The sequence below is a fragment of the Mytilus galloprovincialis genome, chromosome 9, assembly GCF_965363235.1.
Source record: "Mytilus galloprovincialis chromosome 9, xbMytGall1.hap1.1, whole genome shotgun sequence".
Lineage (NCBI taxonomy): Eukaryota > Metazoa > Mollusca > Bivalvia > Mytilida > Mytilidae > Mytilus > Mytilus galloprovincialis.
Genome location: NC_134846.1, coordinates 31,823,372 through 31,967,550, shown reverse-complemented (window position 1 = coordinate 31,967,550; position 144,179 = coordinate 31,823,372). Strand labels below are relative to the sequence as shown.

Here is a 144,179-nt window from a genome sequence, read left to right as displayed (position 1 = left end):
TATTTTTTTTTATTTACAACGACAGTTTATAAATATCCAGTAAGTGGTTTTTGGAGCATGTTTAAGTCCGACACATCATTTTGACGAATCCACTCCAAGCAGCCATCACACACCAGTAATAAGGGGGCAGGACCTTTTTCGGGATGCGGGATCGGGTGTTTTTTTAAGCTCGGGAAATCGGGATGTCGGGATTTTTTTTTTTAATTCGGGACCTCGGGACTTCAGGTTTTTAAGCCGGGATTTCGGGATCAGGACCTCTCCTACCCTCCGCTGTGAACGTCTGTATCGCATACCGTGCAATTCAATTCTGCGATATTCCTTTTAGAAGATAAGGAAATCTTTAATGTTACAAATGGAAGTTTTTAACGACCTTGACTGGCTATACAGCCCTTGCACGGTCGGTCTTTAATGTTTGCCATGCTTTCGGTGAGAAATACTATTTTACTCTCGCAATGTTGATATTCTCATCCGATCTTTTGGTTGAAAGCATGTGGTGTAGTTTCATGTTGTCTTTCAATATGATTGCATTGCCGTCCATTACGGATGTTAGGTTTACCTCAGATTTCAGTATCCAACTTAGCAGTTAACAAACTTTGCTTCAGTTGATGTATCATTTTTTTAGAGTTGCTTTTGTATAGAGCTATAGCTATAGAGCTGTATGAAATTTGTGTCTTGATATTGTTTCATTTTCGTTTCAAACGCATCCCAAGTTTTTCATCCAAAACTAAATTGGTAAAATAAATCTCTTCATCCATTGTTCAAAGTATATAATGACAGTAATAAGAGAAGGTGTGCAGTTAAATACTTCAAAAAGCGAACACTTTATCAGCCCCAGTTCTCAACAACAAACTATATTTTTCGCATTAATTTTGACACTGCTAATCTGAGGTATTTTTATTACCTTTAAGATTAATATGTAAAACTACTTAAACATCATTTGTATAATAATAATACTTATTAATTATCATTATTACAAGTATTAATTAGTACATATGAAAGAATTAAGCAACACAGCTAAAGAAGATTTAAATTTAATAAATTTAGCGTACATTGCTGTTTTTCATGTAACAATAACACAATGTAACCGTAGCCTCAATAATTATTGTTACATTCGTAATTAATCGGTTCCTTGCCCAACTTTGCCACCGGCAATTAGTCTCCGATGTACCAATAATATTTTTATTATTGTTACATTTCCATGTAACCGTAGCCAGTGCCATTATAATATGCAGCTTTTAACAAGGGAAATGATGAGCCAATATTTTCTAAAGAGGGGGGAAAGGACCTTTATCGGGACTTCGGGATCGGGTGTTTTTAGGTAGCACTCCACAGTTAGAAAATAAAATAAAAAATGAGCCACAAAATGTTTTATCATCTCCTATTCCTGGATTTCTAATACATTAACCTAACTGTTTGTGTTGTACATGTGCATATGTATGTAATCAGTATATTCCATAGATTTGATTTTCAAAAGTTAAAAGAGTGAAAATTAATTCCTTTTATGTGTATCCATGGCAACATTCTGCATTTATTTACCATAAAATATTGCAAAAAGGGGGGGTGGACATGTCACATATCCCCCCAAAATTTTGATCAAACTAGAATTTCAATGCCTTTGAGTGATACCTTTTTAGAAACTGTTTTCATAAATCTTCCTAATGATCAAATAAAAAATGGGTGTCTTTCGCCTCATTTTTTCGTAAAATCCAATCACAAAGTTCGTGCGATAAAAAGTTGGAAAAAAACATTGCAATAATTGCCGGACCAATATATGGTAAGGACATGCAAATACGGACTGTCATACAGAAAACAGCCTATATTACATACATTACATAATCTTGATGTTCATATAAACCCAATACAAAGGCTATTTTAATACTCAGCTATCCAAAAATGAATTTTATTGCACACTAGCTCTCATATTTGAAAAATCCACAGGGGCCAAAATGCGAAACTACACACCTAACTGTGGAGTGCTACCTTAAGGTGAAATTTTTCCCCTCCTGCCTCAATTTTTATTATATTTTCTGTGTTCTTCTAGCTGTTACGATGAAAATGGTACCTTAGTTTTTAAAATTGGTTCAGTAATAAAGATTTTATGAAGGTTAGCAGTTGATGTTGAAACGCGACAAAAAGTGATTTAAAAATAAATGCTGGATCATAGTGAAAAACTTCAAGTCTGTCTCATTTTTGGGGTAAATTTCTAAAACTTTTCCCATTATCTTATTTAAAATCATAAAATTACCTTCAAAGAGGACAAATTGTACAATTTTTAGGTATTTGAAAGCACTTATAGGTCAATTTTGCTGTAAATAGCATACCTAACCTTGTTTTAGAAGCTCTCAAGCAGGGTATAAATTTCTAGCAGTACTGGCATCATTAAATTTAATTAATGCCAAATTATAATATAAAATCCTGCTAAAAATGTTTATTTGACTTATTCGCATTCAAAAATATAAAGTGATACATTCTGAGGATATCATATAAAGCGCAATCTTTGGTTACAATGGTGAAGCTAATTGAGTACAAATTTAAGACCGCAACATGTCTAAGTGTCAAAATGTGTATATTTGGTTGCTAAGGACAGTAAACAATAAAATAAACATAAATTGCATTCCTAGCAGATTTTTTACCTTCAGAACTAAAACAAGAACATAAAAGACTAAAGATATGTGGTAAATTTTATCTTAAAAAGTGCATTTCTGTGCTTTCTGATGTGCCATAAGGTAGCACTCCACAGTTAGAAAATAAAATAAAAAATGAGCCACAAAATGTTTTATCATCTCCTATTCCTGGATTTCTAATACATTAACCTAACTGTTTGTGTTGTACATGTGCATATGTATGTAATCAGTATATTCCATAGATTTGATTTTCAAAAGTTAAAAGAGTGAAAATTAATTCCTTTTATGTGTATCCATGGCAACATTCTGCATTTATTTACCATAAAATATTGCAAAAAGGGGGGGTGGACATGTCACATATCCCCCCAAAATTTTGATCAAACTAGAATTTCAATGCCTTTGAGTGATACCTTTTTAGAAACTGTTTTCATAAATCTTCCTAATGATCAAATAAAAAATGGGTGTCTTTCGCCTCATTTTTTCGTAAAATCCAATCACAAAGTTCGTGCGATAAAAAGTTGGAAAAAAACATTGCAATAATTGCCGGACCAATATATGGTAAGGACATGCAAATACGGACTGTCATACAGAAAACAGCCTATATTACATACATTACATAATCTTGATGTTCATATAAACCCAATACAAAGGCTATTTTAATACTCAGCTATCCAAAAATGAATTTTATTGCACACTAGCTCTCATATTTGAAAAATCCACAGGGGCCAAAATGCGAAACTACACACCTAACTGTGGAGTGCTACCTTAAGGTGAAATTTTTCCCCTCCTGCCTCAATTTTTATTATATTTTCTGTGTTCTTCTAGCTGTTACGATGAAAATGGTACCTTAGTTTTTAAAATTGGTTCAGTAATAAAGATTTTATGAAGGTTAGCAGTTGATGTTGAAACGCGACAAAAAGTGATTTAAAAATAAATGCTGGATCATAGTGAAAAACTTCAAGTCTGTCTCATTTTTGGGGTAAATTTCTAAAACTTTTCCCATTATCTTATTTAAAATCATAAAATTACCTTCAAAGAGGACAAATTGTACAATTTTTAGGTATTTGAAAGCACTTATAGGTCAATTTTGCTGTAAATAGCATACCTAACCTTGTTTTAGAAGCTCTCAAGCAGGGTATAAATTTCTAGCAGTACTGGCATCATTAAATTTAATTAATGCCAAATTATAATATAAAATCCTGCTAAAAATGTTTATTTGACTTATTCGCATTCAAAAATATAAAGTGATACATTCTGAGGATATCATATAAAGCGCAATCTTTGGTTACAATGGTGAAGCTAATTGAGTACAAATTTAAGACCGCAACATGTCTAAGTGTCAAAATGTGTATATTTGGTTGCTAAGGACAGTAAACAATAAAATAAACATAAATTGCATTCCTAGCAGATTTTTTACCTTCAGAACTAAAACAAGAACATAAAAGACTAAAGATATGTGGTAAATTTTATCTTAAAAAGTGCATTTCTGTGCTTTCTGATGTGCCATAAGGTAGCACTCCACAGTTAGAAAATAAAATAAAAAATGAGCCACAAAATGTTTTATCATCTCCTATTCCTGGATTTCTAATACATTAACCTAACTGTTTGTGTTGTACATGTGCATATGTATGTAATCAGTATATTCCATAGATTTGATTTTCAAAAGTTAAAAGAGTGAAAATTAATTCCTTTTATGTGTATCCATGGCAACATTCTGCATTTATTTACCATAAAATATTGCAAAAAGGGGGGGTGGACATGTCACATATCCCCCCAAAATTTTGATCAAACTAGAATTTCAATGCCTTTGAGTGATACCTTTTTAGAAACTGTTTTCATAAATCTTCCTAATGATCAAATAAAAAATGGGTGTCTTTCGCCTCATTTTTTCGTAAAATCCAATCACAAAGTTCGTGCGATAAAAAGTTGGAAAAAAACATTGCAATAATTGCCGGACCAATATATGGTAAGGACATGCAAATACGGACTGTCATACAGAAAACAGCCTATATTACATACATTACATAATCTTGATGTTCATATAAACCCAATACAAAGGCTATTTTAATACTCAGCTATCCAAAAATGAATTTTATTGCACACTAGCTCTCATATTTGAAAAATCCACAGGGGCCAAAATGCGAAACTACACACCTAACTGTGGAGTGCTACCTTAAGGTGAAATTTTTCCCCTCCTGCCTCAATTTTTATTATATTTTCTGTGTTCTTCTAGCTGTTACGATGAAAATGGTACCTTAGTTTTTAAAATTGGTTCAGTAATAAAGATTTTATGAAGGTTAGCAGTTGATGTTGAAACGCGACAAAAAGTGATTTAAAAATAAATGCTGGATCATAGTGAAAAACTTCAAGTCTGTCTCATTTTTGGGGTAAATTTCTAAAACTTTTCCCATTATCTTATTTAAAATCATAAAATTACCTTCAAAGAGGACAAATTGTACAATTTTTAGGTATTTGAAAGCACTTATAGGTCAATTTTGCTGTAAATAGCATACCTAACCTTGTTTTAGAAGCTCTCAAGCAGGGTATAAATTTCTAGCAGTACTGGCATCATTAAATTTAATTAATGCCAAATTATAATATAAAATCCTGCTAAAAATGTTTATTTGACTTATTCGCATTCAAAAATATAAAGTGATACATTCTGAGGATATCATATAAAGCGCAATCTTTGGTTACAATGGTGAAGCTAATTGAGTACAAATTTAAGACCGCAACATGTCTAAGTGTCAAAATGTGTATATTTGGTTGCTAAGGACAGTAAACAATAAAATAAACATAAATTGCATTCCTAGCAGATTTTTTACCTTCAGAACTAAAACAAGAACATAAAAGACTAAAGATATGTGGTAAATTTTATCTTAAAAAGTGCATTTCTGTGCTTTCTGATGTGCCATAAGGTAGCACTCCACAGTTAGAAAATAAAATAAAAAATGAGCCACAAAATGTTTTATCATCTCCTATTCCTGGATTTCTAATACATTAACCTAACTGTTTGTGTTGTACATGTGCATATGTATGTAATCAGTATATTCCATAGATTTGATTTTCAAAAGTTAAAAGAGTGAAAATTAATTCCTTTTATGTGTATCCATGGCAACATTCTGCATTTATTTACCATAAAATATTGCAAAAAGGGGGGGTGGACATGTCACATATCCCCCCAAAATTTTGATCAAACTAGAATTTCAATGCCTTTGAGTGATACCTTTTTAGAAACTGTTTTCATAAATCTTCCTAATGATCAAATAAAAAATGGGTGTCTTTCGCCTCATTTTTTCGTAAAATCCAATCACAAAGTTCGTGCGATAAAAAGTTGGAAAAAAACATTGCAATAATTGCCGGACCAATATATGGTAAGGACATGCAAATACGGACTGTCATACAGAAAACAGCCTATATTACATACATTACATAATCTTGATGTTCATATAAACCCAATACAAAGGCTATTTTAATACTCAGCTATCCAAAAATGAATTTTATTGCACACTAGCTCTCATATTTGAAAAATCCACAGGGGCCAAAATGCGAAACTACACACCTAACTGTGGAGTGCTACCTTAAGGTGAAATTTTTCCCCTCCTGCCTCAATTTTTATTATATTTTCTGTGTTCTTCTAGCTGTTACGATGAAAATGGTACCTTAGTTTTTAAAATTGGTTCAGTAATAAAGATTTTATGAAGGTTAGCAGTTGATGTTGAAACGCGACAAAAAGTGATTTAAAAATAAATGCTGGATCATAGTGAAAAACTTCAAGTCTGTCTCATTTTTGGGGTAAATTTCTAAAACTTTTCCCATTATCTTATTTAAAATCATAAAATTACCTTCAAAGAGGACAAATTGTACAATTTTTAGGTATTTGAAAGCACTTATAGGTCAATTTTGCTGTAAATAGCATACCTAACCTTGTTTTAGAAGCTCTCAAGCAGGGTATAAATTTCTAGCAGTACTGGCATCATTAAATTTAATTAATGCCAAATTATAATATAAAATCCTGCTAAAAATGTTTATTTGACTTATTCGCATTCAAAAATATAAAGTGATACATTCTGAGGATATCATATAAAGCGCAATCTTTGGTTACAATGGTGAAGCTAATTGAGTACAAATTTAAGACCGCAACATGTCTAAGTGTCAAAATGTGTATATTTGGTTGCTAAGGACAGTAAACAATAAAATAAACATAAATTGCATTCCTAGCAGATTTTTTACCTTCAGAACTAAAACAAGAACATAAAAGACTAAAGATATGTGGTAAATTTTATCTTAAAAAGTGCATTTCTGTGCTTTCTGATGTGCCATAAGGTAGCACTCCACAGTTAGAAAATAAAATAAAAAATGAGCCACAAAATGTTTTATCATCTCCTATTCCTGGATTTCTAATACATTAACCTAACTGTTTGTGTTGTACATGTGCATATGTATGTAATCAGTATATTCCATAGATTTGATTTTCAAAAGTTAAAAGAGTGAAAATTAATTCCTTTTATGTGTATCCATGGCAACATTCTGCATTTATTTACCATAAAATATTGCAAAAAGGGGGGGTGGACATGTCACATATCCCCCCAAAATTTTGATCAAACTAGAATTTCAATGCCTTTGAGTGATACCTTTTTAGAAACTGTTTTCATAAATCTTCCTAATGATCAAATAAAAAATGGGTGTCTTTCGCCTCATTTTTTCGTAAAATCCAATCACAAAGTTCGTGCGATAAAAAGTTGGAAAAAAACATTGCAATAATTGCCGGACCAATATATGGTAAGGACATGCAAATACGGACTGTCATACAGAAAACAGCCTATATTACATACATTACATAATCTTGATGTTCATATAAACCCAATACAAAGGCTATTTTAATACTCAGCTATCCAAAAATGAATTTTATTGCACACTAGCTCTCATATTTGAAAAATCCACAGGGGCCAAAATGCGAAACTACACACCTAACTGTGGAGTGCTACCTTAAGGTGAAATTTTTCCCCTCCTGCCTCAATTTTTATTATATTTTCTGTGTTCTTCTAGCTGTTACGATGAAAATGGTACCTTAGTTTTTAAAATTGGTTCAGTAATAAAGATTTTATGAAGGTTAGCAGTTGATGTTGAAACGCGACAAAAAGTGATTTAAAAATAAATGCTGGATCATAGTGAAAAACTTCAAGTCTGTCTCATTTTTGGGGTAAATTTCTAAAACTTTTCCCATTATCTTATTTAAAATCATAAAATTACCTTCAAAGAGGACAAATTGTACAATTTTTAGGTATTTGAAAGCACTTATAGGTCAATTTTGCTGTAAATAGCATACCTAACCTTGTTTTAGAAGCTCTCAAGCAGGGTATAAATTTCTAGCAGTACTGGCATCATTAAATTTAATTAATGCCAAATTATAATATAAAATCCTGCTAAAAATGTTTATTTGACTTATTCGCATTCAAAAATATAAAGTGATACATTCTGAGGATATCATATAAAGCGCAATCTTTGGTTACAATGGTGAAGCTAATTGAGTACAAATTTAAGACCGCAACATGTCTAAGTGTCAAAATGTGTATATTTGGTTGCTAAGGACAGTAAACAATAAAATAAACATAAATTGCATTCCTAGCAGATTTTTTACCTTCAGAACTAAAACAAGAACATAAAAGACTAAAGATATGTGGTAAATTTTATCTTAAAAAGTGCATTTCTGTGCTTTCTGATGTGCCATAAGGTAGCACTCCACAGTTAGAAAATAAAATAAAAAATGAGCCACAAAATGTTTTATCATCTCCTATTCCTGGATTTCTAATACATTAACCTAACTGTTTGTGTTGTACATGTGCATATGTATGTAATCAGTATATTCCATAGATTTGATTTTCAAAAGTTAAAAGAGTGAAAATTAATTCCTTTTATGTGTATCCATGGCAACATTCTGCATTTATTTACCATAAAATATTGCAAAAAGGGGGGGTGGACATGTCACATATCCCCCCAAAATTTTGATCAAACTAGAATTTCAATGCCTTTGAGTGATACCTTTTTAGAAACTGTTTTCATAAATCTTCCTAATGATCAAATAAAAAATGGGTGTCTTTCGCCTCATTTTTTCGTAAAATCCAATCACAAAGTTCGTGCGATAAAAAGTTGGAAAAAAACATTGCAATAATTGCCGGACCAATATATGGTAAGGACATGCAAATACGGACTGTCATACAGAAAACAGCCTATATTACATACATTACATAATCTTGATGTTCATATAAACCCAATACAAAGGCTATTTTAATACTCAGCTATCCAAAAATGAATTTTATTGCACACTAGCTCTCATATTTGAAAAATCCACAGGGGCCAAAATGCGAAACTACACACCTAACTGTGGAGTGCTACCTTAAGGTGAAATTTTTCCCCTCCTGCCTCAATTTTTATTATATTTTCTGTGTTCTTCTAGCTGTTACGATGAAAATGGTACCTTAGTTTTTAAAATTGGTTCAGTAATAAAGATTTTATGAAGGTTAGCAGTTGATGTTGAAACGCGACAAAAAGTGATTTAAAAATAAATGCTGGATCATAGTGAAAAACTTCAAGTCTGTCTCATTTTTGGGGTAAATTTCTAAAACTTTTCCCATTATCTTATTTAAAATCATAAAATTACCTTCAAAGAGGACAAATTGTACAATTTTTAGGTATTTGAAAGCACTTATAGGTCAATTTTGCTGTAAATAGCATACCTAACCTTGTTTTAGAAGCTCTCAAGCAGGGTATAAATTTCTAGCAGTACTGGCATCATTAAATTTAATTAATGCCAAATTATAATATAAAATCCTGCTAAAAATGTTTATTTGACTTATTCGCATTCAAAAATATAAAGTGATACATTCTGAGGATATCATATAAAGCGCAATCTTTGGTTACAATGGTGAAGCTAATTGAGTACAAATTTAAGACCGCAACATGTCTAAGTGTCAAAATGTGTATATTTGGTTGCTAAGGACAGTAAACAATAAAATAAACATAAATTGCATTCCTAGCAGATTTTTTACCTTCAGAACTAAAACAAGAACATAAAAGACTAAAGATATGTGGTAAATTTTATCTTAAAAAGTGCATTTCTGTGCTTTCTGATGTGCCATAAGGTAGCACTCCACAGTTAGAAAATAAAATAAAAAATGAGCCACAAAATGTTTTATCATCTCCTATTCCTGGATTTCTAATACATTAACCTAACTGTTTGTGTTGTACATGTGCATATGTATGTAATCAGTATATTCCATAGATTTGATTTTCAAAAGTTAAAAGAGTGAAAATTAATTCCTTTTATGTGTATCCATGGCAACATTCTGCATTTATTTACCATAAAATATTGCAAAAAGGGGGGGTGGACATGTCACATATCCCCCCAAAATTTTGATCAAACTAGAATTTCAATGCCTTTGAGTGATACCTTTTTAGAAACTGTTTTCATAAATCTTCCTAATGATCAAATAAAAAATGGGTGTCTTTCGCCTCATTTTTTCGTAAAATCCAATCACAAAGTTCGTGCGATAAAAAGTTGGAAAAAAACATTGCAATAATTGCCGGACCAATATATGGTAAGGACATGCAAATACGGACTGTCATACAGAAAACAGCCTATATTACATACATTACATAATCTTGATGTTCATATAAACCCAATACAAAGGCTATTTTAATACTCAGCTATCCAAAAATGAATTTTATTGCACACTAGCTCTCATATTTGAAAAATCCACAGGGGCCAAAATGCGAAACTACACACCTAACTGTGGAGTGCTACCTTAAGGTGAAATTTTTCCCCTCCTGCCTCAATTTTTATTATATTTTCTGTGTTCTTCTAGCTGTTACGATGAAAATGGTACCTTAGTTTTTAAAATTGGTTCAGTAATAAAGATTTTATGAAGGTTAGCAGTTGATGTTGAAACGCGACAAAAAGTGATTTAAAAATAAATGCTGGATCATAGTGAAAAACTTCAAGTCTGTCTCATTTTTGGGGTAAATTTCTAAAACTTTTCCCATTATCTTATTTAAAATCATAAAATTACCTTCAAAGAGGACAAATTGTACAATTTTTAGGTATTTGAAAGCACTTATAGGTCAATTTTGCTGTAAATAGCATACCTAACCTTGTTTTAGAAGCTCTCAAGCAGGGTATAAATTTCTAGCAGTACTGGCATCATTAAATTTAATTAATGCCAAATTATAATATAAAATCCTGCTAAAAATGTTTATTTGACTTATTCGCATTCAAAAATATAAAGTGATACATTCTGAGGATATCATATAAAGCGCAATCTTTGGTTACAATGGTGAAGCTAATTGAGTACAAATTTAAGACCGCAACATGTCTAAGTGTCAAAATGTGTATATTTGGTTGCTAAGGACAGTAAACAATAAAATAAACATAAATTGCATTCCTAGCAGATTTTTTACCTTCAGAACTAAAACAAGAACATAAAAGACTAAAGATATGTGGTAAATTTTATCTTAAAAAGTGCATTTCTGTGCTTTCTGATGTGCCATAAGGTAGCACTCCACAGTTAGAAAATAAAATAAAAAATGAGCCACAAAATGTTTTATCATCTCCTATTCCTGGATTTCTAATACATTAACCTAACTGTTTGTGTTGTACATGTGCATATGTATGTAATCAGTATATTCCATAGATTTGATTTTCAAAAGTTAAAAGAGTGAAAATTAATTCCTTTTATGTGTATCCATGGCAACATTCTGCATTTATTTACCATAAAATATTGCAAAAAGGGGGGGTGGACATGTCACATATCCCCCCAAAATTTTGATCAAACTAGAATTTCAATGCCTTTGAGTGATACCTTTTTAGAAACTGTTTTCATAAATCTTCCTAATGATCAAATAAAAAATGGGTGTCTTTCGCCTCATTTTTTCGTAAAATCCAATCACAAAGTTCGTGCGATAAAAAGTTGGAAAAAAACATTGCAATAATTGCCGGACCAATATATGGTAAGGACATGCAAATACGGACTGTCATACAGAAAACAGCCTATATTACATACATTACATAATCTTGATGTTCATATAAACCCAATACAAAGGCTATTTTAATACTCAGCTATCCAAAAATGAATTTTATTGCACACTAGCTCTCATATTTGAAAAATCCACAGGGGCCAAAATGCGAAACTACACACCTAACTGTGGAGTGCTACCTTAAGGTGAAATTTTTCCCCTCCTGCCTCAATTTTTATTATATTTTCTGTGTTCTTCTAGCTGTTACGATGAAAATGGTACCTTAGTTTTTAAAATTGGTTCAGTAATAAAGATTTTATGAAGGTTAGCAGTTGATGTTGAAACGCGACAAAAAGTGATTTAAAAATAAATGCTGGATCATAGTGAAAAACTTCAAGTCTGTCTCATTTTTGGGGTAAATTTCTAAAACTTTTCCCATTATCTTATTTAAAATCATAAAATTACCTTCAAAGAGGACAAATTGTACAATTTTTAGGTATTTGAAAGCACTTATAGGTCAATTTTGCTGTAAATAGCATACCTAACCTTGTTTTAGAAGCTCTCAAGCAGGGTATAAATTTCTAGCAGTACTGGCATCATTAAATTTAATTAATGCCAAATTATAATATAAAATCCTGCTAAAAATGTTTATTTGACTTATTCGCATTCAAAAATATAAAGTGATACATTCTGAGGATATCATATAAAGCGCAATCTTTGGTTACAATGGTGAAGCTAATTGAGTACAAATTTAAGACCGCAACATGTCTAAGTGTCAAAATGTGTATATTTGGTTGCTAAGGACAGTAAACAATAAAATAAACATAAATTGCATTCCTAGCAGATTTTTTACCTTCAGAACTAAAACAAGAACATAAAAGACTAAAGATATGTGGTAAATTTTATCTTAAAAAGTGCATTTCTGTGCTTTCTGATGTGCCATAAGGTAGCACTCCACAGTTAGAAAATAAAATAAAAAATGAGCCACAAAATGTTTTATCATCTCCTATTCCTGGATTTCTAATACATTAACCTAACTGTTTGTGTTGTACATGTGCATATGTATGTAATCAGTATATTCCATAGATTTGATTTTCAAAAGTTAAAAGAGTGAAAATTAATTCCTTTTATGTGTATCCATGGCAACATTCTGCATTTATTTACCATAAAATATTGCAAAAAGGGGGGGTGGACATGTCACATATCCCCCCAAAATTTTGATCAAACTAGAATTTCAATGCCTTTGAGTGATACCTTTTTAGAAACTGTTTTCATAAATCTTCCTAATGATCAAATAAAAAATGGGTGTCTTTCGCCTCATTTTTTCGTAAAATCCAATCACAAAGTTCGTGCGATAAAAAGTTGGAAAAAAACATTGCAATAATTGCCGGACCAATATATGGTAAGGACATGCAAATACGGACTGTCATACAGAAAACAGCCTATATTACATACATTACATAATCTTGATGTTCATATAAACCCAATACAAAGGCTATTTTAATACTCAGCTATCCAAAAATGAATTTTATTGCACACTAGCTCTCATATTTGAAAAATCCACAGGGGCCAAAATGCGAAACTACACACCTAACTGTGGAGTGCTACCTTAAGGTGAAATTTTTCCCCTCCTGCCTCAATTTTTATTATATTTTCTGTGTTCTTCTAGCTGTTACGATGAAAATGGTACCTTAGTTTTTAAAATTGGTTCAGTAATAAAGATTTTATGAAGGTTAGCAGTTGATGTTGAAACGCGACAAAAAGTGATTTAAAAATAAATGCTGGATCATAGTGAAAAACTTCAAGTCTGTCTCATTTTTGGGGTAAATTTCTAAAACTTTTCCCATTATCTTATTTAAAATCATAAAATTACCTTCAAAGAGGACAAATTGTACAATTTTTAGGTATTTGAAAGCACTTATAGGTCAATTTTGCTGTAAATAGCATACCTAACCTTGTTTTAGAAGCTCTCAAGCAGGGTATAAATTTCTAGCAGTACTGGCATCATTAAATTTAATTAATGCCAAATTATAATATAAAATCCTGCTAAAAATGTTTATTTGACTTATTCGCATTCAAAAATATAAAGTGATACATTCTGAGGATATCATATAAAGCGCAATCTTTGGTTACAATGGTGAAGCTAATTGAGTACAAATTTAAGACCGCAACATGTCTAAGTGTCAAAATGTGTATATTTGGTTGCTAAGGACAGTAAACAATAAAATAAACATAAATTGCATTCCTAGCAGATTTTTTACCTTCAGAACTAAAACAAGAACATAAAAGACTAAAGATATGTGGTAAATTTTATCTTAAAAAGTGCATTTCTGTGCTTTCTGATGTGCCATAAGGTAGCACTCCACAGTTAGAAAATAAAATAAAAAATGAGCCACAAAATGTTTTATCATCTCCTATTCCTGGATTTCTAATACATTAACCTAACTGTTTGTGTTGTACATGTGCATATGTATGTAATCAGTATATTCCATAGATTTGATTTTCAAAAGTTAAAAGAGTGAAAATTAATTCCTTTTATGTGTATCCATGGCAACATTCTGCATTTATTTACCATAAAATATTGCAAAAAGGGGGGGTGGACATGTCACATATCCCCCCAAAATTTTGATCAAACTAGAATTTCAATGCCTTTGAGTGATACCTTTTTAGAAACTGTTTTCATAAATCTTCCTAATGATCAAATAAAAAATGGGTGTCTTTCGCCTCATTTTTTCGTAAAATCCAATCACAAAGTTCGTGCGATAAAAAGTTGGAAAAAAACATTGCAATAATTGCCGGACCAATATATGGTAAGGACATGCAAATACGGACTGTCATACAGAAAACAGCCTATATTACATACATTACATAATCTTGATGTTCATATAAACCCAATACAAAGGCTATTTTAATACTCAGCTATCCAAAAATGAATTTTATTGCACACTAGCTCTCATATTTGAAAAATCCACAGGGGCCAAAATGCGAAACTACACACCTAACTGTGGAGTGCTACCTTAAGGTGAAATTTTTCCCCTCCTGCCTCAATTTTTATTATATTTTCTGTGTTCTTCTAGCTGTTACGATGAAAATGGTACCTTAGTTTTTAAAATTGGTTCAGTAATAAAGATTTTATGAAGGTTAGCAGTTGATGTTGAAACGCGACAAAAAGTGATTTAAAAATAAATGCTGGATCATAGTGAAAAACTTCAAGTCTGTCTCATTTTTGGGGTAAATTTCTAAAACTTTTCCCATTATCTTATTTAAAATCATAAAATTACCTTCAAAGAGGACAAATTGTACAATTTTTAGGTATTTGAAAGCACTTATAGGTCAATTTTGCTGTAAATAGCATACCTAACCTTGTTTTAGAAGCTCTCAAGCAGGGTATAAATTTCTAGCAGTACTGGCATCATTAAATTTAATTAATGCCAAATTATAATATAAAATCCTGCTAAAAATGTTTATTTGACTTATTCGCATTCAAAAATATAAAGTGATACATTCTGAGGATATCATATAAAGCGCAATCTTTGGTTACAATGGTGAAGCTAATTGAGTACAAATTTAAGACCGCAACATGTCTAAGTGTCAAAATGTGTATATTTGGTTGCTAAGGACAGTAAACAATAAAATAAACATAAATTGCATTCCTAGCAGATTTTTTACCTTCAGAACTAAAACAAGAACATAAAAGACTAAAGATATGTGGTAAATTTTATCTTAAAAAGTGCATTTCTGTGCTTTCTGATGTGCCATAAGGTAGCACTCCACAGTTAGAAAATAAAATAAAAAATGAGCCACAAAATGTTTTATCATCTCCTATTCCTGGATTTCTAATACATTAACCTAACTGTTTGTGTTGTACATGTGCATATGTATGTAATCAGTATATTCCATAGATTTGATTTTCAAAAGTTAAAAGAGTGAAAATTAATTCCTTTTATGTGTATCCATGGCAACATTCTGCATTTATTTACCATAAAATATTGCAAAAAGGGGGGGTGGACATGTCACATATCCCCCCAAAATTTTGATCAAACTAGAATTTCAATGCCTTTGAGTGATACCTTTTTAGAAACTGTTTTCATAAATCTTCCTAATGATCAAATAAAAAATGGGTGTCTTTCGCCTCATTTTTTCGTAAAATCCAATCACAAAGTTCGTGCGATAAAAAGTTGGAAAAAAACATTGCAATAATTGCCGGACCAATATATGGTAAGGACATGCAAATACGGACTGTCATACAGAAAACAGCCTATATTACATACATTACATAATCTTGATGTTCATATAAACCCAATACAAAGGCTATTTTAATACTCAGCTATCCAAAAATGAATTTTATTGCACACTAGCTCTCATATTTGAAAAATCCACAGGGGCCAAAATGCGAAACTACACACCTAACTGTGGAGTGCTACCTTAAGGTGAAATTTTTCCCCTCCTGCCTCAATTTTTATTATATTTTCTGTGTTCTTCTAGCTGTTACGATGAAAATGGTACCTTAGTTTTTAAAATTGGTTCAGTAATAAAGATTTTATGAAGGTTAGCAGTTGATGTTGAAACGCGACAAAAAGTGATTTAAAAATAAATGCTGGATCATAGTGAAAAACTTCAAGTCTGTCTCATTTTTGGGGTAAATTTCTAAAACTTTTCCCATTATCTTATTTAAAATCATAAAATTACCTTCAAAGAGGACAAATTGTACAATTTTTAGGTATTTGAAAGCACTTATAGGTCAATTTTGCTGTAAATAGCATACCTAACCTTGTTTTAGAAGCTCTCAAGCAGGGTATAAATTTCTAGCAGTACTGGCATCATTAAATTTAATTAATGCCAAATTATAATATAAAATCCTGCTAAAAATGTTTATTTGACTTATTCGCATTCAAAAATATAAAGTGATACATTCTGAGGATATCATATAAAGCGCAATCTTTGGTTACAATGGTGAAGCTAATTGAGTACAAATTTAAGACCGCAACATGTCTAAGTGTCAAAATGTGTATATTTGGTTGCTAAGGACAGTAAACAATAAAATAAACATAAATTGCATTCCTAGCAGATTTTTTACCTTCAGAACTAAAACAAGAACATAAAAGACTAAAGATATGTGGTAAATTTTATCTTAAAAAGTGCATTTCTGTGCTTTCTGATGTGCCATAAGGTAGCACTCCACAGTTAGAAAATAAAATAAAAAATGAGCCACAAAATGTTTTATCATCTCCTATTCCTGGATTTCTAATACATTAACCTAACTGTTTGTGTTGTACATGTGCATATGTATGTAATCAGTATATTCCATAGATTTGATTTTCAAAAGTTAAAAGAGTGAAAATTAATTCCTTTTATGTGTATCCATGGCAACATTCTGCATTTATTTACCATAAAATATTGCAAAAAGGGGGGGTGGACATGTCACATATCCCCCCAAAATTTTGATCAAACTAGAATTTCAATGCCTTTGAGTGATACCTTTTTAGAAACTGTTTTCATAAATCTTCCTAATGATCAAATAAAAAATGGGTGTCTTTCGCCTCATTTTTTCGTAAAATCCAATCACAAAGTTCGTGCGATAAAAAGTTGGAAAAAAACATTGCAATAATTGCCGGACCAATATATGGTAAGGACATGCAAATACGGACTGTCATACAGAAAACAGCCTATATTACATACATTACATAATCTTGATGTTCATATAAACCCAATACAAAGGCTATTTTAATACTCAGCTATCCAAAAATGAATTTTATTGCACACTAGCTCTCATATTTGAAAAATCCACAGGGGCCAAAATGCGAAACTACACACCTAACTGTGGAGTGCTACCTTAAGGTGAAATTTTTCCCCTCCTGCCTCAATTTTTATTATATTTTCTGTGTTCTTCTAGCTGTTACGATGAAAATGGTACCTTAGTTTTTAAAATTGGTTCAGTAATAAAGATTTTATGAAGGTTAGCAGTTGATGTTGAAACGCGACAAAAAGTGATTTAAAAATAAATGCTGGATCATAGTGAAAAACTTCAAGTCTGTCTCATTTTTGGGGTAAATTTCTAAAACTTTTCCCATTATCTTATTTAAAATCATAAAATTACCTTCAAAGAGGACAAATTGTACAATTTTTAGGTATTTGAAAGCACTTATAGGTCAATTTTGCTGTAAATAGCATACCTAACCTTGTTTTAGAAGCTCTCAAGCAGGGTATAAATTTCTAGCAGTACTGGCATCATTAAATTTAATTAATGCCAAATTATAATATAAAATCCTGCTAAAAATGTTTATTTGACTTATTCGCATTCAAAAATATAAAGTGATACATTCTGAGGATATCATATAAAGCGCAATCTTTGGTTACAATGGTGAAGCTAATTGAGTACAAATTTAAGACCGCAACATGTCTAAGTGTCAAAATGTGTATATTTGGTTGCTAAGGACAGTAAACAATAAAATAAACATAAATTGCATTCCTAGCAGATTTTTTACCTTCAGAACTAAAACAAGAACATAAAAGACTAAAGATATGTGGTAAATTTTATCTTAAAAAGTGCATTTCTGTGCTTTCTGATGTGCCATAAGGTAGCACTCCACAGTTAGAAAATAAAATAAAAAATGAGCCACAAAATGTTTTATCATCTCCTATTCCTGGATTTCTAATACATTAACCTAACTGTTTGTGTTGTACATGTGCATATGTATGTAATCAGTATATTCCATAGATTTGATTTTCAAAAGTTAAAAGAGTGAAAATTAATTCCTTTTATGTGTATCCATGGCAACATTCTGCATTTATTTACCATAAAATATTGCAAAAAGGGGGGGTGGACATGTCACATATCCCCCCAAAATTTTGATCAAACTAGAATTTCAATGCCTTTGAGTGATACCTTTTTAGAAACTGTTTTCATAAATCTTCCTAATGATCAAATAAAAAATGGGTGTCTTTCGCCTCATTTTTTCGTAAAATCCAATCACAAAGTTCGTGCGATAAAAAGTTGGAAAAAAACATTGCAATAATTGCCGGACCAATATATGGTAAGGACATGCAAATACGGACTGTCATACAGAAAACAGCCTATATTACATACATTACATAATCTTGATGTTCATATAAACCCAATACAAAGGCTATTTTAATACTCAGCTATCCAAAAATGAATTTTATTGCACACTAGCTCTCATATTTGAAAAATCCACAGGGGCCAAAATGCGAAACTACACACCTAACTGTGGAGTGCTACCTTAAGGTGAAATTTTTCCCCTCCTGCCTCAATTTTTATTATATTTTCTGTGTTCTTCTAGCTGTTACGATGAAAATGGTACCTTAGTTTTTAAAATTGGTTCAGTAATAAAGATTTTATGAAGGTTAGCAGTTGATGTTGAAACGCGACAAAAAGTGATTTAAAAATAAATGCTGGATCATAGTGAAAAACTTCAAGTCTGTCTCATTTTTGGGGTAAATTTCTAAAACTTTTCCCATTATCTTATTTAAAATCATAAAATTACCTTCAAAGAGGACAAATTGTACAATTTTTAGGTATTTGAAAGCACTTATAGGTCAATTTTGCTGTAAATAGCATACCTAACCTTGTTTTAGAAGCTCTCAAGCAGGGTATAAATTTCTAGCAGTACTGGCATCATTAAATTTAATTAATGCCAAATTATAATATAAAATCCTGCTAAAAATGTTTATTTGACTTATTCGCATTCAAAAATATAAAGTGATACATTCTGAGGATATCATATAAAGCGCAATCTTTGGTTACAATGGTGAAGCTAATTGAGTACAAATTTAAGACCGCAACATGTCTAAGTGTCAAAATGTGTATATTTGGTTGCTAAGGACAGTAAACAATAAAATAAACATAAATTGCATTCCTAGCAGATTTTTTACCTTCAGAACTAAAACAAGAACATAAAAGACTAAAGATATGTGGTAAATTTTATCTTAAAAAGTGCATTTCTGTGCTTTCTGATGTGCCATAAGGTAGCACTCCACAGTTAGAAAATAAAATAAAAAATGAGCCACAAAATGTTTTATCATCTCCTATTCCTGGATTTCTAATACATTAACCTAACTGTTTGTGTTGTACATGTGCATATGTATGTAATCAGTATATTCCATAGATTTGATTTTCAAAAGTTAAAAGAGTGAAAATTAATTCCTTTTATGTGTATCCATGGCAACATTCTGCATTTATTTACCATAAAATATTGCAAAAAGGGGGGGTGGACATGTCACATATCCCCCCAAAATTTTGATCAAACTAGAATTTCAATGCCTTTGAGTGATACCTTTTTAGAAACTGTTTTCATAAATCTTCCTAATGATCAAATAAAAAATGGGTGTCTTTCGCCTCATTTTTTCGTAAAATCCAATCACAAAGTTCGTGCGATAAAAAGTTGGAAAAAAACATTGCAATAATTGCCGGACCAATATATGGTAAGGACATGCAAATACGGACTGTCATACAGAAAACAGCCTATATTACATACATTACATAATCTTGATGTTCATATAAACCCAATACAAAGGCTATTTTAATACTCAGCTATCCAAAAATGAATTTTATTGCACACTAGCTCTCATATTTGAAAAATCCACAGGGGCCAAAATGCGAAACTACACACCTAACTGTGGAGTGCTACCTTAAGGTGAAATTTTTCCCCTCCTGCCTCAATTTTTATTATATTTTCTGTGTTCTTCTAGCTGTTACGATGAAAATGGTACCTTAGTTTTTAAAATTGGTTCAGTAATAAAGATTTTATGAAGGTTAGCAGTTGATGTTGAAACGCGACAAAAAGTGATTTAAAAATAAATGCTGGATCATAGTGAAAAACTTCAAGTCTGTCTCATTTTTGGGGTAAATTTCTAAAACTTTTCCCATTATCTTATTTAAAATCATAAAATTACCTTCAAAGAGGACAAATTGTACAATTTTTAGGTATTTGAAAGCACTTATAGGTCAATTTTGCTGTAAATAGCATACCTAACCTTGTTTTAGAAGCTCTCAAGCAGGGTATAAATTTCTAGCAGTACTGGCATCATTAAATTTAATTAATGCCAAATTATAATATAAAATCCTGCTAAAAATGTTTATTTGACTTATTCGCATTCAAAAATATAAAGTGATACATTCTGAGGATATCATATAAAGCGCAATCTTTGGTTACAATGGTGAAGCTAATTGAGTACAAATTTAAGACCGCAACATGTCTAAGTGTCAAAATGTGTATATTTGGTTGCTAAGGACAGTAAACAATAAAATAAACATAAATTGCATTCCTAGCAGATTTTTTACCTTCAGAACTAAAACAAGAACATAAAAGACTAAAGATATGTGGTAAATTTTATCTTAAAAAGTGCATTTCTGTGCTTTCTGATGTGCCATAAGGTAGCACTCCACAGTTAGAAAATAAAATAAAAAATGAGCCACAAAATGTTTTATCATCTCCTATTCCTGGATTTCTAATACATTAACCTAACTGTTTGTGTTGTACATGTGCATATGTATGTAATCAGTATATTCCATAGATTTGATTTTCAAAAGTTAAAAGAGTGAAAATTAATTCCTTTTATGTGTATCCATGGCAACATTCTGCATTTATTTACCATAAAATATTGCAAAAAGGGGGGGTGGACATGTCACATATCCCCCCAAAATTTTGATCAAACTAGAATTTCAATGCCTTTGAGTGATACCTTTTTAGAAACTGTTTTCATAAATCTTCCTAATGATCAAATAAAAAATGGGTGTCTTTCGCCTCATTTTTTCGTAAAATCCAATCACAAAGTTCGTGCGATAAAAAGTTGGAAAAAAACATTGCAATAATTGCCGGACCAATATATGGTAAGGACATGCAAATACGGACTGTCATACAGAAAACAGCCTATATTACATACATTACATAATCTTGATGTTCATATAAACCCAATACAAAGGCTATTTTAATACTCAGCTATCCAAAAATGAATTTTATTGCACACTAGCTCTCATATTTGAAAAATCCACAGGGGCCAAAATGCGAAACTACACACCTAACTGTGGAGTGCTACCTTAAGGTGAAATTTTTCCCCTCCTGCCTCAATTTTTATTATATTTTCTGTGTTCTTCTAGCTGTTACGATGAAAATGGTACCTTAGTTTTTAAAATTGGTTCAGTAATAAAGATTTTATGAAGGTTAGCAGTTGATGTTGAAACGCGACAAAAAGTGATTTAAAAATAAATGCTGGATCATAGTGAAAAACTTCAAGTCTGTCTCATTTTTGGGGTAAATTTCTAAAACTTTTCCCATTATCTTATTTAAAATCATAAAATTACCTTCAAAGAGGACAAATTGTACAATTTTTAGGTATTTGAAAGCACTTATAGGTCAATTTTGCTGTAAATAGCATACCTAACCTTGTTTTAGAAGCTCTCAAGCAGGGTATAAATTTCTAGCAGTACTGGCATCATTAAATTTAATTAATGCCAAATTATAATATAAAATCCTGCTAAAAATGTTTATTTGACTTATTCGCATTCAAAAATATAAAGTGATACATTCTGAGGATATCATATAAAGCGCAATCTTTGGTTACAATGGTGAAGCTAATTGAGTACAAATTTAAGACCGCAACATGTCTAAGTGTCAAAATGTGTATATTTGGTTGCTAAGGACAGTAAACAATAAAATAAACATAAATTGCATTCCTAGCAGATTTTTTACCTTCAGAACTAAAACAAGAACATAAAAGACTAAAGATATGTGGTAAATTTTATCTTAAAAAGTGCATTTCTGTGCTTTCTGATGTGCCATAAGGTAGCACTCCACAGTTAGAAAATAAAATAAAAAATGAGCCACAAAATGTTTTATCATCTCCTATTCCTGGATTTCTAATACATTAACCTAACTGTTTGTGTTGTACATGTGCATATGTATGTAATCAGTATATTCCATAGATTTGATTTTCAAAAGTTAAAAGAGTGAAAATTAATTCCTTTTATGTGTATCCATGGCAACATTCTGCATTTATTTACCATAAAATATTGCAAAAAGGGGGGGTGGACATGTCACATATCCCCCCAAAATTTTGATCAAACTAGAATTTCAATGCCTTTGAGTGATACCTTTTTAGAAACTGTTTTCATAAATCTTCCTAATGATCAAATAAAAAATGGGTGTCTTTCGCCTCATTTTTTCGTAAAATCCAATCACAAAGTTCGTGCGATAAAAAGTTGGAAAAAAACATTGCAATAATTGCCGGACCAATATATGGTAAGGACATGCAAATACGGACTGTCATACAGAAAACAGCCTATATTACATACATTACATAATCTTGATGTTCATATAAACCCAATACAAAGGCTATTTTAATACTCAGCTATCCAAAAATGAATTTTATTGCACACTAGCTCTCATATTTGAAAAATCCACAGGGGCCAAAATGCGAAACTACACACCTAACTGTGGAGTGCTACCTTAAGGTGAAATTTTTCCCCTCCTGCCTCAATTTTTATTATATTTTCTGTGTTCTTCTAGCTGTTACGATGAAAATGGTACCTTAGTTTTTAAAATTGGTTCAGTAATAAAGATTTTATGAAGGTTAGCAGTTGATGTTGAAACGCGACAAAAAGTGATTTAAAAATAAATGCTGGATCATAGTGAAAAACTTCAAGTCTGTCTCATTTTTGGGGTAAATTTCTAAAACTTTTCCCATTATCTTATTTAAAATCATAAAATTACCTTCAAAGAGGACAAATTGTACAATTTTTAGGTATTTGAAAGCACTTATAGGTCAATTTTGCTGTAAATAGCATACCTAACCTTGTTTTAGAAGCTCTCAAGCAGGGTATAAATTTCTAGCAGTACTGGCATCATTAAATTTAATTAATGCCAAATTATAATATAAAATCCTGCTAAAAATGTTTATTTGACTTATTCGCATTCAAAAATATAAAGTGATACATTCTGAGGATATCATATAAAGCGCAATCTTTGGTTACAATGGTGAAGCTAATTGAGTACAAATTTAAGACCGCAACATGTCTAAGTGTCAAAATGTGTATATTTGGTTGCTAAGGACAGTAAACAATAAAATAAACATAAATTGCATTCCTAGCAGATTTTTTACCTTCAGAACTAAAACAAGAACATAAAAGACTAAAGATATGTGGTAAATTTTATCTTAAAAAGTGCATTTCTGTGCTTTCTGATGTGCCATAAGGTAGCACTCCACAGTTAGAAAATAAAATAAAAAATGAGCCACAAAATGTTTTATCATCTCCTATTCCTGGATTTCTAATACATTAACCTAACTGTTTGTGTTGTACATGTGCATATGTATGTAATCAGTATATTCCATAGATTTGATTTTCAAAAGTTAAAAGAGTGAAAATTAATTCCTTTTATGTGTATCCATGGCAACATTCTGCATTTATTTACCATAAAATATTGCAAAAAGGGGGGGTGGACATGTCACATATCCCCCCAAAATTTTGATCAAACTAGAATTTCAATGCCTTTGAGTGATACCTTTTTAGAAACTGTTTTCATAAATCTTCCTAATGATCAAATAAAAAATGGGTGTCTTTCGCCTCATTTTTTCGTAAAATCCAATCACAAAGTTCGTGCGATAAAAAGTTGGAAAAAAACATTGCAATAATTGCCGGACCAATATATGGTAAGGACATGCAAATACGGACTGTCATACAGAAAACAGCCTATATTACATACATTACATAATCTTGATGTTCATATAAACCCAATACAAAGGCTATTTTAATACTCAGCTATCCAAAAATGAATTTTATTGCACACTAGCTCTCATATTTGAAAAATCCACAGGGGCCAAAATGCGAAACTACACACCTAACTGTGGAGTGCTACCTTAAGGTGAAATTTTTCCCCTCCTGCCTCAATTTTTATTATATTTTCTGTGTTCTTCTAGCTGTTACGATGAAAATGGTACCTTAGTTTTTAAAATTGGTTCAGTAATAAAGATTTTATGAAGGTTAGCAGTTGATGTTGAAACGCGACAAAAAGTGATTTAAAAATAAATGCTGGATCATAGTGAAAAACTTCAAGTCTGTCTCATTTTTGGGGTAAATTTCTAAAACTTTTCCCATTATCTTATTTAAAATCATAAAATTACCTTCAAAGAGGACAAATTGTACAATTTTTAGGTATTTGAAAGCACTTATAGGTCAATTTTGCTGTAAATAGCATACCTAACCTTGTTTTAGAAGCTCTCAAGCAGGGTATAAATTTCTAGCAGTACTGGCATCATTAAATTTAATTAATGCCAAATTATAATATAAAATCCTGCTAAAAATGTTTATTTGACTTATTCGCATTCAAAAATATAAAGTGATACATTCTGAGGATATCATATAAAGCGCAATCTTTGGTTACAATGGTGAAGCTAATTGAGTACAAATTTAAGACCGCAACATGTCTAAGTGTCAAAATGTGTATATTTGGTTGCTAAGGACAGTAAACAATAAAATAAACATAAATTGCATTCCTAGCAGATTTTTTACCTTCAGAACTAAAACAAGAACATAAAAGACTAAAGATATGTGGTAAATTTTATCTTAAAAAGTGCATTTCTGTGCTTTCTGATGTGCCATAAGGTAGCACTCCACAGTTAGAAAATAAAATAAAAAATGAGCCACAAAATGTTTTATCATCTCCTATTCCTGGATTTCTAATACATTAACCTAACTGTTTGTGTTGTACATGTGCATATGTATGTAATCAGTATATTCCATAGATTTGATTTTCAAAAGTTAAAAGAGTGAAAATTAATTCCTTTTATGTGTATCCATGGCAACATTCTGCATTTATTTACCATAAAATATTGCAAAAAGGGGGGGTGGACATGTCACATATCCCCCCAAAATTTTGATCAAACTAGAATTTCAATGCCTTTGAGTGATACCTTTTTAGAAACTGTTTTCATAAATCTTCCTAATGATCAAATAAAAAATGGGTGTCTTTCGCCTCATTTTTTCGTAAAATCCAATCACAAAGTTCGTGCGATAAAAAGTTGGAAAAAAACATTGCAATAATTGCCGGACCAATATATGGTAAGGACATGCAAATACGGACTGTCATACAGAAAACAGCCTATATTACATACATTACATAATCTTGATGTTCATATAAACCCAATACAAAGGCTATTTTAATACTCAGCTATCCAAAAATGAATTTTATTGCACACTAGCTCTCATATTTGAAAAATCCACAGGGGCCAAAATGCGAAACTACACACCTAACTGTGGAGTGCTACCTTAAGGTGAAATTTTTCCCCTCCTGCCTCAATTTTTATTATATTTTCTGTGTTCTTCTAGCTGTTACGATGAAAATGGTACCTTAGTTTTTAAAATTGGTTCAGTAATAAAGATTTTATGAAGGTTAGCAGTTGATGTTGAAACGCGACAAAAAGTGATTTAAAAATAAATGCTGGATCATAGTGAAAAACTTCAAGTCTGTCTCATTTTTGGGGTAAATTTCTAAAACTTTTCCCATTATCTTATTTAAAATCATAAAATTACCTTCAAAGAGGACAAATTGTACAATTTTTAGGTATTTGAAAGCACTTATAGGTCAATTTTGCTGTAAATAGCATACCTAACCTTGTTTTAGAAGCTCTCAAGCAGGGTATAAATTTCTAGCAGTACTGGCATCATTAAATTTAATTAATGCCAAATTATAATATAAAATCCTGCTAAAAATGTTTATTTGACTTATTCGCATTCAAAAATATAAAGTGATACATTCTGAGGATATCATATAAAGCGCAATCTTTGGTTACAATGGTGAAGCTAATTGAGTACAAATTTAAGACCGCAACATGTCTAAGTGTCAAAATGTGTATATTTGGTTGCTAAGGACAGTAAACAATAAAATAAACATAAATTGCATTCCTAGCAGATTTTTTACCTTCAGAACTAAAACAAGAACATAAAAGACTAAAGATATGTGGTAAATTTTATCTTAAAAAGTGCATTTCTGTGCTTTCTGATGTGCCATAAGGTAGCACTCCACAGTTAGAAAATAAAATAAAAAATGAGCCACAAAATGTTTTATCATCTCCTATTCCTGGATTTCTAATACATTAACCTAACTGTTTGTGTTGTACATGTGCATATGTATGTAATCAGTATATTCCATAGATTTGATTTTCAAAAGTTAAAAGAGTGAAAATTAATTCCTTTTATGTGTATCCATGGCAACATTCTGCATTTATTTACCATAAAATATTGCAAAAAGGGGGGGTGGACATGTCACATATCCCCCCAAAATTTTGATCAAACTAGAATTTCAATGCCTTTGAGTGATACCTTTTTAGAAACTGTTTTCATAAATCTTCCTAATGATCAAATAAAAAATGGGTGTCTTTCGCCTCATTTTTTCGTAAAATCCAATCACAAAGTTCGTGCGATAAAAAGTTGGAAAAAAACATTGCAATAATTGCCGGACCAATATATGGTAAGGACATGCAAATACGGACTGTCATACAGAAAACAGCCTATATTACATACATTACATAATCTTGATGTTCATATAAACCCAATACAAAGGCTATTTTAATACTCAGCTATCCAAAAATGAATTTTATTGCACACTAGCTCTCATATTTGAAAAATCCACAGGGGCCAAAATGCGAAACTACACACCTAACTGTGGAGTGCTACCTTAAGGTGAAATTTTTCCCCTCCTGCCTCAATTTTTATTATATTTTCTGTGTTCTTCTAGCTGTTACGATGAAAATGGTACCTTAGTTTTTAAAATTGGTTCAGTAATAAAGATTTTATGAAGGTTAGCAGTTGATGTTGAAACGCGACAAAAAGTGATTTAAAAATAAATGCTGGATCATAGTGAAAAACTTCAAGTCTGTCTCATTTTTGGGGTAAATTTCTAAAACTTTTCCCATTATCTTATTTAAAATCATAAAATTACCTTCAAAGAGGACAAATTGTACAATTTTTAGGTATTTGAAAGCACTTATAGGTCAATTTTGCTGTAAATAGCATACCTAACCTTGTTTTAGAAGCTCTCAAGCAGGGTATAAATTTCTAGCAGTACTGGCATCATTAAATTTAATTAATGCCAAATTATAATATAAAATCCTGCTAAAAATGTTTATTTGACTTATTCGCATTCAAAAATATAAAGTGATACATTCTGAGGATATCATATAAAGCGCAATCTTTGGTTACAATGGTGAAGCTAATTGAGTACAAATTTAAGACCGCAACATGTCTAAGTGTCAAAATGTGTATATTTGGTTGCTAAGGACAGTAAACAATAAAATAAACATAAATTGCATTCCTAGCAGATTTTTTACCTTCAGAACTAAAACAAGAACATAAAAGACTAAAGATATGTGGTAAATTTTATCTTAAAAAGTGCATTTCTGTGCTTTCTGATGTGCCATAAGGTAGCACTCCACAGTTAGAAAATAAAATAAAAAATGAGCCACAAAATGTTTTATCATCTCCTATTCCTGGATTTCTAATACATTAACCTAACTGTTTGTGTTGTACATGTGCATATGTATGTAATCAGTATATTCCATAGATTTGATTTTCAAAAGTTAAAAGAGTGAAAATTAATTCCTTTTATGTGTATCCATGGCAACATTCTGCATTTATTTACCATAAAATATTGCAAAAAGGGGGGGTGGACATGTCACATATCCCCCCAAAATTTTGATCAAACTAGAATTTCAATGCCTTTGAGTGATACCTTTTTAGAAACTGTTTTCATAAATCTTCCTAATGATCAAATAAAAAATGGGTGTCTTTCGCCTCATTTTTTCGTAAAATCCAATCACAAAGTTCGTGCGATAAAAAGTTGGAAAAAAACATTGCAATAATTGCCGGACCAATATATGGTAAGGACATGCAAATACGGACTGTCATACAGAAAACAGCCTATATTACATACATTACATAATCTTGATGTTCATATAAACCCAATACAAAGGCTATTTTAATACTCAGCTATCCAAAAATGAATTTTATTGCACACTAGCTCTCATATTTGAAAAATCCACAGGGGCCAAAATGCGAAACTACACACCTAACTGTGGAGTGCTACCTTAAGGTGAAATTTTTCCCCTCCTGCCTCAATTTTTATTATATTTTCTGTGTTCTTCTAGCTGTTACGATGAAAATGGTACCTTAGTTTTTAAAATTGGTTCAGTAATAAAGATTTTATGAAGGTTAGCAGTTGATGTTGAAACGCGACAAAAAGTGATTTAAAAATAAATGCTGGATCATAGTGAAAAACTTCAAGTCTGTCTCATTTTTGGGGTAAATTTCTAAAACTTTTCCCATTATCTTATTTAAAATCATAAAATTACCTTCAAAGAGGACAAATTGTACAATTTTTAGGTATTTGAAAGCACTTATAGGTCAATTTTGCTGTAAATAGCATACCTAACCTTGTTTTAGAAGCTCTCAAGCAGGGTATAAATTTCTAGCAGTACTGGCATCATTAAATTTAATTAATGCCAAATTATAATATAAAATCCTGCTAAAAATGTTTATTTGACTTATTCGCATTCAAAAATATAAAGTGATACATTCTGAGGATATCATATAAAGCGCAATCTTTGGTTACAATGGTGAAGCTAATTGAGTACAAATTTAAGACCGCAACATGTCTAAGTGTCAAAATGTGTATATTTGGTTGCTAAGGACAGTAAACAATAAAATAAACATAAATTGCATTCCTAGCAGATTTTTTACCTTCAGAACTAAAACAAGAACATAAAAGACTAAAGATATGTGGTAAATTTTATCTTAAAAAGTGCATTTCTGTGCTTTCTGATGTGCCTTAAGGTGAAATTTTTCCCCTCCTGCCTCAATTTTTATTATATTTTCTGTGTTCTTCTAGCTGTTACGATGAAAATGGTACCTTAGTTTTTAAAATTGGTTCAGTAATAAAGATTTTATGAAGGTTAGCAGTTGATGTTGAAACGCGACAAAAAGTGATTTAAAAATAAATGCTGGATCATAGTGAAAAACTTCAAGTCTGTCTCATTTTTGGGGTAAATTTCTAAAACTTTTCCCATTATCTTATTTAAAATCATAAAATTACCTTCAAAGAGGACAAATTGTACAATTTTTAGGTATTTGAAAGCACTTATAGGTCAATTTTGCTGTAAATAGCATACCTAACCTTGTTTTAGAAGCTCTCAAGCAGGGTATAAATTTCTAGCAGTACTGGCATCATTAAATTTAATTAATGCCAAATTATAATATAAAATCCTGCTAAAAATGTTTATTTGACTTATTCGCATTCAAAAATATAAAGTGATACATTCTGAGGATATCATATAAAGCGCAATCTTTGGTTACAATGGTGAAGCTAATTGAGTACAAATTTAAGACCGCAACATGTCTAAGTGTCAAAATGTGTATATTTGGTTGCTAAGGACAGTAAACAATAAAATAAACATAAATTGCATTCCTAGCAGATTTTTTACCTTCAGAACTAAAACAAGAACATAAAAGACTAAAGATATGTGGTAAATTTTATCTTAAAAAGTGCATTTCTGTGCTTTCTGATGTGCCATAAGGTAGCACTCCACAGTTAGAAAATAAAATAAAAAATGAGCCACAAAATGTTTTATCATCTCCTATTCCTGGATTTCTAATACATTAACCTAACTGTTTGTGTTGTACATGTGCATATGTATGTAATCAGTATATTCCATAGATTTGATTTTCAAAAGTTAAAAGAGTGAAAATTAATTCCTTTTATGTGTATCCATGGCAACATTCTGCATTTATTTACCATAAAATATTGCAAAAAGGGGGGGTGGACATGTCACATATCCCCCCAAAATTTTGATCAAACTAGAATTTCAATGCCTTTGAGTGATACCTTTTTAGAAACTGTTTTCATAAATCTTCCTAATGATCAAATAAAAAATGGGTGTCTTTCGCCTCATTTTTTCGTAAAATCCAATCACAAAGTTCGTGCGATAAAAAGTTGGAAAAAAACATTGCAATAATTGCCGGACCAATATATGGTAAGGACATGCAAATACGGACTGTCATACAGAAAACAGCCTATATTACATACATTACATAATCTTGATGTTCATATAAACCCAATACAAAGGCTATTTTAATACTCAGCTATCCAAAAATGAATTTTATTGCACACTAGCTCTCATATTTGAAAAATCCACAGGGGCCAAAATGCGAAACTACACACCTAACTGTGGAGTGCTACCTTAAGGTGAAATTTTTCCCCTCCTGCCTCAATTTTTATTATATTTTCTGTGTTCTTCTAGCTGTTACGATGAAAATGGTACCTTAGTTTTTAAAATTGGTTCAGTAATAAAGATTTTATGAAGGTTAGCAGTTGATGTTGAAACGCGACAAAAAGTGATTTAAAAATAAATGCTGGATCATAGTGAAAAACTTCAAGTCTGTCTCATTTTTGGGGTAAATTTCTAAAACTTTTCCCATTATCTTATTTAAAATCATAAAATTACCTTCAAAGAGGACAAATTGTACAATTTTTAGGTATTTGAAAGCACTTATAGGTCAATTTTGCTGTAAATAGCATACCTAACCTTGTTTTAGAAGCTCTCAAGCAGGGTATAAATTTCTAGCAGTACTGGCATCATTAAATTTAATTAATGCCAAATTATAATATAAAATCCTGCTAAAAATGTTTATTTGACTTATTCGCATTCAAAAATATAAAGTGATACATTCTGAGGATATCATATAAAGCGCAATCTTTGGTTACAATGGTGAAGCTAATTGAGTACAAATTTAAGACCGCAACATGTCTAAGTGTCAAAATGTGTATATTTGGTTGCTAAGGACAGTAAACAATAAAATAAACATAAATTGCATTCCTAGCAGATTTTTTACCTTCAGAACTAAAACAAGAACATAAAAGACTAAAGATATGTGGTAAATTTTATCTTAAAAAGTGCATTTCTGTGCTTTCTGATGTGCCATAAGGTAGCACTCCACAGTTAGAAAATAAAATAAAAAATGAGCCACAAAATGTTTTATCATCTCCTATTCCTGGATTTCTAATACATTAACCTAACTGTTTGTGTTGTACATGTGCATATGTATGTAATCAGTATATTCCATAGATTTGATTTTCAAAAGTTAAAAGAGTGAAAATTAATTCCTTTTATGTGTATCCATGGCAACATTCTGCATTTATTTACCATAAAATATTGCAAAAAGGGGGGGTGGACATGTCACATATCCCCCCAAAATTTTGATCAAACTAGAATTTCAATGCCTTTGAGTGATACCTTTTTAGAAACTGTTTTCATAAATCTTCCTAATGATCAAATAAAAAATGGGTGTCTTTCGCCTCATTTTTTCGTAAAATCCAATCACAAAGTTCGTGCGATAAAAAGTTGGAAAAAAACATTGCAATAATTGCCGGACCAATATATGGTAAGGACATGCAAATACGGACTGTCATACAGAAAACAGCCTATATTACATACATTACATAATCTTGATGTTCATATAAACCCAATACAAAGGCTATTTTAATACTCAGCTATCCAAAAATGAATTTTATTGCACACTAGCTCTCATATTTGAAAAATCCACAGGGGCCAAAATGCGAAACTACACACCTAACTGTGGAGTGCTACCTTAAGGTGAAATTTTTCCCCTCCTGCCTCAATTTTTATTATATTTTCTGTGTTCTTCTAGCTGTTACGATGAAAATGGTACCTTAGTTTTTAAAATTGGTTCAGTAATAAAGATTTTATGAAGGTTAGCAGTTGATGTTGAAACGCGACAAAAAGTGATTTAAAAATAAATGCTGGATCATAGTGAAAAACTTCAAGTCTGTCTCATTTTTGGGGTAAATTTCTAAAACTTTTCCCATTATCTTATTTAAAATCATAAAATTACCTTCAAAGAGGACAAATTGTACAATTTTTAGGTATTTGAAAGCACTTATAGGTCAATTTTGCTGTAAATAGCATACCTAACCTTGTTTTAGAAGCTCTCAAGCAGGGTATAAATTTCTAGCAGTACTGGCATCATTAAATTTAATTAATGCCAAATTATAATATAAAATCCTGCTAAAAATGTTTATTTGACTTATTCGCATTCAAAAATATAAAGTGATACATTCTGAGGATATCATATAAAGCGCAATCTTTGGTTACAATGGTGAAGCTAATTGAGTACAAATTTAAGACCGCAACATGTCTAAGTGTCAAAATGTGTATATTTGGTTGCTAAGGACAGTAAACAATAAAATAAACATAAATTGCATTCCTAGCAGATTTTTTACCTTCAGAACTAAAACAAGAACATAAAAGACTAAAGATATGTGGTAAATTTTATCTTAAAAAGTGCATTTCTGTGCTTTCTGATGTGCCATAAGGTAGCACTCCACAGTTAGAAAATAAAATAAAAAATGAGCCACAAAATGTTTTATCATCTCCTATTCCTGGATTTCTAATACATTAACCTAACTGTTTGTGTTGTACATGTGCATATGTATGTAATCAGTATATTCCATAGATTTGATTTTCAAAAGTTAAAAGAGTGAAAATTAATTCCTTTTATGTGTATCCATGGCAACATTCTGCATTTATTTACCATAAAATATTGCAAAAAGGGGGGGTGGACATGTCACATATCCCCCCAAAATTTTGATCAAACTAGAATTTCAATGCCTTTGAGTGATACCTTTTTAGAAACTGTTTTCATAAATCTTCCTAATGATCAAATAAAAAATGGGTGTCTTTCGCCTCATTTTTTCGTAAAATCCAATCACAAAGTTCGTGCGATAAAAAGTTGGAAAAAAACATTGCAATAATTGCCGGACCAATATATGGTAAGGACATGCAAATACGGACTGTCATACAGAAAACAGCCTATATTACATACATTACATAATCTTGATGTTCATATAAACCCAATACAAAGGCTATTTTAATACTCAGCTATCCAAAAATGAATTTTATTGCACACTAGCTCTCATATTTGAAAAATCCACAGGGGCCAAAATGCGAAACTACACACCTAACTGTGGAGTGCTACCTTAAGGTGAAATTTTTCCCCTCCTGCCTCAATTTTTATTATATTTTCTGTGTTCTTCTAGCTGTTACGATGAAAATGGTACCTTAGTTTTTAAAATTGGTTCAGTAATAAAGATTTTATGAAGGTTAGCAGTTGATGTTGAAACGCGACAAAAAGTGATTTAAAAATAAATGCTGGATCATAGTGAAAAACTTCAAGTCTGTCTCATTTTTGGGGTAAATTTCTAAAACTTTTCCCATTATCTTATTTAAAATCATAAAATTACCTTCAAAGAGGACAAATTGTACAATTTTTAGGTATTTGAAAGCACTTATAGGTCAATTTTGCTGTAAATAGCATACCTAACCTTGTTTTAGAAGCTCTCAAGCAGGGTATAAATTTCTAGCAGTACTGGCATCATTAAATTTAATTAATGCCAAATTATAATATAAAATCCTGCTAAAAATGTTTATTTGACTTATTCGCATTCAAAAATATAAAGTGATACATTCTGAGGATATCATATAAAGCGCAATCTTTGGTTACAATGGTGAAGCTAATTGAGTACAAATTTAAGACCGCAACATGTCTAAGTGTCAAAATGTGTATATTTGGTTGCTAAGGACAGTAAACAATAAAATAAACATAAATTGCATTCCTAGCAGATTTTTTACCTTCAGAACTAAAACAAGAACATAAAAGACTAAAGATATGTGGTAAATTTTATCTTAAAAAGTGCATTTCTGTGCTTTCTGATGTGCCATAAGGTAGCACTCCACAGTTAGAAAATAAAATAAAAAATGAGCCACAAAATGTTTTATCATCTCCTATTCCTGGATTTCTAATACATTAACCTAACTGTTTGTGTTGTACATGTGCATATGTATGTAATCAGTATATTCCATAGATTTGATTTTCAAAAGTTAAAAGAGTGAAAATTAATTCCTTTTATGTGTATCCATGGCAACATTCTGCATTTATTTACCATAAAATATTGCAAAAAGGGGGGGTGGACATGTCACATATCCCCCCAAAATTTTGATCAAACTAGAATTTCAATGCCTTTGAGTGATACCTTTTTAGAAACTGTTTTCATAAATCTTCCTAATGATCAAATAAAAAATGGGTGTCTTTCGCCTCATTTTTTCGTAAAATCCAATCACAAAGTTCGTGCGATAAAAAGTTGGAAAAAAACATTGCAATAATTGCCGGACCAATATATGGTAAGGACATGCAAATACGGACTGTCATACAGAAAACAGCCTATATTACATACATTACATAATCTTGATGTTCATATAAACCCAATACAAAGGCTATTTTAATACTCAGCTATCCAAAAATGAATTTTATTGCACACTAGCTCTCATATTTGAAAAATCCACAGGGGCCAAAATGCGAAACTACACACCTAACTGTGGAGTGCTACCTTAAGGTGAAATTTTTCCCCTCCTGCCTCAATTTTTATTATATTTTCTGTGTTCTTCTAGCTGTTACGATGAAAATGGTACCTTAGTTTTTAAAATTGGTTCAGTAATAAAGATTTTATGAAGGTTAGCAGTTGATGTTGAAACGCGACAAAAAGTGATTTAAAAATAAATGCTGGATCATAGTGAAAAACTTCAAGTCTGTCTCATTTTTGGGGTAAATTTCTAAAACTTTTCCCATTATCTTATTTAAAATCATAAAATTACCTTCAAAGAGGACAAATTGTACAATTTTTAGGTATTTGAAAGCACTTATAGGTCAATTTTGCTGTAAATAGCATACCTAACCTTGTTTTAGAAGCTCTCAAGCAGGGTATAAATTTCTAGCAGTACTGGCATCATTAAATTTAATTAATGCCAAATTATAATATAAAATCCTGCTAAAAATGTTTATTTGACTTATTCGCATTCAAAAATATAAAGTGATACATTCTGAGGATATCATATAAAGCGCAATCTTTGGTTACAATGGTGAAGCTAATTGAGTACAAATTTAAGACCGCAACATGTCTAAGTGTCAAAATGTGTATATTTGGTTGCTAAGGACAGTAAACAATAAAATAAACATAAATTGCATTCCTAGCAGATTTTTTACCTTCAGAACTAAAACAAGAACATAAAAGACTAAAGATATGTGGTAAATTTTATCTTAAAAAGTGCATTTCTGTGCTTTCTGATGTGCCATAAGGTAGCACTCCACAGTTAGAAAATAAAATAAAAAATGAGCCACAAAATGTTTTATCATCTCCTATTCCTGGATTTCTAATACATTAACCTAACTGTTTGTGTTGTACATGTGCATATGTATGTAATCAGTATATTCCATAGATTTGATTTTCAAAAGTTAAAAGAGTGAAAATTAATTCCTTTTATGTGTATCCATGGCAACATTCTGCATTTATTTACCATAAAATATTGCAAAAAGGGGGGGTGGACATGTCACATATCCCCCCAAAATTTTGATCAAACTAGAATTTCAATGCCTTTGAGTGATACCTTTTTAGAAACTGTTTTCATAAATCTTCCTAATGATCAAATAAAAAATGGGTGTCTTTCGCCTCATTTTTTCGTAAAATCCAATCACAAAGTTCGTGCGATAAAAAGTTGGAAAAAAACATTGCAATAATTGCCGGACCAATATATGGTAAGGACATGCAAATACGGACTGTCATACAGAAAACAGCCTATATTACATACATTACATAATCTTGATGTTCATATAAACCCAATACAAAGGCTATTTTAATACTCAGCTATCCAAAAATGAATTTTATTGCACACTAGCTCTCATATTTGAAAAATCCACAGGGGCCAAAATGCGAAACTACACACCTAACTGTGGAGTGCTACCTTAAGGTGAAATTTTTCCCCTCCTGCCTCAATTTTTATTATATTTTCTGTGTTCTTCTAGCTGTTACGATGAAAATGGTACCTTAGTTTTTAAAATTGGTTCAGTAATAAAGATTTTATGAAGGTTAGCAGTTGATGTTGAAACGCGACAAAAAGTGATTTAAAAATAAATGCTGGATCATAGTGAAAAACTTCAAGTCTGTCTCATTTTTGGGGTAAATTTCTAAAACTTTTCCCATTATCTTATTTAAAATCATAAAATTACCTTCAAAGAGGACAAATTGTACAATTTTTAGGTATTTGAAAGCACTTATAGGTCAATTTTGCTGTAAATAGCATACCTAACCTTGTTTTAGAAGCTCTCAAGCAGGGTATAAATTTCTAGCAGTACTGGCATCATTAAATTTAATTAATGCCAAATTATAATATAAAATCCTGCTAAAAATGTTTATTTGACTTATTCGCATTCAAAAATATAAAGTGATACATTCTGAGGATATCATATAAAGCGCAATCTTTGGTTACAATGGTGAAGCTAATTGAGTACAAATTTAAGACCGCAACATGTCTAAGTGTCAAAATGTGTATATTTGGTTGCTAAGGACAGTAAACAATAAAATAAACATAAATTGCATTCCTAGCAGATTTTTTACCTTCAGAACTAAAACAAGAACATAAAAGACTAAAGATATGTGGTAAATTTTATCTTAAAAAGTGCATTTCTGTGCTTTCTGATGTGCCATAAGGTAGCACTCCACAGTTAGAAAATAAAATAAAAAATGAGCCACAAAATGTTTTATCATCTCCTATTCCTGGATTTCTAATACATTAACCTAACTGTTTGTGTTGTACATGTGCATATGTATGTAATCAGTATATTCCATAGATTTGATTTTCAAAAGTTAAAAGAGTGAAAATTAATTCCTTTTATGTGTATCCATGGCAACATTCTGCATTTATTTACCATAAAATATTGCAAAAAGGGGGGGTGGACATGTCACATATCCCCCCAAAATTTTGATCAAACTAGAATTTCAATGCCTTTGAGTGATACCTTTTTAGAAACTGTTTTCATAAATCTTCCTAATGATCAAATAAAAAATGGGTGTCTTTCGCCTCATTTTTTCGTAAAATCCAATCACAAAGTTCGTGCGATAAAAAGTTGGAAAAAAACATTGCAATAATTGCCGGACCAATATATGGTAAGGACATGCAAATACGGACTGTCATACAGAAAACAGCCTATATTACATACATTACATAATCTTGATGTTCATATAAACCCAATACAAAGGCTATTTTAATACTCAGCTATCCAAAAATGAATTTTATTGCACACTAGCTCTCATATTTGAAAAATCCACAGGGGCCAAAATGCGAAACTACACACCTAACTGTGGAGTGCTACCTTAAGGTGAAATTTTTCCCCTCCTGCCTCAATTTTTATTATATTTTCTGTGTTCTTCTAGCTGTTACGATGAAAATGGTACCTTAGTTTTTAAAATTGGTTCAGTAATAAAGATTTTATGAAGGTTAGCAGTTGATGTTGAAACGCGACAAAAAGTGATTTAAAAATAAATGCTGGATCATAGTGAAAAACTTCAAGTCTGTCTCATTTTTGGGGTAAATTTCTAAAACTTTTCCCATTATCTTATTTAAAATCATAAAATTACCTTCAAAGAGGACAAATTGTACAATTTTTAGGTATTTGAAAGCACTTATAGGTCAATTTTGCTGTAAATAGCATACCTAACCTTGTTTTAGAAGCTCTCAAGCAGGGTATAAATTTCTAGCAGTACTGGCATCATTAAATTTAATTAATGCCAAATTATAATATAAAATCCTGCTAAAAATGTTTATTTGACTTATTCGCATTCAAAAATATAAAGTGATACATTCTGAGGATATCATATAAAGCGCAATCTTTGGTTACAATGGTGAAGCTAATTGAGTACAAATTTAAGACCGCAACATGTCTAAGTGTCAAAATGTGTATATTTGGTTGCTAAGGACAGTAAACAATAAAATAAACATAAATTGCATTCCTAGCAGATTTTTTACCTTCAGAACTAAAACAAGAACATAAAAGACTAAAGATATGTGGTAAATTTTATCTTAAAAAGTGCATTTCTGTGCTTTCTGATGTGCCATAAGGTAGCACTCCACAGTTAGAAAATAAAATAAAAAATGAGCCACAAAATGTTTTATCATCTCCTATTCCTGGATTTCTAATACATTAACCTAACTGTTTGTGTTGTACATGTGCATATGTATGTAATCAGTATATTCCATAGATTTGATTTTCAAAAGTTAAAAGAGTGAAAATTAATTCCTTTTATGTGTATCCATGGCAACATTCTGCATTTATTTACCATAAAATATTGCAAAAAGGGGGGGTGGACATGTCACATATCCCCCCAAAATTTTGATCAAACTAGAATTTCAATGCCTTTGAGTGATACCTTTTTAGAAACTGTTTTCATAAATCTTCCTAATGATCAAATAAAAAATGGGTGTCTTTCGCCTCATTTTTTCGTAAAATCCAATCACAAAGTTCGTGCGATAAAAAGTTGGAAAAAAACATTGCAATAATTGCCGGACCAATATATGGTAAGGACATGCAAATACGGACTGTCATACAGAAAACAGCCTATATTACATACATTACATAATCTTGATGTTCATATAAACCCAATACAAAGGCTATTTTAATACTCAGCTATCCAAAAATGAATTTTATTGCACACTAGCTCTCATATTTGAAAAATCCACAGGGGCCAAAATGCGAAACTACACACCTAACTGTGGAGTGCTACCTTAAGGTGAAATTTTTCCCCTCCTGCCTCAATTTTTATTATATTTTCTGTGTTCTTCTAGCTGTTACGATGAAAATGGTACCTTAGTTTTTAAAATTGGTTCAGTAATAAAGATTTTATGAAGGTTAGCAGTTGATGTTGAAACGCGACAAAAAGTGATTTAAAAATAAATGCTGGATCATAGTGAAAAACTTCAAGTCTGTCTCATTTTTGGGGTAAATTTCTAAAACTTTTCCCATTATCTTATTTAAAATCATAAAATTACCTTCAAAGAGGACAAATTGTACAATTTTTAGGTATTTGAAAGCACTTATAGGTCAATTTTGCTGTAAATAGCATACCTAACCTTGTTTTAGAAGCTCTCAAGCAGGGTATAAATTTCTAGCAGTACTGGCATCATTAAATTTAATTAATGCCAAATTATAATATAAAATCCTGCTAAAAATGTTTATTTGACTTATTCGCATTCAAAAATATAAAGTGATACATTCTGAGGATATCATATAAAGCGCAATCTTTGGTTACAATGGTGAAGCTAATTGAGTACAAATTTAAGACCGCAACATGTCTAAGTGTCAAAATGTGTATATTTGGTTGCTAAGGACAGTAAACAATAAAATAAACATAAATTGCATTCCTAGCAGATTTTTTACCTTCAGAACTAAAACAAGAACATAAAAGACTAAAGATATGTGGTAAATTTTATCTTAAAAAGTGCATTTCTGTGCTTTCTGATGTGCCATAAGGTAGCACTCCACAGTTAGAAAATAAAATAAAAAATGAGCCACAAAATGTTTTATCATCTCCTATTCCTGGATTTCTAATACATTAACCTAACTGTTTGTGTTGTACATGTGCATATGTATGTAATCAGTATATTCCATAGATTTGATTTTCAAAAGTTAAAAGAGTGAAAATTAATTCCTTTTATGTGTATCCATGGCAACATTCTGCATTTATTTACCATAAAATATTGCAAAAAGGGGGGGTGGACATGTCACATATCCCCCCAAAATTTTGATCAAACTAGAATTTCAATGCCTTTGAGTGATACCTTTTTAGAAACTGTTTTCATAAATCTTCCTAATGATCAAATAAAAAATGGGTGTCTTTCGCCTCATTTTTTCGTAAAATCCAATCACAAAGTTCGTGCGATAAAAAGTTGGAAAAAAACATTGCAATAATTGCCGGACCAATATATGGTAAGGACATGCAAATACGGACTGTCATACAGAAAACAGCCTATATTACATACATTACATAATCTTGATGTTCATATAAACCCAATACAAAGGCTATTTTAATACTCAGCTATCCAAAAATGAATTTTATTGCACACTAGCTCTCATATTTGAAAAATCCACAGGGGCCAAAATGCGAAACTACACACCTAACTGTGGAGTGCTACCTTAAGGTGAAATTTTTCCCCTCCTGCCTCAATTTTTATTATATTTTCTGTGTTCTTCTAGCTGTTACGATGAAAATGGTACCTTAGTTTTTAAAATTGGTTCAGTAATAAAGATTTTATGAAGGTTAGCAGTTGATGTTGAAACGCGACAAAAAGTGATTTAAAAATAAATGCTGGATCATAGTGAAAAACTTCAAGTCTGTCTCATTTTTGGGGTAAATTTCTAAAACTTTTCCCATTATCTTATTTAAAATCATAAAATTACCTTCAAAGAGGACAAATTGTACAATTTTTAGGTATTTGAAAGCACTTATAGGTCAATTTTGCTGTAAATAGCATACCTAACCTTGTTTTAGAAGCTCTCAAGCAGGGTATAAATTTCTAGCAGTACTGGCATCATTAAATTTAATTAATGCCAAATTATAATATAAAATCCTGCTAAAAATGTTTATTTGACTTATTCGCATTCAAAAATATAAAGTGATACATTCTGAGGATATCATATAAAGCGCAATCTTTGGTTACAATGGTGAAGCTAATTGAGTACAAATTTAAGACCGCAACATGTCTAAGTGTCAAAATGTGTATATTTGGTTGCTAAGGACAGTAAACAATAAAATAAACATAAATTGCATTCCTAGCAGATTTTTTACCTTCAGAACTAAAACAAGAACATAAAAGACTAAAGATATGTGGTAAATTTTATCTTAAAAAGTGCATTTCTGTGCTTTCTGATGTGCCATAAGGTAGCACTCCACAGTTAGAAAATAAAATAAAAAATGAGCCACAAAATGTTTTATCATCTCCTATTCCTGGATTTCTAATACATTAACCTAACTGTTTGTGTTGTACATGTGCATATGTATGTAATCAGTATATTCCATAGATTTGATTTTCAAAAGTTAAAAGAGTGAAAATTAATTCCTTTTATGTGTATCCATGGCAACATTCTGCATTTATTTACCATAAAATATTGCAAAAAGGGGGGGTGGACATGTCACATATCCCCCCAAAATTTTGATCAAACTAGAATTTCAATGCCTTTGAGTGATACCTTTTTAGAAACTGTTTTCATAAATCTTCCTAATGATCAAATAAAAAATGGGTGTCTTTCGCCTCATTTTTTCGTAAAATCCAATCACAAAGTTCGTGCGATAAAAAGTTGGAAAAAAACATTGCAATAATTGCCGGACCAATATATGGTAAGGACATGCAAATACGGACTGTCATACAGAAAACAGCCTATATTACATACATTACATAATCTTGATGTTCATATAAACCCAATACAAAGGCTATTTTAATACTCAGCTATCCAAAAATGAATTTTATTGCACACTAGCTCTCATATTTGAAAAATCCACAGGGGCCAAAATGCGAAACTACACACCTAACTGTGGAGTGCTACCTTAAGGTGAAATTTTTCCCCTCCTGCCTCAATTTTTATTATATTTTCTGTGTTCTTCTAGCTGTTACGATGAAAATGGTACCTTAGTTTTTAAAATTGGTTCAGTAATAAAGATTTTATGAAGGTTAGCAGTTGATGTTGAAACGCGACAAAAAGTGATTTAAAAATAAATGCTGGATCATAGTGAAAAACTTCAAGTCTGTCTCATTTTTGGGGTAAATTTCTAAAACTTTTCCCATTATCTTATTTAAAATCATAAAATTACCTTCAAAGAGGACAAATTGTACAATTTTTAGGTATTTGAAAGCACTTATAGGTCAATTTTGCTGTAAATAGCATACCTAACCTTGTTTTAGAAGCTCTCAAGCAGGGTATAAATTTCTAGCAGTACTGGCATCATTAAATTTAATTAATGCCAAATTATAATATAAAATCCTGCTAAAAATGTTTATTTGACTTATTCGCATTCAAAAATATAAAGTGATACATTCTGAGGATATCATATAAAGCGCAATCTTTGGTTACAATGGTGAAGCTAATTGAGTACAAATTTAAGACCGCAACATGTCTAAGTGTCAAAATGTGTATATTTGGTTGCTAAGGACAGTAAACAATAAAATAAACATAAATTGCATTCCTAGCAGATTTTTTACCTTCAGAACTAAAACAAGAACATAAAAGACTAAAGATATGTGGTAAATTTTATCTTAAAAAGTGCATTTCTGTGCTTTCTGATGTGCCATAAGGTAGCACTCCACAGTTAGAAAATAAAATAAAAAATGAGCCACAAAATGTTTTATCATCTCCTATTCCTGGATTTCTAATACATTAACCTAACTGTTTGTGTTGTACATGTGCATATGTATGTAATCAGTATATTCCATAGATTTGATTTTCAAAAGTTAAAAGAGTGAAAATTAATTCCTTTTATGTGTATCCATGGCAACATTCTGCATTTATTTACCATAAAATATTGCAAAAAGGGGGGGTGGACATGTCACATATCCCCCCAAAATTTTGATCAAACTAGAATTTCAATGCCTTTGAGTGATACCTTTTTAGAAACTGTTTTCATAAATCTTCCTAATGATCAAATAAAAAATGGGTGTCTTTCGCCTCATTTTTTCGTAAAATCCAATCACAAAGTTCGTGCGATAAAAAGTTGGAAAAAAACATTGCAATAATTGCCGGACCAATATATGGTAAGGACATGCAAATACGGACTGTCATACAGAAAACAGCCTATATTACATACATTACATAATCTTGATGTTCATATAAACCCAATACAAAGGCTATTTTAATACTCAGCTATCCAAAAATGAATTTTATTGCACACTAGCTCTCATATTTGAAAAATCCACAGGGGCCAAAATGCGAAACTACACACCTAACTGTGGAGTGCTACCTTAAGGTGAAATTTTTCCCCTCCTGCCTCAATTTTTATTATATTTTCTGTGTTCTTCTAGCTGTTACGATGAAAATGGTACCTTAGTTTTTAAAATTGGTTCAGTAATAAAGATTTTATGAAGGTTAGCAGTTGATGTTGAAACGCGACAAAAAGTGATTTAAAAATAAATGCTGGATCATAGTGAAAAACTTCAAGTCTGTCTCATTTTTGGGGTAAATTTCTAAAACTTTTCCCATTATCTTATTTAAAATCATAAAATTACCTTCAAAGAGGACAAATTGTACAATTTTTAGGTATTTGAAAGCACTTATAGGTCAATTTTGCTGTAAATAGCATACCTAACCTTGTTTTAGAAGCTCTCAAGCAGGGTATAAATTTCTAGCAGTACTGGCATCATTAAATTTAATTAATGCCAAATTATAATATAAAATCCTGCTAAAAATGTTTATTTGACTTATTCGCATTCAAAAATATAAAGTGATACATTCTGAGGATATCATATAAAGCGCAATCTTTGGTTACAATGGTGAAGCTAATTGAGTACAAATTTAAGACCGCAACATGTCTAAGTGTCAAAATGTGTATATTTGGTTGCTAAGGACAGTAAACAATAAAATAAACATAAATTGCATTCCTAGCAGATTTTTTACCTTCAGAACTAAAACAAGAACATAAAAGACTAAAGATATGTGGTAAATTTTATCTTAAAAAGTGCATTTCTGTGCTTTCTGATGTGCCATAAGGTAGCACTCCACAGTTAGAAAATAAAATAAAAAATGAGCCACAAAATGTTTTATCATCTCCTATTCCTGGATTTCTAATACATTAACCTAACTGTTTGTGTTGTACATGTGCATATGTATGTAATCAGTATATTCCATAGATTTGATTTTCAAAAGTTAAAAGAGTGAAAATTAATTCCTTTTATGTGTATCCATGGCAACATTCTGCATTTATTTACCATAAAATATTGCAAAAAGGGGGGGTGGACATGTCACATATCCCCCCAAAATTTTGATCAAACTAGAATTTCAATGCCTTTGAGTGATACCTTTTTAGAAACTGTTTTCATAAATCTTCCTAATGATCAAATAAAAAATGGGTGTCTTTCGCCTCATTTTTTCGTAAAATCCAATCACAAAGTTCGTGCGATAAAAAGTTGGAAAAAAACATTGCAATAATTGCCGGACCAATATATGGTAAGGACATGCAAATACGGACTGTCATACAGAAAACAGCCTATATTACATACATTACATAATCTTGATGTTCATATAAACCCAATACAAAGGCTATTTTAATACTCAGCTATCCAAAAATGAATTTTATTGCACACTAGCTCTCATATTTGAAAAATCCACAGGGGCCAAAATGCGAAACTACACACCTAACTGTGGAGTGCTACCTTAAGGTGAAATTTTTCCCCTCCTGCCTCAATTTTTATTATATTTTCTGTGTTCTTCTAGCTGTTACGATGAAAATGGTACCTTAGTTTTTAAAATTGGTTCAGTAATAAAGATTTTATGAAGGTTAGCAGTTGATGTTGAAACGCGACAAAAAGTGATTTAAAAATAAATGCTGGATCATAGTGAAAAACTTCAAGTCTGTCTCATTTTTGGGGTAAATTTCTAAAACTTTTCCCATTATCTTATTTAAAATCATAAAATTACCTTCAAAGAGGACAAATTGTACAATTTTTAGGTATTTGAAAGCACTTATAGGTCAATTTTGCTGTAAATAGCATACCTAACCTTGTTTTAGAAGCTCTCAAGCAGGGTATAAATTTCTAGCAGTACTGGCATCATTAAATTTAATTAATGCCAAATTATAATATAAAATCCTGCTAAAAATGTTTATTTGACTTATTCGCATTCAAAAATATAAAGTGATACATTCTGAGGATATCATATAAAGCGCAATCTTTGGTTACAATGGTGAAGCTAATTGAGTACAAATTTAAGACCGCAACATGTCTAAGTGTCAAAATGTGTATATTTGGTTGCTAAGGACAGTAAACAATAAAATAAACATAAATTGCATTCCTAGCAGATTTTTTACCTTCAGAACTAAAACAAGAACATAAAAGACTAAAGATATGTGGTAAATTTTATCTTAAAAAGTGCATTTCTGTGCTTTCTGATGTGCCATAAGGTAGCACTCCACAGTTAGAAAATAAAATAAAAAATGAGCCACAAAATGTTTTATCATCTCCTATTCCTGGATTTCTAATACATTAACCTAACTGTTTGTGTTGTACATGTGCATATGTATGTAATCAGTATATTCCATAGATTTGATTTTCAAAAGTTAAAAGAGTGAAAATTAATTCCTTTTATGTGTATCCATGGCAACATTCTGCATTTATTTACCATAAAATATTGCAAAAAGGGGGGGTGGACATGTCACATATCCCCCCAAAATTTTGATCAAACTAGAATTTCAATGCCTTTGAGTGATACCTTTTTAGAAACTGTTTTCATAAATCTTCCTAATGATCAAATAAAAAATGGGTGTCTTTCGCCTCATTTTTTCGTAAAATCCAATCACAAAGTTCGTGCGATAAAAAGTTGGAAAAAAACATTGCAATAATTGCCGGACCAATATATGGTAAGGACATGCAAATACGGACTGTCATACAGAAAACAGCCTATATTACATACATTACATAATCTTGATGTTCATATAAACCCAATACAAAGGCTATTTTAATACTCAGCTATCCAAAAATGAATTTTATTGCACACTAGCTCTCATATTTGAAAAATCCACAGGGGCCAAAATGCGAAACTACACACCTAACTGTGGAGTGCTACCTTAAGGTGAAATTTTTCCCCTCCTGCCTCAATTTTTATTATATTTTCTGTGTTCTTCTAGCTGTTACGATGAAAATGGTACCTTAGTTTTTAAAATTGGTTCAGTAATAAAGATTTTATGAAGGTTAGCAGTTGATGTTGAAACGCGACAAAAAGTGATTTAAAAATAAATGCTGGATCATAGTGAAAAACTTCAAGTCTGTCTCATTTTTGGGGTAAATTTCTAAAACTTTTCCCATTATCTTATTTAAAATCATAAAATTACCTTCAAAGAGGACAAATTGTACAATTTTTAGGTATTTGAAAGCACTTATAGGTCAATTTTGCTGTAAATAGCATACCTAACCTTGTTTTAGAAGCTCTCAAGCAGGGTATAAATTTCTAGCAGTACTGGCATCATTAAATTTAATTAATGCCAAATTATAATATAAAATCCTGCTAAAAATGTTTATTTGACTTATTCGCATTCAAAAATATAAAGTGATACATTCTGAGGATATCATATAAAGCGCAATCTTTGGTTACAATGGTGAAGCTAATTGAGTACAAATTTAAGACCGCAACATGTCTAAGTGTCAAAATGTGTATATTTGGTTGCTAAGGACAGTAAACAATAAAATAAACATAAATTGCATTCCTAGCAGATTTTTTACCTTCAGAACTAAAACAAGAACATAAAAGACTAAAGATATGTGGTAAATTTTATCTTAAAAAGTGCATTTCTGTGCTTTCTGATGTGCCATAAGGTAGCACTCCACAGTTAGAAAATAAAATAAAAAATGAGCCACAAAATGTTTTATCATCTCCTATTCCTGGATTTCTAATACATTAACCTAACTGTTTGTGTTGTACATGTGCATATGTATGTAATCAGTATATTCCATAGATTTGATTTTCAAAAGTTAAAAGAGTGAAAATTAATTCCTTTTATGTGTATCCATGGCAACATTCTGCATTTATTTACCATAAAATATTGCAAAAAGGGGGGGTGGACATGTCACATATCCCCCCAAAATTTTGATCAAACTAGAATTTCAATGCCTTTGAGTGATACCTTTTTAGAAACTGTTTTCATAAATCTTCCTAATGATCAAATAAAAAATGGGTGTCTTTCGCCTCATTTTTTCGTAAAATCCAATCACAAAGTTCGTGCGATAAAAAGTTGGAAAAAAACATTGCAATAATTGCCGGACCAATATATGGTAAGGACATGCAAATACGGACTGTCATACAGAAAACAGCCTATATTACATACATTACATAATCTTGATGTTCATATAAACCCAATACAAAGGCTATTTTAATACTCAGCTATCCAAAAATGAATTTTATTGCACACTAGCTCTCATATTTGAAAAATCCACAGGGGCCAAAATGCGAAACTACACACCTAACTGTGGAGTGCTACCTTAAGGTGAAATTTTTCCCCTCCTGCCTCAATTTTTATTATATTTTCTGTGTTCTTCTAGCTGTTACGATGAAAATGGTACCTTAGTTTTTAAAATTGGTTCAGTAATAAAGATTTTATGAAGGTTAGCAGTTGATGTTGAAACGCGACAAAAAGTGATTTAAAAATAAATGCTGGATCATAGTGAAAAACTTCAAGTCTGTCTCATTTTTGGGGTAAATTTCTAAAACTTTTCCCATTATCTTATTTAAAATCATAAAATTACCTTCAAAGAGGACAAATTGTACAATTTTTAGGTATTTGAAAGCACTTATAGGTCAATTTTGCTGTAAATAGCATACCTAACCTTGTTTTAGAAGCTCTCAAGCAGGGTATAAATTTCTAGCAGTACTGGCATCATTAAATTTAATTAATGCCAAATTATAATATAAAATCCTGCTAAAAATGTTTATTTGACTTATTCGCATTCAAAAATATAAAGTGATACATTCTGAGGATATCATATAAAGCGCAATCTTTGGTTACAATGGTGAAGCTAATTGAGTACAAATTTAAGACCGCAACATGTCTAAGTGTCAAAATGTGTATATTTGGTTGCTAAGGACAGTAAACAATAAAATAAACATAAATTGCATTCCTAGCAGATTTTTTACCTTCAGAACTAAAACAAGAACATAAAAGACTAAAGATATGTGGTAAATTTTATCTTAAAAAGTGCATTTCTGTGCTTTCTGATGTGCCATAAGGTAGCACTCCACAGTTAGAAAATAAAATAAAAAATGAGCCACAAAATGTTTTATCATCTCCTATTCCTGGATTTCTAATACATTAACCTAACTGTTTGTGTTGTACATGTGCATATGTATGTAATCAGTATATTCCATAGATTTGATTTTCAAAAGTTAAAAGAGTGAAAATTAATTCCTTTTATGTGTATCCATGGCAACATTCTGCATTTATTTACCATAAAATATTGCAAAAAGGGGGGGTGGACATGTCACATATCCCCCCAAAATTTTGATCAAACTAGAATTTCAATGCCTTTGAGTGATACCTTTTTAGAAACTGTTTTCATAAATCTTCCTAATGATCAAATAAAAAATGGGTGTCTTTCGCCTCATTTTTTCGTAAAATCCAATCACAAAGTTCGTGCGATAAAAAGTTGGAAAAAAACATTGCAATAATTGCCGGACCAATATATGGTAAGGACATGCAAATACGGACTGTCATACAGAAAACAGCCTATATTACATACATTACATAATCTTGATGTTCATATAAACCCAATACAAAGGCTATTTTAATACTCAGCTATCCAAAAATGAATTTTATTGCACACTAGCTCTCATATTTGAAAAATCCACAGGGGCCAAAATGCGAAACTACACACCTAACTGTGGAGTGCTACCTTAAGGTGAAATTTTTCCCCTCCTGCCTCAATTTTTATTATATTTTCTGTGTTCTTCTAGCTGTTACGATGAAAATGGTACCTTAGTTTTTAAAATTGGTTCAGTAATAAAGATTTTATGAAGGTTAGCAGTTGATGTTGAAACGCGACAAAAAGTGATTTAAAAATAAATGCTGGATCATAGTGAAAAACTTCAAGTCTGTCTCATTTTTGGGGTAAATTTCTAAAACTTTTCCCATTATCTTATTTAAAATCATAAAATTACCTTCAAAGAGGACAAATTGTACAATTTTTAGGTATTTGAAAGCACTTATAGGTCAATTTTGCTGTAAATAGCATACCTAACCTTGTTTTAGAAGCTCTCAAGCAGGGTATAAATTTCTAGCAGTACTGGCATCATTAAATTTAATTAATGCCAAATTATAATATAAAATCCTGCTAAAAATGTTTATTTGACTTATTCGCATTCAAAAATATAAAGTGATACATTCTGAGGATATCATATAAAGCGCAATCTTTGGTTACAATGGTGAAGCTAATTGAGTACAAATTTAAGACCGCAACATGTCTAAGTGTCAAAATGTGTATATTTGGTTGCTAAGGACAGTAAACAATAAAATAAACATAAATTGCATTCCTAGCAGATTTTTTACCTTCAGAACTAAAACAAGAACATAAAAGACTAAAGATATGTGGTAAATTTTATCTTAAAAAGTGCATTTCTGTGCTTTCTGATGTGCCATAAGGTAGCACTCCACAGTTAGAAAATAAAATAAAAAATGAGCCACAAAATGTTTTATCATCTCCTATTCCTGGATTTCTAATACATTAACCTAACTGTTTGTGTTGTACATGTGCATATGTATGTAATCAGTATATTCCATAGATTTGATTTTCAAAAGTTAAAAGAGTGAAAATTAATTCCTTTTATGTGTATCCATGGCAACATTCTGCATTTATTTACCATAAAATATTGCAAAAAGGGGGGGTGGACATGTCACATATCCCCCCAAAATTTTGATCAAACTAGAATTTCAATGCCTTTGAGTGATACCTTTTTAGAAACTGTTTTCATAAATCTTCCTAATGATCAAATAAAAAATGGGTGTCTTTCGCCTCATTTTTTCGTAAAATCCAATCACAAAGTTCGTGCGATAAAAAGTTGGAAAAAAACATTGCAATAATTGCCGGACCAATATATGGTAAGGACATGCAAATACGGACTGTCATACAGAAAACAGCCTATATTACATACATTACATAATCTTGATGTTCATATAAACCCAATACAAAGGCTATTTTAATACTCAGCTATCCAAAAATGAATTTTATTGCACACTAGCTCTCATATTTGAAAAATCCACAGGGGCCAAAATGCGAAACTACACACCTAACTGTGGAGTGCTACCTTAAGCTCGGGATTTCGGGATTGACCCTTTCGGGATCCGGGAATTCTTTTTTTCGGATTTTGGGACGCCGTGATTTAATTTATTTAAATTCGGGACCTCGGGAAATCGTGTTTTTAAGCCCGGGATTTCGGGATCAGGACCCCTCCTATCCCCCCTCTCTAAAGAATAGAAGGAAACGAAAAGAAAATTGCCAAAACAACAGTGAAATGATCAAAACTGTGCGTTCAGTTTAGTATTTTTAAATTTTGCTTAATATATCTAAACTAATAGATTTTAAAAGGAAGTTTATAATTTATTTATTTTTTAATTATTTTTTGAAATTTTCAAAATTTTCATAATTAAAAAAAAAATGAATAAACAATTGACACATTCGCCATTTCCTTTCTCAATTTTATTGATATCTTAAAATAAAAAAATAAAAAAAATAGTGTTACACGGATCCTCACACCTTTTCTAACGGGTTTTAAAAACAAATACAAATTTAGAGACGAGTAATCAAATCACTAGTTTAGGGACGAATATTTACAAATTAAGGGACGAACATAGACATATTAAAGCATGTATTTAACATTGAAACAAGGTTCATCTAAATACCCCCAAAAATTGCAGCATGGAAACTTGCAAGATTTCTAAGATGTCTAAGAAAGATAAAAGAGTTGAGTCAAAGAAAAGAAAAGCAAAGGCTTTCCTACAGCTTGCTAATGAAGTAGACGAGGTAAAATCTTACAATTTTGTTGTCAAAACAAAAAAATACTCAGGCCTGAGGTTGAGGCCATGAGGGGCAAAACAACAAAAAATTATAGAAAAACGTCATAATGATAAAACCATCAAAAGCTCTCTGTGTTTAGTTGAGTAAGTTGGTACGATCTTACATTACACGAGTTAAGGAATAAGAGTACTGACTACTGTCTGGACTGTAGTTAAAAGAGTTGTTGGGTCTTCCTAGTATGGGAAAGACACCGGTGCCGGAGTGTGGAATATCCTGGAACTGTGGGGCCACAGGCACTTGTTTCTATCCATGGGGAGACCCACTATCAAGGTATATTTACGTTGATTATAGTGAGACTGTCCATTTGCATTTACATTGCACCACACACACAGGCACTTGTTTCTACCCATGGGAAGACCCACTATCAACGTAAATAAAGGGGCCTCTACAATAAAAAAAAATCCCAACTTTTCCAGTAGGACAAGTACGTACATACAAAAAAAAAACCAAAAGAACTGGCTTACAAAACATACGTAAGACCAAAAATAGAATACTGTAGTGTCGTCTGGGACCCGTGGCAGAAACAACAAATACATAAAATTGAAATGGTACAGAGAAGAGCTGCCAGGTATACACTCATCCAATACAGCTATCAAAGCAGTGTTACAGCCATACTTGAACATCTAAGATGGCCAACATTACAACAAAGAAGAAATCTTGCATCTGTCACCATGCTATATAAAATCCAACACCAATTAGTCTCCATCCCAGTAAACATAATGGTAAATACATACCTAATACCATCTAAGGAACATAAATTTATACAGCCATTCTCTCCCACAAACTATCATTTATATTCATTTTTTCCTAGAACAATAAGGTTGTGGAATTCCCTACCATACCAAGTAGCCAGTAGCCCAGACTTAGAAGCTTTTAAGTCTGGTGCAAAACCACATGTACTGCTAAACCAAACCATGCTTTTATCTATATATACAAAAAAAAATTAAAAAAAAAAAAAAAAATGTTTTTTGCAATTATTGTAAATATGTTAGTTAATTTGTTTCCCTAGTATGTGCCTTCTTGTAATCTTCAACATATTGAAGTTAAGAAGTATTATGTAGATGTAGATGTAGATACCAAAACTTACTTGTCTGAATAAAATTGTAACTTATTAATAATTTGTCCAAAAATATTTTTAATACTAAATCTTTTTTGCATTTTAAGTCAATTCAAGAAACAAAATGAATTAAAACAATAGAACAGAATTTGATTCCATAGTGTTTGATTCATACACAAAGTATCTTTTGAAATACTTTACAAAAATGTGAGTCGATACAACTGAATCTAGACATGTCACATATTCTAGTTTTCATAAATGCCAAAGACTCATCAGACTATGCACATGAGGCATGAGGCACCGTCTGACTGGCCTGTCAATACTTTTTTTTAAATAAGTAAGTAAATAAGTAATTTTTATTGGTTTGAAATCCAAAATTACAGGATTGATACCAAGACAATACACATTGGTCATACACAAACATACAAACATATATATCATACCAAATTCATAAACATTAAAATTGAGAATGGAAATGGGGAATGTATCAAAGAGACAACAAACCGACCATAGAAAAAACAACAGCAGAAGGTCACCAACTGGTCTTCAATGTAGCGACAAATTCCTGCACCTGGAGGCGTCCTTCAGCTGGCCCCTAAACAAATATATACTAGTTTAGTGATAATGAACGCCATTCTAAACTCTAAATTGTACAAAAGAAACTAAAATGAAAATAATAAAAGACTAACAACATGAACAAAGGCCAGAGGCTCCTGACTTAGGACAGGCGCAAAAATGTGGCGGGGTTAAATATGTTTATGAGATCTAAACCCTCCCCCTATACCTCTAGCCAAAGTAAAAAAGTAAACACATAACAATACGCACATTAAAATTCAGTTCAAGAGAAGTCCGAGTCTGATGTCAGAAGATGTAACCAAAGAAAATAAACAAAATGACAATAATACATAATTAACAACAGACTACTAGCAGTTAACTGACATGCCAGCTCCAGACTTCAATTAAACTGATTGAAAGATTATGATTTCATCATATGAATATCAGGCACAATCCTTTATTGTATATATATATATATTCATTAAATAAAATAGTAAAATAAGTAAGTTAACAGTTCCATTCTATTTCATCCTTCCATTGGTACTTTTCAGGATAACTGATGTAGTGTCGCTATAGGCAAAGTCGTTAAGGAGGTTTGTGACGTTCCGGCATTGTTCGTTATTAAAAATTCTCTGGATTTAATTTCGATGGGAACGTTGTTATGAAAAATTTACTGGAAAACAATGTTTGTGTAGTATTGTCAATTTTGATGATCCAATACCTATTAAGTTTACTGGTTGGTAAATTCTTATAGACTATATATATATGTTGACACCTTGTGTTTGTGGCATAACATCTTCAAATTAAAACTTTATTTTTATATTCTCTTCTTGATTTTTGTTTATCATGTTTATAATTACTTTGTTCATCAAAATTATTTTCTGCAGAATAATTTTACTTGTCCGTCAGACAAGCTTGATATAGCTTTTACTTGTCCGACCTTATTTTGTTCTGTACCGGACAATTAGACAAGTGTTATTGTCGAGGCCTGATATAGTAAAGTAAGATTTATTGAATGAACTGGAAATCATTGAAATCAAACGAAGAGTAAAACGTAATTAATAACGTGATTTTCATTAACAAGATCATGATAATAAATATGGTTTAAAAATGCAAATATTTTACATCATTTATTTTGTGTATTGTCTCATTAAACCATATTTATCATCATGATCATGTTAATGAAAATCACGTTATTATTTTATGTTTAAAAAAAATGTCAATGCATATTTTTTTAATATATTTATTTGGAATAAGTTACATAAGTTAATAAGAATTATTTTTTATTTTAAGTTTTTTTGTTGCTAAATAGCTCCTTGTCGCTTCTTGAGGCTCCCTGCACTAATTAGTGAGACCCCAAATGGAGGTTGAAAAGTTGTGATATAATAAAATAAAATATTGGCCACAGTTCAATTACATTTTAAAATAACATAATTCAATATATGCAATAGGAAGGCATCCCAGAAAAAAGTAAGATAGCCTTGCAAACGGCATAACTATTTGTACTACATTAGAGCTTGCAAAAATGCATCATCATCAACATCATAATCTTCCGATAAATATCAGGAGTCACAAGGTCATAGACGACTGTAAATATTGACAAGGCATGATAGAAGTTTAAGATAAATCAAAAGTCCATGAAACTTGATTAATGATTTTGGCACATCTTATGATCAAAAATAACATGAATAAGCTTCTGTCCAGTTTAGTAGAAATCAAGAATAGTTGCAGAAAGTTATTTAAATTTCAAAAACTTTAACCACATCTAGTGAATATTTGTGGACACCACTGATGATGATGACAACAACGGTTCGTAACAAAGCCAACGATGGAATGAAGGATCTCTATAATTTGCTTTTGTGACAAAAGTCCAGACTCCATAAAAATCAATCACCTTGATTTCAGTTTTCAGGACATTTGGCTGAATCCGTCATGAATCTTCAAACAGAAATATTTTTATTCACAGGTAACAAAACAAAATGAAGATTCTGAAGATGAAGATAGTAAAGCAAAGAAATCCAAACTTACAGAACAGAATCAGACTGAAACAAAGACAATGGATGATCTAGTTCGCTTCAGAAAACTTCTGAGAGACAGACAGAAAGCTAGTATGGTATGTAGCTTTTACTTGGAAATCATAAATATACCACATCTCCTGACTCATAATATTTGAATTACAAAATGTACAAATAGATATAGGAAGATGTGGTATGAGTGCTAATTAAACAATTCTCCTTCCAAGTCACAATTTATAAAAGTAAATCATTATAGGTCAAGGTACGGTCTTCAACACGGAGCCTAGGCTCACACCGAACAGCAAGCTATAAGGGACCCCAAAAAATTACTAGCGTAAAACCATTCAAACAGGAAAATGTATAGTAAGGAAGATATTTCTTGTTTGATTACATGTACTAAATAAACTTTCATTTCTTAGTCTGATGTTTGTTTAGAGAGACCAAATATTTGTTCAATTGTGGTATGAAATCTTGGGAATAATAAAAAAAAACAAATACCACATGCACATCTTCTTATTTGTATATTTCCTTCTACAAATCTAATAGAATTTGTGATACATTTTAATAGCTATATATATAAAGATAAGGAGATGTGGTATGATTGCCAATGAGACAACTTTCCAACAACATTTGAACAAAAATCAAGTGGATGAAGGCAATTAAAGGCAACTGTACAGCCTTCAACAATGAAACAAAACCATACCATATGGTGGGCTATTAAAGGCCCTGAACATGTTGGTCAGTCAAAACAAATGAATTCATCATAGAAACCATGCTTAGAATTTGTATGCCAGGTATATGATTTGTCAACAAGAGACTTGTCGGTGATGCTAAAACCCAAAAAGTAAAAAAAAAAAAAAAAAGGACAAATAAAGTATGAAGTTGAGCATTGAGGACAAAAAAAAAACCATTCAAATTTAACCAGATTCTTTATTGTTAAAGGAGAAGCCTAAAGTATTTTTACTGCTAGATGAACTACAAATGCAACACAGTCGACAGGTGTCACAAGATTTAACTTTCAAGGAGATGCCACCATTGTTCCTCTTGGATTTACAACATTTACTACTGTATGCTGCACAGGGAAATGTTTCCACCTACAAACCTAGGTAACTGTAAGATAGTTGTATCTAGTTTACAGCAAAATGCATGGAGTATGTAGGTAGAGGTAGAATCTTTGGTTAACTTGCTTGTTAGCTGAACCATAAAATAATTATAAGGTTAGGTATACTACCTCCATTTAGTGTAGTTTAGTCCTATAAACAGATAGATTGGTTACTGACCATGTGAGGGCTGTATGGCAAGTCAAGGTCAGTAAAAATTTCCATCATCATAGATTGGTTTTCTGTCGGACTAGTCTACTCTTAAAGAACGGGAGTTCACCTAACCAAACAATTACTTCACTGTTCGGCTAGCAAGCAAGTTTACCAAGGATATTACCTTTACTTACACACTCAATGCATTCTGCTGTAATGTATATACATACTGAACTTTACTTTAGGTTTTATTGTGTACCCAGAGTTGTGTCCCTTAATTGGACATCTCTGTATTTAAATTTGCATAAATATGTTAAATATGTTACATATGTCATTATTTTTTCCATTTACTTACTTATTTATTAGTTTAATTTGAGCAGAGTATTAAAAGTATTAAACTTGAATATTATTGTAGGTTAAATAGAGTAGGAAAGGCAACTAGTCATGCTAGTGTTATAATAATATTACTGTAATTATGGTTTAACAGATTATGGGATATAAAAAACTGATTTCTTACCTTTTTAGATTGTGAAGAATAGTTAGATTAGGGAAAGAAACTAGTGTTGTTATGATATATATTGTTGAGTTTTTTGCAGATTAAATGAAAAATAATTTACTGGTGTGTTTCTGTTTCAGATGGTGTAGGTTGCTCAGAGTAGGGAAGGTTACCAGCGTTGTTGTCATTGTATTAGATTCTGTAAGCAGTCATGAATACCAGACATATCCAGACTGCTTCACAAGACTTAATACACTGTTTGATATGGTAATATATATTTGGAGCGAGCTAAAGCACACCTCCGGGTGAGGGTTTTTCTCTCTGTATTGAAGACCCATTAGTGGCCTTTGTCTGTTTTCTGCTCTTTGGTCCTGTTGTTGTCTCTTTGACACATTCCCCTTTTCCATTCTCCATTTTATCAAGCAATATGTTTGTGTTAAGGATTCCTTTACCTTTCATATTGACCTATAAATGTTTTTTTTCGTGTATTTTTATACGCCCGTCTATTAGACGGGACGTATTATGGTATACCATTGTCCGTCCGTCCGTCGTCCACACTTCGGACAATAACTCAAAAACAGTTTCACCAATTTCCATGAAACTTAAGTGAATTGTTTATATCTATTGACATAAGCTCCCTTTCGTTTTTTTTTTAACTTCAGATTTTAAGTTTTGGATTTATGGGGCTTTATTCATAAAAAAGGGGGGATTTTCAACACTTCGGACAATAACTCAAAAAGGCTTTCACCAATGTCCATGAAACTTTGGTGAATTGTTTATATCTATTTATGTAAGCTCCCTTTCAATTTTTATAAATTTCAGATTTTAAGTTTTGGATTTATGGGGCTTTATTCATAAAAAAAAAGGGGGATTTTCAACACTTCGGACAATAACTCAAAAAGGCTTTCACCAATGTTCATGAAACTTTGGTGAATTGTTTATATCTATTGATGTGAGCTCCCTTTCAATTTTTATAAATTTCAGATTTTACATTTCCGTGTTATGAATTTTTATGCTTAAAAAAGGGGGGATAATTTATTTATTTTTTTCCAATTTTGGGACATAAGCTCCCTTTCCATTTTTATAAATTTTAGATTTTACGTTTTCTTAAGTAATGAATTTTTATACTTGAAAAAGGGGGATTTTATGAAACTTTGGTGAATATATCAATGTAACATCCGTTTTGATTTGTATATATATTTCTATTTGATCATATAAATTCATTTAAAGCATAAAAGACAAGTTAAAAGAGCAACGGGCGTATCATGCGCTAAAGCGCAGCCCTTTATTTGTTTTTGGTGTCTCCTTGACATTTACCCAAATCTCCTCAATTGGTACCTAACGAAACATAGAGTACTTAAGTATGTTTTATAGAGAAAATTAAGCTGAAAAGGAGGAGAGAGTCATTTTTTTGTCATCAGTAAATCAAAAATTCTTAAAGCATTTTTGTAAAGTAATCTATCCTTTTAAAATGATTTTTTAAGTTCTACTGATAAATGGATGATATACCTAGGCCTGGACTTTTTATCAGTTGTCAGTCACAAAAAACATAGAAATGTAGAAATACACATGTTTCACCTAAAATTGCAATTTTATTAAAAAAGATTTTAACTCACATCAGCAACTTTATTTGATATATATTTACTTAAATATCTATTTAGATAAAGCCTGGGCTCATGTTTTGATATATACGACATGATCTCAAAATAAAACTTATTTTTGGCTTTTGAATTCAAGGAGCATCCTCATGTCTTGTTCTTTGTGTTTTAGTCAGCGGATATGATTTCACCAGAACAGTATGGAAGTACAGTCAGTGAGGATTTGTTTAATGTTCCTATAAGTAACAGAGAAATAAGGAAAATAAATGGTATGTATACTAACTATACTTCTATTAAATCCCAAAGGAAGAAAAACTCTCAACTACTTTTTAACCTGCAGTTGGTGGACATAAAAAACAAACTTTTTTGTCTTGATCCCTGCATCATTTAAGGAGGTAGCCCTTTGTCAAGGGAAATAACTCTTATAATCATCAGTACGTTTGTGTCAACCATTTTCATACATATATTTTAAGCTTCTAGGTTACATAGATTATTTCCAATCTGTTTTAGGTAAGTGCTTAAAATACAATGATGAAACTTGGCTTTAAGAAACACATAACAGATTTAAAGAGTTATCTCCCCAAACCAATGTCTATTCCTTAAAATTAAATAATTTCATAGTGTTTGTGATGGTACAGAATGCTAGGTTAAATGTATTAAAATTTAGTTCTGTCAAAAGGTATTTATACCCATCACCAAAACAACCGAAAACTAATTAATTTTATTCAAATTTTATGAATCATTATTATTTTATTGGTACATGTACTCATTTCAAGCATGTTGTACATAAAAAGTGAAAGCAAAGTTGAATATTCATCAAAATAAAACCTTCTTAAAGGCTTGTAACAATTTAATTAAAATTAGTTCTCCGCACTTGCTCCTCATTGTTTATATGTTGCGACATTTACAAAACAAAAAAATGAAATATTCCAGCAATTTCCCCCGGTCCATGAACAATAATTATATCATCAGTTTTGTGCACTACCGCCTTCTCCATAGAAGAAATAAACTCCAATAGCATTGTTAACTAATCAACTACCATATATCATGTTTTTTTCACGATTTGATGAAAAAAATGGACAGGTTTAATTTTCACTATGTATAATCTTTGCAGATTGGGAAAATATATGAAAGCTATGATAATGTAAGGAAAAACCATGGAAAAGAAATTATATACAATATTCCTTATTTTCGAAGATTGGTACCAACGATAAAAATAAATCCACAGTATACAAGTATATAATGAAAGAATGTAATCTATTTTCAAATTTTTCTAGGTGTAATACCAAAACAGACAAAAAACTTGATAAACAAATTCACCAGACCACCTGGCTACAGTACAGACTTGCAGAACAAATCCAGTAACAATTTACCTGAAATGGAAAAACACAATAAAAATCAAGAATTAACTAGAATAACTAAATGTACATCGTCAGATGCCAGTAAAACAGACTCACCAGAAACTGATATGGACGATAAGTTGTCTAATGCTGCTGAAATGAACATGTCACATGACCAAAAACAATTGGCTAGCAGTTTTCTCAATACTGGTATTGGCATAGATCCAGGAGATCTTCATGAGAATGATTCGTTCTCCAGAACAAGTCTGCTGCTCAGTCTACCACAGATGATATTGGAAGACTTCCCACTTCCTATTTACCATGGTAACTATAACGTATTTAAGTATGTCAATAAAACAGCAAACTGACAACATATGTTAACATAATAGACATATAAAAGTCAAATTAAATACCTTTATCATAGATACTGTAAATGCAGAAATTGTTTTGGAAGATTTTTTTATTTTTATTTTGTGGAAAGAATATTAAAGGAATTAAAACTCCCATGAATATTAATTCATCATATAATAACACTTCTATTTATTGGAAACCACAAAATTAAATCCCCATAAAATCTTATATAGTGACTAAACATAGAAATTTTAACCTCGTGAAAATAAGTGTTTCTACAGCACTCATGATAAGTCATGTGAATTGTGAATCACTTGCACATCTAGTTGACCAAATATCTTTAAATATATTTTGATTTTCTAGACATATAGCATGATTAGGAAGAAATGACCACTGATTGGTACATCATTAAATGACTTTGTACTATACTAGCACATTAAAACTTGTGGCAATATTTTAAAGGTGCTAAATGAACTTCAAATATTGTCACACTTTTTTCAAGTTACAAGTACCACAGAATAATTTTGATATTAGTCAGCAGCCTAACAATAATGAGATGTAATATTTGTGCACCTTTTGATTAGTTAGACACCTACTTCTTGTTTTTGATTTGGGGATATGCTAAGTATGACAACCCATGCATTTATGTTTTTCTATGGGAATATATGTTAGGCAGGTGAATGATTATTTTTTTCATGCATATATAACAAGTAGTAGTGGAAAATTCATATGCTTAGCAAGACAACACATGCATTTATGTTTTTTTTCTCTTGGAATATATAAGCCAGGCATGTGAATGATTATTTTTTTTCTGGCACAAATAACATGTATAATGGGTAGAAGTGGAAAATTCACAAATTCTCAGATGCACTTGTTAAGATCAGAAGTAACAAGTAATTTCGTGAATTTAAACTACAAAGAATTTTTGTTTGTTTGTTCGATTGATAAATGGAATTTTTTTTTTTTTAGGTGGCTATAAAAAGTATGCGTTTTCCAAAGAAGGTTATTCCACAGTATCCAACCAGAGTCCTATGTTTGCTATAGATTGTGAAATGGTAAGTACATAGGTCCTGAAGTAGAAGTTCCTGGAAGTTCATAATATAATTTATAAAGTGAACAAATATTACAGAATTTGTTCCATAGTGGTGAAGGAGTAAATTATATTTGAATTTTATTTTGAATAAGAATAAATGAAGCTGGTGTTTATTCCATTTTATAATTTTGTTGACATTGTTAGTACCTGTGTATTCATGGTATTTATTCAGTGAATGTCTATGTTTCGGTATCAGTGTATAAGAAAAGTGACTGATAGTTTCAGTGTATAATTTCAGTGACTTTGTTAGTTTCAGTATTTCATATCAGTGACTCTTAATTTCAGTGTTTACTGTTTTAATGACTGTTATTTCAGTGACTGTTTATTACATTGTGTGACTACAGCAAAGAAGTATCAGTGTTCTCCCCAGGATTTTTTGATAGCGCTGTGGTAAGCGCGCGATGATCGATTCATTCACCATTTTTACATAATGTTACATTTATATATAACTACCATGTTGTTGATATTATATTTCATATTCAAAAACCTGCATTTTGTATACATATGCTTTCACTAAAATGGAAAAAAGTTACATTTTAAATATTATGTTTTAAAAAAAATGACTAGATAATTTATATGATTTGATTTCATTACCATCCTTCCAATTGTTTTGCGTGAGAGTATGTATGCACTTTTAGTTGTTTGACTTATAAACTAGTTATACATCCTTTACAACTTCATAAATTTACTGAAGTTTTCAATGACCATGATGACAAGATTAGTATTTTTTCATTAACTTTTATCAACATTTCTAGCAAATTATAACTTTTCAATAAAAATGAGTTTAGTATTTTTAAAAAAGAAGAAATGAAATTGCCCTTTCAATAATATTCAAATGTTATCAAAGACTTGCTTAAAAAAGGCTAACATGTTCCAAAATGAATATGAAAGAAATCCTATGTAATTTTTTTTAAAGATTTTTATCTTATTTTTAACGTTGAATTACCAATCAAATAAATTATGTTTGCCAATTGAAACAATTACCACATTTAGAGGTTGTGTTTGAGATCATTTTATAAACATTTGATGACTTGCCACCAGATATTAAGTTTGTCAAGATTTGACAATACTTCTTTTAGGACTTTCCCTCCCAAATTATCTCCCTTAATGGCTAACATAACTTCCTGTTTACATTTGTGGCTTATGTACCATGAAATGCCATTCCTTATCCAAGCCATCCTATGTTTATATTAAATTTAAAGCATTATCTAATTGATATATTTTGATGATTGGTTGACAATTATCGATATTTTCTACATATTTACACAAATTTTTCGTTTCGTTTTTTTCTCTGATCCATTTGGAAAAGAGTGATGGATGGACAAATTATCGTAAAATACGGACTTGTAATGAATCCCTTGATAACATGAATGCTTCCTTGAAGCAATACAGGTTCAACAGCGGTTGTAAACGTAAAAATAATGAAATAATCGTAGATGGTTAACAAAAAATGGTCGAGACCACGTTGTCAGAGAAGGGGTAAGACTTCCTTCATATAATTTAGAAATGAACTTTTCAGCACCAGAGACATGTTTTATATGTCTCTGTTAGCACTGTTCATTACTTTTATGAAGTTTTTGCATCTTTTTAAAGCGAAAACTCGAGGAAGGAAATGTTTATTTGGCAGTAAAAGTTTTGCAAATGGCGCCATTTTGTTCATTTTTTTAACTGGCCCCTCCGATATTTGACTACGTTGGGTGAATTAACGATCTCTCGGTTATTTCAACCAGTCGATCACGTGATCGGATTGTGTACAAAATAAAACTGGAAGTTTGAAAATTCAAAAACAATAGCGCTGATTTTGATTGGATAGCGGTCTGACCAAATACCACAGCGGTAAATTAGGATAGCGCTGAACATCGCGGTGCTAAAACGGCCTGGGGAGAACACTGAGTATGAACTGACGAGAGTATCTGTTGTTATTTTAGTGACTGTTTAAGTTTCAGTGTTTAATTTTAGTGTCTTTGTTTATTACAGTGTGTGACTATAGCAAAGAAGTATGAACTGACGAGAGTATCTGTTGTTATTTCAGTGACTGTTTAAGTTTCAGTCAGTGTTTAATTTTAGTGACTTTGTTTATTACAGTGTGTGACTACAGCAAAGAAGTATGAACTGACGAGAGTATCTGTTGTTATTTCAGTGACTGTTTAAGTTTCAGTGTTTAATTTTAGTGACTTTGTTTATTACAGTGTGTGACTACAGCAAAGAAGTATGAACTGACGAGAGTATCTGTTGTTAATGAGAAGTTGGAAGTTGTTTATGACAGCTTTGTTAAACCTTATAATCCAATTACAGATTATGTGACCAGGTAAAATATTTTACTTTAAAAACAGAGGGGGTCTATAAGGTTTAGGGAAAAGAGATGATGATGATGATGGATGGCTGTTTAATGTCTTGTGGCAAATTAATGGCATATTCTGGACGAGTTCTGGATGAAAAAATGTTAATTTACTGTGGATTCATTATTATTCGTTGGATACTTATTTTCGTGGATTTCGTGGGTACAGGTAAATCATGAATTTAAATATTCAACGAATATCAAATTTTCTATAGGCTTGTATACAAACTTTGGCAAAACCATAAAAATTATATCCACGAACATGTACGCTTTCCTTAATCCACGAAAATTGGTACCCACGAAAATAAATGAATCCACAGTAATATGAATATTTACTCTGCTTTCTACGAGACCGACACTCAGCAGGATTTATAATGTGTTACTTCACAAGATAAAAGTCCCAAGGAATATATTCACCTTACTTAGCTAGACACTTAGCCAAACATTCCTTGCTCTTACTCCTTAATGCTACATGCTTATTGGAGAAGCATCAACTACCAATTTTACAGTCTGGTTTCAATCGAGCCATGGTTTTGAACTTGAAACCTCAAACCTTGAGGCAAACATGCTGTCACTAGAACATCTAGACATAATTTTAATTAAAAATTAATTTAACTTTAGTAACTGGCTACGTTTTCATCATATGAGTGATACAGGTGTGGCTCTTGTTTAATTTTTGTTTTTATATATTCAAGGTTAAACTTCTGTTAATTCAGAAATTATTGTGTGCATTTTTTATTGTAATTTTGTCATTTTGGACTAAAATGCAATTTTGATTTTTGAGATATTCAGAAATATCTTTTTTGAATTCATATAAAAAATTTCAAAATGTGAATTTTAATTACAACAATTATAACCCTGTCCATTTTTCTCAATAATAAAACATGATAATATATGATTTCAGGTACAGCGGTGTTACCAAAGCTATATTAGATCCTGTGAAAACAAGATTGAAGACTGTTCAAAGGTTTTTACATAAAACTTTACCTGTTGATGCTATTGTATGTGGACAATCACTTAAAGGGGATTTAGCGGCTCTCAAGGTATGTATCTGACTTTAATATCGTACCATAGTCATATCTGTTCAACAGGAAGATATGTGGATGTGGGGCATTAAGTATGGAAAACCGTCACTTTCTCTGAAAATTTCATTGGATATATAGTAGTTTGACAAAAACCAATTTTAATCATTGAGAAGCTTAATATTTCCTTAACAGTACAATGTGATTAAAACATTTAGCTGATTTTACAGAGTTATCTCCCTGTAGTACCACACCTCTAAAGGAAAAAAATTATTATATGTGCCCAAATATCACATTGTGAATGATTGAAAAACACATATAACCACCTATCTAACTCTCTTTATTTATCTATGTACCTATATACAAAATGTGATCTTTAAACACCATTCAATCCTAAACCACAACTCCTCCTCAACAAGTACTACATTCATACTTTCATAGAATCTTACAGTCATTATAACATAATGTATCTCAAATTTATTTTTCAATCCGATTAATTTTAGTTGATTCACACAGTAATATCTGTACAACTTGGGGTAAAGGGTATGCATTTATGACTGATAACACTTTTTGTGCTAGTGCAATGATTAATGATGCTACTTTTTTCTGTTTTAGTTGTTCCATCCATATGTGATAGATACAAGTGTTATATATAACCTGTCTGGTCACAGATCACAGAAAACTAGTCTGCGTAGGCTAGCCGCTCACTTCTTAGGGTAACTATTGGTGATGACGATCTTTTGTCCTGTTCCATTCTTTTAGCTAGCTATGTAAAACCGTCTTACTTATTCTTTTTAAATTTGAATTATTAGAATAATCGTGAAAATGTATAACAAAGGAAATCTTTATTTTAATGCAAATACTCTAGTCGAAGGAGACATTGAGGTTTATTTTTGTCTGTCTTCATGTTCTTAGGTCCTCATAAAGTATGTTTGTACAACTTAAAATTAGTTTTTGGGATACGATTGCTTTCAAGCAATCTGTAGACTTTTACCGTTGACTCAGGGCTCATTCTCTCACGTCAACCGTTTTATTCTAAACATTCAGCAACATCTCAGATTCTTATGATTGTCTTGCTTTAAAAGGTAAAAACAAGCAAAAGGATTGAACATAAACAACTTTCCTGTAATGTACTTCTCATAATCTTCATGTTTGATTTTTCCCTTGACTTATATGCGTGTTTTTAACAACACGGAAAGTCAGAATTAAGCAGTATTTATATTTAGTGTTTTTATAAATTTAGAAACACGTCAGAGGGAATTCCCCAGTTTTGATAAATGCGAGAGTTCTTTGAATTCCGATAATTCTATTTCTGTCATATAAGAACTTAGGTGGAGTTTTCTATATATATATTTTTACCGTTATGAAACTGATACTGACTGTACTCTCATAAAGAAATTGAGACTCATTCATCATATCATAAATTAAATAAACGTTCTTGTTCCAAATCGCAAGTTGCGGGTTTGTTTATGTATTAATGCGCATGCGTATAGTTTTCTTGATTTCAAGGGGTATCAGATTTGGTGGTTGTTCTGGATTCCCCGCTTATTAATTAATTTGAAACTCAATGGATTCTTTCTATGACTGCCTGCTATTGATGGTTTAATATTGTTGTTGCATAATTTAAAATCATATGCATCATTTAAATTAAAATCAATGAAGTTTTACCTATAACACCCCTTTAGCCGAAATGGAGTCTTCCATATTATCGTTTCGAGTTGTCTCCCTTTCAGAAGTATTTCCCGTTAAAATCGTCAAGAAAAAATTAACTCGTTAGATGTCGATAAACGTCGTATTATATTAAGAACGATCTCAATTTAAACAGAGGAGTGTGTACGGAAGGATTCATGCCCACTGACCCAAAGGAAATTAATAATTAAACAGTTAGAAATGGGGTTCCTCCTAGAATTAACAGTGATAAGATACGAAGTGAATAGTCCGAGATTACTGGGTACAAGTCAAATCGGCACCTGGTTAAATCGGCATCTAGTCAAATCGGCACCTATTTAAAAGTCAATTCGGCATCCAATAATATTTGATATAATATATGGGACTGGGAAATGGGGTTCCTCCTAGAATTAACGGTGATAAGATACGAAGTGAATAGTCCGAGATTACTGTGTACAAGTCAAATCGGCACCTGGTCTAATCGGCACCCATGGAAAAAGTCAAATCGGCACCTATTTAAAATTCAATTCGGCATCCAATAATATTTGATATAATATATGGGACTGGGAAATGGGGTTCCTCCTAGAATTAACGGTGATAAGATACGAAGTGAATAGTCCGAGATTACTGTGTACAAGTCAAATCGGCACCTGGTCTAATCGGCACCCATGGAAAAAGTCAAATCGTCATCTAGTCAAATCGGCACCTATTTAAAATTCAATTCGGCATCCAATAATATTTGATATAATATATGGGACTGGGACTATTTAAGTTTGTAATTTAAGTATACTAGCATAAAAGTCCCCACGGTCCCAGCTTGTCTGGCAAATCAGCCGTCAGACATCAGAGTAATCTCGGACTATGAAGTGAAATACCTTCTCTCTCTCTCAGTGACTGCTGTGGAAAGTAAACTTGGAATTGATAGTACACAAATAAAACACAATAAGTGCATTGCTCGTACATTTGTATCATGGATTGGCTATTTTTAAAGTTGAGTGACTATTCAGATTTATATTACCTTTGCATGTGCAGTTGAATTAGTTTCGAAGTAAGGCGTCAAAGAAAAAAAAAATATAATAGCCTTTCAAGACGTCATAATTATTTGGACTATCAAGGCCAGGGCTGCCAAAAATGCGTGAGACTCACGCATGGTCATTCTTTTTTGCAGCACTATCCTTGGATCTATTTTTTTCCTCTTTGATCTTTTCTATTTTGGCCAAATCTCACGAATTTGCTTAATAAAAAGTTGGCAGAACTGCTATACATGTGTCAATGAAAACTATATGGAAATCGTATCCCTCAGAGCATTCTGCTCTTTGATTGTTCTTTAACTTTAGATTTCCTCAACCAATTGTTATGAAATTTCTATACAGTGCTTATTACCACCCAAACATTGATCAAGTTGTAATTTGGGTGACATCACATTCACTGTTCTCGAGTTATGTCCCTTTGTAAATGGAAAAATTGCAGAATTTGAAGCTTCTGCCCTCTAACTTCTAAGCTATAAACGTATATGCAATGCTTATAACCACCCAGCACAGATCAAGTTCAAATTTGGGTGGTGTCACAGTTCTTGAGTTATGTACCTTTATAAATGGAAAAATTGCTGAATTTGCCGTTTTCACACTCTTAAGATGCCAATGTTATGAACTTGTAAACAACGCTAAATTTTTTTTTGTACTGGTCAAGTTCCAAGTTGAGTGGCATCACTATATAAGTTTTGATTAATGTCCCCTTTATAAATCGAAAAAGGAAAACAATCATATATTTAAGATTCTATTATCATTCAGTACATATTCAAACATCCAATGGATTTAGTGTATTCAAGAGTTCATTGACTGTCAAGAAAAACATGACCTTGCACAATGCCAAAATAAAGGTATCAACAGATTGAACAGATGTGAATGTACATATGTGTATAACAATAATATTTTGATTGATTTTAATTAATTCATATGAGGATGTATGAACATACTGTATGAGAACAAATCCAATATTTACATTGCTAAAAACAATATTCAAAGCATGTTTCTTCTATTTCTAGTAAAGATATTCAGAGTAGTGACCAAGGTCATTCCTCTGTAGAAGATGCTATTACCACAATGGAGCTGGTTCAACTCAAACTTAAACATTGTAAGTTCAATTAGAGATCATGATCAGATGAAATAAAAATTACAGTAACAATTTTAATAAACCAGATGGGCATTTTGGCAATAAATGTCTCTTTTCGTTTGATGTGTTTTATCATTTGATTTTACTGTTTGATTAGGGACTTTCCGTTTTGAATTTTCCTTAGAGATCAGTATTTTTGTGATTTTACTTTTTCAGTGATTCTAAAGGCCTAAATAATTGAAAATCAAAAACTGTTTTAAATAAATGAAGAGCTTATTAACCAATAAAAACAAAAAGAATAGTGAAAACCAATCAAGGAATCCAAGATTTTCATGAATGGAGATACATTCCTTAATATATATGAAAATTGAGAAATTCTAAGGTCATGGTCGAAAAATAATTCTTTTAATGTTACCAGTTACTAGTCATACAAAGTCAGGGTCAGGGTTCTAATTATACAGAGGATTTCATCGTCTAGTCTATCTTCCATTAAAATGGGTGTGGAAAGTTATTTGAAAGTGACTTCAAAAATCTCTCACACTTTTGCTTAATACTCAATATAGTCAAACAGCCGGAAGTGAAAAACAAATCATGTCCTAAAATAAAGCTCCCCCTTTTATTAGTTTCTGTAGAATATCTCTAATTAAAAATTAAGTATTACAGTGTAACCTGTCTTATCCAACACACACTGGGGGACCAGAAAAAAATGTCAGGTTAAGCAGGGTGTCAGAATACTCAGGTTTTTTCTGCAAGGATAAACATATTTTGGTACCATGAAAATAGATCTAGATCGGTTAAAGCAGGATGTTGGAATACTCAGGTGTGGGATTAGGCAGGTTACACTGTATATATAAAATTCACCCAATTCTCCATGATTTTGATGTCAAGGAGAAACTTAATGCAATTAATCTATGGAGTCTTACATTGATTAATAATATTTTCAGCACTAAACTTTGGCGACGTGGTCAATGGAGGAGTTATATTTCCACAGAAGGTAGAAGTGAAAACAGAAGAGAAAAGTTTACCAGATGGAAAGGAAGAAGTGAAAACAGAAGAGAAAACATCAGAGGGGAAGGAAGAAGTGAAAGCAGAAAAGAAAAGTGTATCAAAGGATAAGGTCGATGATGAAAATACAGATCATGTGGAAATAAAGACAGAAAAATGTGAAGATAGAAAAGACAAAAACACAACAAAATTGGAAAAAGGAGACAAAGACAGTTGTAGTGATGGAGGAGAAAGTAAAAACAAAATGGAGTTAAAAACTAGTGCTGGAGAAGAAAGTAAAAAGAAAATGGAGTCAGTTCATAGTGATGAAGAAATAAGTAAAAACAAAATGGAGTCAGATCATAGTGATGAAGAAATAAGTAAAAACAAAATGGAGTCTGAACATTGTACTTGTGATGAAACAGAGGCTGACACTTTATGTAAATCTTGTCAGGCCGAGAGAAAATCAGGACCTGATCTCATTCAACAAAGGAAAGCATTCTTTCAGCAGGCTGGTAGTCATCTGTATGAAAGTCTGTTTGCTCTGATAAAGAAGCAAAATAAAATGGGTAAGGCTGATGATTTGATGTTGTCAACCAAACCAATGTCATTTCAGACTACTGTGGATTCATTATTAATTGTTGAATACCATTTTTTCGTGTATACAGGTCAACCACAAAATCAAATGAATTACAAGTTTGTATGCAGAAATTGGCAAAATCACAAAATCAAATATCCACGAAAATGCATTTTTTTTTATCAATCCACGAAAAATTGAAACCCACAAAAATAAATGAATCCACAGTATATGAGAAGATTAAAAAAATAAAAAGTACATGGATCAAAATTTTAAAATTGTAGATCTAGAGATAAAAATAGTAAAACAAAAATCTTCAATATACATAATTAAGTGTGAATGTTGTTGGTAAAGATATGCTTTCATTTTTTGGTCATATATATTCATGCCAAATTAAAAAAATACATATTTTACAAGCAATGAATAGTGAGGTAGGGTTTAATCAAAGAGAAAGCAGCCTAATTACACAGAAATTTAGAATGATATCTAGAGGTTCAGTCTGTGCCAAAAGCTGTCAGTCTGGGTGTCCTGACTGATGAAATAGAAGCAGGTCTTCCAAATCGTGTGTCAATGGCGGGACTAATGTCTGGTGCTTTCACCATCTCTGCTTGTCTAATGGGGCTTGTCAAAGTGTGGTTTAAAACCAGAAATTTTCTTGAAATTTTACTTGTCAACAAATCGCAGTTTCACTTAAAGGCCAGTTGTTTTGGACAAAATCGTGTACTCACATATATATCTTTCATAAAAGCTGGACATATTCTCGGGTCAACCAGGACAGATTTGTAAATAGCGTTAGGTGTTTGTCAGGTGGAAGAGCAGACTGTTCAGCTTTGATCAGAATATTGTGTTAGTGTATTGTACATGTACACATGCTATTATGAGTGTAGTAGTTGCCACCGCCGACTGCACATCAGATATGATCATTACCTGTTGTAAATTAATTTATTTTTAAATAGGGAACTATTTTTGAAATTTTGATGGGTCAGGCTGGAAATAAATTTTCAAAGTTTTCAATTTTGATATAAGGGTATACCTGCCATGATAACAAATTGAAAAAAAAATAAAAGACTAATACATTTAAGGAATGACTGTAATATTTTTTCTGTCTATGAAGAAATAACATAAAAAATTTGGTGCACACTGAATAAAGCGCGTAGGGGGTTATTTAACAGTGTGCACCACATTTTTTTTTCTTTTTTTCGAATAGACAGAAAAAATATTACAGTCATTCAAGGTTGGGCGGTAAATACCACCCCCGGTATTTACCAGTGGTATTTACCGGTATTTACCGCCCCGGACAATACTCCCCAAGTGGTCAATACATGTACTGGCAAATACTGGTCAATTGAAATTTTCATGGTTGATACTACTATTAATTGAAGTAAAATCTTGATAAAAAGTCAAATATAATGTGTCAGCTTATAAAATTAATGAATTTGATATGTTTTATTCATTTATAACACTTATTCTAACTGATTTAAAATTTAGTTTTTTAATATGAATTATGATAATGCATACCGGGGTACTTAAGATATATATATACATTTGATATATATACAAATTTATATTTTATTTCAACATAAACATGTTTAAATCAATATATTTTTATTCAAAATGTATGATTTTACAGGTAATTAAAATTAAAGGTAAATAAAACTACAGGTAAATGAAGTTACATGGGTCTTTTTACCTATCACCTGGCATTGCTAGGTGTGAAAATTTAATTAATAAAACAACAGCCTCCAATAAAAGTTGACAGTACATGTAGGGTTGAAAGTAATAAAATTGATATATGAAGACTCCCTTAAACAATAAATTATTTCCTGTCTATAGCTATTTAACTGTGAGATAAAAAAAACCTTCTTCATGCTGGAAATGAAAATTTGAAGCAGGGACAAAAAGTTTTTATCTTTAACTATAATATTATATACACATTAATCAATGTAGATCCCTGTTTGAATTTACAATAGAATAAGAAATGAAAGCATTAAAAATGATTTGAACACTTTCTATATAAATTAATTATTAATTGCAATTATAATTGACCAAGTAGATAGTGGTTTTTATAGTAATGACCACTAAAAATTTCAATCGACCAGTATTTGCCGGTATTTCCCAGTATTTGCCAGTATTTCCCGGTAAATACCGGTATTTACCACTGGCATGGTCAATACTAGTATTGACCGCTTTTTTGCCAACCTTGCAGTCATTTCTTATAATTTAATTCAAAATTCCATTTTAAACCGTAGAAAACCATGAAAAAACGGTCACATGACTAGATTATGTCTATGGGCTCATAACAAAATAACGTCAGCCATTCAGAAGACGCGTTACATCCAAAATTAAATTATTTTCAAATGTTATTTCAGCTGGGTTGATTGACAAAGCTGAAACTTTGGAGCAGTTTAAGGACGACACCATGACAGCTGTTCCTACCAATTGTGATAGAGATACAAAATCTACAGGGAAATCATTAGTACAGTTCCACGACTTTGTTTATTTGAACTTCCCTTCATACAAAGAGATGCATGATAGTAATGATGAGGAAGAAAAAATGGTATGATTATATTTGCTTTTTTGTTTATGCCCAATGATTAAAATTCCATTTCAAACATATTTAGGGTTGTTCTTAGGTGAGGTTTTGAAATTGTGTCAGATGTGCAGACTCCTTGATTTTTTCCCTACGATGCAAGGTAAAATATTTTGCCCCATAACACCCATTTATATTTTCATATAAGACTTATCAGCTCATCAAATAAAATTGAGAAAGGAAATGGGGGATGTGTTAAAACGACAACAACCCGACCATAGAGCAGACAACAGTTGAAGGCCAAAGGTCATTTACCAAAGGTCATTTACCAAAGTTTAAGCAGCTTCTTTATCTTTCTATTCATTTGAGACCCAAGTAATATCAATGCAAATATAAGGTAAAGGTCCACCATTTTTTTTAAATAAAATTTCTCGAAAAGGAGCTCTATGACCTATCAATAGTTTTAGCTTATTTTTATCCTGACTATTGCTCTTCCTGCTTAAAGGATCAATTTTAAATTCTTTATTCATTTAATTTCACCCAAGTACATCCTTAAATTAACCCTTAAGTAAGATTTTGATTTTTTTTAAAGTGTCACAGGTGACAGGTTTTTTAAATAAGATGTCATGTCACAAGGTCTTCAGCCAAATCTCCAAGCTCACAGGTAATGTCATTTGCAATGATGATTGTCTTTAAAAAAAACTGTAATGCAAAATATTTTATGAACTAATTTGTTTGATGTTAATGGTAGGTCAAAAGTAAGATTTACTAATGATGATATCATTCTACAAATCATTGACATTTATAGGGGTAGTATTCAAACTCATCTGAAGAACCATGATAAAAATTCTGTACACCAAACAACCTGTTTGTCCACAAAAGACTCATCAGTGACAATCGAATCAAACAGGCAAAAGCCCAAATATACTGTAAATTCATTCATTTTTGCGATTTTGTCTTTTTAGACTCAATTTCAATTTTTATTTTGCGATATTGATAAAAATCTTGTTTAATTAATTAAAAAAAAATTGCAAGTTTAAATTATTGTGATTGTCTCATTTTTCACACTAACAAAAAAATCTCAATTATTTACAGTAGTCTGTGTTTCTAGCCTACTGATAATGGCATCCCTATCATCCAAAGATTTCATACTTGTATATGCATTTATTTACAGCATTTATTACGTAAACAAGACAAAAGGATGTCAAAGGTGTTGAAACATGTGAGGCCCAATTCCTTAGTTGCCGTGGTGATGACAGGGAGATGTTGTCAAGGACAGGATTACAGTGCAAAGACTTTTGTTAAAATAACTTGAAATAAAATTACAAATATAATCTATTGTTGAATATAAAAAAAGAAGATGTCAACTCTCGACAAGAGACTAAATGACACATAAATTAACAACTATAGGGCACCAAATGACCTTCAACAATGTTTAAAACCCATACCGCATAGTCTGCTATAAAAGGCCTTGAAATGACAAATTTAAAACAATTTAACAAGAAAACAAACGGATTGATTTATGTGAAAAATAATGAACCCAAAATAAATTTGATCAAACAGCAATACACAGATGTTTGAGCTCCTTTTTCCCCCCTATAATACAATGTAAAATATCTTGCATGATAGCACATATAAGACTTTAATAGCTCATAAAAAGTAATTTAGGAGATTATAGATTTCTTTTCTTTGGATTTGAGACCCTAATACCAATACATTTATGAGGTAAAATCTGAGTTAGTCTTTTTCCTGCCATTTTGAAAAAAAAAAAAATCTTGTAAAGGAGCTCCTTATTAAACCAATCCATACTAAAAGCTTTTATAAAATTAACATTTTTAAAAATTTTACTTAAGTACATCCTTTACTCATAAGACCGATACAAAAGCAGAAATACATTTAACAGAAACACAGTGGAGTGAGTGAATAGATATAAGAAGATGAGTATGAGTACCAATGAGAAAACTCTCCATCCAAGACACAATTTGTAAAAGAAAAAACATTATAGGTCAAAGTACTTCTTCAACACGGAGCCTTGGCTCACACTGACAGCAAGCTATAAAGGGCCCCAAAAATGAAGTGTAAATCAATTCAAGCAGGAAAAACAATGGTCTAATATATATAAAAAACGTGGAATGAGAAACACTTCTAATCCACATCAACAAACAACAACTACCGAACATCAGGTTCTGGACTTTGGACAGGTGATAACCAATGCAGCGGGATTGAATGTTTTAATAGGTATTGAATGTTTCCCTCTAGATTGTGTTGCAGTCTAATGTTCCCCTCTAGATGTCTGGTGGTAATTTGTGTTGAAGACTGAATGTTACCATTTAGATGTCTTCTGGTTATGTGTGTTGTAGACTGAATGTAACCCTCTAGGAGTCTTCTGGTTATTTGTGTTGTAGACTGAATGTTGCACTCTTCATGTCTTTTGGTTATGTGTGTTGTAGACTGAATGTTACCCCCTAGATGTCTTCTGGAAATTTGTGTTGAAGACTGATTGATACCCTCTAGATGTCTTGGTTATATGTGTTGAAGATTAAATGTTACCTCTGGATATTTGTGTTCAAGACTGATTGTTACCCTCTTGATGTCTTCTGGTTATTTGTTGTAGACTGAATGTTACCCTCTAGATGTCTTCTGTTATTTGTGTTAAAATCTGAATGTTTTCCTCTAGATTTCTTCTGGTTATTAGTGTTGAAGATTGAATGGTATCCTCTAGATGTCTTACTATTTGTATTGAATACTGATTGTTACCCTTTAGATGTCGTCTTGTTATTTTTGTTGAAGTCTGAATGTGATCATCTAGATTTTTTCTGGTGAGTTGTGTTGAAGACTGTATGTGATCAACTAAATATATTTTGGTTATTTGTGTTGCAGACTGAATGTTACCCTCTTAATATCTTTTGGTTATTTGTGTTGAAGACTGAATATTACCCTCTAGATGTCTTTTGGTTATTTTTGTTGAAAACATAATGTAACCCTCTAAATGTGTTCTGGTTATTTGTGTTGAAGACTGAATGTTACCCTCTAGTATCTTCTGGAAATTTGTGTTGAAGACTGATTGATACCCTCTGGATGTCTTTTGGTTATATGTGTTGAAGACTAAATGTTACCTTTGGATATTTGTGTTGAAGACTGAATGTTACCTCAAGATGTCTTCTGGTTATTTGTGTTCTAGACTGAATGTATCTCTCTAGATGTCTTTTGGTTATTTGTGTTGAAATCTGAATGTTATCCTCTCTCTTAATGTCTTCTAGTTATTTGTATTGAAAATTGAATGTTATCCTTTAGATGTCTTCTGGTTATTTGTGTTGAAGACTATATGTTATCCTCTCTCTTAATGTCTTCTAGTTATTTGTTGAAAACTGAATGTTATCCTTTAGATGTCTTTTAGTTATTTGCATTGAAGACTGAATGTTACCATCTAGTTTTCGGTCTAGATGTCGTCTGGTTATTTGTGTTGTAGACTGAATGTTACCCTCTAGATGTCTTCTGGTTATTTGTGTTGAAGACTATATGTTTTCATCTAGATGTCTTCTGCTTATTTGTTTTGAAGACTGAATGTTACCCTCTAGATGTCTTCTGGTTATATGTGTTGAAGTGTGATGTTTCCATCTAGATGTCTTCTGGTTATTTCTGTTGTAGACTGAATGTATCTCTCTAGATGTCTTCTGGTTATTTGTGTTGAAATCTGAATGTTATCCTCTCTCTTAATGTCTTCTAGTTATTTGTATTGAAAACTGAATGTTACCCTCTAGATGTCTTCTGGTTATTTGTGTTGAAGACTAAATGTTATCATCTCTCTATATGTTTTCTGGTTATTTGTTTTGAAATCTGAATATTACCCTCTCTCTAGATGTCTTCTAGTTATTTGTTTTGAAGACTGGATTTCATCCTCTAGATGTCTTCTGGTTATTTGTGTTGAAGACTGAATGTTACCATCTAGTTTTCGGTCTAGATGTCGTCTGGTTATTTGTATTGAAAACTGAATGTTTCTCTCTAGATATCTCCTGGTTATATGTGTTGTTACCCTCTAGATGTCATCTGGATTTTGGGTTGAAAAATGAATGTTATCCTCTAGATGTCTTGGTATTTGTATTGAATACTGAATGTTACCCTCTAGATGTCGTCTTGCTATTTTTGTTGAAGTCTGAATGTGATCATCTAGATTTCTTCTAGTGAGTTGAGTTGAAGACTGAAATTGATTAACTAGATATCTTTTGGCTACTAGTATTTTTGTTAAAAAACGTTGTAGACTGAATGTAACCCTCTTGAGGTCTTCTTGATATTTGTGTTGTAGACTGAATGTTGCTATCTACTATCTTCTGGTTATTTGTGTTGAAGACTGAATGTTACCCTCTAGATGTCTTCTGGTTATTTGTGTTGTAGACTGAATGTTACCATCTAGATGTCTTCTGGTTATTTGTGTTGTAGACTGAATGTTACCCTCTAGATGTCTTCTGGTTATTTGTGTTGAAGACTGAATGTTACCCTCTAGGTGTCTTCTCGTTATTTGTGTTGAAGACTGTTACCCTCTAGATGTCGTCTTGTTATTTTTGTTGAAGTCTATATGTGATCATCTAATTTCTTCTAGTGAGTTGTGTTGAAGACTGAATGTGATTAACTAGATATCTTTTGGCTATTTTTGTTAAAAAACGTTGTAGACTGAATGTAACCCTCTTGATGTCTTCTTGATATTTGTGTTGAAGACTGAATGTTACAATCTACTATCTTCTGGTTATTTGTGTTGAAGACTGAATGTTACCCTCTAGATGTCTTCTGGTGATTTGTGTTGAAGTCTGATGTTACCCTCTAGATGTCTTCTGCACTCTTCTGGTTATTTGTGTGGAAGACTGAATGTTACCCTCTAGATGTCTTCTGGTTATTTGTGTTGAAGACTGAATGTTACCCTCTAGATGTCTTCTGGTTATTGGTGTTGAAGTCTGATGTTACCCTCTAGATGTCTTCTGGTTATTTGTGTTGTAGACTGAATGTTACCCTCTAGATATCTTCTGGTTATTGGTGTTGAAGACTGAATGTTATGCTCTAGATGTCTTCTGGTTATTGGTGTTGAAGACTGAATGTTATGCTCTAGATATCTTCTGAAAGACTGTTTCCGTATAGATATCATGTCTTCTGGTAATTTGTGTTGAAGACTGATTGTTACCCTCTAGATGTCTTTTTGTTATTGGTGATGAAGACTTAGTGTTACCATCTAGATTCTTCTAGTAATATGTGATAAAGACTGCATGTTACCCTCTATATGTCTTTTTGTTATTTGTGATGAAGACTGGAAGTTACCCTCTAGATGTCTTTTTGTTATTTGTGATGAAGACTGAATGTTACCCTCTAGATGTCTTTTTGTTATTTGTGATGAATACTGGAAGTTACCCTCTAGATGTCTTTTTGTTATTGGTGATGAAGACTGAATGTTACCCTCTAGATTCTTCTAGTTATATGTGATGCAGACTGAATGTTACCCTCTAGATGTCTTCTAGTGATTATGGTTTTCAATGTAATAGACACAAAAACTAAACAGAGGCAAAAATCATCATACAAGAGCAATTAAGCGTATAAGGAGTTTTAGGACATAAGATTTATTTGTAAGTTTTGTCTTGCTGATCACTTTTGCGTTAATAGAAGGTTCAATGATACATGTATTACATAAATACATACAAGATAGCACACAATGTAATGATAGTCTGATCTGCTTCAAAGACCGTTGATTTGATTTGAAAGTCTTGATAACATTTTTTTTACTAAAAATTTCCTATAAACATTTCTAAAATTAACCTATGACAATGAGGTCAAGGTCGAAAAATCCTGTTAGATAGATAAACATATACACGTAGCAATCATACATACACCAAATATTGTTGATCTAAGACAGTTTTTTAAAAACCCAGACCAAACTTACAATGACGAATGAACTATGAAAATGAAGTCAAGGTTAGATAAAACTTTCCAGACTGACATATGTACTCTTTACAATCATTCCATACACCAAGTATAGCTGACCAATTGCTATTAGTACTTGAAAAACAGACTAAAAACCCCCCAAAAATACATTGACCATTTTTAAAAACCATGCAAATGAACCTGGGTCAGATAAAACCTGTCAAATTGACATGTACTCCTTACAATCATTCCATATACCACATGTAGTTATCGACAGCATTAACAGTGATCACTGATTCCTATAATGAGGTCAAGGTCATGGGAACTCTGTTTGGTGCACACATGGCCTTGCAAGGAACCATTTTCCAAACAGTTATCTTAAAGGAGAGTAGAATGAAGTCAAACCTTAAATTATACTATTTTTGTGGAGTCTGCGAGTTTCTGTTTGTCATATGTCCATTGTCCTTGAAGTAATTTTCATGGTTCAGTGACTACTTATAGAAATAAGTTAAGATTTTTAGTATTCTTGATTTCTCTCTTAATATGAGTAATTAATAGGAGTAACTGTATTTGGTATGTGCCCGTCTTACAAGTTTTTTTTTGCCTGTCAAACAGTTTTCGCTTGACCTTGACCTCATTTCATGGATCAGTGAACCAATTCACAAGGTTAAGTTTTTTGTGGCCAAGTCCTTTTCTCAGATAATTTAAGCAAAAGTTCTACTATATTTCAGTGGTGTATGGAATTATCGATGACTTCAAGTTGGACATGTCCAACTGGCAGTTGGCATCTGTCCTTGACCTCATTTTCATGGTTCAATGGTTATAGACTATAAAGTATTTGTGTTTTGGTCGAATACTGTATTCGGTGTATGAAAATATTTTACATGTCACGGTTTGTCATTTTCACCTTGACATGTACATCATCATCATCAGGCATATAATTATAGAAAACAGTGGCGGATCCAGAACTTTTCCTAAGGGGGGGGGGGGGGGGGCTGGGCCTCCAGTCATGCTTCAATGATTCCCTATATAATCAACCAAATTTTTCCCATAAAAGGGGGCCCCCGGGCCCCCCAGGGCCCTCCCCCCTGGATCCGCCTATGGAAAACCAGGTTTGTGTTCCTGTTCACTTTTACGCCTCCTCTCCATACACAAACATTTTTTAGTCTTATCCCACAAACAATGCATGAATATATATATATGACAAGATCATTATGGTTTCTATTTGTGATATTTGAATTTTGGTGATTAGTCGGATCGAGAAAACTGGTTCACGGTCCATGTGAGCATTCATTCACGGGACCAGTTTAACTGTGTTGGAAAAATTTAAGCCGGTAGAAAATTAAAGTTTTTAACAAAAAGGACACAGTATTACAAGACTGACATCGATGAGTATGTTTGGAGGAAGTGTGCCTTTGAATTAAATTTTCATATTTAAAGGCAACGCTGTTAGCATCGGCAATCTTACCCAATCTAGCTCTTTTTTTATTTTTATGCCCCACCTACGATAGTAGTGGGGCATTATGTTTTCTGGTCTGTTTGTCCGTTCGTCCGTTCGTTAGTCCGTCTGTCCCGCTTCAGGTTAAAGGTTTTGGTCAAGGTAGTTTTTGATGAAGCTGAAGTCCAATCAACTTGAAACTTAGTACATATGTTCCTTATGATATGATCTTTCTAATTTTAAAGACAAATTAAATTTTTGACCCCAATTTCACGGTCCACTGAACATAGAAAATGACGGGAACCTGTGTGATATCCAGTAATGGCGGACAAATTTAGCAATAAGGTGTATTCAACATCAGTCCCTGTTGACTCAGGAGTACCACAGGGCTCAGTCCTTGGGCCAAGCCTCTTTCTATATTAGATCAACGATCTTCAAGAAGATTTAAATGCTACAGTTCGCCTGCTTGCAGATGATACCATCGCCTACCTGACAATAACATCAAAAGACAGCGGAAAAATATTACAAGAAGACCTTGATAAATTAGCTGAATTGGAACAATTTCGGTACCTTGAATGACCGAATAACACTTGTAATGACTGAATAACACTTTAAATTTTAATATTAGCACATATTGGTGACTTTTAAACATTGATTATTAAATAATAGTATATTATCGATGCATTTTATAACTCATAAATGATTTATAGAAGGCACATAAGTTCATAAAATTTTTTAAAATTTAGTGTGTACATCCAATATGGTGACCACGGAAATCACAGTGGCCGCCATGATCGATGTATCCACTAAATTTACTGTGCACTTGTTTTCACACCAATGCAGACCATGTGACCTGTACATGTGTTCATGCTTTGTTTAAAAGGATCTGACAACGCTACATATGTATGTTTTACCTTCTGTAAAACAGACTTTGCAGGACCCTCTAGATCAAGTTGATCTGGTTTTGTTGTAATGAATAAAACACACCTTAAAAAATCATATGCAGGAATGTCATTAGCTCATAATTATAATTATCGCTATTTAACGAAATTTTCCTCTGATCTTGCTGACTGATAGATCATACATTTTTAGTTTTCTTTCTCAGCAAAGTCTATTGATATGAAAAATTATTGCTAGAAACTAAGGACACATGTACCACTTGTGACTTGTCATGAAATTAACAATGTCGTCTTAGATAAAAATTAAAATAGCAATAAGCAGATTATCATTTGTCATCTCAACTTGTTTGCTTTTCTCTCTTTCGCCGTACCGGCTCTTAAGGGAGAAAATCAATCTCCTTGAGTTGATCAACAATAGTCATAAAAACAGAATGGAATATTGTTAGATCTTTGTATTTTAATCAGATTGATCCCCCACTTTGACAAGTTTGACGTTTGGAATGAAAGTTGATAGCTTTACCATGATGACCATGATGACAATGTGTTCCATTTCAGTTCCATCAAAACATACAATCAGTATTTAAGATAAGCATGATAAGCTATGATCATGAGGATTTATCAAATTCAAGTTTTGGCAATTAATGAGTTGAAGATACAAATTAAAGTTACTGATATTACATGTATTAGGGGTAAATGGAAGTCAGAGAATTTCTTTTATAGATTCATGCAGTTTAGCAGAACTATGAATATTGAAGACCCATTGGTGGCCTTCGGCTGTTGTTTGCTCTTTGTTCGGGTTGTTGTCTCTTTGACACATTTCCCATTTCTATTCTCAGTTTTATGTATTCTTTTTCAGATAAAGGAATGTAACAGCAGAAGATGACAACCAAAATTTTACAGAAGTTAAGACCTCTTGACTTCCCAGAATGCTCTAAGCAGGCTATCAACTATCTAGTTTCCTGTTTCTCATCAGATGACCATGGATCTTTACCTGGGTTATCAGGGACACCAGAAAATTTGGCACAGGATGTTGCTAGAGATTATATTTTATTTACATCTCAGAACCAAAGAGGCCATAGAGTAAGCTGTACACATATCTTTAGCTCGTTCTCGCTGTTCATCTGACATTGGCAAAGATGCAATTGTTTATTATCATGATTATGATATTGATTCATGTAAATTTTATTTTATTGCAAAAAAAATGTTTTTTTGATTTATTAAAAAAATCATTTTAACCCAGAGGCGACTTAAAGGAGGGGAGGGGGTGGAGGCTTTGAAGCTTTGAAACATAATTAACTGTTATAAAAAAAAAGAAGATGTGGTATGATTGCCAATGAGACAACTCTCCACAAGAGACCAAATGACACAGAAATTAACAACTGTAGGTCATTGTACGGATTTTGAATGTCTTAAGAATTGTGTTATGTTTTAAAATTGCAAATCATACGGAGAATGTTGTATTAATGTCTGAATGTTATTGAGAAAACAATCCATAAATGATAAAGATAAACACTTCCAGGAAAGAAATTTTTCTACTTGTCTGTAATCCTCTTTGATGGTTTTGTATATATTCCTGAGGCCTGACCGCAAACATGCTTCAATATATAACACAGTCAAAGGTTTACAATTTATAGAACAAATGAACATGTACATGTAAAACAAAACAAAAATGAAATTCCATTCAGCAAAACTTGAAAAGCTTTTTAATAGAAATATTATGAAGAGATATTCATGAGTTTCAGATAATCACATTTAGTTTACTTCAAAAGTTTTTATCGTGTATATGTATATTTCAGAGATTAAATGCCATACAAGAATTACATATGTTAGAGATGTTATCTACAGCTATTGATGAAATCTCCCAGGGATCTCGGTATAAATTATTTAATGTTATATTTGGTGGTAAACATGAACCAGTGAAGACAAGTTTACTGACAAAATTAGTGTCATTAGCTCTGTCTGTCAGATGTGGAGCTGTCCTAGACTGTGCTGCCCTCTGGATGCAGGTAAGTAACCAATAGAAGAGTGTTGTTATACGACCGCAAAATTTGAAAAAATTTTCGTCGTATATTGCAATCACGTTGGCGTCGTCGTCTGCGTCGTCGTCGTCGTCCGAATACTTTTAGTTTTCGCACTCTAACTTTAGTAAAAGTGAATGGAAATCTATGAAATTTTAACACAAGGTTTATGACCAGAAAAGGAAGGTTGGTATTGATTTTGGGAGTTTTGGTCCCAATATTTTAGGAATTAGGGGCCAAAAAGGGCCCAAATAAGCATTTTCTTGGTTTTCGCACTATAACTTTAGTTTAAGTTAATAGAAATCTATGAAATTTTGACACAAGGTTTATGACCACAAAAGGACGGTTGGGATTGATTTTGGGAGTTTTGATTTCAACAGTTTAGGAATTAGGGGCCAAAAAAGGGCCCAAATAAGCATTATTCTTGGTTTTCGCACAATAACTTTAGTTTAAGTAAATAGAAATCAATGAAATTTAAACACAATGTTAATGACTACAAAAGGAAGGTTGGTATTGATTTTGGGAGTTAAGGTCCCAACAGTTTAGGAATTAGGGGCCAAAAAGGGACCCAAATAAGCATTTTTCTTGGTTTTTGCACCATAACGTTAGTATAAGTAAATAGAAAGCTATGAAATTTAAACACAAGGTTTATGACCATAAAAGGAAGGTTGGTATTGATTTTGGGAGTTTTGGTCCCAACATAATAAGGGGCCCAAAGGGTCCAAAATTAAACTTTGTTTGATTTCATCAAAATTGAATAATTGGGGTTTTTTGATATGCCGAATCTAACTGTCATGACTGTGTATGTAGATTCTTAACTTTTGGTCCCGTTTTCAAATTGGTCTACATTAAGGTCCAAAGGGTCCAAAATTAAACTTAGTTTGATTTTGACAAAAAATGAATCAGTTAGGTTCTTTGATATGCTGAATCTAAAAATGTACTTAGATTCTTGATTATTGGCCCAGTTTTCAAGTTGGTCCAAATCGGGGTCCAAAATTAAACTTTGTTTGATTTCATCAAAAATTGAATAAATGGGGTTCTTTGATATACCAAATCTAACTGTGTATGTAGATTCTTCATTTTTGGTCCTGTTTTCAAATTGGTCTACACTAAAGTCCAAAGGGTCCAAAATTAAACTTAGTCTGATTTTAACAAAAATTGAAATCTTGGGGTTCTTTGATATGCTGAATCCAAAAATGTACTTAGATTTTTTATTATGGGCCCAGTTTTCAAGATCTAAAATTATTATATTAAGTATTGTGCAATAGCAAGTCTTTTCAATTGCACTGTATTGCGCAATGGCAAGAAATATCTAATTGCACAATATTGTGAAATAGCAAATTTTTTTTTAATTAGAGTTATCTTTCTTTGTCCAGAATAGTAAGCAAGAAATATCTAATTGCAAAATATTGTGCAATAGCAAGATTTTTTTTTTAATTGGAGTTATCTTTCTTTGTCCAGAATCAACTTAAATCTTTGTTATATACAATATACAATGTATATTCACTTTTTACTACCAACTGATAAATTAAAATAATCTTTACCATTCAGTGATAACAAGCAGTTTTTTTACATCTTTTAAAATATTTTATGATGTATTTAAATGAGTAGTTATTGTTGCAAACTCCATTAGAAATTTTAATTGAGATTAGTTTTGGAATAGGGGAAAGGGGGATGTGATTAAAAAAATTGGGTTCAGTTTTTCTCATTTGAAATTTCATAAATAAAAAAGAAAATTTCTTCAAACATTTTTTTGAGAGGATTAATATTCAACAGCATAGTGAATTGCTCTAAGAGAAAACAAAAATTTTAAGTTCATTAGAACACATTCATTCTGTGTCAGAAACCTATGCTGTGTCAACTATTTAATCACAATCCAAATTTAGAGCTGAATCCAGCTTGAATGTTGTGTCCATACTTGCCCCAACCGTTCAGGGTTCAACCTCTGCGGTCTTATAAAGCTACGCCCTGCGGAGCATCTGGTTTACATATAGTTTACTTACAGTCAGTCAGAGTAGCATCATTATTGTTGATTCATCCTCAAAATCCATGAAATATTTGCTATTGAATGTTATGTAAACGACAATCAACCAATCTATCATAATTAGCAATTATAAAAAAAAAAAAACACACCTGTTTTGAAAACAAACTGACATTACTTTTAAAAAAATAATACAACATAAAAAACAAGACTGAGCAACACAAACTCCATTAAAAACTGGGAGTGATCTCAGGTGCTCAGGAAGGGTAAGAAGATCCTTTATTGGTCATGTAAGTACAAACCATTTCCATTGGTGAATAAATATTAGAAGGGGGGAAAAGATAATTTGGGGAATTCTGCACAATTTTGAAAGAATTCTTGTTGGGATTTGGTCCCTTTACCAAACCCTAAGGATTGCAAGATAAATCCTTACCAGTAACTGATAACATGTATGTGTTTGACAAATATTGCAATAGTTCTGTAATCAACAGCTTTTAGCCTTATTTCTATCATTGTTCATCATGTTCATAGAACTGTGGATTCAGTATTATTTGTGGGATACCAATTTTAGTGGATTTCGTGGGTTCAGACGAACCACGAAATTATTAAAATGTTCAACAAACAACACATTTTCTATTATAAGTTATATGGTTCGCTACTGACCCCTTACGGATCCATAGAGGGTTAGTAAAATCCATAGGGGGTGAGGCCGGAGGCCAAATCCCCTATGGATTTTATTCACCCTCTATGGATCCGTAGGGGTCAGTATTAAACCGTATAATGAATTTATCGCACGCTGGACTTTTTCTGCCGGTTTTGTTGAAAAAAAAACCAATGTAACACAACAACATTAATAGATGACGTCACCATTAACGCGTCATGAACCCCCTATGCAATTTACTCACCCCCTACAGTCTCATAGGGGGTCACCACGTGACGGCATTAAACCAATCACAACGTGATAATTTACCCGCGGTGTGATAAAGGCTTGTATGCAGACTTTGGCAAAACAATGAAATTAGATATCCACAAACATGCATGTTTTCCTTAATTAGTTAAATGAATCCACTGTAAAATAATTAATTGTAGGGTATAATATGATACACGTTGCTACATAATATACTTTTTTTTTCATAAGGAGCAAGGTTGCCATAGTGATGGAGTATGCAAACTTGCTCATAGTTTGGTAGAAGAATATTGTATGTTGTACCCCAGTGTCAGTGAAGCTTTCCATAGTCTACCAAAAGTGTCTCCATTATTTACATGTAATTTTATATCAGCAGCCGTCACCATATTTTACTTTAATGGTAAGTTATATTCCAGTGAATCTTTAGATAAGTGTCTCCATATGAAATTAAGAAGGTGTGATATGATTGCCAATGTGACAACTCTATACCAGAGACCACATTACATAAAATTTAGCAACTATATGTCACCATATGGTCATCATCAATGAGCAGAACGCATACAGCATGCATGGAATACATATAATTTTATGTCAGTACAAAATGTAATAGTCACTTTCTACCAATATGTGGCCATTTCATTTAGCTATTTTCAAACTGATTTTTTTAGATAAGCAAAGTTCTTAGTTTAAAACTTTTTGTACAATTTATATTCTTGTTATTTTTGAACTAGCAAAAGTGAATCACTTGCAAAAAATTAGTTGGTTTACAGTACTTAAGTAAGTCTCATTACAAATACTGTCAATGGACTGTTTTTATTAAGTAATTAATGCCCTTTAATGACTATTGTAAATGTATTAAAATCAATCTTTAAATATGATTAAATGGATATAAAACCTAACCTGACATAAAAAATGAAAAAAAAAATGAGATGTGGTTTGATTGCCATTAGACGGCTATCAACTAAAGACCAAAGGAACAAGGCTGTAAACTTCTACAAAGCATGTAACCTCCTTCAACAATGAGCAGAAAACATACTGTACTTTAAGCCATTAAACATGTTAAACACCCAGTTACACCCTGGAATAAAAAAAAATTGAAACAATTTAGTAGAGATTTTCAGAATTCAGTAGAGATTCGCAGGAAACTAGCGGTATGATTTAGTTTAACATTATCAAACATCAAACAATTGTAGCAGATAGGAAAAAATATGGATATGGTTATTCATGTTGTACTTTTAAAAGGATAATTGATAAACTAAATGTGGTATGATTTTGACTGATGTACAATGTACATGTATGCCACTAAGTCTATTTCTTATTGATTGACATATGAAGTATTTTTCTTACTAATTAAATACAGTTTAAAATTTAGAATGGAAATGGGGAATGTTTCAAAGAGACAAAAACCCAGCAAAGAAGCAGAAGGCCACCAATGTGTCTTCAACATAGCAAGAAAACCCCGTACCTGGAGGCAGACTAAAATTGGCCTCCAGTTAAAATGGACGTCACTCTAAACTTCAAAATATATAAATGAACTAAAATAAAAAAAAACATGCAAGAGGAGCAAAGGCCAGAGTACAGTTAAATTATATTTCTTTTTTTTTAGATAATCACAACATTCCACCATTAGGACTATTAGATGCCATTACAGATTGGATTTCATCAGATTCTTGTTTGTGTTTTGAATCAGTCAGACTTGTCAGAATCCAGTCAAGTTTCTCTTGTCCTGTTTTTGGTCTATTCCGCTGGTGCATTCTGGGTCATTTAGTGACTGCTTGTAACCATGACAAAAAAATTGACATGGAAACGTCAACAAAGACATTTGCCTTACTTTCAAAACTTCATTTGTGTATTCTCCAAAATTTACAAGCTTACAAAAGCATGGAACTTAATCAGATTTTGTTTCACTTACAAGACTTTATTAGCATTGCCACTGCAGTGAGACAATGTTGTCAGAACTGGAAAATAAGTGAAGATAATTTTTACATGTTGATAGAAAGAATTGGTCAAGTTTTACAGGTTGCCATAGTAACAGAAAGTTTAAAAATTGATCAAGGTAATTTTTATTAAAAGATAATTGATTTTGTTTAATTCAATTCTTTATTGTGTTTTTTTAATCAACTTTTTTGTATTGATTTTAATTGTAATAGCATAATTTTATTTGCATGTCAAAAATCCAAATAACGTTATCAAGTCTTTATCTAAGTCATGAAATATTGTTATGAACTCAAATGCATGAGATATTTTAGAATTTCTTCTTTGGATAGTGTCATATTTTCATAATACCCTCAATCATGTCAATAGATATAAGAAGATGTGGTATGAGTGCCAATGAGACAATTTGTAAAAGAAAAACCATTATAGGTCAAAGTACGGTCTTCAACACAGAGCCTTGGCTCACACTAAACACTTAACAGTAAGCTACATGTATAAAGTCCCCAAAAAAACCTAGTTTAAAACCATTCAAATAAGAAAAACCAATGGCCTAATCTATAATCTATATAAAAAATGAGAAACAAGAAATACTTGTCATTCTTGTAACTACATCAAGTTTACATGTTTATTTGGAACAGCGATTAAAATAACTCAATCATATAATAAGTATAACTTTTGGCTACAAAAAGGTCTACAACTCATAATCGAAAAAGCTAAAATCGTGAACGTCACCTTCATTTCTTCACAGGAAACAACATATCAGAATTATCAGTTACTGATTTTCCCTTCGAAAATCTGGTTAAAAAGGGAAAATAGCTCAATTGCTCTTAAAGGCCTCAAACACAATTATTCTTACCCTTATCTACAAAGCATTTTTTGATAAAAGTCAAATTGAATTAAAAAATTTGCACTGCATCAAACATGAAATAAACTGAACTGCTTATAGACCATTATTATCCTAATAAAATGTGCTTGTCCCAGGAAAATACATCAGTGCTTTTCCTTTTGAGAGCCCTATTAACATACCAATGGTAGGATTTGAATCTTGAATAAATGATGAAGGCTAATTTCTACCCTAATATCATTTTGGCCAAATCACTACTTTTACTTTCAACAGTATTTTTTTTCCACATGTTTTACTTATTTCAATATATATATGCAACTGATAGGACCACTAAAATAGTAAACATTTCAAAGAAAACAGTAGACAGAATACTTAGGAAGACATACCCCATAGGAACAAAGGGAATTAATTGTGGGCTGAGGCCTAAAGGTTAAAACTACTTATTGTCTTTTTATCTTCATTATACATATAATCTCTGAATTTCTTGTAAATATTTTCTTTCTTTCTTTTCAGTGACAGGAACAGAAGGTTTGAAAGAATTATGCAGCATACTTCCACCAAATAGGTATTAATAGAATTAATTACAATATACGGTATTCAGATCAAATAAAATAATATGTGTGTTTCCTATAACATCTTTGAAAAAAATAGGTAGGTAGATAGAGAATATTTTATATTATTATAATTTACAATTTTTTTATACGTTGAATCTAATGGTGAGAATTTCTGACTTTTAGGAAGTTTCAAAATAAATAGCTTTTCATAAAAATAGTATATATTGAAAGGGGAATAATTAAGAAATAAAAAATACAAGAAACTATATAGAGGTCAATGTGCTTGTTTTTGAGATATTAGCCATTGAAATTTTGGCAGGAAAATGTTCTCTCTTGATTTTTCTTAGCTTTATCATTGACAAGTTAAAGTTCTCAAAAACTATTAAAAAATAAATAAGATTTTATAAGACTTTCATAAATTACTTATAATTATACATGCAAAAGATTTACAAAAAGAAAAGTAGGGGTCAATAGGCAATTTTTTTAAAAGGCATTCAAATGGCTAAAACCAGAGGATTCTGAAAATCTGACAAAAAATCCAAAACATGACAAGCGAACATCCTTAACAGTGCTTATTGAAAAATGACAATAAAACCTTTAAGGTAGGCTATTTCTTGGCTTAAAATATAGGGTAGGAGGGAAATAGGAAACACACATATTTTTTTATTTGGCCTCAGTAGAAATATTGTTTTTTGTGCATGTCCATCATTTTAGTGTCTAAATTACCAAACTCTTAAACTCATTTATTCAAGAAAATGAAAGATGAAAAAAAAATCACTAACTAGATAAATTTGGGCTAATGTGAACTGTTTTTAAAAAATGATATGGTTTATTGGGGAGAGTACAAATTTTCTACTAGATACTGTTTTGATTCGTCATTAAACCAAAGTTATTTCAAGTTTCATAATATTCAATGAGTGTTTGACAAAATTATTGTATTTAATTTACTTCTGAGTATTACTCTGTACTGAATTGAACCAGTATTTATACCAGTAGAAATAAAACATCTCAACAAGGGAAATAATTTGTATTCAATTTAAATTTTAATACTGAATTGTTTCTTAGAAGTGAATTTAATGAAAATTCCCTTATTCCATTTATTTTTGAGTTAAACCAACATAATCATCATAATTCTGAAAGAATTGAAAAATTAGATATCTTTTTTGTTCTTAACCCAGGATAAAGGGGGGTTCAACTATATGGCCCCATTCAAATGCATTGATCGCCCAAATAAAGAGGGGAACCCCTCCGCTTGATCTACCACTAAGGAAGTAGAATATCTAAATGTGTAAGGTAGCAAATTGAAATTCTTACGTTGTTTGTCCATCTGGTACAATGGAGGACAAATTTCATCTTTAATATATTGATACATTGTAGTATTTGATGTTTAATATTAAGTTGGTACCAAACACCTCGACTACAATTAATTTGGCTTGTTTAGTTGTCATAAAATTTTGACATTTTATTTACTTGACCCTTTGACAAAGACATAACAAGAATGTGATTAAAACACTCAGCTGATTTTAAAGAGTTACCTCCCAGTAGTGTTATGTACCACCTTAAACATAGATCATGATCAGCAACTCAATTTTGCCTATTACCTTGAAGAAAAAAGATAGAATTTAACTAATTGTGTATCTTGCTTGATGATATTTTATCAATGTCTAGTGTACCTGTCTTGATTTAATATTGCGATTGATTTTTGCTAATTATCAACCAACAATACAAGATCTTACTAAGGGACGACATCAAAAGATCAATGTAGAATAAAAAACTTAAATCAAATAGTTTGGGGTGGGGGGTTAAGCTGCTGCAAGTTTTGTTTATCAGACATTGATTTTTACATTATGTCCATATTGGTCAATCAATTTTTCCCAAATTAAGTTAAAGAGGGCGGCGGGGGGTCAGTGAAACAACTATGTAAATTAAGTTTTTTATCCTTCATTGAACTTTTGATGTTGTCCCTAATGACTACAATAGTAAACAACAAATATGAACATAAGTCAAGATATATATATAGATTACGGTGACCTATAGTTGTTAATGTCTGTATCATTTTGGTCTTTTGTGGATAGTTGTCTCATTGGCAATCATACCATATCTTCTTTTTTATAATATCTACCACTGCATAGAGTGTGATATGATATTTATCCACTCAAGACAGTTAAATTTTCAAATTTAAATATTCAATATTTAACTGTTGAGAGTGGATAAATACTGTATTGCAAAGCTTTGGTGGTGGAATCTGTTTCTCTAATGATTTTTTAAACGATGAGCAGACAATCATAATCTCACTTTTCAAATGATCTACAAAACGAAGTGTTCTCTCTTGTGACAATGCAGGCATGGTTGCCTTTTTCAATGACGTCAAAATAGGAGTTTCAGAGGAAAGCAAGAAAAATTGATGTCATAATAGAATTTTGACCAATGGCAAACTGAGATCAAACTTTTAAACCACACATTGATTAAATAAAAATAATCAACATGTCAGAAAAAGGATAAATCGAGTTAGAATTAGAGAAACAAATATATTTAAAGTTTTGTTTATATAATAAATGAATGATTTGAAATTTTGTTTTCACAGACTACTCAAGATAATATACAACCACCATTCACAGAGAGGAAATCAACATTTTCAACCTATGGACACATCATGAACAATACAAACAAATATTCAAACTTTTGGTGCTTTTATCTTGTGACGAACAAATGGAATTGAGAGTATAACAATGCTTGTGTATGATCAGACTGATTTTTGTCCAGCAAAAAATCATGTGTTGATATCATGACTTTTCAAGATTGGTTTATAGATCTTGCAATTCAATTTGTCTATTTAGAATCTAATGTATTCTGGGTAATATTTTCAAAAACCTACACCAAAATGTTGTGATTGGTTTAAAACGTTCTTAACAAAGGAAATTTAACCAATGACTTAACACTATTTTCATTTTGGTGTACGAACAATGAGATTACCCATAGTCAAGTAGATTCTGAATAGGCGAATTGTCAAAATAGTTAAAAATATCAGTCAATATTCAATAGTGCATAATACATTTTGTAAATAAATAAAAGATGCTACAACATTGAATTTGAGTTCCCTGTAAGTTCATTCAAATAAACCAGGATTTAAGATTTTGTATGTCGGAGCAGCATTTGATCCACAAAAGACTCATCAGTGTGACACTTAAATCAATAAAGTTAAAAAGATCAAATACAATATGAAGAAAATGCAATTGCTATGTTTTATTTGACCTTGAACCGACCTTAAACCCATTTTTACAGTTCATTGCTCAATTTTGAGTTTTTGTTTTGTCTGTTGTTCTAATACTATAAGGAATAGGTCAACTATATTTGGTGTATGGAATGATGTTCATCTGGCTATTATTAATTGACCTTCACCTCTTTTTCATGGTTCATTGGTCAAACTTAAAGTTTTTCAATAGACCACTTTCGAGTTTGTCTGTCACCGGAAAAAACTCATCAATTATGCATGCCTTTATGACGTCATTTACCAGATAGAGGAGATCGCCTGTATCCCTGCACTACTAACGTTTATCAAGCGTCTTAGTGATTGTCATTGGGTAGGATAAACTAGGAATAATGGTTGTTGTATAGGTACTTAATCACTATTTCCAGTCAAATTGCATTAACTTTTTATTCATTTGTGGGCAAGTCATTGACCATCTTTTGGTAATACAAGTCTCTATATAGATATAAGAAGATGCAGTATGAGTGCCAATGAGACAACTCTTGTGAACCACATAAACAAATGACAACTACTCAACATCAGATTCCTAACTTAGGACAGGTGCAAACATTTGCAGCAGGATTTAAACATTTTAATAGGTACCAACACTTCACCCTTATCTATACATGTATCTGCCTTCTGTGACTTTTGACTCTGAGGTGGGTCTCATTAAGATGTAAGCATGATGCATGATTAGCCGATTTTTCATAAGCATTTAATGTGAAAAGTCAAGAGTGAAAATGGGAAACAGTCAGGTGAGACATGTGAAACAAGTAAAAACTGTTCACTGATGATACCCCTGCCAAAATATTTTGGTAAACAGGAAGTTGTTGAGTGATGAATCTGAAAATGCATCACACGGTATAGCTAACTCATATAAACCCTGAAACCAAATTTCAGAAATCCTTGTCTAGTAGTTCCTGAGAAAAATGTGACCAAAGTTTTCAACTTGGCTATCATTTGTAAAATGATACAACTGTTTGGTAAACAGGAAGTTGTTGAGTGATGAATCTGAAAACGCATCACACGGTATAACTGATTTATATAAACCCTGAAATCAAATTTCAGAAATCCTAGTTCCAGAGAAAAATGTGATGAAAATATTCATATTGATCACCACAAAAAACTAAAATATAGATTGATTCTTGGTTCACACTGTACAGATTTGTTTACATTGTTTAAATTTGAAGATAAATGTCTTTTCATGTACTGGTAAACCTAAATCCTTTACAGGTCTAGATCTCTTAACATTGTGTATAGTTAAATGATCTGGTATCTAACGCTATTCTATCATAAAAATTTGTATGGGTTCCACAGAACCCAGTGTCTCACCTACTATATGAAGCTAATAAATATTTTAGGAACTTTAACTGCAGATTGTATACATGTAATGTTAACTGGAAGAAAACAACGTAAATAATTAAGTAACATACAGGAAAAACAGGAAATATAATTTTACAAAATGTCCTTGTAGATACTAGCTATTGATCATTAACAAGCTTCAGTTTAAGTTTGGTAGAAATCCAGGTTAGTTTAAGAAAGTTATTAAAATTTCAAAAACTTTTAACCAGAGTGAATGTAATGTTAACTGGTTGAAAAACTAAGTCCATTTATACATTGTAAGAAAAATACAGATAAACAGAATTTTTTTAACAAAATTTATTTCTGAATACTATCTGATGATCATAACCATGCTTCTGTCCGAGTTTGGTAGAAATCAAGGATAGTTTGAGAAAGTTATTAAAATTTCAAAAACTTGGCTACAGATTGAACACCGATGAGGGAATATAGGATCGCTATGTCTCGCTTTTTCGACAAAAGGCTAATACTCAACAAAAATTAATTATATGTTGCTAAGAAATAATTCATGGAAGCCATATATTTTTGGAAATTTACACATGGCCCAGGCCGTGTAAATTTCTAACAATCTATGGCTTCCATGAATTATTTCGATTCTAATAGGACAAATACGGTCATTAAAAAACTGAAGCGAGGATGGGTATGCTGTGTGTGTGTGGCTGTTCTTTTTTACTCCCTGCTAGATAAAGCTCAAACATTCTTATAAATCTGTAGCTTGCATGGATAATTTCATGAATTACCGCTAGAAAAAAATCTGTTTGATTTTTTTTTAATTCTCAAACCAAACATATGCCATTTTTAATTGACATGTTTTTCTCGTAAGCTACAGTCAAATTCAAAGTTGACATTTCGTAACTAAGGAGCCGCCATGTTGACTTGCTATGTGAATAATGCAAACGAATAGAAAATAAAACAAAGCCTACCTTATTATACGAATTTCAATGGTTCACGTAACAGAAAACTTTCAACTCTAGCGTTTTCATTTGTATGACGTCATGTTTTGAAATGACCTACATGTGTCAAAAACATTGATAGACTTTCGCGGAATTTAATTTTATTTTGCAGATTTCTCCGCACTCTTGTAAATTACTTGTGTTTATTATGCATCCGAAAAAAGAATAATAGTTATTTTGTCTTATTTTAATTGCAATTTTTAAAACAATAAAATCGGCAAAGGATTAGCAAATAGGTTCCAATACATGTGGATTTACATGGGAAGTATATTGTAACAGCCATTATAATGTATCTGAGTCTGCGCTAAGTATAGATATATGGAGAATTTTATCACGGTGTTGTTTACAAAGCGAAAGAAGCATGTCATATTAGAATCTCCAGTATTCAACAGATGCTGCATGAGCTGAGGTCCCTCCTACATTATATATGTAGACGTCACCAATATAATTTATTCCAAAAGATCAATGTTGTGACCTAAGCTTTGTTAACACACTATTTTGAAATCCTTGTAGGCTAAGCTTTGACTCAGGATCTATATTTATACTGTAAATTAAATTACTGCGTGCATTGATCATTACGATTTTGTCATTTTAAACTAAAATACTATTTTAATTTTAGCAATATTGAGAAATATCCTGTTTAATTCATATAAAATTTTCAAAATGCAAGATTAAATTATTTTGATTATAACCCTGTCCACATTTTTGGCAATAATACAAACATGGCAGTAATTTCTGAATTTACAGTAAATCAGATTGCATCTACACTATTGGAAAAGGAAAGATACTAAAGAATTACTAATAACTATTTTATTTTATCAAAATAAAATTTCAGTAAGGTTTAAATTTCCGAGCTGCCTTCATCAGGGATATCCTCTGTTTATCTTCTTCAAACTTTTTCCGTAACGTAGCTATTTCTGAAAATATAAAGGAGTACAAGATAATTGAAAAGTGATGAAAAAAAATCCAAAAAAAATCCAAACAAAATCCAGTCAATTAATAAAATTATTTCCTTTTATTTGAAAAATGGCTGCACAAAGAACCATGGCAATATTTTTAACTCCTTGTAACAGTGTAATGTTCTACGTTTCAGGTTTAAATAAATGAAGGGAACATATGAGCAATTTTCACATTTTTATTTTACAAAAAATTCCACATTAAATATTTGATTATATCAATATTATAATTATATATATTATCTTATGGAAACTCAAGAGTATCTATTTTTTTCTATGAACCACCAAATCTCTTTGTTTGTATAAAAAAAAACTTTTGAAAGTAACTTTCAACATGACTTCTTTTGTTTGAATGCACATAGTAACTGTGGATCCCTATATTATGTAGAAGCTGTACAAATTTTCATAGGTTTAAGAAAAAATTGTATTTCAATATGAAAAAAAAAATATGTGGTATGGTTGCAAATGAGCCAACTCTCCACAAGAGACCAAATGACACAGAAGTTAACAACTATAGGTCACTGTATGGCCTTCAACAACAATGAGCAAAGCCCATACTCGAGAAAATTTGATAATTTTGATATCTGTTTAATCCCTTATACACAATATTTCTTCAAATTAAAGTGCTTGTAAGCACTGAAGGGTAAAGATTGCTTTAATTTATCAGTGGGAAGTAAAATCTAATATAAAGCCTTGGTTGTACAATGTAGATGATTCAAATTAGAATTCTGGACAAAGGAAGATAACGCCCAATTTTTAAAGATGACCTTAACAATGACATTGATACATGTTTTAGATTCCTGCATCTAGCAAAAGTTATGTAATTTTCTTGACAAGTATAACATCTTTTTGTGAATTGAATATCTTAGCATATCTTACATAAATCAGATTAAATATTCACAAAACTTACCATTTCTTTTGGTTTCTCTCGATTGAAAGGTGTAAAAATTCTTCAGTTCCTGTAAAATAGACAAATGCACTTAGTCTAGTATTAATTCAAACTCATCACATACAATGTCAAATAACTATAATGAAATCTGTGTCAAAAACCTTTACCACTACTCGGCTTGTGCATCCATATTTTAAAAGTAATATCTGACAAACAACAGCTTTTCAGAATTTTTGTTGGACCTGCAAATATTCTTGCTGATTTTTAGTTTTATCAAATATTAAATGAGTAACAGATAAATTTTTATAAGAAAAACAAAAGACAGGAGGTCCACCTTAAATCTTGAATGAAATACAATTGAAAAACTCAAAATCAACCAATCTAAAAAAAATTGTAATTAAATATGCGAGTACAGGGAACTACTGCATGTTCTGTAAATTAAGAAATTATTGCATGCATTTATCATTGCGATTTTGTCGTTTTAGACTAAAATGCGATTTTAATTTCTGCAATATTGAGAAAGATCCTGTTTAATTCGATAAAAAATTTCAAAATGCAAGTTTTATTGGGATTATAACCCTGTCACATTTTTGGCAATAATAAACAAGAGGCTCTCAAGAGCCTGAATCGCTCACCTTAATTTTTTTGGTTAAATCTCTCATCAATGATTATTTTGGCTTTTCAATTTATTTAAATGTTCTTTGAATCGTCCTATTTTCTTCAAAAGCAAAAAAAAATCATTTTCTCCTATGTTCTATTTTAGCCATAGGAGCTATGTTTCTGACATACAAGGAAATGAAATATAAAATTTATGCTAAATACTCTGAAACTCATTTAGCCTAAGTTTGGCTGAAATTGATACAGCAGTTTCAAAGGAGAAGATTTTTTAAAGTAAGTCAACATGATGAACAAATTGTGGAAAAAGTTTTTAAAGGGCAATAACTCCTTAAGGGGTCAATTGACAATTTTGGTCAAATTGACTTATTTGTAGATCTTACTTTGCTTAACATTTTTGCTATTAACAGTTTATCTGTATCTATAATAATATTCAAGATAATAACCAAAAACTGCAAAATTTCTTTAAAATCATCAATTCAGGGGCATTATACCTGAAAAACCAGTTACCCAATTCGGCTGAAAATTTCAGGACAGGTAGACCTTGACCTAATAAATACTTTAACTTTTTGTCTTATTTGCTCTAAATGCTGGAGTTTTTGAGATATAAGCCAAAAACTGCATTTTACCCTGTGTTCTATTTTTAGCCATGACGGCCATGTTTTTTGATGAAATAAAAAATAAAGCACAAACTTTATTTTATACACCCTACTGATCATTCAGTTGAAGTTTGGTTGAATTTGGTTTAGTAGTTTTAGAGAAGAAGATTTTTTAAAGTTAGCAAATATGATGAACAAATTGTGAAAAATTGTCATTAAAGGACAATAACCCCTTAAGGGGTCAATTGACAATTTTGGTCATATTAACTTATTTGTAGATCTTACTTTGCTGATCATTTTTGCTGTTTACAGTTTATCTTTATCTATAATAATATTCAAGATAATGACCAAAAACTGCAAAATTTCCTTAAAATTACCAATTAAGTGGCAGCAACCCAACAATGGTTTGTTTGATTCATCTGAAAATTTCAGGGCTGATAGATCTTGACCTAATGAACATTTTTACCCCATGTCAGATTTGCTCTAAATGCTTTCGTTTTTGAGATATAAGCCAAAAACTGCATTTGACCCCTATGTTCTATTTTAAGTAACGGCGGCCATGTTTTTTGACGGATCAAAAATCGAAGCACACACTTTGTGCAGGATAATCTTAGGAACAATCATGCTAAGTTTCATCCAAATCCATTCAGTAGTTTCAGAGGAGAAGATTTTTTAAAGTTAGCAAATGTGATGAACAAATTGTGAAAAATTGTCATTAAAGGACAATAACCCCTTAAAGCGTCAATTGACAATTTTGGTCATATTAACTTATTTGTAGATCTTACTTTGCTGATCATTTTTGCTGTTTACAGTTTATCTTTATCTATAATAATATTCAAGATAATGACCAAAAACTGCAAAATTTCCTTAAAATTACCAATTAAGTGGCAGCAACCCAACAATGGTTTGTTTGATTCATCTGAAAATTTCAGGGCTGATAGATCTTGACCTAATGAACATTTTTACCCCATGTCAGATTTGCTCTAAATGCTTTCGTTTTTGAGATATAAGCCAAAAACTGCATTTGACCCCTATGTTCTATTTTAAGTAACGGCGGCCATGTTTTTTGACGGATCAAAAATCGAAGCACACACTTTGTGCAGGATAATCTAAGGAACAATCATTTTAAGTTTCATTCAAATCTATTCAGTAGTTTCAGAGGAGAAGATGTTTGAAAAATTGTTAACAACGACAGACGACGACGTCGACGACAACGACGACGGACGCCAAGTGATGAGAAAAGCTCACATGGCCTTTTAGGCCAGGTGAGCTAAAAAACATTGCAATAATTTCTGAATTTACAGTATCAAATATCTGCCAAACACAGATAAAATGAACTGACATAGACAAGCACATGCATTTTACTCAAGTGGGCTTTCTTTTGACCATAAGAAAATTTCAAAAAAATATTTGATAAACTTTTCTAATTTTGTTGACAATCAATCGCCATTCACCAGACATTTTCTTTAATTCATTATGTACAATTAGACAAGCACACTGACAGTAAAGCAACAAAGTTATTGCCCGTAACTGATTATCAATTAAAACAAAACACATGATTGCACAGTGGCTTTAAATACATGTCAATGTAGAAAGTTTGTTCAAGTGAAACTTGAAAAGACAACTTTCAAGTTCGTTGCATTTCCGTCAAAAACTTTGGTTTTGGTGAACATCATTTGTGCATTTAGGGGCTTAGTCACTTCTTTTCCTAAGTTGAGTAAAAATGATAATGATATATTGCGTATTAATTGGCAAATTATATTCTTATAACTGATATTCAGCACTGATATCATTAGGGAATTCTGTTTAAGTACTTATGGAACATTTATTATTTCTAGTATATCCTGCACAATGAAGATCATTAAGAGGCTTGTTGAACTTTAATGGAGCAGGGATACAGCAAGGCTTCCAAAACGGTCATATATTCCGGTCATTTGTATAATGTCCGGTAAAAGTCCGGCTGGGCAAAGCATGAAACGGTCATAAACTTTTTAGTTTTCAAGGCTTTTTCGGTCATTTTATACACGATCTTTTTGACCCAACCTTTTGCCATTAACATCAACACATTTCCGGTCATAAATGTGACATGATGATTAATTACTATCAAAACAACACCTAATCCAATACTTTCTAATTTTAATCAAGGCTAATTAGTAGTTGGACAGCTGAAATCTACCTGTTCAGGTGACAGGTGAACTATGTTCAGTACCGGACATCGTATAAATTGATCGGTCTATTCACAATTTTTTTCTTACTTTTTAGCGGTTTGTTTCTTATTGATTTAGTCCAAAAGATTAAAATTATTAGAAATTAGTTTAGCAACATGATTTGATGAAAAATTTAAAAAGGTTTTAAATGAAAAATCGTCAGAACTACGTCGTATGAACTAGAACATGTGTGCGCATGTGCACAGGTGGGAAATTTAATTATGCATCCTACATTTCTTCAAAAATGCTAAAATTATCATTGATATCTGTATCTAACGTTCATTTCAAATATTTTGTTGAAGAAATAACGTGGAAAGAGCTTCTTCACTCAGTCGTGCTTTGTAAACATTCACGGATTTTACGTATCCGTTTATGGTCCATATTTTACCATTGTCAAGTCAACATCCGGTTAGAACAATGTGAGATTTGACAATGTCATTTTGCACAAATAAAAAGTCTAAGGCAGATATGAGCACGCTGATGTGCACACTTTGAATGATGCACTGCCAATTTAACAGTTACATCCGAACATCAAATTCATATCATATCATATCAAAGTAAAGTTTAAAATCAATGTTTTTTTTTAAGCAATGTCAATCATTGGAATGGCCATCTGATTACCATAATTGCCTTTTGTGACTAAGTCTTAAGGAATTAAGGAATTAAAATCAGAATCGGATATGAAATGTCCGGCTGGCTCAAATATTTTTTGGAAGCCCTGGGATACAGGGGATTCCCTCTATCTGGTAAATGATTCAAAAAGGTCCATAAAATTGATGAACATTTCTGGTGAAGGACTAACTCTAAAGTGGTCAATTCTTACCATATTTTGCTTCTTCTTCCTTTCTATTTCTGTAAGTTTGGACTCCATTGCTTCAGTTCTAGGAACAGCTTTGTTTTTCTTGCTGTGTCGGGTGACAGTAACCCATCCATCTTCATCAGGTACACCCTCCTGCTCCATGGCCTTTTTCTTGTCCTATAATAGAAATATCTCATCTCTGTATTTTCTGAGGGAATGGTATCTGTAGATTTGTTATCAATCCTGGGATATTAGTTTTCATTGATTTCACACATAAAATTATGTAAAAGTACAAATTATTATTTTTTTTTACAAATATACAGGGGAGGATCCAGCCATTTTAAAAAGGGGGTTCTAACTACATTTTGTACATGCCCTCATTCAAATGCATTGATCGTCCAAACCCCCCCTCCCTTCACCTGGATCCGCCACTGAATATATCATACTTATATGATATACAATAACTTATGTGTTTCTAAATTTTCTGTGTCGTCAGTCTGTGATGTTAACCACTTCTTAATTCATTTTTTTGTACTTGTAAAATTTTTGTATATTATATATAATCACAACAAATATTTCTGTAATATTGAGGCCTGCATATTGTTTGAGGCTTCAGTTCTAAGTGTAACATTCATTATAAGGTATACTACCTTTATATAAATTAAATGCTACTCCTTCAACATAAAATATATCTTTAAGAAAGTTAGACACGCTCTCTGTGCTGTTATTCAGGATGTACATGTATGTTTTAATACTCTGTTGTATAATGGGGAAGGGGGACAAAATGTACACATACCGCCTCCACAATTTTATCATAAGACTGCATGTAGGTGTCTATTTCAACCTGTAACTGTTTCACATCAACTCTGCTCTTCTCGTATTCGTCACACCATTCTATAAATAAAACGACAAAATACATGTGAACAAAGTTTCAGAATTAACAATAAATTTTTTTGCGACCTGAACATGCTGAACAACTACTGAGGATTCATTATTATTGGTTGGATACCAATTTTCGTGGATTTCATTGAGACAAACTTAAGGAAATCACGAATTTAAATGTTCAATGAATTGCAAATTTGTTGTATGATTATGTGCAGACTTTTGGGCCACCACGAATTCAAATATCCACGAAAATGCCAATTTCTTCCCATCCACGAAAATTGGTACAGACGAAAATAAATGAATCTACAGGAGTAAAACTAACATTCACTCAGCAAAAAATCCTCCTACAACCCCATCCAACAACCCCAAACAATTCATTCAGTCGTCACCTATTTTAATGTTGGTTTTTTTTCTCAATAACAGCAATATTTGAGTTTGGGATATTTAAATTGGTAAATAAATTAATTAGAAATATCATTATAGTCATTTTCCTTCAATGAATATTTCTTCCTATAAAATTTAATTCTATGTTCACTAATTAACCTACACAAGGCTTACATTTATTATTGACTGCATTTAATCAAAACTGGATTTAAAATGTATATACATGTATGTAATACCTCGTATTATTAATGGGAATGTACACATTTTTGTAGTTTGGTTTAAGTGTTGAGGACACTAACCCTAGACCAAATTTTGCTGGATGTGAGTACAACCTTTCACACTGGGCAGACTTAACTTTAAGACATATTAACACTGGGTAGACTTATTAACTTAACACCAATTCAACTCAGGTAAACTTAGGAACGACAGGGGTTAAAAAATTTTGTTACAGCTAACTAGCCCAGGACTTATTGGCAGCAGGATTTTACTAGCCCTGTTGGAACAACTGCTAGTCCATCAAAACTGACCAGCTAGCCCTAGTATGCCTTAAAAATCAAGAGTTTGCTGCATAATACAAAGTGGGTGTACTTTGTTTTGAAGGAGACATTATACACTGTATTTAATAATTTTTGTTGATATGTTATTTATTCTTTTGGTGCTTAATCTAACTTAGTTGTTCCCACATTCAAATCAGACTTTTTATTGGCGTGCTTGGGACAACTAACGTCAATATTCACAGAGCATTGTCTGTTTTTTTCATCAGCAACAGCCAACCTTGCCAGGGGAATCATTGTGTCCCAGTTCTGCCAACTTTTCAGGAAGTGAATGCGTGAATTTTTGGCCAAATTGTAAAGATCAAAGAGAAAAAACAATAGATTAAAGGAAAATGCCGCCAAATAAGCATGAACATGTGTGAGTCTCGCACTAAAGACTTGACAGCCCTGCTGTCCTGGACACTATTATTATTTTGTCCGCGGCTTTTCCCTGTCGTATTTAGCATTTTGGGGGGATGAATTTTCAGCCTCGTTACTCCTTTCATCTACTGTTTTTCGTTTTGAAACTGACGAATTTCCTGCGGTTCCCGTACTAAATTATTAAGAAATATTTTGTTGCATGGTTTCGTGCTCAAGAGCTGTGCAACAAGACAGGTCAATACCAATCAATACATCATACCCCCAAATACCGTTAATTGAAAATCCCGGCACGATAAGCAATGTACAATACCCTAAGCCATGGTATGAGAAATCGATATTTAAAGTACGAGAATTGCAATCAACACATGATACCAGGCCACCCAGACATGCCAGAGTTATTTGTTCTATTTTTAAAAATATGTACAACAGGACCTGTACAAACCAGTTCAAATTCTTGGAATCCCGGATGACTTAATTGAATCGAAATGGCTAACATAAAGCAGGGCTTTCAATAAGTTTAGAAGTAGGAGGATAAAACCAAAAAATAGGAGTCCCATCAATGCGGACGGCGAAGCCGGCCGCGGCGACGAGCTTGCTCGTCGAACCTACGGCCGGGGGTCTGGGGCCCGCTCAAGGGCCCTGGAATTTTTTTTTAAAATGGTGCAAAATCCTGTATTCTGGGAGTCTCCTGGACCCTGTTTCAGTCCTCTCAAAACATCATTTTTTTAATGAAGATAATGTAAATGTTTGATTAAAATTTGTAGCATGGTTGGATTTTCTGTAAATACAGATTACATTTATATATGCATTTGATCCAGACTTCAACTTAAAGCTTGTATTTGAAGTTGTTTGAGAATAGCAATGACATGGTGATAATATAGGGAAAGATCATATTTATTCATTAATAAAATTTTATTATACTTGATATTATGCTTGAACTTCTTGAGTTGATTTGTATTGATTTTCATTTCAGGTATAAAGGGTGAAAAACTGAAAAGTATCAATTCTTCATCTTATGTTTTACTGCCTAATATTACCAAAACTGTATGAATTCAACTCTAGTAAATTATATATAATGAGTAAAATTTGATGTACCCTAAATGCTTTTTACATGGAAGGTAAATTATAAATTATCCCAAGACTTTATGTAAATTTGTAATTTGAACTAGTCTATGATCAATTATGAACATTCACAGACAAGTCAAGGTAAACATATCAAAAAAAAAGAAGATGTGGCATGATTGCCAATGAGACAACTATCCACAAGAGACCAAAATGACACAGACATTAACAACTATAGGTCACTGTACAGCCTTCAACAATGAGCAAAGCCCATGGTGATAATGATTATGTCAGATGATGGATCTGCTTAATTAAAGAAAAATATAATTGATATTGATTAAAATCTTGTATCTTGTATCTATCATCCTGAGTATTGCTACGGCAGTTAACATTCAGTTCAGTAGATACAACAGAGGCAGACAAATCCTTAACAGGATAATAAATTATATGATCCTTGACATGGGCATTGAGTGTGGGTACATCGTTGTATTGTGCATTGAAGTAGTGGCCCCAAATTTGACAGTGATGCTTTACAGATACAAAGAAAAGAAGATTGCGACACCAATTTATTTAATTTCTAATACAAAGCCAACATAGTTATAAAGGAACATGTCCATATAGTTCACTCTATGTAATAGGATTTGAATCTAAAACAAACGTGGGATCGGTGTCCTTGCGAACACTTGGGTCAGTGGCTGTACGTTGTTTATATTGGAGTTTGTTTGTTTTTTATTTTAGTTTAACATTGTGAAAATATACAGTGTTCTCCTTTGAATAAGTTGTATTTCCATTCAATATTTATAAAGCACCTTGTTTTTGTATTTTTCTAATCCATTGACTGATGTCACTTTGTTTTCGTACACGCCTATTAATTACACCAATCGTAGGTCGTTTAAGAAAACCGGTTGTAAATCGACCAATCAGGAGTCTGTTTACGGACGGTGTTCGGGTGCCTTCTGCTGGTTTCTACTTTCAGTAGTTTTCGCCCACTGTTTTCGCCTTACTCTCCTTGTTGATAGCGATCCCAGCCTAGGCGTTCGTGACTACTCGGGTCACTTCACGTAGATAGGGAAAGTTTATAAATATCAACCACACTTTATCGGAAATCCCCTGGTTGTGTCAACAGCGTAAATTTCCCCTTCAGTCATTTTTATTGATTTTTTAATTTTACAATTTTGAGCAAAGTAGGCGGCGGATTTCCTTCAAGTAGACGACGAAAATCGCCGCCTACCGCCTTCTATTGAAAGCCCTGCATAGAATAGTAATGAAGGGATTTTTCACTTTCTATTTTGGAAACGTCAAGAATTTTTTGTTACTAGTCCGTCGGGCATATCAGATTACACATTTTAATTGTCCGAGACGTAAATGATCTAGTCCCGGCGTCGGGCTAGTGGATTTTTTAACCCCTGAACGACATCAAAAGATCAATGAAGAACAAAAAACTTAATTCAAATAGTTTGGGGGTGGGGGGTCCAAATAGCTGCAAGTTTCGTTTAAATTGACATCAATTTCACATATATCCTTATTGGTCAATCATTTTTTTCCAAATTAAGTTAAGAGGAGGGTAGGAGGGTCAGTGAAAAAACTATATGAATTAAGTTTTTTATCCTACATTGAACATTTGATGACTTCCCTTAAAATATGTTTAACACCTTGCTACTGACTTGACTTACTTTAAACACCTGTTCACACTGGGTAAATTTATGTTTAACCCCTTTTGCTTCTGGCTTGATCTACTGTTAACACTGGGTAGACTTATGTTTAACATCTTGCTACTGGCTTGACTTACTTTTCACACCTGTTGACACAGGGTTTTTAGGTGTAGAAATAACCAGAGGTGTATCAAATGGAAGTTGTTTAACAGTTTCTACAGAGGCTGGTTTTCTAAAAACAATGTATCCAACTTTAAATCCCTGAAAAAAAGAACAATAAAACATTAATGGTAGATGTTAATACATGTAGCTTCTTAACCTACCAGTACAGTAAAATCAGGATGGTAACATGTTAATGTGAACTGAATTTATCCTACTTTGTACAATATTTATTAATAATGTCATACAATCATTTGGGTTTTTTTTGTTGCTTTGTTTCATCTTTCCTTTCAATATGTTATTTTAACAAAGTGTAGTACAATGTATTTAGCTTTATATATATTGTTGTTGGAAGCATTAATCCTTTATTTTTACATTTACCTTTTGAAGCTGCACATCAGGAAAAAACTGTGATTTATTGACGAGGAGATCTTTTGTCGGTTTGTCTTGAAGATGGATATGTAAAATTTTGCCAAATCGTGAAAATATATGTCTTAGACTCTCCTGGAAAAAAACAACATACAAATCAGTATTTACAATAATTTTATTAATTAAATGAATTTATCCTTCTGGGGCCCTTCAGATTTTAACACATACATATATATATATACTGTAAACATGAAAATTGTCTCAGCAGTTTTATTCCAGAGAATTTTGCTAGTTTATATATACAGTATCGTCGCTGGGCTTCTAAAATGTTGTATATGACTTTTTTGGCTAAAAATACTTTTTGACACCAATGGTCTGGGCGGGAGGAAATCTTTGTTATCACAAAATAGCATACAGTTAGACCAATCAAAATGTGTGAAATAAGACATATTACAAAATTGCCAATGTCAGTTGTTTGTAAAGTTTGCTTCCAAAATGTTGTATGAAAACTTGAAAATCGTTGTAGAATGGTTTTGGGAAAAAAGTAATTGTACATTTCTTTATTTCTGTGAAAATAATTTAAGTTCTTGGATAATCCAGAAGTGTCAACGTTTTTATTTCACTGCTATTTACAAAAATGTTCAAGTTCACATACGACATTTTGGAGCATGCATTTTGCCAAAATTTTCAAAGCCTGTTTGTGAGAAATTTTTTCTTGAAAAATTTGTAATTTACAACATTTTAGAAGCCCAGCGATGATATGTACATTTTATTGCTGATTTTGCTAGTTTTAACATGGGCAACATTTGATTGCAAAGTGTAAGTTTTACATGAACAAATCCATGCATTTCATTATTTCGTTGTCTTTCATGAAGACCATCTTCGCTAGCCAAGGGTTACGATCCATTCCCGTTCTCTCCACCCTTGGCGGATTGAGATAAAATTTCAGAGACACAAGGTAAGGATTTTTATTGGATGCAGTCGAAACTTGCTGCATCCAATCAGAAAGCGCCTATAACATGATCACGTGTAAACGTAGAAAGTGTTTGTAAACAATTGCCACGTGTTTATTGTGCAACAAGTCTTTACATCCCTAAACATACGACTATATTTAGTGACAACTTGAATGTTTTTAATCAACTAATAGAAGTTCCTGTGTATGTTTCATGCACAAATGCATGAATGTTGACGTATATTTTTGTTTCCGGCTTTAAAGGGCTAGCAAAGATGATGAAGACAAACATATGATCTTTTTTTTTTTTAGACTTTTGATCATGATAATCATTGATAATGTATGATTGCAGACAATATTAGTTTTAATGCATGGGATCTGATTACAAAGTGAAACTAAAAAAATTGATTTATTTTGAAAACTGACAATTTGCGATAACTCTTTGGTAAAATGTCTCTGCATCTAAAATGTCGTAGTTTTGAGGCTTTTTTTTTTTTTTATAGAATACATCAGTGTAAAGACATGCCCAGTTCTAGTACTTCTTAATTATTACCTTTGTGCAGTATGGTGGTATATTAACAACAAATAATGTTCTCTCTGGTGGTCTTCTTGCATCCTGGTCTTTAGCTGCATGTTCCTTTACATATAAATAATGTCCAGTCTTAGATTGATCTGTGAATCTTGTCTGTAACACTAAAATATAAACAATCTGCATTGTTAACATGCTTAAGGTAACATTTTTATATAGTTTTGTGTTCAACATGTTCAATTGGTACTTTATTTCTGTTTTCAATGATAGATACTATTTTAGGAGCACAAATTTGTAATAAGCTTAAACAGGGGAAATAACTCCAAAACTAATTTCCATCATGTTTACATTTACGTTCAGATGGAAAGCTTTTCTGTGAAGGCATACATTTATATATAATAGTTGTATTTTGATGACTTAAATTCTATTCTAAAGTCATGAAAGTCTTCATTTTTACACTCTTCCATTGTAACTTGGAGATCGAAAATGCTGACCAAAGCTAAAACACTCGCTGACACATTCATCAAATTTATATTTAATTTGATAACATGGTCACGATGGTACATTGTCTTAATTAAATTACCTAGTTAATAACACTTTTTAAGTCTAATCCACTGCTGAGACTACTATAAATGTGTTATAGTAGTCTCGGTCAACTGTGATTGATTTTAATGGTCACATGATTAACCTGGGGGCAATACACCTTATCGCTATTTGTCCCCCATTACTGGATATCACACAGGTTCCCTTAAAATTATGACGTCATAAAACAAAATAGCTGACGCCACAATGAAAAAGTGATCGTCAAAAGTTCAAGCGGCCGGGTCAGCCGGGATTAGCGATAAGGTGTATTACCACTGTCCAGGTGTCATATATTATATGAAATTTAACTTTGTGATAGTAAATCTGTGAGACAAAAGGCAATTTTACCAGTACTTTGCAAAAACAGCACAAGGGTTTTAGGGAAAAGGCGTCAAGACAGAAGGGCTCGGATGAGGGCATCCAGGGCACGACACACTTCTTATTTGGGCTAATGAGACCACTGCTGTTATAATATATGTATAGTCTATGGGTAGATCTTACCATGGACAATGACAGAAATTGAGAAAACGAACTTGTCAGTCAAGTGCATGTGATGTCAGAAATTATTACGGACAAGTGTCGACTATCGTACTCAGCTCTCGGTCGATTTCATGTCTTTCACAGATTATACCTGCCTAACTTTATACAGTGACAAGGATTTAATCAAAAAAGTTATGCTGCCACAATATTACCGGTGAATCCATTTATGACCATGTGGTTTTTAGAATCTGATTTGTGTTCCATGTTTATTTGGGTTGTGTCTATTAGTTAACCCTTAGAATGATGTAACCACCTAGGGTAGGTAATGCATATTCATGAGTACGCGATGATTGACAGCTATGTAGATAAAAGAAATATTCGTAGTTCCGATCATAATCACAGTCAAAGAATGAAAAGATATACTATTAAAGAAGTAATAATAGTTCAAATAAATGGAAATACTTCTTCTTCTTGTCTCCGTATTAGCATCCTTTTTAAGGATCACCACCATGAGTTATGGCGTATAAAAGATGAAATTATAAAGAGGATAAGCAGAGACAAAAACTTTCAAAAACTAGAACTTTTTGAAAAATATTGATCAGACGGGTGTCTCAAAATTAATTTTAAAAAGACAAAATCCGGGTATTTTGATTAAACTGTGAGACATATCTTTCGGCATTTTGTTTTAATTCAATCATTCTTCTATGGAATGTGTATTCAGTAACAAATTTACGAATATACATTTTTCGGCATGAAGATTGATTGATTGATTGATTTCTTGATTGGTGGTTCCAGTGGCAAGTATTTCATGCATGTTTATGACGATCATGAAGAATTTGTATGTTAACTATAATCAGAACGTATTTAAAAGATATTAGAAATTAAGAACAAGATGTAAGTATAAATCAAAGAGAAGACTAGTCTACCGGGTAAAATGTATTTGAGCTTCTTTTTTGTTATATTTAGTAAACTAGATTGATGTAACGAGCAGGATTCATGAGGTTTTATATAATACGCCATTATTACGAGCAGTTTATTTTTTGTTATACCTATAATGGGAACAGTATATCTAACAATGTTTATATGTTCCTGACCTATCGAAATAGATAGAGATAACCACAAGCATGAGCTTTTATCTAATTACGTACATTATAAAAGTCTGTGATATCAATTTTCATAGGAAAAAAAGCCTGTGTAATAATTAAAAAACCATATTTTAATGAAATAGTGAAATATTAATGCACAACTGTTAATCAATTTAAACTATATACGAATAAGAACTTCCATTGTTTACATATAAATCATTGTTTTCATAAAAAAACTTTTTTTTTTACCTAAGAGCCCTGGAGATGAATTTGTAAAAAAAAAATTAGTCTGGGCACCTGAATTTTGTCAAGAATTTGTATAGTAAAGCTAACTATAAAAATCCTTGATTTTACTAGTAGCCTTCACATACCTATGCCTGGGTTTTCTTGTTGGGATGAAGTTGAAAAGAAATAGAGACACAAGCCATTGTATACATATGTTAAAGATATCCTAATTTAGAGAGCTACCATTTAATCTTTATAGAAGGGGGGGGGGGATTAGGATGGAAAAAAAATATTCTGAATTTTTATTTAGGTGTAATCTCGGTCTTATCTTTTTATTTTTCACTCTATTCGGTCCTGCTTTTTTTTATTAGTTTATCCTGACTTTTTTTTACATAATTTGTCATCCTGCTTTTTTTTGCCAAGTTGCTCATCCTGCCTTTTTTTTTAACATAATTTGTCATCCTGCATTTTTTTGCCAAGTTGCTCATCCTGACTTTTTACTCAAAGCTTCTGTCCTGCCTTTTTTTCAAATTTCATCCTAAACTTATTGGCTACAATTACTCTCTTTTTTGGTGTAAAGGGGTGGCCGCTTGTTTGTAGTTATAAAATGTCCCAAACAAAGAAAGCGGCATAAATAAATTGATTTTATTGAAGATAAATGATTTCTTTCAGCAAATAACATGATTTTTCTTCCAGTTGAGATGATCATCAGGTCTGATAGGAAAAGGATCCCAGTCCTGGACCCACGAATCAAATCCATTTAAAAAAAACCCGACCATCTTATAAATGGGATATCGACCGAGATGAAAATTATGAAATGATAATTAAATTTATAATATATCCAAAGGTTATTCATCAAACTTTCCAATTCTGTTTAAATTTAAGTAATTTTGAAATGTATAGGGTGGATGATTGTCTGAATAAATGGTCCAAATTTTACTTTCTATTTTAATCGTAGAATACGAGCTTTGTATACAAATGTATGTTATACTTAGAAAAATCCATTCAAGTAACCACCAGGCTGAGGTTTTATATGATATGAGCTTTTTATTGGTTGCACTAGTATAAAAGATCAAGGTAACCACCAGGATGATGTTTTACATAATACGAGCTTTTTATTGGATGTACTTAGTATAATAGAACAAGGTAACCACCAGGATGAGGTTTTATATAATATGAGCTTTTTATTGGATATACTTAGTATAATAGAACAAGGTAACCACCAGAATGAGGTTTTATATAATATGAGCTTTTTATTGGTTGTACTAGTATAATAGACCAAGGTAACCACCAGGATGAGGTTTTATATAATATGAGCTTTTTATTGGTTGCACTAGTATAAAAGATCAAGGTAACCACCAGGATGATGTTTTACATAATACGAGCTTTTTATTGGATGTACTTAGTATAATAGAACAAGGTAACCACCAGGATGAGGTTTTATATAATATGAGCTTTTTATTGGATATACTTAGTATAATAGAACAAGGTAACCACCAGAATGAGGTTTTATATAATATGAGCTTTTTATTGGTTGTACTAGTATAATAGACCAAGGTAACCACAAGGATGAGGTTTTATATAATATGAGTTTTTTTATTGGATATACTTAGTATAATAGAACCAGGTTACCATCAGGATGAGGTTTTATATAATATGAGCTTTTTATTGGTTGTACTAGTATAATAGAACAAGGTAACCACCAGGATGAGGTTTTACATAATATGCGCTTTTTATTGGATGTACTTAGTATAATAGATAAAGGTAACCACCAGGATGAGGTTTTATGAAATATGTGCTTTTTATTGGTTGTACTTAGTATAATAGATCAAGGTAACCACCAGGATGAGGTTTTATATGATATGAGATTTTTTATCAATTGTACTTAGTTTAATAGCCCGGATGAGGTTTTATATAATATGAGCTTTTTATTGGTTGCATTAGTCTAATACATCAAGGTAACCACCAGGATGAGGTTTCATATAATATGAGCTTTTTGTTGTTTGCACTAGTATAATAGATCAAGGTAACCACCAGGATGAGGTTTTACATAATATGAGCTTTTTATTGGATGTACTTAGTATAATAGAACAAGGTAACCACCAGGATGAGGTTTTATATAATATGAGCTTCTTTATTGGTTGTACTTAGTATAATAGAACAAGGTAACCACCAGGATGAGGTTTTATATAATATGAGCTTTTTATTGGTTGTACTAGTATAATAGACCAAGGTAACCACCAGGATGAGGTTTTATATAATATGAGCTTTTTATTGGTTGTACTAGTATAATAGAACAAGGTAACCACCAGGATGAGGTTTTATATAATATGAGCTTCTTTATTGGTTTTTCTTAGTATAATAGAACAAGGTAACCACCAGGATGAGGTTTTATATAATATGAGTTTTTTATTGGATGTACTAGTATAATAGACCAAGGTAACCACCAGGATGAGGTTTTATATAATATGAGCTTTTTATTGGATGTACTAGTATAATAGACTAAGGTAACCACCAGGATGAGGTTTTATATAATATGAGCTTTTTATTGGTTGTACTTAGTATAATAGACCAAGGTAACCACCCGGATGAGGTTTTATATAATATGAGCTTTTTATTGGATGTACTAGTATAATAGAACAAGGTAACCACCAGGATGAGGTTTTATATAATATGAGCTTTTTATCGGATGTACTTAGTATAATAGAACAAGGTAACCACCAGGATGAGGTTTTATATAATATGAGCTTTTTATTGGTTGTACTTAGTATAATAGATCAAGGTAACCACCAGGATGAGGTTTTATATAATATGAGCTTTTTATTGGTTGTACTTAGTATAATAGATCAAGGTAACCACCAGGATGAGGTTTTATATAATATGAGCTTTTTATTGGTTGTACTTAGTATAATAGATCAAGGTAACCACCAGGATGAGGTTTTATATAATATGAGTTTTTTATTGGATGTACTAGTATAATAGACCAAGGTAACCACCAGGATGAGGTTTTATATAATATGAGCTTTTTATTGGATGTACTAGTATAATAGACTAAGGTAACCACCAGGATGAGGTTTTATATAATATGAGCTTTTTATTGGTTGTACTTAGTATAATAGACCAAGGTAACCACCCGGATGAGGTTTTATATAATATGAGCTTTTTATTGGATGTACTAGTATAATAGAACAAGGTAACCACCAGGATGAGGTTTTATATAATATGAGCTTTTTATCGGATGTACTTAGTATAATAGAACAAGGTAACCATCAGGATGAGGTTTTATATAATATGAGCTTTTTATTGGTTGTACTTAGTATAATAGATCAAGGTAACCACCAGGATGAGGTTTTATATAATATGAGCTTTTTATTGGTTGTACTTAGTATAATAGATCAAGGTAACCACCAGGATGAGGTTTTATATAATATGAGCTTTTTATTGGTTGTACTTAGTATAATAGATCAAGGTAACCACCAGGATGAGGTTTTATATAATATGAGCTTTTTATTGGTTGCACTCGTACAATAGATCAGAGTAACCACCAGGATGATGTTTTACATAATACGAGCTTTTTATTGCATGTACTTAGTATAATAGAACAAGGTAACCACCAGAATGAGGTTTTACATAATACGAGCTTTTTATTGGATGTACTTAGTATAATAGATCAAGGTAACCACCAGGATGAGGTTTTATATAATATGAGCTTATTATTAGTTGCATTAGTACAATAGATCAGGGTAACCACCAGGATGATGTTTTACATAATACGAGCTTTTTATTGGATGTACTAAGTATAATAGATCAGGGTAACCACCAGGATGATGTTTTATATAATATGAGCTTTTTATTGGTTGTACTAGTATAATAGATAAAGGTAACCACCAGGATGAGGTTTTATATAGTATGAGCTTTTTATTGGATGTACTTAGTATAATAGATAAAGGTAACCACCAGGATGAGGTTTTATGAAATATGTGCTTTTTATTGGTTGTACTTAGTATAATAGATCAAGGTAACCACCAGGATGAGGTTTTATATAATATGAGATTTTTATTGGATGTAATTAGTATAATAGAACAAGGTAACCACCAGGATGAGGTTTTATATAATATGAGCTTTTTATTGGTTGCACTAGTATAATAGATCAAGGTAACCACCAGGATGAGGTTTTACATAATATGAGCTTTTTATTGGATGTACTTAGTATAATAGAACAAGGTAACCACCAGGATGAGGTTTTATATAATATGAGCTTCTTTATTGGTTGTACTTAGTATAATAGATAAATGTAACCACCAGGATGAGGTTTTATGTAATATGAGGTTTTTATTGCTTGTACTAAGTATAAAAGAACAAGGTAACCACCAGGATGAGGTTTTATATAATATGAGTTTTTTTATTGGTTGCATTAGTATAATAGAACAAGGTAACCACCAGGATGAGGTTTTATATAATATGAGCTTTTTATTGGTTGTACTTAGTATAATAGAACAAGGTAACCACCAGAATGAGGTTTTACATAATACGAGCTTTTTATTGGATGTACTTAGTTTAAAAGATCAAGGTAACCACCAGGATGAGGTTTTATATAATATGAGCTTTTTATTAGTTGCACTAGTACAATAGATCAGGGTAACCACCAGGATGATGTTTTACATAATACGAGCTTTTTATTGGATGTACTAAGTATAATAGATCAGGGTAACCACCAGGATCACGGTGGGTATGGTTGTCCTGCGAGAGAACGTACTGTGCTGGTGATTTGGTCCTGACGGGTGCTGGTGGGTCCTGATTCTGTGCTGGTGGGTTTGTTTACATTGTATCAGAACGGCAATAAAACGACTGTTTTGTTGCTTAATTTTTCTCTGATGCGTCATAAGTACCATGCAAAATATATTACAACAATATAAAATTGCAAAAGTCGTGCAAGTTCGTTAAACGGAATTGTCCTGACGATGTGCTGGTGATAAGAAAAACGGTCCTGGTTCTGTGCTCCTATGTCCTGGTTCTGTGCCTTTATATTTTAGTTAAAAGTGGCAAATATTCAGTCAAGATCATTGATGCTGTACTGTTCTTGACTACTAGTAATTAACTGTTGTCTGCTTTCATTTTTATTTTAATATTGGTAATATCACTAAACTTTTAAGTTTTGTGTGTTAAACACACCATCTCTGTAGTAATGACTCCTTATTAAGATATTTCACATCTCCATTTTTTTTCTGCATTTTTTTATATTGTGAATTCTTAGTATTATTATATCAAAATGTAGACTTAATTTATATTTAAAAAAACTGAATCTAAAGCCAGATAAATCAAACATTTTTGTTTCTATCTATCCGTTTTCAGGACTTTAACAATCAACGTAAACACGCCTTACTCGGCTGTCTGTAATCGACCATTTTTAGACACCCTCCTAAAAAACAAGCCGGGGTGGGGGTTCAGAGATGCAAATTAAATACTTAGATCAATATTTTATATTTTCGTGTATGGTTTATAACCCCCTCCTGTGGCCTGTCAATTACGAAAATGTGCAAACTGCAATAGTATCAAAACAGCACAGACAATGAATAATAGAGATATAATTTTGTACATATACATGTATCAAGGGGAAACTTCTTGCAAAGCATTATTATTTATAGTTCATTATTGTATTTAGTAGAAAAAGAGAATTTGGTGAAAATAAAATCACTATTTTTGTAGAAAATTCACAGACCTTTGTACAGAAATTTTTGTTATGTTTAGCATGGGATCAACACAAGGGTACATTATCCTTAAAAATCTATTTAAAAGTATTTGAAACTAACGTTTGCTTTGCTAATTGTGCCTTCAATTTCAAAAATTAAAATATCTCGTAACTTCATACTACCAATTGAGTATAAAACAAGTAAATAAGTTTAAAAAAGAAATTCTTAGATTAAACACCTAGATTTAACTTTAAAAAGTCATAACAGTTTAAAACAATACAAATCTGCACACACAAATAACTGGCTTAGTTTCAACTGATTTTCAACCCGAATCGCTATAAGATCATATATAAGCTCAACTGTGTCGAGGGATCGTGTGAGGTTCATTTATTGTCTTGGCGTCCGTATTACAATGACCAAATGTTACCAAATGATTTTTTCAAGAGTGAATCTAGGAAAAACAATATTCATCAACAAACCAGACCACTGTCTGTTAAAATGTATCCGAGTTTTTAGTTACAGCCGATTCCATTGAGTATGTAGGCAAATGTTATATCTTTGGTTAGCTCGCTTGTTAGCTAAACCGTGAAGTCATTGTTAGGTAAGGTCTATACCCTCCTTTCGAATTAGCCTGGTCCTACAGACAGAAAGATGTGTCATTTGTCGGACTAGTCTACTCTTAAAGAAGGGTAGTTTACATAACCTAACAATGACTTTTCTGTTCAGCAAGCAAGATAACCAAAGATATTCCCTTTGTCTACACACTCATTGAAATCGGCTTTAATATTGCAAATGTTCAAGCAATTAGGGCAAAACTTACCGAGTAAAAAAAATCAAAATGTCTATCACCTTGCACATTTCAGAAAATTCAGATCAGATAACGAAACTGGGTCCAGCAACATTTATAAGCAATTTAAGATTTTGACCCTCACAGTTTCCATTCACCACAAATATTCTCGTTACAACGAATCAAATACCAGTTGCAGCCTTTTGTTTATCTATTAATATATGTATACGGATAAAGTTATGAAAGGCAGCAGGGTCACCAGGGTGAGGAGTCCATGTCATCTGAAATAAATGCTAAGCATAGATCTAGAAAGCGGCAGATAATCATGGCATTAAAAAAACTCTCTACTTTTCGACTTTTTTCGAACAAATTGACACATAAAATGAATTATATAGTATTATGGAATTGTTAACTTGTGTTCAATTCATTGGTTACACCTTTTACTAGGATAACAGTCCTGTCAAGTATGAGCTGGGTAAAATATTTCAGAAAAGAAGATGAAAATGTGAAAGTTTCCGTGCGTCAGGTGCAACAGCATACGAACAGCTAACATGTCTCGTCAGGGTGGAAGCTAAAAAGTCCACGAAAATGTGATTTAAAACCTTTATTCGTTCCAACAAAGATATTGTGATTTTGTTGAGGATTTAACCATCTACGGCAACAAAATTTCTTTTTTTTTAGAATTTACAGCTCTTCTATAAATATATGCAAAGCAAACCATTGATTAAATTGCTTGCTATGATTGTTTGGATGTTTGTAAACGACAGGTAAGTAGTCTGTTTACTATATACTACAATTTATTTGGAAAATAAACATTAACTTCAATTCCTGTCAGTTTGTTTTTGTCCAATCAAATCCCAGTATGTATTGAAACTCCGCCTACCTATTGTTTGAAAACATCCAAGCAAACATAGCAAGCAAGTCAATCAAAGTTTTTTTTGCATGCTTTTATAGAAGAGCTGTACTATATAATGCAAGAAAGCGTTTAAGTCTTTCGCCAAAAAATACTATCAATTTCTTTTTGTCCTATGTAAACTTACGTACCATTTCCTTCCATTCATGATCATTAAATTGAACTGTAAAATATTGCTTGGTACCTTCTTAATTCCTTTATGAGTCTTATGTAAACATAATTATGACAATAACTGTTGTGAGAACAAGATTCACTGCACACTTTTAAAGTTCTGCTTCATCAAAGATTAAAATGTGAACTTAAGTTTTGAGACTTTTTTAATCTACACGATTGGGATTTTTGTATATGAGAACATGGTTTATCTATTAGTTGAAAATGCGGCTTTGAACTAGCTTTCAGTACCTGCAAGCATTCGTTATTCAATAATGTGTGTCTTTGTGTTATTATTTTATGTAATAAATTGTTGTGTTGGTACACCACTGTAACAATGAAGGAGGAAATGAGGAGGGTTGGTTGGGTGGAAGTGGGGAGGGGTATGCGGAGCGCTAACAAACATGTCTATGCGGCATTGGCTTTGATCATTGTTGAAGCATCAATGTAAGGGGCATTTAAAATATCTTAATAAAACTATTCTTATTTTAGATACTATATATTGTTATCTGATATTGGACGAAAGATGTTGCCCTTTTATGTAATTATTTAATACAAGTTACGATCATTTCAAAACACATATTAAACAGCCAAATGGATGCACAAGAGCTAAAATAGGAGTCATAGATCCTATTGACAACAGTTATCTGCTCAATTTTATTGATTTTGTAACATTTGTTTCAAATATGACCAACTTCTTATCCAAAATCACCAGCACCGTATCAGGACCCACCAGCACAATGACAGGACCCACCAGCACAGTATCAGGACATGAATAAATTGAGAAAATGCTAAATGTTAATAAATTGCAATGTTTTTTCACAAAATAGTTTTGTCGCGTGGATTGCGGTATAGAAAGCGGACTCTATGAGCATTTTTGTTTTATTTTTTCAGTTCGAGATTTTCTGAAAATGAGCATTTCTGTGTTACGCTTACTGAAAAAGTTTAGAGGGTCAACTTTTTAATGGTTTACATATGAACCCATAAGAAACAAAATTGAAAAATCTCAACCGTTTTCTTCCATTTTTTATGAGTGAAAACGTCAAAAATCATTATTTTCGTCTTTGTTTACATTTTTTCATTGATCACCAGCACCCGTTAGGACCAAATCACCAGCACAGTACGTTCTCTCGCAGGACAACCATACCCACCGTGAGGATGATGTTTTATATAATATGAGCTTTTTATTGGTTGTACTAGTATAATAGATAAAGGTAACCACTAGGATGAGGTTTTATATAGTATGAGCTTTTTATTGGATGTACTTAGTATAATAGATAAAGGTAACCACCAGGATGAGGTTTAATAATATGAGCTTTTTATTGGTTGTACTAAGTATAACAGATCAAGGTAACCACCAGCATGAGGTTTTACATAATATGAGCCTTTTTTTTGGATATACTTAGTATAATAGATAAAGGTAACCACCAGGATGATGTTTTACATAATACGAGCTTTTTATTGGATGTACTTAGTATAATAGATCAAGGTAACCACCAGGATGAGGTTTTATGTAATATGAGCTTTTTATTGGTTGTACTTAGTATAATAGAACAAGGTAACACCAGGATGAGGTTTTATATAATATGAGCTTTTTATTGGTTGCACTAATATAATAGATCAAGGTAACCACCCGGATGAGGTTTTACATAATATTAGCTTTTTATTGGATATACTTAATACAATAGATCAAGGTAACCGCCAGGATGAGGTTTTATATGAAATGAGCTTTTTATTGGTTGCACTTAGTATAATAAATCAAGGTAACCACCAGGATGAGGTTTTATGTAATATGAGCTTTTTATTGCTTGTACTAAGTATAAAAGAACAAGGTAACCACCAGGATGAGGTTTTATATAATATGAGTTTTTTTATTGGTTGCATTAGTATAATAGAACAAGGTAACCACCAGGATGAGGTTTTATATAATATGAGCTTTTTATTGGTTGTACTTAGTATAATAGAACAAGGTAACCACCAGAATTAGGTTTTACATGATAGAGCTTTTTATTGGATGTACTTAGTATAAAAGATCAAGGTAACCACCAGGATGAGGTTTTATATAATATGAGCTTTTTATTAGTTGCACTAGTACAATAGATCAGGGTAACCACCAGGATGATGTTTTACATAATACGAGCTTTTTATTGGATGTACTAAGTATAATAGATCAGGGTAACCACCAGGATGATGTTTTATATAATATGAGCTTTTTATTGGTTGTACTAGTATAATAGATAAAGGTAACCACTAGGATGAGGTTTTATATAGTATGAGCTTTTTATTGGATGTACTTAGTATAATAGATAAAGGTAACCACCAGGATGAGGTTTAATAATATGAGCTTTTTATTGGTTGTACTAAGTATAACAGATCAAGGTAACCACCAGCATGAGGTTTTACATAATATGAGCCTTTTTTTTGGATATACTTAGTATAATAGATAAAGGTAACCACCAGGATGATGTTTTACATAATATGAGCTTTTTATTGGATATACTTAGTATAATAGATAAAGGTAACCACCAGGATGATGTTTTACATAATATGAGCTTTTTATTGGATATACTTAGTACAATAGATCAGGATAACCACCAGGATGAGGTTTTATATAGTATGAGCTTTTTATTGGTTGTACTAGTATAATAGAACAAGGTAACCACCAGGATGAGGTTTTATATAATAATGAGCTTTTTATTGGATGTACTTAGTATAATAGATCAAGGTAACCACCAGGATGAGGTTTTATATAATATGAGCTTTTTATTAGTTGCACTAGTACAATAGATCAGCGTAACCACCAGGATGATATTTTACATAATACGAGCTTTTTATTGGATGTACTAAGTATAATAAATCAGGGTAACCACCAGGATGATGTTTTATATAATATGAGCTTTTTATTGGTTGTACTAGTATAATAGATAAAGGTAACCACCAGGATGAGGTTTTATATAGTATGAGCTTTTTATTGGATGTACTTAGTATAATAGATAAAGGTAACCACCAGGATGAGGTTTAATAATATGAGCTTTTTATTGGTTGTACTAAGGATAACAGATCAAGGTAACCACCAGCATGAGGTTTTACATAATATGAGCCTTTTTTTTTGATATACTTAGTATAATAGATAAAGGTAACCACCAGGATGATGTTTTACATAATACGAGCTTTTTATTGGATGTACTTAGTATAATAGATCAAGGTAACCACCAGGATGAGGTTTTATGTAATATGAGCTTTTTTTTGGTTGTACTTAGTATAATAGATCAAGGTAACCACCAGGATGAGGTTTTATATAATATGAGATTTTTATTGGATGTACTTAGTATAATAGAACAAGGTAACACCAGGATGAGGTTTTATATAATATGAGCTTTTTATTGGTTGCACTAGTATAATAGATCAAGGTAACCACCCGGATGAGGTTTTACATAATATGAGCTTTTTATTGGATATACTTAATACAATAGATCAAGGTAACCGCCAGGATGAGGTTTTATATGAAATGAGCTTTTTATTGGTTGCACTTAGTATAATAAATCAAGGTAACCACCAGGATGAGGTTTTATATACTATGAGCTTTTTATTGGATATACTTAGTACAATACATCAAGGTAACCATCAGGATGAGGTTTTATATAATATGAACTTTTTATTGGTTGTACTAGTATAATAGATCAGGGTAACCACCAAGATGAGGTTTTATTCAATATGAACTTTTTATTGGTTGCACTAGTATAATAAATCAAGGTATCCACCAGGATGAGGTTTTATATCATATGAGCTTTTTATTGGTTGTTCTTGGTATAATAGACCAAGGTAACCACCAGGATGAGCTTTTTATTGGTTGTACTAAGTGTAATAGATCGTTCGTCCGTTCCATTATGGGTATGTAGTTATTCTCCTAAAGTTTGAATCTTAGGAAGTTTTCACTATGCTGGCTATTTGTACATATATTGAAGGTGTGCATGTGGTCAGAGTTCTGATTTTAATTAATATGTACTCTTTTTGGGAGATAGTTGAACTTTGTCATTTCTGGGGTATAAGCAGTTAAATTCTATAATTATTTAGAATAACACGTTGCATCTGCGGTGGCATCAATTGTGTCTCCCAGGCACAATAATATCTCAAAGAAAGTCCCACATTGACTTTGTTATGATACAGTTACTTAACAGTGAAGTGCGGGGCATAACTTTGTCCAGTTTTAATTAAAACATAATTGAATAATACATATTGCTATATATGTAGTTACTATGAAAACGCATTATCCTACATCCTGTCGATACTTATATTGTGGCATTGTGGTAACACGCGTTTTTTGTACTAATTATGAAGCTCTAAACTAGACTAAATACGTTATATGCGTACGGATTGTTACTTTAGTCTGGGTGAAAACAATATATTTATTATTTGTTAATTTGGGATAGCTTTTAGTAACATCAAGTACTCTTATTTGGTGATTTATTTCTATTGTTTTTATCTTTTGGCTTGAGGCAATTGCTTTTGATTCCTACATTGTGTGCTTATGTTGCGTTGTTACCTTCAATATTCCAGGTAAGAGGGGTTTGAGTGCTTACAAAAATGTTTAACCCCGCCACATTCGGTATGTGCCTGTCCCAAAACAGGAGCACGCAGTTTAGTGAGAGTGGTTCATATCTGTCATATTTTTGTTTTCGTAAATCGTTTTGTTATTGATTAAGCCATTGGTTTTCTCGTAAGAATTGTTTCACAAGTTTTATGTCAAATCTTTCATAGCCGACTATACGGTATGGGGTTTTCTCATTGATTAAGGCTGTCCAGTTGCATATGTTTGTCGTTAAGAATGTTAGCTTTACTTTTTTTGTCACTTTGGAGGAATCCAATTTTGTTCTTTAATGGTGGTGTTCCTGTCCATTCATGACCTTTGCTTTTAATAAAGGCCAATAATTTCTTGGAGTTGTCCTTGTAGTTTGAGCTGACTTCTTCGATGTATTTTTTAATGGCTTGTCTTACTTCCCATTGTACTTCTTGTCTTGATTATTGTATCTGTCTGGGTCTCTTTTCTTTCTGGTTTTCCTACCTTTCTTGTTCGCTTTTTGTTTTTTGTTGATCTTGCGTCTTATTGCTGTGTTCATCCATGGGTGTATGCGTGTCTAAATTGAGTCATTTATTTTGGTACTCGCTTCTCAATGTTTTTGTAAATTTCTGATTTGAAGCTTTGCCACATGGATTCTACAGTTCTGTTGCTGATGTTTTTAAAAGATGTCTTGAATGTTTCGAGGTCTTCCTTTATCTCATATATATATCTGTTTTTTTTTTCCATAAGTATATCTTTCTTAATACTGGTTTTGGCTTTAAAAGTTTACATGCTATATCAAGTAAGACGATGTCATGGTCTCTGTTTCCTATTAATGGTAAAGGTTTACATCTTAGTTTAAATGATGGATGAGAGGCAAGTATTAAATCCAAGGGGTTTTCTTTGCGTGTTGGGAGGTCTACGATTTGTTCTTAATCATTATCAGCTATTCAAAAGTTAAAGACTTTACTTGAAAAGTGTGGTATGAATACAGTTATTTGTTTGTATCTATTGCAGGACTCTTGAAACAAAAACAATAAAGACCGGTGGTCAAAGACAATAAATCTGGTGGATTTAGCGAAAATTTGATAGTCTTGTATTTGCAATACATTTTTGCCTTTAATTATTGCTGTAAATAACACACAATAATGAACAGTGTTATCGAAAGGTGGCGATGACAGTAACTTAGTGTTATAGTGTGTCCATAGTATGACTTAAAGTTTGTAACTTTATCATTTTTTGAAAGCTTTTTTTCCAATTGATTCATATTAATTGCTGATATGGTTTGTGTTACATTATAAACACTACATTTACAAGTTTACTGGACGAGTCAAAGCTTGTATACATCTGCTAATTGTTGAAGACCGAGATGTATTACCCGTAACTGTATTTTGGTTGTTTGTGCTGTAGTTTTGGTATCTCATGCTGTTGGCAAATAGTTTATGGTCCTTTCCTGTTTTTGACACGGCGTTGTCAGTTTATTTTTGACTTAGATGTTTGAATGTCCTTTTAGTATTTCTTTCATCTTTCATGCAGTTTTAAACATAATCACATGTTGGTATGAGTCAGGATACACGCACACTTGATATGAACATAAGGAGATGAAAGTGATTTCCCAATTCTACCTATATCCTCTAATCAAAGACTAATAGACGTTAATGAACACAACTGAAGAGCACATATTGGACTTCAAAAATCACAAGCAATAGTTCAACATGTAAAGCTATGTCTGGTAGTGCTTATCTAACCTTGGCCAATGTTCATGGTTCATTAGGCAAAGGGGCCTCGATGGTAAAGTGGTGTAAGTAATTGAACTGCTGTATCATTAGTCTGTCTATCAACATAGAAGTTCGAATCCTGAACGTGGCAGGTAGACTCCACTTGAATTACAATGGACAAGGATTGTCAGTTTTCCTACCAAAGGTCAGTGGTTCTCTACGGGGACCCATGCTTCCTACATCATTAAAAACAGCCTGCCATGAAATAGCACAATAGTGCTGAAAGTGGTGTTCAACACCAATCAATCAATCCATAGGCAATTGAAAATTTCCATAGTGATGTTTATTTCCTAGATTCTATAGGCAATAAGTCAACTGTACTATATTCAATAACTGGAATGATAGTAAGGTGTACATGTCTGTCTGGCAGAATTCATATGTCCTTGACCTCATTTCCATGGTTCATCTGAGCTTGACCTCATTTTCTTGGATCACGTTAAGTTTATGTGATAGTTGTAGTAAAGCTTTATATTTAGGACTATCAACATAATATCAATGGTTAGTAAGGAAGGCGAGAAATTTAAGAATGTGAGACATTTCAGCATTGCACTCTTGTGACAGTTAAAGTTGTGGTCAAATTTATACCAAAGTTATCATAATGTGCCTTTTGTTTTTGTATTAGAAATTTATATGCCAATTTATTGTTGTCATCTCATTACCAGACAGTTATGAATGGCTGAACATTTAATTATTATTATAGTGGAAATGTGGCAGGGATTTTTCCACCAGGCTAATTGAATAACAAAAATATTTTAGTCAGCTTTCTATGTCAACATATCTATGAGTTCATATGATAATTCAATAACTGTGGAAAATAGTTTAATGTAGATCAGAACTAATAATTTACTCAGATAGAACCTTCTTATACTTTGCATTCAGGAAAACAAAAATTACAAGATATCTTTTATAATGTACTTTTAGAAATCTAGAAGAAAACATGGTGTCCCTGAACTCGTTTTCTTGCTACAAGTTACAAGAGTGCACTCACTGAAATGACCGGCCTGCTTTACTTATCAAATTGTATTGGTGTTTATAGAGTGCCATATGAAAGTTTTAAAGTTCCACTTAAACTTAACTTTATCAATGATCAATGTAAATGAGGTCAAGGCCATATGAACCCTACCAGGCAAACATGTACAACTTACAACCAAACCATAGACCAAATATATGTATCATATTGCTTATGGTATAAAGGAATTGTCATAATTACGAAAATTAAACATTCACTAAAGAACCCTTAAAATAAAAGGAAATACATGTAGACCTTACAATCATTCAATACACTGAATATAGATGACCTATTGCTTATAGTTTTTAAGTGACAGACTTAACCACGAAAACCAAATATTGACAAATGAACAATGAAAATGAGGTCAAGGTCAGATGAACCATGCCAGGCAGTCATGTACACATAACAATCAATCCATGCATTAAATAAACCTATTGCCTATAGTATCTTAGAACCAAACTTAACTATGAAAACTTAACATTGACCAATGAACCACCAAAATAAGGTCAAGGTCAGATGATACCTGCTAGACAGACATATACAGCTCACAATCCTTCCGTACAACAAATAAAGTTGACCTATTGCTTATAGTTTTACCAAAAACCAGACCAATACACAAAAACTTAATGCTGAGCAATGAAGTGCTTTAAATGAGGTTAAAGTCAAATAAACAATGTGAGACTGACATGTACATCATAGAATATTTCCATACACCAAATATAGTTGACCTATTGCATATAGTATTAGAAAAGAGATCAGAACTCAAAAACTTTGACCACTGAACCATGAAAATGAGGTCAAGGTCAGATGACACATGCAAGCTGGACACCTTACAATCCTTCCATACACCAAATATACTAGACCTATTGCTTATAATATCTGAGATAACCATTAAAACGTAACCTTGTTTACTGATGCATGAAATGAGGTCAAAGTCAAGTGAAAACTGTCTGACGGTCATGAGGACCTTGCAAGATACGCAAATACCAAAAATAGTTATCATATTACTAGTAATAAGAGAGTAATTAACATTACAAAAAAATCTTAACTTTTTTTTCAAGTAGTCACTGAACATGAAAATGAGGTCAAGGACAGTGTATATGTGACAGACGGTAACATAAGGCATCTACATTCAAAGTATGAAGCATGCAGTTCTTCCACCTATTAAATTATAAAGCTTTAAAAGAAGTTGGTTAACGCTGTCGCTGCCAGATCACTATCCCTATGTGGAACTTTCTGCAACAAAAGTCACAGGCTCAACAAAAACCAGAGGTGTTTACTGGTTGATGTATTTATTTCACAAGATTACATTTCCATGTAGTGAACTGTGATACCATAGTACAAATTTGAATTCTGAATATAACTTAGAATTTCAAAACATAATAGACATGTTAAACAACCTAAATTGTAATTGTGTTTATTGTAATATATGTTCATTCAAGCTATTCACTGTTATCAGTGTGTTTAGCCAATATCATACATGAGTATAATTATAATTCTACCTCTCATCTTAGCTATATAAAATGCATGTAAGATTAAGTTAAATCAGGTATAGTTTATATAGGAGCAGGACCAGTGTTTTAACTTATATTGCATGGTTTATATGAATCATATTTCTTTCTAAAAGGAAAGTTCAAGTGCTTGATTTGAGCCCTAATAGTAAGTCCAACATTTTAAAATGTTAAGCATTTCAAGTTTCAGAAAATATATGTGAACCAGATGCTCCGCAGGGCGTAATACGCTTTATACGACCGCAGAGGTTGAACCCTGAACGGTTGGGGCAAGTATGGACACGACATTCAAGCTGGATTCAGCTCTAAATTTGGATTGTGATTAAATAGTTGACACAGCATAGGTTTCTGACACAGAATGAATGTGTTCTAATGAACTTAAAATTTTTGTTTTCTCTTAGAGCAATTCACTATGCTGTTGAATATTAATCCTCTCAAAAAAATGTTTGAAGAAATTTTCTTTTTTATTTATGAAATTTCAAATGAGAAAAATTGAACCCAATTTTTTTAATCACATCCCCCTTTCCCTTATTCCAAAATTTATCTCAATTAAAATTTCTAATGGAGTTTGCAACAATAACTACTCATTTAAATACATCATAAAATATTAAGATGTAAAAAAACTGCTTGTTATCACTGAATGGTAAAGATTATTTTAATTTATCAGTTGGTAGTAAAAAGTGAATATACATTGTATATTGTATATAACAAAGATTAAAGTTGATTCTGGACAAAGAAAGATAACTCCAATTAAAAAAAAATCTTGCTATTGCACAATATTTTGCGATTAGATATTTCTTGCTTACTATTCTGGACAAAGAAAGATAACTCTAATTTAAAAAAAAATTGCTATTTCACAATATTGTGCAATTAGATATTTCTTGCCATTGCGCAATACTGTGCAATTGAAAAGACTTGCTATTGCACAATACTTAATATAATAATTTTAGATCCTGATTTGGACCAACTTGAAAACTGGGCCCATAATAAAAAATATAAGTACATTTTTGGATTCAGCATATCAAAGAACCCCAAGATTTCAATTTTTGTTAAAATCAGACTAAGTTTAATTTTGGACCCTTTGGACTTTAGTGTAGACCAATTTGAAAACAGGACCAAAAATGAAGAATCTACATACACAGTTAGATTTGGTATATCAAAGAACCCCATTTATTCAATTTTTGATGAAATCAAACAAAGTTTAATTTTGGACCCCGATTTGGACCAACTTGAAAACTGGGCCATTAATCAAGAATCTAAGTACATTTTTAGATTCAGCATATCAAAGAACCTAACTGATTCATTTTTTGTCAAAATCAAACTAAGTTTAATTTTGGACCCTTTGGACCTTAATGTAGACCAATTTGAAAACGGGACCAAAAGTTAAGAATCTACATACACAGTCATGACAGTTAGATTCGGCATATCAAAGAACCCCAATTATTCAATTTTGATGAAATCAAACAAAGTTTAATTTTGGACCCTTTGGGCCCCTTATTCTGTTGGGACCAAAACTCCCAAAATCAATACCAACCTTCCTTTTATGGTCATAAACCTTGTGTTTAAATTTCATAGATTTCTATTTACTTAAACTAAAGTTATTGTGCGAAAACCAAGAATAATGCTTATTTGGACCCTTTTTTGGCCCCTAATTCCTAAACTGTTGAAACCAAAACTCCCAAAATCAATCCCAACCGTTCTTTTGTGGTCATAAACCTTGTGTCAAAATTTCATAGATTTCTATTAACTTAAACTAAAGTTATAGTGCGAAAACCAAGAAAATGCTTATTTGGGCCCTTTTTGGCCCCTAATTCCTAAAATGTTGGGACCAAAACTCCCAAAATCAATACCAACCTTCATTTTGTGGTCATAAACCTTGTGTTAAAATTTCATAGATTTCCATTCACTTTTACTAAAGTTAGAGTGCGAAAACTAAAAGTATTCGGACGACGACGACGACGCCAACGTGATAGCAATTTACAACGAAAAAATTTTCAAATTTTGCGGTCGTATAAAAAGTGAAATCAATTGCTTTTTGAAGATTTATTCGAATGAATCATCAAAATATATACCAAAATTGGATAAAACTCAGAATTTTGACTAAATTCAACAAAAATTTGCTTGATTTCAAACAAAACTTAAATAGGAAATAAAAATAACCTGTTTTCGACAAACTAGATATGCAAGTAAAATCTGTGCAATATTTGAGATTTATTGTATTTACTTATTGCAGAATGATGTTTGATGGAATACATATATGATCATTTTTTCAATTTAGGAGTATTAAATTCAGTATAAAAGTGATTTGATAGAAATTGTGGTCAAATTAAAATTTCTCCTTAGAATATGATTATTAATAATAATTTTTTAAACATTTCAAGTTTTGAAGCTACTAGGAAGTGGTTGAATAATCAAATAAAAACTGTTAACAAAGAAGAATGTGTCCCCAGTACACAGATGCCCTATCTGCACTATCATTTTCTCTGTTTAGTGGACCGTGAAAAGGGAGAAAATCTCTTATTTGGCATTACAATTACAAAGATCATATCATAGGAAACAATGAAAAATATCCATTGAATAAAACTAAAAGAATTTGGAAATATATGCTAAGAGGAAATAAATAAATAAAAAGTTTACATTTTGAGTTTACACATGACATAGGCAAAATTTCTTTGTTCTTACTGTGCTATAATTTGATTTATGTACAGATAAAGTGTGCATTAACTACCTCAGATATACTGCACAGTACTAATGTACTCATATCTTTAAGGGTGGATCAAATTGTTTTAAAACACATATGGGCATAATTTGATAATATTGAATACATCAGAGTGTAGGGAGGTTAAAAATCTTTTGTCCATTATGGGCTAACTCATTGCGTATTTGATTCTTTAATATACAAATTATATTTGAATTGTGTAAGATCAATTAACAATGGAGATAGCTGTAAAGTTTTATCAAAATCCATGTTGATTTGCAGAAATTTGATAAATGTTAAAAGTTGACTATCAGAAATAAGTCTCAAAATTTTTTTCCATGGTTTTACCTATCAATTAAATCTTTAAAGTTGACACCAATATAACAAACTACTATATAACCAGGCATTTAGTAAGATAAATATGTAATTGAGTTAACTGTAGAGTTTTATGAATATCCAAGATTATTTGAAAAAGTTACAGAAATTTTTATAGTTGACTATCATACAAATTTATTCCGACATGAAAAATTCCTGTTTTTTTTACCTATCAATTATATCTTTAAAGTTGACACCAATATAACAAACTACTTTATAACCAGGTATTAAGTAAGATAAATATGTGATTGAGTTAACTGTAGAGATTTAAGAATATCCAAGTTCATTTGAAAAAGTTACAGAGCCTTTTAAAGTTGACTATCATAATTTTTTGCGACATGAAATATTCCATTTTGTTTTTACCTATCCATGAAATCTTTACAGTTGACACCAATATAACAAACTACTATATAACCAGGTATTAAGTAAGATAATGATGTGATTGATATAACTGTAGAGTTTTAAGAATATCCAAGTTCATTTGAAAAAGTTACAGAGCCTTTTAAAGTTGACTAGCATATTTTTTTGTGACATGAAAAATTCCAGTTTTTTTTACCTATCAATTAAATCTACACAGTTGACACCAATATAATAAACTACCATATCACCTGGCATTTAGTAAGATAAATATGTAATTGAGTAAACTGTAGAGTTTTATGAATATCCAAGACCATTTGAAAAAGTTACAGAAATTTTTAAAGTTGACTATCATATAAATTTATTCCAACATGAAAAATTCCTGTTTTTTTTTACCTATCAATTAAATCTTTACAGTTGACACCAATATAACAAACTACTATATAACCAGGTATTTAGTAAGATTAATATGTAACCTAGTTCACTGTAGAGTTTTAAGAATATCCAAGTTCATTCTAAAAAAGTTATAGAAATTTTTAAAGGTGACTTTTTGAATTTAGTTAGAAGTGAGATTTCTAGTTTTTTTACATATGTAATTCTTAAACCTGTTCTTAGGGCTATTCCAGAAAAAACTATTTCCATCCCAGGAAAGGCAATTTTTAAAAAGTTAATGTGGGTGGATGTTTTTGAAATAATAAAAAAACCAAAGGGGGGTGTTGATTTAGTTTATTTTTATTTCTATGGATGGTGAGGGGTAAAAAAAGTGCCGTCCCTGGGGGACATAGTTTTTTCTGGAACAGCCCTTAACCTTAGTACTTTATCATTCTAAGTACCAGTACATTTTTAATATGAATATAATCTATAAAATGGCAAACAAATGTTCTCAAAATTGATAAAATATAATAAGTGAACCTATAAAAAAAACACCAAGTTCTAGCAAAGAAGGAAAGAAAGAAAAAAACAAGGAAAATTACTCAATGAAAATGTTACTTCAGTGTTCAATTATACTCAGATTATTTCATCTTAGAAGAATTTTTAGACTACCAGTATCGTAAATTTTTTCAGACATTTTTTTTTAACCACAGCTGAATTATTAATACACTCATGTCACACTCATGTCATGTTGTTGCTAACTACTATCAATTTAAAAAAGACAGCAAAATAAGAAAAAATATACACTTTCAATATCAGTATAGCATAAATAAAATACCTTGTATAATACATTCAATAGTAAATGAATAAAATTATATTGCAATTTCATGGAACTTTCAAAATGTTGTCTCTTATATAAATATGTGGCTTACAAAATGATGTCATTAATGTATCATTACCTATAGATTGCATTTCTGTAAATATCGACAATGCAATTTCCCATAGGAACTCCTTTTACAGCTGAAATCGTACCGTACCAATTGTACTATGAAGTTTTGAAAAAAATTATGCCTTAGAATGGGAAGTTCATCTGCACTACTATTTTTTTCCAAGGTCAAAATATAGGGCTGTGCGGCATATTTTCAACATTTATATGCCCCGAACTTCTTAAGAGTTTAAACTTACACTAAAATTATGTCCTACCCTTACCTTGACTTAAGGGTTCTCACATATTTGACCAAAACACATCTGATATTTACTGGTAACTTTCCCCAAGTTATTTCTTTACAAGATGAAACATAGAGATCATGTATTGGAACCAGTACATAAACAGAATTAATTTTATATGAATATTCTATATCTCCCCAAAAAAGGCATGGTTTGAGAAACAGCTGTATTTACAAAGTGCAACCTATAAGGTAGCTTAATGAAAATTGACTACAATGCTCAATCAGAACCAAATATTCAAATCTAAAAAGAATTATAAGACTATAACTACTTGTTTCATTGACGTAAACTACTATCAATTAAAAAAAAAAAAAAAAATGAAATAGGAAAATATATACATTTCTTCTTATACTTATTGTATGGTTATCGCTTTAAATCTAGTACTCACAATTTCTAAATCATTTTTGTTAAATAGTTGTTTCATAATAACTGTTGTTTACAAATTTGTTTCATGTACGCTTAAATCTATTGAAATTGTTTAATTTAACTTCTGCTATACATAGCATTAATTAACATCTTCAGGAAAATTGTACTTCTGATTAATCTCAAATACCAAAAAAATAACTCTACTTTATGTATTTCCAATGACATTGTAAACATTTTACATTGATTAGACACAAATATTGCAACTCCTTCAATGGACAGTTTGATACATTTGTACTTAAAAATAAAATGATCCAGACATTGTAAACATATAAAATTATCAGAAGTGTAGCCAACACAGATCTACTACTTTGGATGTTTCCTCTTCAATATATTAACTTCATGCTCTTCTGTAGCAGAACATAATTCACCAGTTTCCTCCAAAAAAACACCAAGCTTCTTCCAACATGTAAAAGTAAAGATAATTATCAGCTATTCTGAAAAAGATAACAAAAATGAGAAATAAAGATATATATAGCCTTGTATTCATATTGGTAGAAATTCTTTAAATTTTGTAGTTTAGTACCACTTCATAGTGTGGTGGATACCTTGAAATATTATACTAAGTATAACCAATAAAAATATCATAATATTTCAGACCTTATCCTGGTGGTTACCTTGTTCTATTATACTAGTACAACCAATAAAAAGCTCATATTATATAAAACCTCATCCTGGTGGTGACCTTGGTCTATTATACTAGTACATCCAATAAAAAGCTCATATTATATAAAACCTCATCCTGGTGGTAACCTTGGTCTATTATACTAGTACATCCAATAAAAAGCTCATATTATATAAAACCTCATCCTGGTGGTTACCTTGTTCTATTATACTAGTACATCCAATAAAAAGCTCATATTATATAAAACCTCATCTTGGTGGTGACCTTGTTCTATTATACTAGTACATCCAATAAAAATCTCATATCATATAAAACCTCATCCTGGTGGTTACCTTGGTCTATTATACTAAGTACAACCAATAAAAAGCTCATATTATATAAAACCTCATCCTGGTGGTTACCTTGATCTATTATACTAAGTACAACCAATAAAAAACTCATAATATTTCAGACCTTATCCTGGTGGTTACCTTGTTCTATTATACTAGTACAACCAATAAAAAGCTCATATTATATAAAACATCATCCTGGTGGTTACCCTGATCTATTATACTAAGTACAACCAATAAAAAGCTCATATTATATAAAACCTCATCCTGGTGGTTACCTTGTTCTATTATACTAGTACAACCAATAAAAAGCTCATATTATATAAAACATCATCCTGGTGGTTACCCTGATCTATTATACTAAGTACAACCAATAAAAAGCTCATATTATGTAAAACCTCATCCTGGTGGTTACCTTGGTCTATTATACAAAGTACATCCAATAAAAAGCTCGTATTATGTAAAACCTCATCCTGGTGGTTACCTTGGTCTATTATACTAAGTACAACCAATAAAAAGCTCGTATTATGTAAAACCTCATCCTGGTGGTTACCTTGGTCTATTATACTAAGTACAACCAATAAAAAGCTTGTATTATGTAAAACCTCATCCTGGTGGTTACCTTGGTCTATTATACTAAGTACAACCAATAAAAAGCTCATATTTTATAAAACCTCATCCTGGTGGTTACCTTGGTCTATTATACTAGTACAACCAATAAAAAGCTCATATTATATAATACCTCATCCTGGTGGTTACCTTGTTCTATTATACTAAGTACAACCAATAAAAAGCTCGTATTATGTAAAACCTCATCCTGGTGGTTACCCTGATCTATTATACTAAGTACAACCAATAAAAAGCTCATATTATATAAAACCTCATCCTGGTGGTTACCCTGATCTATTATACTAAGTACAACCAATAAAAAGCTCATATTATATAAAACCTCATCCTGGTGGTTACCCTGATCTATTATACTAAGTACAACCAATAAAAAGCTCATATTATATAAAACCTCATCCTGGTGGTTACCCTGATCTATTATACTAAGTACAACCAATAAAAAGCTCATATTATATAAAACCTCATCCTGGTGGTTACCTTGTTCTATTATACTAGTACAACCAATAAAAAGCTCATATTATATAATACCTCATCCTGGTGGTTACCTTGTTCTATTATACTAGTACAACCAATAAAAAGCTCATATTATATAAAACCTCATCCTGGTGGTTACCTTGTTCTATTATACTAGTACAACCAATAAAAAGCTCATATTATATAAAACCTCATCCTGGTGGTTACCTTGGTCTATTATACTAGTACAACCAATAAAAAGCTCATATTATATAAAACCTCATCCTGGTGGTTACCTTGTTCTATTATACTAGTACAACCAATAAAAAGCTCATATTATATAAAACCTCATCCTGGTGGTTACCTTGGTCTATTATACTAAGTACAACCAATAAAAAGCTCATATTATATAATACCTCATCCTGGTGGTTACCTTGTTCTATTATACTAGTACAACCAATAAAAAGCTCATATTATATAAAACCTCATCCTGGTGGTTACCTTGTTCTATAATACTAGTACATCCAATAAAAAGCTCATATTATATAAAACCTCATCCTGGTGGTTACCTTGGTCTATTATACTAAGTACAACCAATAAAAAGCTCATATTATATAATACCTCATCCTGGTGGTTACCTTGTTCTATTATACTAGTACAACCAATAAAAAGCTCATATTATATAAAACCTCATCCTGGTGGTTACCTTGTTCTATTATACTAGTACATCCAATAAAAAGCTCATATTATATAAAACCTCATCCTGGTGGTTACCTTGTTCTATTATACTAGTACATCCAATAAAAATCTCATATCATATAAAACCTCATCCTGGTGGTTACCTTGGTCTATTATACTAGTACAACCAATAAAAAGCTCATATTATATAAAACATCATCCTGGTGGTTACCCTGATCTATTATACTAAGTACAACCAATAAAAAGCTCATATTATATAAAACCTCATCCTGGTGGTTACCTTGTTCTATTATACTAGTACAACCAATAAAAAGCTCATATTATATAAAACATCATCCTGGTGGTTACCCTGATCTATTATACTAAGTACAACCAATAAAAAGCTCATATTATATAAAACCTCATCCTGGTGGTTACCTTGGTCTTTTATACTAAGTACATGTACAACCAATAAAAAGCTCGTATTATGTAAAACCTCATCCTGGTGGTTACCTTGGTCTATTATACTAAGTACAACCAATAAAAAGCTCGTATTATGTAAAACCTCATCCTGGTGGTTACCTTGGTCTATTATACTAAGTACAACCAATAAAAAGCTTGTATTATGTAAAACCTCATCCTGGTGGTTACCTTGGTCTATTATACTAAGTACAACCAATAAAAAGCTCATATTTTATAAAACCTCATCCTGGTGGTTACCTTGGTCTATTATACTAGTACAACCAATAAAAAGCTCATATTATATAATACCTCATCCTGGTGGTTACCTTGTTCTATTATACTAAGTACAACCAATAAAAAGCTCGTATTATGTAAAACCTCATCCTGGTGGTTACCCTGATCTATTATACTAAGTACAACCAATAAAAAGCTCATATTATATAAAACCTCATCCTGGTGGTTACCCTGATCTATTATACTAAGTACAACCAATAAAAAGCTCATATTATATAAAACCTCATCCTGGTGGTTACCCTGATCTATTATACTAAGTACAACCAATAAAAAGCTCATATTATATAAAACCTCATCCTGGTGGTTACCCTGATCTATTATACTAAGTACAACCAATAAAAAGCTCATATTATATAAAACCTCATCCTGGTGGTTACCTTGTTCTATTATACTAGTACATCCAATAAAAAGCTCATATTATATAATACCTCATCCTGGTGGTTACATTGTTCTATTATACTAGTACAACCAATAAAAAGCTCATATTATATAAAACCTCATCCTGGTGGTTACCTTGTTCTATTATACTAAGTACAACCAATAAAAAGCTCATATTATATAATACCTCATCCTGGTGGTTACCTTGTTCTATTATACTAGTACAACCAATAAAAAACTCATATTATATAAAACCTCATCCTGGTGGTTACCTTGGTCTATTATACTAGTACATCCAATAAAAAGCTCATATTATATAATACCTCATCCTGGTGGTTACATTGTTCTATTATACTAGTACAACCAATAAAAAGCTCATATTATATAAAACCTCATCCTGGTGGTTACCTTGTTCTATTATACTAGTACAACCAATAAAAAACTCATATTATATAAAACCTCATCCTGGTGGTTACCTTGGTCTATTATACTAGTACAACCAATAAAAAGCTCATATTATATAAAACCTCATCCTGGTGGTTACCTTGGTCTATTATACTAAGTACAACCAATAAAAAGCTCATATTATATAATACCTCATCCTGGTGGTTACCTTGTTCTATTATACTAGTACAACCAATAAAAAGCTCATATTATATAAAACCTCATCCTGGTGGTTACCTTGTTCTATTATACTAGTACAACCAATAAAAAGCTCATATTATATAAAACCTCATCCTGGTGGTTACCTTGGTCTATTATACCAAGTACAACCAATAAAAAGCTCATATTTTATAAAACCTCATCCTGGTGGTTACCTTGGTCTATTATACTAGTACAACCAATAAAAAGCTCATATTATATAAAACCTCATCCTGGTGGTTACCTTGATCTATTATACAAGTACAACCAATAAAAAACTCATATTATATAAAACCTCATCCTGGTGATTACCTTGTTCTATTATACTAGTACAACCAATAAAAAACTCATATTATATAAAACCTCATCCTGGTGGTTACCTCAATCTATTATACCTAGTGCAACCAATAAAGAGGTCATATTATATAATCAAAGAGCAGAATGCTCTGAGGGATACGATTGCCATATAGTTTTCATTGACACATGTATAGCAGTTCTGCCAACTTTTCATTAAGCAAATTCGTGAGATTTGGCCAAAATAGAAAAGATCAAAGAGGAAAAAATTGATCCAAGGATACTGCTGCAAAAAAGCATGAACATGCGTGAGTCTCACGCATTTTTGGCAGCCCTTGCCTTGATAGTCCAAATAATTATGACGTCTTGAAAGGCTATTATATTTTTTTTCCTTTGACACCTTACTTCGACGCCGAAGTAAGGCTTCAAAGAAAAAAATTATAATAGCCTTCCAAGACTATGGCCTTGAAGGCTTAAAACTTTGCTCAGTGCTTGGAGCACAAAAATCATGCTCGAAACAAAAAATCAAGCAATTTTATTGGTTGATTTTCGAGTATGAGTACAAAAAAACTGACTCGAAAGTTTTATGACAGCTGATAGTATTATTTTCAAAACTAATTCAACTGCACATGAAAATGTAATATAAATCTGAATAGTCACTCAACTTTAAAAATAGCTAATCCCGGATACAAGTGTACGAGCAATGCACTTATTGTGTTTTATTTGTGTGCTATCAATTCCAAGTTTACTTTCCACAGCAGTCACTGAGAGAGAGAGAAGGTATTTCACTTCATAGTTCGAGATTACTCTGATGTCCGACGGCTGATTTGCCAGACAAGCTAGGCCTGTGGGGGACTTTTATGCTAGTATACTTAAATTACAAACTTAAATAGTCCCAGTCCGATATATTATATCAAGTATTATTGGATGCCGAATTGAATTTTAAATAGGTGCCGATTTGACTAGATGCCGAGTTAACCAGGTGCCGATTTGACTAGATGCCGAGTTAACCAGGTGCCGATTTGACTTTTTCTATGGGTGCCGATTTGACTTGTACCCAGTAATCTCGGGACTATTCACTTCGTATCTTATCACCGTTAATTCTAGGAGGAACCCCATTTCCCAGTCCCGTATATTATATCAAATATTATTGCCGATATGACTTTTTCTATGGGTGCCGATTTGACTTGTACCCAGTAATCTCGGACTACATTCACTTCGTATCTTATCACCGTTAATTCTAGGAGGAACCCCATTTCTAAATCTTTAATTATTAATTTCCTTTGGGTCTGTGGGCATGAATCCTTCCGTACACACTCCTCTGTTTAAATTGAGATCGTTCTTAATATAATACGACGTTTATCGACATCTAACGAGTTAATTTTTTCTTGACGATTTTGACGGGAAATACTTCTGAAAGGGAGACAACTCGAAACGATAATATGGAAGACTCCATTTCGGCTAAAGGGGTGTTATAGGTAAAACTTCATTGATTTTAATTTAAATGATGCATATGATTTTAAATTATGCAACAACACTATTAAACCCTCAATAGCAGGCAGACATAGAAAGAATCCAATGAGTTTCAAATTAATTAATACGCGGGGAATCCAGAACAACCACGCAATCTGATACCCCTTGAAATCAAGAAAACTATACGCATGCGCATTAATACATAAACAAACCCGCGACTTGCGATTTGGAACAAGAACGGTTATTTAATTTATGATATGATGAATGAGTCTCAATTTCTTTATGAGAGTACAGTATCAGTTTCATAACGGTAAAATATAGAAAACTCCACTTCAGTTCTTATATGACAGATATAGAATTATCGAATTCAAAGAACTCTCGCATTTATCAAAACTGGGGAATTTCCTTCTGACGTGTTTCTAAATTTATAAAAACACTAAATATAAATACTGCTTAATTCTGATTTTCCGTGTTGTTAAAAACACGCATATAAGTCAAGGGAAAAATCAAACATGAAGATTATGAGAAGAACATTACAGGAAAGTTGTTTATGTTCAATCCTTTTGCTTGTTTTTACCTTTTAAAGCAAGACAATCATAAGAATCTGAGATGTTGCTGAATGTTTAGAATAAAACGGTTGACGTGAGGGAATGAGCCCCGAGTCAACGGTAAAAGTCTACAGATTGCTTAAAAGCAATCGTATCCCAAAAACTGATCTTTGTGGTTACTTTGATATATTATACCAAGTACAACCAATGGTGAATTGTGTAAGCCGGTTGAGCTAATCTTGTGTAAAAGGTCAAGGCTTTTAAAATTTACAACCATAGGTGTATTTTAATAAATGATCTACTTACCGGATTCATTATCATCAATTTTATCTTTTGAAGCTTGCTCATGGTTTTCTTTTCCTGGATTTTTACAAGAGGAGCAATTCATACATGAACCTATTTATAAGTGTGCAAAAATATAAGTAAATATTAATTATATATATTACATATATAACAAAGAACAAAATTAGTTTACCTATCTTAACATTTACTACATGAATACATGCATGACCAGACACTTCTTCCTCTTAGTATGATGGCTTATTCATATCAGCATGCAAACTTAGTAACAACAAGCCTTTTTATTTAATGAGGAGGTTCATTAATTGTCAGCACTAGTTAGTATGACTTTAAATTAATTTTTACAGCATTGGACACCATATTTTTCCTCTTATAAACAAACAATAATAGATGCAAATTCTTTTTTTTATACATAACTTTAATGTAAATCATGTGAAAAATACTCATATGACAACATGTAATTGCAATAAGTCAATCTTAAATGTGTAATTTTATAATTACTTGTATTTATTGCTACTGTTTGCTTTCTTCCATCCTCCATCTAAATCAAACAACATAAGAAGATACAAAACATTGTTAATAAGTATTGATTTTTTACTGATTGACTTTGAAATACAAATGGTGTTACGAAGAACAGTCAGCTTAAAAATGTTTTCAAACTGGAGAGTTCAGTATGGTGGATTCTATTTCAATAAGGTGAATATTGGCTGAAGTTGACAATTATAAAAGCATAACCTTGCACGTCTACACAATGCTTGCTCACACTATCATTTTCAACATTAATGAATCATGACATAGGGTCAAAATCATAATTTGGCACAAGATTAAGAAACATAGCATTATATTGAACATGGGTACGAAATTTCCTTTAAAGTTGATGTGACTACAACTTCACCATAAACTACCACTCCCATAAATCTACAAGTTTTACAATTTGTATTCAGCTTGGAAAATCAATCTTTGTTTCTGATACAAAACATTCTTTTACACATATCATATTGGAAAATATTTGGCTTTGAACTTGAAATAATCATGTCATAGGGCTTTGACATTGATACAAATCTCACATTCAATTATTCAGATTTTTCATTGGCTTTAAACAATATCATATATATGTTTATCAGCGTTACAGCATTTATAACAACCATATTTATGGTTGTACAGTGAATTGCATCTAGGCTAAGAATTTACTTTAGGGTTTAATAATACTGCAATATCAAACCAAAAGCTGTTTATAAGTAATTACATATTTTCATTTCATTTTCTGAACTCAAAAGCTTGACTTACAGTATTTCAAAGCAGATGGTTTAATCCAATAATATTGTTAAATGAAATTGTTGCTCTTTAAATGTGCTAACACAATAGACTATTTTGTCTTTAAAGTACAAAGAATTTTGTTGTCACTGATGATATGTTTCTTCTTTGAAGCTGCATTAGCCCTATAAAACATACAATATTATAAAATATTGTACATTGATTTTTGTAATTTTCTGTATGAAATGTGTTGTTGTTATACAGTTATATTCATTCCTTGTAAAAATGTGTTTTACTGCTGGTGGCATACCACTTTTATCAAAGGTGCAATTTTCAATTGAGTTTCCTCATTAACACTCAATGTAAGAGTAAGACTGCATATACTTGCTACTTAACAAGGGTAGTACAATATACATGGTAACACCCTTTAAACTCATTTCAACTTTTGTATCAGTACATACATGACATAGTAGTTGAGCAATGATATTTGAATATTTCATCGCTTACCATGGCTTTGTGTTTAATTTGACACAAGTATATAAAAGTTGACAACTGATTTTAATACTGAAACAAATGATTCAAATCATATCAAGGTTCTTTTTTAATTAATAATTACCTCACAATTACAGCTTTTAAAGTACATGTACTCTGGCTAATCTGCTTTATCACCATCTGTTTTTTCCAAAACAAAATGGATGGACAACATTGTATCACAGGACCAAAACTGCCATTACAACTTTTCATTGTCTTCATTCTTTTTTACACATGTTACAGAAATGTGTAATCCAGCAATAATGTTGGAAAAGATAAATGATGATAGTCATTTCTGTAAACAACAAAAATACATAATTTATTCATTATTTATCAAGATCAGTCCTGAATAGTTGTCATGGACATCTGACCTCCTATATATATACAGTATAAAATCACCATTTATCAAAACCAGCCCTAGGTAATTATCATGATCATTTTCCAGCGGCTTTTCTCTTGTTCCTGAGAAAATTATAAAGATAGGAAATGAAACGAGAAATTAGCACATTTATATCCCTACTGAGTTCTAAAAGAATAAAAGAAAAGAAAAATACCGACTCAGTTTATGAAGAACATAATACAGTTGGGTATTTATCTGTCACCATGGGTTTTTTAACAGATACTTATTTATTTTGCAGTATCACAGTATTAACATTTGCGGTCAAGTTTCTGTTAATATAATTGATCAATTCCGTAGTGAATCATAGAACTTTAAAGACTCGTTAAATTAATATCAATGTGACAATGGTTCCAACATGTTCCTTCCGTGTGGAGATTAAGATGGAATGGCGGACCACTATATTGTACAAGGTGGAGAAGAGCCCTGTTGTTATGAGCAGTGTGTTTGTAGAGCGGTATTGACTGCCTCTAAAGAAGGAATCAAGGTCCGTTCCTACATTCACATTCTCCACCTTGTACTTTCGCACCCTTCTCGTTTGCATCCTTTTTATATTGGTTTTGTGTCTAATAACTTTGTAATCAATTTTTGGCAAGTTTTTTGCTATAAATTTTTTGATGTCATTGTCTCAAATTGAAGTGAGAACGTTTTTTTTGTGCTGATAAATCTTTGGTTAGTCATGTTTAAAAAATTATTGTTTCAAAATAAAGTGAGATTCTGACGTGTTGAATAAATTTTAATCATGTTTGGTTAGTGTATTTGTTCATAAAACAAAATATCTGACGCCACAATGGAAAAGTGATTGTTGTATGTGTCAAAAGTACAAGCGGCCGGGTCAGCCGTGATTGGTGTATTTAAAACTACAATCTAATTTTCTAATTATTCAACTAGAATTTGATTTAAAATTGGGTGCAAACAGACCTTGGGTGCGAACATGCCAGGTGCGAACTTGTAGGGTGCGAAATGGACCTGATACCTTACAGAAGAAGCATGCATTACCTTATCTGGCAGTTAGTTCCAATTGATCGTTTCCACCAGGAACATATATATTGACTTACTGTTTCTAGTTCCTACAAACAATGAGTGTTTACAAATGGTTTATATTGTGGCGTATAAATAAAGGCAACAGTAGTATACTGCTGTTCAAAACTCATAAATATATGGACAAAAAAACAAAATTGGGGTAACAAACTAAAACTGAGGGAAACGCATTAAATATAAGAGAACAACGACACAACATTAAAATGTAACATACACAGAAACGGACTAAGCATTAGACAAAATCCGATGAGAATATCAAATATAACATCAAAATCAAATACATAAATTTGGGATAGAAAAGTACTGAGACACGTCTTATAGTAATGTAAATTCACACTCAAATATAAGAGAAAACAAACGACACAACGGAAACACAACATTAAAATGTTACACACACAGAAACGAACTATAATATAACAATGGCCATTTTCCTGTCTTGGTACAGGACATTTTAAAAGATAAAAATCATTTAAATGGTGGGTTGAACCTGGTTTTGTGGCATGCCAAACTTAAATAGGAAAACGTATTAGACAAAGAAACACATGATTAATAGATAACAAAAGGCATCAGGTTTAAAATTCAATACGCCAAAAACGTGCCTCATCCACACAAGACTAACCAGTGACGTATCAGTGGCAGATCCAGGGGAAGGGGTTGGGGTTGGACCCCCCCCCCTTTTTTGGGCCGATCAATGCATTTGAATGGGGACATATAGGTGGAACCAAACCTTTGTCCTGTGTTTGGACCCCCCTTTTTTTATAATGCTGGATCCGCCCCTGCTCATTGCTGTCTGGCAGTACTTTGATCCCTCTGGTATATCCCTACTTACAAGTTTTTATATAATTAACAGTTAATTTGTCCATTATGATTGACGATTAAGCTCCTGTAATGACAGCCAAAAAAGGATAAGATTGAGGATTGAGGATTATTTACAGTTTCAGGGGAATATAAGTAAGGGGGAGGGAAACCAATGCAGTTCCCACAGTTACTTCCAGTAAAAAAATAAGTCTTACAGTCCCGGAAAATACAACGCTTTTTGTACCTTTATGTAAAAGATCAGTTTTTGGGGCGGTAATTTATGAAAAGAGGCGTGTCTTAAAACCTCACTGTGCGGGTTACATCACTGTGGTGGTTAACTATTAGATTTTTCCGTTTATTTGTTAATTTCTGCTCTGTGTCGCTGCAGTGTTTAATTGCTTCAAAGTATAATTCGGTCCACAATAATCTCGGCCCAAGAGAACTGTCTCAATACCAACATAAAATTGATATAAAGTGCGAAACGAAACGAACCAAAACAAATCAGTGAAACGAAACATGTCGACACTTAATAGAAGATTTTTATAGACAGTTGATATTTAAAAAGAAAACAAGAGACAGTCGAAGAAAATTATAGTTACCGTTGAAAAATCAAAATCTATATGATTTCTGTAAAGCGGAAAATTATTGGGTAACGAACCAAAAAATAGAACAGAGATCAAAATAAAACGAAACGAAACAAAATGAAATACAACGAAGAAAAACGGAGGGAGGATTTTAAAAATATATTATAAAAAAAAGAGGATTGCAAGGAAAGTCAGATTTTTTAAAATTTTACATGTTTTGAACATATACATGTCAAGTCCTTTGCCAGCAAAAGAAAAAAATGCTTATTTTGCAGCCTTCCTGGTTCATGTTGTTTGCCAATATGTGCAATTTCAATTTTGCGTGTTAAAAGTACTATAATATCACCCAAATTAAAGGGGCCTTATGGGTTATTTTAGTTCTTCTTGATCGGAGCAATTTTTGGCTATCGTGATCCGTTTTTCTACAGATTTATTACTCTTTTTATATTTTCGTGATCCGTGATCATGGAAATTTATTTTCTGTGAATCGTTATTGACAAAAAATATGAACTCGTGAATCGTGATGAGACTCCCATCAGGCCCCTCATATTATAAGAGATTGATATGAAATATTGTCATGATAGTTTGTACAAACTTTCATCTTTACCAAATAAATTATATCATCAACCCTACATAATAATCGGGAAAGAGCCTATCAACATCTAGTATTCTTAAAATAAAGCTACCCTTTTCAAACTTTGAATTAATTTTCAACACATATTTATTAAAAAAATTCTTATTGTATTTTCGACAGATTTTTTTGTGTAATTTCTATCAGTATCTTTGACGGCCAGTTTTTAAAATATATTCTTTAACAAATCATCAAACATTATATGTTTACTTCCGATATTAATTTCAATTTCAGTGAGCACAATTAAATTTCATGTATAACT

General features: G+C 31.8%; 3 protein-coding genes across 3 annotated transcripts; 2 read left to right on the top strand and 1 right to left on the bottom strand.

Moving 5' to 3' along the window:
- The first annotated feature begins 51,175 nt into the window (after positions 1-51,175).
- On the top strand, positions 51,176-73,685 carry LOC143044815 (uncharacterized). The gene is made up of 14 exons (XM_076216992.1): positions 51,176-51,308; positions 54,941-55,087; positions 55,932-56,095; positions 56,879-57,005; positions 58,509-58,605; positions 59,614-60,000; positions 60,997-61,082; positions 63,310-63,428; positions 64,363-64,501; positions 65,096-65,196; positions 68,193-68,281; positions 69,205-69,813; positions 72,191-72,378; positions 73,526-73,685. Exons 1-14 carry the CDS (start codon positions 51,204-51,206, stop codon positions 73,664-73,666), a joined length of 2,499 nt encoding a protein of 832 aa, XP_076073107.1. The 5' UTR covers positions 51,176-51,203; the 3' UTR covers positions 73,667-73,685.
- A 5,827-nt stretch (positions 73,686-79,512) lies between these two features.
- LOC143044814 (integrator complex subunit 15-like) lies at positions 79,513-91,916 on the top strand. The gene is made up of 7 exons (XM_076216990.1): positions 79,513-79,644; positions 81,446-81,669; positions 82,386-82,595; positions 85,727-85,895; positions 87,102-87,551; positions 88,788-88,839; positions 91,413-91,916. The coding sequence occupies exons 2-7, from the start codon at positions 81,469-81,471 to the stop codon at positions 91,483-91,485; spliced, it is 1,155 nt and encodes a 384-aa protein (XP_076073105.1). The 5' UTR covers positions 79,513-79,644; positions 81,446-81,468; the 3' UTR covers positions 91,486-91,916.
- Positions 91,917-95,182: 3,266 nt separating this feature from the next.
- LOC143044813 (ribosomal RNA-processing protein 7 homolog A-like) lies at positions 95,183-143,083 on the bottom strand. Its single transcript, XM_076216989.1, has 9 exons — positions 143,065-143,083; positions 108,633-108,693; positions 107,383-107,522; positions 105,890-106,012; positions 105,487-105,610; positions 101,249-101,346; positions 100,477-100,629; positions 96,254-96,302; positions 95,183-95,304 (listed from the first exon to the last, which is right to left on the bottom strand). The coding sequence occupies exons 2-9, from the start codon at positions 108,682-108,684 to the stop codon at positions 95,219-95,221; spliced, it is 825 nt and encodes a 274-aa protein (XP_076073104.1). The 5' UTR covers positions 108,685-108,693; positions 143,065-143,083; the 3' UTR covers positions 95,183-95,218.
- Between the last annotated feature and the right edge of the window lie 1,096 nt (positions 143,084-144,179).

Coding starts and splice junctions, on each gene's coding strand:
- LOC143044813 (XM_076216989.1), bottom strand. CDS start 108,684: ATGGAACACAAATCAGATTCTAAAAACCACATGGTCATAAATGGATTC. Junction 107,523..108,632: donor GGTCATAAATGGATTCACCG/GTAATATTGTGG, acceptor TTTATATTTTAG/TGTTACAGACAAGATTCACA. Junction 100,630..101,248: donor ATGATAAAATTGTGGAGGCG/GTATGTGTACAT, acceptor TTTCTATTATAG/GACAAGAAAAAGGCCATGGA.
- LOC143044815 (XM_076216992.1), top strand. CDS start 51,204: ATGGAAACTTGCAAGATTTCTAAGATGTCTAAGAAAGATAAAAGAGTT. Junction 56,096..56,878: donor GTTTCCACCTACAAACCTAG/GTAACTGTAAGA, acceptor TTTCTGTTTCAG/ATGGTGTAGGTTGCTCAGAG. Junction 60,001..60,996: donor CCCACTTCCTATTTACCATG/GTAACTATAACG, acceptor TTTTTTTTTTAG/GTGGCTATAAAAAGTATGCG.
- LOC143044814 (XM_076216990.1), top strand. CDS start 81,469: ATGACAACCAAAATTTTACAGAAGTTAAGACCTCTTGACTTCCCAGAA. Junction 85,896..87,101: donor CACCATATTTTACTTTAATG/GTAAGTTATATT, acceptor CTTTTTTTTTAG/ATAATCACAACATTCCACCA. Junction 88,840..91,412: donor AGCATACTTCCACCAAATAG/GTATTAATAGAA, acceptor TTGTTTTCACAG/ACTACTCAAGATAATATACA.